The sequence below is a fragment of the Manacus candei genome, unplaced genomic scaffold (genome assembly GCF_025592945.1).
Source record: "Manacus candei isolate 608988 ecotype Guabito, Panama unplaced genomic scaffold, ASM2559294v1 h1tg000077l, whole genome shotgun sequence".
In the NCBI taxonomy this organism is placed as follows: domain Eukaryota; kingdom Metazoa; phylum Chordata; class Aves; order Passeriformes; family Pipridae; genus Manacus; species Manacus candei.
Window position 1 is genome coordinate 2,774,926 of NW_026138125.1, and position 121,896 is coordinate 2,896,821.

At 42.8% G+C, this 121,896-nt stretch overlaps 2 protein-coding genes across 10 annotated transcripts; both read left to right on the plus strand.

Annotated features, from left to right (window-relative positions):
* Nucleotides 1-10,088: 10,088 nt before the first annotated feature.
* On the plus strand, nucleotides 10,089-24,759 carry LOC127481251 (carnosine N-methyltransferase 2). Of its 2 annotated transcripts, XM_051810314.1 has the most exons (9): nucleotides 10,089-10,189; nucleotides 11,533-11,915; nucleotides 14,362-14,423; nucleotides 15,720-15,858; nucleotides 17,498-17,550; nucleotides 20,190-20,297; nucleotides 20,387-20,517; nucleotides 20,831-20,924; nucleotides 21,924-24,759. In XM_051810314.1, the coding sequence occupies exons 2-9, from the start codon at nucleotides 11,890-11,892 to the stop codon at nucleotides 22,277-22,279; spliced, it is 969 nt and encodes a 322-aa protein (XP_051666274.1). In that variant the 5' UTR covers nucleotides 10,089-10,189; nucleotides 11,533-11,889; the 3' UTR covers nucleotides 22,280-24,759. The 2 variants fall into 2 exon arrangements, with proteins under 2 accessions (XP_051666274.1, XP_051666275.1); XM_051810315.1 differs by lacking the exons at nucleotides 10,089-10,189; nucleotides 14,362-14,423 and having other exon boundaries at nucleotides 11,655-11,915.
* A 23,158-nt stretch (nucleotides 24,760-47,917) lies between these two features.
* Nucleotides 47,918-113,415, plus strand: LOC127481250 (histamine N-methyltransferase-like). 8 transcript variants are annotated; one of them, XM_051810308.1, is made up of 7 exons: nucleotides 47,930-48,082; nucleotides 50,923-51,109; nucleotides 52,034-52,086; nucleotides 55,399-55,506; nucleotides 58,956-59,086; nucleotides 59,658-59,751; nucleotides 88,598-88,675. In XM_051810308.1, exons 2-7 carry the CDS (start codon nucleotides 50,973-50,975, stop codon nucleotides 88,654-88,656), a joined length of 582 nt encoding a protein of 193 aa, XP_051666268.1. In that variant the 5' UTR covers nucleotides 47,930-48,082; nucleotides 50,923-50,972; the 3' UTR covers nucleotides 88,657-88,675. The 8 variants fall into 8 exon arrangements, with proteins under 8 accessions (XP_051666267.1, XP_051666266.1, XP_051666268.1 ...); XM_051810310.1 differs by lacking the exon at nucleotides 88,598-88,675 and adding an exon at nucleotides 61,680-62,211 and having other exon boundaries at nucleotides 47,931-48,082; XM_051810311.1 differs by lacking the exon at nucleotides 88,598-88,675 and adding an exon at nucleotides 113,359-113,415 and having other exon boundaries at nucleotides 47,933-48,082.
* Nucleotides 113,416-121,896: the final 8,481 nt, after the last annotated feature.

Sequence of the window (121,896 nt, forward strand, 5' to 3'; positions counted from 1 at the left end):
CATACATCCCCCTGGTCTAGCATGGGTTCCTCCATGGGCTGCAGGGGGATCTCTGCACCCCAATGGTCCCCCATGGGCTGCAGGGGCACAGCTGCCCCACCATGGTCTGCACCATGGGCTGCAGGGGAACTTCAACCTGGAGCACCTCCTGCCCCTCCTTCTGCACTGACCTTGGTCTCTGCAGAGTTGTTCACCTGTTCTCCCTCCACTCTTCTCTGGCTGCAATTTTCATCTGCACAATAACTTATTTTTCCTTCTTAAATGTGTTGTCACAGAGGTGTTACTGTCATTCCTGATGGGCCTTGGTGGATCCATCCTGGAGCCAGCCGGCATGGGCTCTGCCAGACATGGAGGAAGCTTCCAGCAGCTTCTCACAGAAGCCTTGTAGCCCTCACACTACCAAAATCTTACCACACAAACCCAATAGAGTTTTTAACATCTTTTTCAAGCTGCTGTTTCTTTCGGAAGCACCAGTCTTTGCACATGGCAAGACCTCTCCAAACTCTGACTTTGGAGTGCGTATAAAGGCATGGAAAAGTAAAAAATGCAGCATTAATTGCATTAAAATCAGTTTAGTATATCACAAAACAGCAGTAAAGCAGGTCCCTCCTCTATTTTGCTGCCTGTAAGCTCTTGTAAAGGTGTTTTGCCACCTTGCTGTGATGGCAATAAGCCTTTAACTGAACAAATTGATCCTGAGATACTGGAGTTTGTACCTTGTTTGCTGCCGCCTTTCCTGCTGTTTCCATCCTGGCTCTGGGAAGGTACAAATAATGAATTAACTGCTGGATAAGCCCTGTGCTCCCCTGAGCAATTATTCTGGCTTCTGGCATAGCAGACCCAATTTGTCCTGCAGTAAGTACAATTTTCTGAGAAGTTAGTTCTGGTTCGGGCACTAGTCATCCACATCTGTGTGGCACAGGTATTTTTTGGGGGAGGAGCCAGTTGTGAGTCAAGCTGTCAAACTGGCACGTGAAAAAGCCCATCTTCAGAGTGCCATGGTGCTTTTGGGGATTCAAATGCACTCCCAGCTGTGTGTGGCATTAACTCAATTAGTAGAGAGAGAAACAGCAAAAAATGTGCAATGATCTTGAGCACTTGGATGCTGTGTTTGAAACCCTTGCTTCCCCACCTCTGGAAGACCAGCACTAAGGATTTAACATGAATTTAAATCTCAAATATGTAACGTTTATTTGCAGAAGGTGCTGTAGGCTGGGAATGGAGGTGCTGGTTAGAAAGGTGATTTCCTACATCTGCTTCTGGGCAAGAAATGTCATTAGATAGTTACAAGGCAAATCACGCCAAATAGTATTTGAGCAGCAGCTGGCACACAGCTGGTAGGCACCTGTAAGCCTGAGACACACCTATACACCAGCTGAAAGAGGAGATCATGGTAGTGACTGGGAGATCCCAGCCTGGAGGTGCTGACTTGCTGAAGTCTTTTCTCCCTGTGTTTTAGCTTCAGGATGCTCAAAAAAGGTGTAAAACAGGGCAGAGTTGGACACAAGCCCCTAATCTTTCTGTTCATCAGGTTTATGGACCAGAATTGTGTACAACAGTGGATAGGCTTTGCTCATTTTTCTGTTGCAAAGAAATCAGTGAGATGAAGACAGGTTGAGAAAGATAGGGTTGTTCAGCGTGGAGAAGAGAAGGCTCTGGTGAGGCCTTAGAGCCTTCTCTAGGGCTTAAAGGGGCTACAGGAGAGCTGGAGAGGCCAGTTTGGGCAGGTCTTGTGAAAGACCTTTTTTTTCACCCTAGATGAGCCTTTTATTAGCATGAGCAGCATGAAACTCTCAAAGCAGCTTGTCTCCAGAGTGTTTGACTTGCACAACAGTGGTGGGACCTGTGTGCACAGCCTGAGGATGCCAGTGGTCCTCCCAGACCTGTGCATCAGCTCCTCAGCTCAGAGCCCTGGGCCTGGCTGGGGTGTAGGGCAGCTGGGGGTGGGCACTGAGTGGAGTCTGACTATTGGTCGGAGGTGAGCTGCCTGGAGTGTCCTCAGGCATCACCTGCACATCAAAGTGTGCCCTGACTGCTAATGGCCTCTTAGGGGAAAAGAGGAGAAAATAGCTGTTCGGTATCTTCCCTCTGAGATCCAGGTTATTGAGTGCACAGCAACGGGAAGAGCTCCTCCCCCAGACAGGGATCTGCAGCAGGTATAATAATCCCAGTTTTCCTGCCCTGGACTCGGCGAGAAACTTGGCAAATTGCCTCTTTGCTGACTCTGTTAGAGGTTTGTTAGAGTTTCTGCACCAGCTCCATCACTCTAACCAGTTTCCTTCTTTGCATAATGTTTTGATGAGTCAAAATTGCCTGGTGTGTTAAAACAAATGATCTCTGCACACGACAATAACTATCTGCATAATTGGTGTTAATCACTGCTGATTAACCTCTGAGCATCTCCAGAATACAACCAATGCCTTGGGTGTACATACCAATAGTTTGGGTGCACATACCCCATACAGAAATGATGTTCCCAATGTCACACTGTTGTCCAAAAAGCAAAGTCAAATACTGAAAGGTTTTGGCAGTGAGATTTTATGATCTTGTGCCCAATCTTTAAATAGATGCAGAATCACAGTCAGTGTTATATCCTGTTTACTCACTTTGAATATATTATTAAGTGTTTATTGGTACCAAAAGAGCATAATTAAATAGCATGTCAACTGCAAATCAACACTATATTGATGAGGGCTTGTGGCACAGGAGATGTGTGAATTTTATTAACGTTGTCATTTCCAGTCCCCAGCATCATAAAGGACTTGGACATTTCCGATTACAGTTGCAGATCTACCTTAGCATTGCTAAAGCAATCACAGTGTGGGAAATTAGGTGTAAACTGAAAAATAATTAAAGGCCTGGTGACAACTTGATAACACTGAATAATTGAAGTGTTGGTAACAAATCTTGAATTCTAATTTTCTCAGTGTAGTTGATACTAGTAATTGAGATCAAAAGCATCTTAACTGCTTTTGGGAAAGCTCACTCACATATGTACCATGTAAGGAGGGGAAGGAAAAGAGATGAAAACCATAGCTCTGAGTTGTTTGCTAACAGCTCAGAATTCCACTAAATCTTGCAGATGGAATGTGCTAGAGCCCACTGAACTGCTTCCCTCCAGTGCTCTTGGAAGAGCATCAAGATGCTGGAGATACCTCCAGGAGCCCCTGCAATGTTATAGATATATTTAAGATACACTCCTTAGGGAATAAGTGAGTGCAAGTGATCAGGGATATTCACTTTAAAGGAGATGACCACTGCCTGGGGCCAAACATGAGATCTGCAGCACGGGCAGGGGCTGTGCAGGGGTGGTCCCCATGGCACAAGCCACAGGGCACAATTTGGTTCAGAGAGCGGGGATGTCTGGGTTTCACCAGGGGTGCTTCATTTGCTTTTGTTTCCTGGGATTTTTGAAGCAGTTATGGTCTTGATCCATTGATGTTGCTGAGATGTTTGGTCCTTCATGACTCTTCACACCTGCCTGGTGCTGTGGGTCACCTCCCAGCTCAGCAGTTGGACCCTTTCTGGGGTAAGTGGTTAAAATCTCGCTGGGGGAAAAGGAAATGAGATTTTGTGGCCACATAAGACAGCAAGGACAGAGGAGGGAGCTGAGGCCATCAGGACTTGTCATCAGCTCGGTGGCCATGAAGGACTTATGTGTAATAAAAATTACAGTTGCTGTAATGATGACTTAAATAGCATCCTTGTCTGAAAAGATAGTAAATACCTTAATGTTGCCCAGAGTTCATCCTGTGCATTTTCACCTGTGCAGGTAGCTGGGCCTGCTGGGGCCTGTCCTGGACCCCTCTACTGGCCACAGTCACCCCACAAGGGTGACACAGGGCTGGCTCTGATCTGTGCTGTGTTCCAGAGTATCCACCCCAGCTGGATCTGGCCAGGGTGAGGGACTCGGGGAGGAGCCCAGCAGAAATTGGTCATAGCTGCAGGGAATGACAGGGGTGCAAACAGCTCCTAGATCTTTTTTTTTTAAATCAATATTCAGGTAAAAATAAATAAACCGCTGAGGTATGTTACAATTGCGCACAGCTTGAAACTGGACAATGTCCAGCATTTTGCAAGGTGATAGAAAGTTGCCTGTGCTTGATGTTTGCAGTAAGAGAACCCCATTTTTTTCTTGAATATCTTGTATATTTATCCATGTGAACATAGGCAATTTTGAAATTACCTCTTTGCTCACGATGATGAAACTAGTCATTACTGTACATTTTTGTTTGTCTAATAAAACCGTACTATGGTATTTTGACATAATTTAAAATCTGTATTTAAATAAAGCTGCTGGAGGCTGTAAGTCACCATCCCTGGAGGCATTTAAAAGACATGTAGATGTTGCACTTGGGGACATGGTTTAGTGGTGGGCTTGGCAGTGCTGGGTTAATGGTTGGGCTCGATGATCTTAGAGGTCTTTGTCAATCTAGATGATTAAATGATCCTGTGGCTCCAAAGAGCTGAAAAGCTGAGCATCTCCCTCACTGTCTTTTTCCCCTTGGCAATGTGTGACAAAAGAGCTCCTTCCCCTGCGTCTCATGTCATGGCATTCATCTGTGAGTGTTTATTGATCAGCTCCATCGAACTGAATTTGACAGTGAGCACAGCATTGTTATCTCATCTGAGAGTGGGGAACATGTAACTTGCAGGGAAGAGCATTTCGGCTCTGGTTGCATGTTTAGAACTGGAAGCAAGTGCCTTATCTCCTCTGATATCTCATCCACTTCTGATCCCTTGTTTATTATCTTAATATCCTTTGTATCCCACCTGACCCCTCATTTGGAAGCTCTTTGAATCAGGTATCAGCTTTGCTATTCCGTGTTCATTTGGGATTCCAGCAAAAGTCAAACTGTAAATAGCAAACAAAAGGAGGAGGTGTTTCTGTAGGACTGGGACACTAGAGGATGCTTGAGGAGAGACTACACACCCAACAGCTGGCTACCTTCCCAAAGACTAGGAGATGCTGGGATGAAATAAGGCACAGACTTTGCTCCACGGGACTGATATTCTCAGAGAGCAAAAACAAGAGCTGTTGGGAGGCCAGGAGGAAAAAGAAAAGACTTTGCTGAGGTCCTGCAGAAGAGATCAGCAGCTCCTCTGCTGCATGGCATGCCATCTTCTACAGCAGACCTATGCCCACGTTTACTGAGTTTGCTAAATATTCCTGTAGTTTAAGCAGTCTCTCCTAAGAGCTGCTGCTGGAGCAGATAGGACAGGGCATGCAGGAGGCACCTGAGGCCATGCCCACACTGGGGCAAGAACATGCCAGCCTTGAGCACAGTGCAGATGTTGTCAGTGTCCCGTGGCGGGACAGGGCCCTGCAGGCACTTCCTGCTGCATTTTGGGGATACCTGCAATGCCAGGGGGAGCTTGGCCCCAGCAGAACCAGCAGCAACTGGGGGTGGGCACATCCTGCACTTCATCAGCTTCAGGTGTGTGGTTCTTGCCATGGTGCAAAGCCAAGGGCAGGACAAAGGTATATTTTCCAGGCAAAGGTTTTCCCAGGGTTTGGCTTTGCTGGCTCTGTAGGAGCCGAGTGGCACAACAGCAGATTGTAAAGGGATGCAGGCCCTGTAACTCTATCAGTTTTGATCAATTTTTCAGTCGAGTTAGTAATACACCAGAGAGTGTGTCAACGTGCTTTACGGAGGTCTGCAAGTGCCTACCATGGCTAATCCATAAAGCTCAAATGGTTTCCTGGAAAACAGACATTTTGTTGTCACCATGAGGAAACTACTAAGCAGTGAGGAAAAAAACACAGAAGAAAAATAGATGGATTCTGCAGTACCTGCTGAGCTGCTGGGAACACTCTGGTGGGGAAGGTGTGCACCTGATGGGCTCCAGGCTGGTGCCTGTGGTGTCCAACAGTGAGAGTGTGCAGGGACAAAGCCACTGCTGCCATCCCAGTGCTCCTTCAACCCCTCTACCCTCTCACTCAGGAAAAGCAATTGTACTTCTGTTTATGTTTAATGAAATATAGCAATCAGTTTTCAGCAATTAGTGGAGATGCAATTGAACCCACCAAACAGTCCCCACTGCCTCTGCCCTCCCAACCCTTAAAACATGGATTGCCATGAACTGGCAGCATTAGCTCCATGTTTCAAGTATATGGAGTAGGAAAGATATTTAGTCATTTAAATATTTGAATGGTTGTCCCAGTCTTCTGAATTTAATATTATGATAAAAACTTAGTTTTCTTTTAGGGTATTTACCAGAGTTTTTTTTTTCTCAGACTCACCAAGACACCCTGACACCCACTCTCTCTCCCTTGCCAACCACTGAAAGTTTCATTAAATTGCCTTAAAATTAATAATTTCTGTATTTCTTTCAAAGCATCTTCTGTGTTTTGAACCCTGGAGTGCATTTTGGGTGCCTTAACATGCCTCTGAATCTGGAATTTTACTGTTAAAAGTTTGCTAGAAGAGGGGTTTTTTTACATTCACCTGACTGCAGGAGCAGGGAATTAGTATAAGCACCAAATATCCTGACAGTTAAGGTAAAATAGTAAGAGTGGATGGTCACTGCAGAAGCCCAAGGTTACTGGAGGTCAGAGCTGACATTTACTGTATAACTGGAGCCCTCCTCATTCCCTACTCCCACAGCATTGCTTATGCATTGCACGAACTCCTGCAGCCTATATGTGCTCATGGTATACATCTGTGGAGTGCTTCTGCCCTGGAGAGCAGGGCTGATCCTGCCTACACCTCCGCCAAACCAATTTTCCTGACTTTATCTCTCTTATTCATAGGAGAACTAGGGCTTTCAAAGGAGGAGAAACTAAAAAAAAAAAAAAAAAAAAAAATACCCAGAGGTTTGACTATTGAGCCTGAGGAAATCTCCTGGCTTTTTTCCACAGTAACCATTCCAAAGTATGGACATTTTCAGAGATTACCAGCTTGCTGAATACACTTTTTCCCCACACTGTGTTCAATATAAAGTGCTTTTCCTTTCCACAGCCTATAAAAGAAGACTAATCCACAAACTGAAAGCCAAATCCTCCACTCTTCCCTCTGCTCAATCTTGGTGCAGAAAATAATATTCGTCAAGAAATAATCACACTGTATCAGCTGCCTGAGGCCTGATTCCTTATAGGATGAGAACTCAGGGAGTGATAAATTTCCAAATGACCTCTGTCAGCTCCTAAAAACAAAAAGCAAAGACAACGGCAGCCCATGTGAGCGGGAAAGGCCAGCTCGAACTCAGCATAACGGGATCCGTGTGTAACAGAGATCAGAAAAACGTCCTCACATCCCCATCTAGTGGCTTTTGGTAAAATAAATCTGTAGTCCCTTCGTTTTGACATGCTCTCCTCTGTCACCTCAATCTGCTGAATGATAGACATGCATGTTGCTGAACTTGATTAGCCAAAGCTGCTTGGTTTGATCTATTTTTATAAATATTCCTCAGGTTTGAGAGATGGCAGAAAGGAAACTTTAACCCAACTTACAAAGAAGTGCTAGTTTAGTTAAGCATACTCTTTTTAAGATTGGGAGAGACCAGAATCACAGAAGAGCGGCCAAAACTTCTGTGAAAGGTGAGCATCTCCCATTGGATTCACACCCACTCTCCTACCTCTTACTCTCTATGCTTACACAGAGAAAAGGTGACTCATCATCTTCTTTACTTTCCAGGAAAAATTCCAGTTTTGTAACAGACTTTTGCCTGGCAGGGTGGCTTCTCCTGGGGTACTTTGGCTGCTCCAAGTGTTCAGGCCCCTTCCCTTTGGAGGTGGTGTGGTGTCACTTCTGCCGTGATGGCTGGGCCCAGCCTTTCTTCAAGAGGAGGTAAGTAAAAAGAATTTAAATTCTGATCTTTCATTTCAGGTGTAACTGAAATGTAATCAGTCACAATAATTCAGTGCTTCTTTTGTGTTGCCTGCTCTCTGACTTCTTTATGGCCCATAGGGGAGCAGAGCACTGGTGGGTCCCCGGGTCTGCAGCAGTTTACATCACTTTGTGACATGCTGGGATTACTCCAAACTGCCCAGCTGTAACTCCTGCACCTGCAGATTTATTGCTTCTAGTTATAGGCTGGTGGGTGAACCCTACCAAAGCACAGGAGCAACAAATTAGCACACCAGCACTGCTCAGAAACCTTAACATAAAACCAACCTCCTGTGGCACTGAGCTCCCTGCAGATACCTGCTCAGCCATCCCAGCCTTGCGAGGGTCCTTTTTCACAGCCTTCTTACAAAAAAAACCCACAACCTGTTCCCCTTAGTCCATCCTCTTGAACCAGAAAAACTTCTCAAGGACCAGTCTCCAGACCTTACTACTTGCACTGCTGACTTTGAGTCAGGGACAAAATCTTTCGCTGGCAATTTCTTATATTTTGGTACAGCAGGGTTTGCAGATACCCCTGTTTTGGAGCACTGTACCTGTTGGAAGTGTTTAATCCTGCTGAGGCTGCACTTCCAGCACATGCTATTGGCAGCTACAGGGAAATTTGAATTCTGAGTGTGTTTTCCTGGCTGAAATCGTGTGAGCTCTTGAGGGGTAAAAGGCACATTTTACCATACCTGCCTTTGCTCTCAGAGACATTTTTTTTTTTTAATACTGTATAGTCTGTAGAGCAAAGTTGGTCTTCACCTTGAATAAAAGAGCCTTTTCTGCAGGCAGCCACATCAGACTCTCCCTTTGCCCTCTCCTTGGCTCTGTAATTACAACTACATGAGTTATGACCTCTAGTCAAATGGTTTGAGAAGGGTTGTTTTAAAAGGTCTGGAAGAACTGAACCAGCACCCAGGCTTTAATGAAAAGGCAAGAAGGGTTGTGTTAAAAAAAAAATAATTGATGTTCAGACCTAGATACTTTGGGTTCTCTGGGAGGTTGAATACAAACATGGCTGGAGCCCAGCAGCTCTTACTCCCACAGAGGGATGGGTTCTGTTTCTGTGATGTTGTTTTTTTCAGTATTCATAAGAAATCATATTCTTTTTCCTATAGGAAAATATCCTGTACACTTATATAAAAAACAAATATTGTTGCTCAAACTCCAAGACCTACTGCTTCCCAGATGTTAAATATTTAATAGGATTAAAGCAAAAAAGTCTTCTCCTTTAATGAGAAATCTTTTCTTTAACTATAGGAAAATGAGTGCTACAAAATTGCTGGTTATCGTTCTATTTACTGGAACTTGCTTGGTGCAGAATAACATGTTTGCACCAAATATTTCACTTTGGAGAGTACAGAAACTGCTGGATGTATCTTGGGAGATACATCTAGAAAAACTGAAAATATGTAGTGATGAAAACACTTTCATTGAAAAAGGGAAAACTGCTGCAGAAGAGAAGACCTCTCACAAGAAAATCAGTTACACAAAAAAATAACGTGAGCCTTAATCAGTTGCCCTAGGTGGAGCTGAAAGGGTCTCAAAAAATAAACTACTAATCATAGAGTTACAGAATGGTTTGGGATGGAAGGGACCTTAAAGACCATCTAGTTCCAACCTCGTTTCCATGGACATTCTGTAAAAATGCCAAGGACCTTCCTGACATTCATCAGCCTAAAAGCTGATCACTATTTAGAAGATAAAGTCATTGAAATTTGATTTCTGAATATCCAGGCTTTTCTGCCTGGAGACACAGGTTCCAAGCTTGTCGTGATGGGATGATGGAGATGGAACACCGAGGGAGCTCGGGGCCGTGGGTAATACCAGCCTCAGGCATTGCTTGCCCTGGGGAAAGTGAATGACCTATTTCTGCTGGATCAGCCCAAAACTGACCTCTGCAGCCGCAGTGTGTGGGGATAAACACAGTTTCTTTGTTTTTCTCTCCCTGCAGCCCAGCTCTAGCTTTAGCCATCACCTCACTGATCAAACACCAGCTTTTTCGATTTGCACGGAAAACTGAGTTCAGAGCGGATTTAGTCATGAGCTTGCCAGAACACCCGAAAACACGGCTTGCAGAGGGTACATCCTCCAAAGCCACCCTGCTGCCAATTTCTGCCGGCCAGGGCAGCTGCCCACAATGTCCCGTTGTTTCCAGCGCTGGGGAACAAAGGCTGTTGTTGTAGGCTAATGCCGGCTCAGTTGTGGCATGCGCCTACGTGGTATCCTGGAGCTGGGAGGGACACAAGGGGACACGGAGGGGTATCAGTACCCCCTGGATGTACAAGGAGGTTTCCAAGGGCTGCGCAACTCCTGGATGCTGGAGATTTCTCAACAGCTCCTGTTGCTCTGGGGAGGTATGGCTTCCTGCCGGGACCTGCGGGGTGTCCAGCCCTGGCGTTGTCATGGGGGAATGGAGGGGTAGCTTAGCTGGGACAAGGAAGAGGTGGCTGGGGGTCATGAGGCAGCTGAGATATTCCAGGTGCATCCACTGGTGCACAGTTGGTGTCAGGGGCTGGCACCTCTGGTAGGAATGTTTAGGGATTGAATTGACTGATGTAAAAATCACTGCTCAGGTGGTCAAATGGAGCCAAATCTGCGCTTTAGATCTAGCAAAGAGGTTCTTGTCTTTCCTCATCTATACAAAATATTTCAATAAGTATTTGGAATATTTTGGTTAGCAGTAGCAATGCAGTCATTTCTGGCTTAATGTGCTGCTGTGGACCTGCCTTGCAGCGGATAACTTGAATCCATTTGGAAGCCAAATCTAGTCTAAATCAAGGCAGGTCACTTGATGGTGAAGCCTCTCCACTTGAGGTCCCTGGTCTCAGGGATCTGTGTGGGGCAGGCAGTGTTTTGGGTAGCTCAGCAAGGGATGAGGCTTTATCTGTCATTTGCTAAATCCATTCTACTCATTGCCCTCAGGGGAAGGGAGTGAAGAGGGTCCTAATGCTGCTCTTTGCACAAGCAGAATTCACTTGGAAATAGAAAGTCATTAAATCCTTTCTTTTTTTACATTTGTGTTACTAGATTTTAGGCAAAAGGAGCATCAGTCCTGTGGATGTGGGCAGGGGAAAAGCTGATGCAGGGTGCAGGTGACAATTAGGATTTCCTGTATTTGGAACAGCGACCACTGCACCTTCTGCTGTGTTAGCCTCTCCTGGGAACCTCCAGCCACCTCTGGCTTGGACAGTTGTCCCAAAAAATGCTTTCTTGCCTTCTAATCCCTGCGGTTTAGCAAGCAGAGAGGGAGCAGACTGGGCTCGCTGCCCCCCGTCCTGGCTGCCCGCCGACCCCCATTCCCTTCGTGGGGCAGGACCGGGGATGTGCCGGGCTGCCCTACTGCGGGGCTGCAGTGCTCGCAAGAGGTGCTGCCATTATGCCCCGTTTCCCCCTGAATCAGAGATGGAAAAATCACTTGCTCAGGTCTCTGGGCAATCAGAGCTACTCTTGTCCCTGGAGAAGGCAGGGATCTCTCAGTGCATGCCCCATCTATCAGGCAGCAGCGCAGCAAGGATGCAGGAAAGAGTCCCTTTCTGCCCAGGGCGGTGAGCACGGAGGAAGGTTTCACAGCACATTAAAAAGTGAACGCAAATAGCCTCCCGTCCGTCCGGACACTCCTCAGCCACTTCCACTCAGGCTTTAAAGGTTTGGAAGTCTCAATGTGTCCCTTTTTTTGTTTCTCTCCCCCTGACCGCAGCGCAGCCCCCGCGCCATGAGGACATCCCTGCGGACGCCGGGCCCTGCTCGCTGCCCGCCCCGGCCCCCCGCTCCTTCCCTGCGGGGCTCGGGTTTCCCCCCCTCGCCCCAGTGACGCTGCCTGTCCCGACAGGTGCCGGCAGAGCCGCGGCCGCGCTCCCGGGTCGCCCCCAGCGCCGCGGGGTTTGAGCGTCCTGCGCGGCGCGGGCGGCAGGTGGACATGCTGACCTAGGGGCTGACCCCCGGCCCCGTGCCCAGCTGCTGTGCCACAGAAGCACAGAGCATTCTGAGCTGAAGGGGACCCACGAGGATCATCAAAGTCCAACTCCTGTGTCCCTGGACAGCATCCACCCCGACAATGGACGCGGCCCCGGAGGCGAAGAGGTAAGTGGGTTTTGGCAGGGAGCGGGATAGTGTTTCCCCAACATGCAGCTGTTTGTGTGTCACAGATGGGTGTGTGTAAGGTGGGAGTGGCAGAGGATGTGCCCATGTCCTGGGAGGGAAAGGGGCTAAGGGAGACTTTTAGCCCCTCCACAGCCTAAGTTTAGGTATAATTAAATGTATATGAGTTATGAAAATATTCTTGCAATTTGTGTTCCTAGAAAAAACTTCCTTAACTTAAAGGGGCTGCATCATTTAAAGCAACACTGTGAATTCCTTCTGTGCCCTGCACCTGCAGTCCATAGTACATCCTGCTTGGTTCGTGGAGGGAAGAGGTTTAACCTTGCTAATACAAGCTCCATCTTAGCTGGGACCTGTGACAGGACCAGCAGCCTGTGAGCATCCCACTCCCTGGCAGTCACCAGCTCCGTCCTGCTGTGGGCCTTGGGGCCTTGGGGTGGGCAGCACCAGCCCAAAATGTTGTATTCAAATTTTAAGATCTAGATTTTAAGCCAGATTTTAGAGGAAATCTATTTGTTCCCATTTTACCTTGCCACCAACAAGCTTTAATCAATCTTAGAATCTAACCCCTGCCTGGGGAGAAATGGCAAAAGTGTCAGTGGAAGAGTTATCTTGGTGTCATCCGTCCTGGTGAATTCCTGTGCTGCACTCTGCCCAGGTCACCTGGCAGGTCTCCTGGCACGGCTGGAAACATTTGACCGGTCAGAAATGGAGCTCATGCCCAGAGCTGTTCCTCTAGGGAAGCCAGGGGAACAGGGGAAGCCATGCTATCCCTCAGCATTTTAGTGGGACATTTGTTCTGAAAACCATCTTGCTGGGTCGAGTCAGCTGAGGGGACAAAACAGTCCTCTGTATGGGCAGGCAGAGATGGAAGAGGGTAGAGTGGAAATTGGAGGGACTGGCCTGCAGCCAAGCTGGAGCTTATGGAGGTGGGCTGAGTTCAGGCTTGTTCCTGTTCAACTTCCATAAGGCCTTTCCTGAGGAGAGGTGAGGTCAGGGTGGTGAAACCGAGACCTTTGAAGTTTCTCACAGGAGACAATTACATGGCTTTGGTACTGAACTCAGATGAAATCAACTGCTCTTGCAGGACTCTGGCAGTGCCCCAGCATCTCCAAGACTTCTGGGACATCTCAGTCCTTCCTTGCCTTCATTGACCAAAGCAGTGTGCTATTTGCACCTGTGGCCACTTCTTTGCTACCTGCCAGCAAATTTTTACATGTTTGCACCTCAAAGCCCCACCACAAGACTCCCTTCTTTACTTTTCCACCTCCTACCTTGTTTCTTCTTCACATGGAATTTTTTTCCATGGCAGAGGAGAGTTGTGGGTTGCTGTCTGCTATCTCAGACTGCTTCTCATGAAGCATGTTCTAACAGCAAGGTTTTGGGAGCAGTGATGTGTTAGGTTATACAGAGGTTATACAGGAATATCACCCTTAAGTCTTGCTGTGCATCTTGATGCTGAAATGTGGTTACCCAGGAGATGACTATTCCCTTTGCATAGACAGATCAGCCCAACACTTTACTTGCAGAAGTAAGGTCCTTGCTCCAGTTTAATTTCCTCCCTTCCTTTTTTCCAGTGGCACCTCATCCCTGTTTTATAGATGAGGCATGTTTTAAAAGGAAAGAAGATGGGACTCTATTGCTGGAGGTCTTCACAAAAAAAAAGCTCCCAAAAACTAAGAGTGAAAACATGTAACTGAATGAAAACATTTATGGCCAAATGCCCTCTTTGACTTTTGTCCTTCGAACAAATATCTTCTGCAAGTTACCTGATGTAATATTTGCAGCCAGGAAAATCTGAAGTAAAAAAAACAAAACAAAACAAAACAAACAAACCAAAAAAAAGGCAAAAAAAGCAAAGCAAAAAGGGTCCCTGAAACAACAGGCAAGGAGATATTTTAGCACTTTGGATGCTGATGCTCACTATAACCTTCTCCTAATTTCACTGCTCTTTCTTTTATTTCATCCATGATTCAAGTTTTTGCAGGGTGTGTAATATCAGTCTAATGCCTTCAACTGCATTGGCTGGTTAATGATTTTGCTGGGGTACAAAAACTTCCACAACACAGACAAACAGTGGTGCAGGTGGCCAGTTCTGGATGCCCCCTCCCTGGAAGTGTCCAAGGCCAGGTTGGATGGGGCTTGGAGCAACCTGGTCTAGTGAAAGGTGTCCCTGCCCATGGCAGGGGGTTGGTACAAGCTGAGCTGTAAGGTCCCTTTCCATCCAAAATATTCTAGGATTCCATGACTCTATGATCAGCTAACAAAGAAGTTTTGACTTCCTTTAGTAAAAAAAGAACAAATCATTGATTATCAGGAGAAAAAAAATCTGTCCTGGAGCATCTTCCCTTTGTTCTGCATTTTCAATGCAGCTTCAAAAAAACATACAGGTTCTTCAAATAACTGAAGTGCTATACTTTCCTTACAGGAATAGTTTCCCCAGCATGAACTTTGAAGCAGAGATTCTGACAACTCCACACGATAATTCAGGTATTTGGGAGAATAAAAAAGGAGAATAAAGTAAAATGCCCACTCACCTTGCTATCACTATAAACATATTTTAATTCTTTCGGAGATAGAGATTGTTTTAAAAAAAAAAAAAAAAGAAAGAAGCAGAAAGGCAAACTGCAATTCAGGTGATTTCAGGATTATGTTAGGGTTTAGTTCGAAGTGTTGAGGGTAGATGTTGATATTTTTCTGGACCAGAAACACAGCTGTCAATGACATGTGGTTTTGGAAACAGCAGAGTCATTTGAGATTGCACAGTCCCGGATGAGATATACAGTTTTCTTATCAGTGGCAACTAAAAGCAGATGATAAGAAAGCAGCTCCCTGAAAGGCAAAAATCAGGACGATGATGTTCTGCTGTGTGCTGCGCTTCATCCTCATTTTGTCTAGGAGGAAAAGCTGATTTTTCCCCACTGAATGATGCCTTTCCAATGTTGATCTCGCACACGGAGGCTGGCACTACAGACCCAGAGCCAGGACCCATCTGCAGGGTATCTTCCTCTGAACCTCTAGTCTTAGTCCTGCTATAGGTCCTCACACCCAAGCAGTTGGCCAGAGCTTGTGCCCTGGCAACAGTTCTGTCATTAGGATGAGACAGCAGGAAAGGGAGTTTTTACAAAAATTGCTTGCAACCACTGGAGTATCCCTGGTTTCGACTCTGAGAGAGAAATCTTGTTGTCAGCCAACCACATTTGAACACGAGCCCATTCAGATGAACAGTTTTGATATCAGTTGCACTCCTGGCCATGAGCTGCAGTTCCCAGCAGGGAATTCACCCCCCTGGCAGCCCATGTCAGTCCCATGCTGGCGAGAGTCAGAAATGAGGTGCACAGAGTTGACTATTTTTGCTTCAGCTGCAGGTGGCAGTTTTTGTGTTGCATCACCTCTCCTAAGAAGTGTGTCAGTAGCTGCCCATCTCAGTTACACTGCCCAGCATGGGCACGAGTGATGGGCCCCCCACCAGGTGTGGACCTGCTGTGCAATTCCCTTCACATTCCTAGAAAACCCCCCCCTCATATCTGCCTAAGCATTTTGGAGACATTTTCCTCGGGCTTACCTCTAGTGATGAGGCACTTAACAAAAATGCTGATGTCAAAGGATATCCAAGAATAATTTTCAAACCATGAGTGCAAACCGGTTGGAAAGTGCATCCTCTGCATCGTCTTCCCAAATCTCTCTCTCCTGTTGGGTTGGGTTGGGTTTCTTCCATAAGGTAAGTGCTTTGACCCTTCACTTGCCTTGAAACGACTAACATGCAATCCATATTTGTTTCTCAAGAGCTGTATACGATCCCTTCCATGAGAAGCCTCACAGCTGAGGAGTATGTGGAGGCCTTTAAGACATTTTTGGATCATTCAACAGAGCACCAGTGCATGGATGAGTTCAACAAGGAACAACTGCCCAACATCATGGCTGGGTAAGGATTGTTTCCACCAAGCTGGGAAAGCCATCTGTTATCCTGGGAGGGCAACCTGCATACCAGGGTCAGCAAACACATTTAAGGGATTTTTTGGGCAGGAACGAACTTTAATGCTTTTCAGTTTTAAATCCTCTAATAGTGAGTTACAGGATATTCTGCTAAAGGACTCCAGAGTATGTGCTATTTCAATTAATACACTGTGCTGCCTCTTAGCTTATGTTAAGGAAAGAATCAAGACCTCATTTTCACGTCCATCTCTTTTCATTAGCTGGTTTTCCAAGGATTAAATTTGGGGTTTTTTGGTTGTTTGCTTTTTTCAAAAGAAAGCTCTCATGCGGTCTCTTCCTGCTTTTGGGACTTCATCACACACCATCTAAACAGAAACACATTTCTAATTCTCTTCTAGTGACTAATTCTTGGTTTTCTCAATCCCTTAAGACTTCCTTATTTCTATCCTAAGTCGATTTGCATTGCTTAAGTACCAAATGATAATCAGTTTTGTGAAGTATTGATGTAATATATTAAGACTGGATAACTGCAGATAATTTCAGAACAGCCTAGATCCAAACCATAAGAAGCCCTTTCAAGTTTGGGTAATTTTTGGATGTTACAGCAACTGTATTCTCCATTGAGAAAAAAGTTTGGGCAGGAATTTTTTATTCTCTGGATCAGATATATATTAAAAATAAGAAATAAAATTATAATAATTCGAAGACTGTATTGGGAAATTTTTATCGTGAACTTAAATGATGCAAAACCTTGTGGCTTTCTATGATGCTGATTGTGGGTCTGTCAAAGGTCTTGACCCTCATTAGGTCTAAGGCTCCTTGGCTACTCACACCCTTCAGGATTTGCTGCTCATTCCACTCTTGTGGAATCCTTGCTGTGGTGTCTCCTGAGACTGTGTATGGGAAACTCAATTCCCCAACACAGTCTATGCCCAAGAGCAGAATAAAGCTATAAAGTAAGTCAGAACTGGCCCCTCATCCTTGAGCCAAGCAGTTATGAAATACTCTGCTATGAACCACATAACTGGAGTCCTTTAAAAAGTAATTTTTCTAAGATAAAAGTTATTGAAGATTCCTCCCAATTTTTAACCAAGATTAATGTTGATAAGAGATGATTGGTGGGTCCCTTCCAACTCGGCACATTCTGTGATTCTGTTATTTCCAATCACCTGGATAGCCTGATGGTTTTGCTTTCTCTGGGCATTTATATCCAATATTTTCTCCTGAGGGTGCAGAGGTACTCCCCAGCTCACCTTGTCCCTGCATTCTCAGCAGTGCCCACCCCAGCCAGGCGCAGCCCTGCTGCTCCCAAAGGGAGCCCTTTGCCCTGGAGATCCCCAAGGATTTTTTGCACAGTGCCAGCCACAGCCTGAAGGAAACTCTCTGGTAAAGGGGGAGAAACACTAGACCCTGGTACCTACTGCACTTTGAAATATGAGCTTGTGAATACTGGGCTGGCTCCCACCATACTGGTTATAGCTGGGCTCAAGAGGGATGCTCCAATTTCTATCCCAATTTTTATGCATAACATGAAAATTTCTGGGTCAATGTGTCATCCAAGCAACAAGAATGAAAACAAAAAGTCATGTGACATAGTGTGGTTGAGTAACACATACTTATCCTTTCAGTCTTGGCCATGGAAAATCGACTATAAATGTTCTGGGAGTTGGAAGTGGCACAGGTAAGGAGTGTGGCAGCACTGCTGATGCTGGGGAATGGGGGTCCCTGTGGGTAGCAGAAGGTTATTCTGAAATTTTGGGCAATGAGGATAATTACTCAGCATTAATGACAGTGCTTCTCACTGAAACAGAGAAGGGCAGAAGGAAGAGTGGAGCTGGGATGAGAACAAGGCTCCCTCCCTCCCTTCCTTCCCCACTTCCCTTCTGAAATGCTGCTGCTCGAATCTTTCTGAGCAGTGAGATGTGTGGGATTTTAGCTTAGTTTCTGCCTCTTGAAGACTCTCACCTGATTTTATATGCCTCAAAGCAAAGTCTCCTGTTTCTGATCAGGTATAAGAGCATCTTCAAACCTTGACAGAGAGACATCAGAGAGGTTCTTTCCACACAAAGTCCTGCCTTAGACCAACACACCTGAAGGGATCTCTCTTTTTGCTCTGCTTTTAGGGATCCCGGAGGCCAAGGCTGGGCAATGGCCTGCTCCCAGTACTGCAAAACCAGCTGGCCACAATCATTAGCATGGGGTTGCATCAGCTTTTTCAAGACATGTTTCTTTGTTACTGCTGTGTTTTTATCCAGTGAAAAGTAGAGTTTAACTGCAAATGATATTTTTCCCCAGAGAGAAACCCATCCTTTGGAAAAACAGCTTTAAAGCTAAAATTCTAAATGTATTTGTGTTTAAAAAAAACCAAAATCAAAAAAGTGGTGAAACAGCTAACTTTGCTCCTAGGGAAACTGGGATAAAATAAAAAGTAGAGAAAAGAAATGACAGTTAGATTTGTCAGAGTTTACTTTTGCTTTGAAAAGTATTTTCAGCTGAATTTTAAGTGCTAATACTTTCAAATGAAAGTATTTTTCTCACTTTTTTTCCCCTTGTTTTCCTGAGTAAGTGAAAATTAGCATTGGATTGTTTTCGTCAACTGGGAATATGTTGGAGCATATGAGAAAGCAAGCAGGAAGAAATAATTCAGTTCTCAATTACATTCTATTTTCATTAAGTAATATAAAACAGAAATCCTGACTCCAAGAAAACACAAGGGGAAAATGAAGTTTTAGCACCATCCTTAATTTTCCTTATGTCCTTTTCAGAAGAGGTTTTAATGGCAAAATAAAATCTCTAAAATTTCAGCTGTTTCCTGGCTGACTGCCCCTCACAGATGACAAGACAGTGGTACAGACCCACACCCCCTCAGCTTGCCCACAGCTGCATGAGCTGAATGTCTGTGGCTGGGCAGGGAGTGAGCTGGGATGGCACTGAGCAAAAGGTTATGTCTGATCCCTGACCTTTCCAGGCATTGACTCGGGTTTCACAGAGCCCCCAGAATTAGTTTAGTTGATGAAAATATTAATGGGGATTAGTGACCAACTCTACATCCTAAAAGCCTGTGTGCCAATCCAGATCACATTTTCTCACTCACCCTGTGTTTTCCCATGACCAGTTCCAGCAGCATGGGCCGCTGGTTGCCAGAGGGGTTTCATTCTTGTCCCAGCCTTGCTGTGGTCAGTGCTGAAGGGTTGTTGCTGGCAGGGCAAGCTGGAGCAGAGAAATCCCTGCTCTGGAGCATCGTATTTTACTGCTTCTTTTCTGCAGACAGCCTGGTTGAGGATGTTATTACCTGCTCTTGCAAAAAGACTGGATTAAGGAATTTTGCAGAGATGGAGTGAAAAAAACCAAACCCAAGCAGCTTTTAAGATATCCACTTGCTGTTGGTATACTCATTTGCCACTATCAGTGGCTCTAGGGCATGGGGCAGCGATGCTTTGCCTCCCATCTGCTCTGAGCTTGCAGGGAGCCCACAGCAGCACCTCTAAGGGCTGATGCTCCCCACCCCAGGCACTTAAAAACTGAAATTTAGGACTTTCTAAAATGATTCAGCTGCTTGCTATGGGGATCTTCCTTCCTGACAACAATGTTGGTCTGTGCACCTGCCTTCAGCTGATGCAGCCGCAGCCTCTTCCCTCGTGCCAACCCTGCACTGCTGTCACTTCATTCCTCAGGGGCCTTGGGTATTTTTTCTCCAATTTCAAAGGACTCCTCCTGCCCTGGATGCTTCTGTAGTGCTGGCATGGGTAGTATTTTCCTCCTTGAATTCTATTTATTGCAACACCTGCCAAAGATGACGACTTTTCTCATGGCTGATACATCAGCTGAAAGGCTAGGGAGGATGCAGTATCTCATATCAAGACCTCTCAGTGTGACATTTGCACAGGCAGGACTATTTTTAAGTCCCACCATCAGCCAGAGACAGGATTCTTGCTGAAGTCCTGACACGCTGCCCACCTCTGCTGTGTATTTACATAGTTCCAGGTGAACTAGGTGGACTTCATAGGCTTGGTAGATCACAGCATTTCTGGGAAAAAAGCAAAGTGACCTGCATGATGTCAAAAAAAGCTGGAAATTTCCTAGCGCCGGAGGACAGACTGCTGCTTGCTTCTCCAGAGCTTAGACTGCAACAGAGGAGCACCAATAGCTAACTTTGCAGGGCACATACACACAGTTAGATTCCACCATGCAAGACACAAGGTCAAATATGCCTCACTCCTGCTCAGGGGATTTCCTGGCAGTAGTGGTGGCAGATGCTCTGGCACCCGTTCATCACATTTACATCCTTCTTAAAGCAATGAATTTTTGTTTATTGAACAGGTGAGCAGGATTTGAAAATGATCAGGATACTGCAGGCTGTGCACCCAGGGGTCCTTATTGACAACGAAATTGTAGAGCCCAACCCACAGCACGTGGCAGCTTACAAAGGTAAGGCTGTACCTGCTGCCTGGGGTACAGTGAGGACCATCCATCTCCTGTTTTATGAAATTCATGGTTTTTTCTACTTTTAAAAACAGAGTTGGTGAATCAAGCTCCAGACCTGCAGAATGTCTCTTTTATTTGGCACCAGCTCACTTCCTCGGAGTACGAACAGCAGGTGAAAGAGAAAGGCACGCATAAGAAATTTGACTTCATCCATATGATCCAGGTAATGGGCATTGCTTTGACATAGGAGTATTAACTTTCACTCCCCCCTTAGTTTCTGATGTATGCATGAAGTTAGGATGATCAGGGCTTAGCATAGCTCTCCTGTGAGCAATAACTTCTGCAGGGGCTCCACAAACACCAAAGCTGACGATGCCCAGTCCTGTGAGGTGTCCCTAAATGTGTGTGCTGAGTCAGGACAGGTTGGGAAGCAACTGGAACACAATGAAAACAACTCTATAGAAAGAGTTTAAGGCTTTGGAGGGTCACTGCACTGTGGAGGAGGAATAATGGCTATGTGTAACTGTCTCTTCTAGATGCTGTACCGTGTGGAGGATATTCCCAATACTATCAAGTTTTTCCACAGCTGCCTCGACCTTCATGGTAAACTCCTGATCATAATTTTATCGGGTAAGTGGGACCTTTTATTTTTTTTGCTTCATATCTGGAGTTTTGAAGAACTTTGAATTTGAGAGCCACAAATGTTTACCTGGGGATTTCAGTAACACTTATTCTGTATTAGATAACTAAAACTAGTGCTGGATTTCATATGGAGCATGCAATCTTGGGCTTAGTCTCTTGGATCACAATGTCTAAGGCACAGATTTTGTGTTCTTGCTTCCCTGCTTATGAAGATTTAGTAGACGGGAGTGTGGCTGTTTATGAATGGGAGTCAATCCTTCTTCCTGGTGAAATCAGCACTGTCAAAACACAACCAGAGCTCTGGGTGGGCCCAGTTTTGGTGCTCTTATCTCTGCCCAGTGGTGGTCCAGACCCCAGCAGGACAACAGATGCCGCCAAGAGCTGCAGGCTTTATGGTAGGACAGGAAAAAGAGGCACTTATAACATGGTGGCATTTATTAAAAACAATAGAGTGCTTTATCCCTTGTGTCATTCATAAATCCTGGGCTCATGGTGGGGTGGACAAAGCATACTTTCCCATGTTTGCCATTAAAACTCTCTCTCACATTGCCTGTAGGCTGTTTCCCTTGCTCTTTGAGGCTATTTTTCCAGGTATATATTCTTTGATGTGTACTTAAAATCGAAGTTTGATGTATAAAAACATCTGCACTATTCTAGCCAAGAGACAGCTAACAGGTAGTGTGGATGTTCAGGGTCAGCATGTTGGTACTTCTGCATGTATCCCTCCTTCTGGGCAATCCCAGTGCTGGAGACCATCACCTAGGAGTTTCCTTTAAACAGCAGAGTTTTGGAGGGAGGGAGGGAGGGAAAAGAGAGTTCTACCCCTCTTTAGGCACAGACTTTTATAAGTAGACTCAAGTAAGGGGAAAGCACTCCTCCTGGTCCTGGCACAGCCTGGGGAGCATTTCCAGCTCATTTCGCAGGTGCATTAGCTGGTGTTTGACTGCCTTGGCTTTGCAAAAGTAACCTCCCCTCCTGCCCTGGCAGACAGCAGCGGGTGGGCCAGCTTATGGAAGAAATACAGGGACTGCCTGCCTTCCACCGACAGCGGCCACTACATCACCTCCAGCGGCATCACGGATGTCCTGAAGAGACTCGGAGTCGAATACCGCGTGTACGAGTTCCCGTCGGGATGGGATATCACCGAGTGCTTCGTCGAGGGGGACGCAGTTGGCGGCCTCATGATGGATTTCCTGACGGGGACGAAAGACTTCCTGGGCACGGCGCCGCCGGCGCTGCGGCAGCGGCTGCGGGAGGCTCTGTGCCAGCCCGAGTGCAGCAGCACCAAGGACGGCAGGATCATCTTCAGCAACAACCTCAGCATGATCGTGGTGGAGTCCTAAAGCCGGACTGACTGCAGAGGGCACGCTGGGGTGGGGATGGGGGTGATGCAGTCACAGGAAAGTGTAGCATAGAAAGAAGGTGACTCGCAGGCAAGAAGGCAAGAAAGTGGGGCTCAGCTGCAGCCTGCCACTGCCAACCAGTGTCAGCAGAGCTGCCCGCCACGCTGGGACAAGCTCCTTGTCCTGGTAACGTCACCAGGTCCAAGATTACACCCTGGCTACTTAGTCCATCCCTAGGAGAATATTTTCCAGAAAGTAAAGAGCTCCATCTCACTAAAAGCCTACATGGACTTGTTTTTTAACAGCAAACATCCTGTCTGTGCTTTCAACACTGGGACTTCCACTTTTCTATGCAGCCAGCATGTTTGCACACCTAAAGACGGGTCTGCATGACCAGGGGCTGCTTTGCAGCCAGGAGGAGGCTACAGCCCTTGTGCTGGCCATGTACAGACCCAATGCTTCCATTTGTGCTGGACAAAACCAGCAAGATATCCCAGCTGCTTTGCACCCAGACCTGAGCTGTAAGTTGCTCTGCATTAGGGTATTTCACATGGTTTTGTCAATGTAGGTATTTACTACCCCAAGCCTCTCAGCATCTTGCAACATGGACATGTCTTAAAAATTTATCAGCCTTTTTATTTGGAGAATATTTCGGATCCCAGGATGATCCTTGCCACATGCTCTTTCAGGCAGATATTAATTTTGTTACTTTCTTACTACAGTTTGTCTCCATATAAAATAAAAGCAATCCTAAACCAAAAAAGTCACATCTTTTTCTGCACATATGAGCTTACAGAAAATGAAGAGCAAAGAGGTTATTTAGTTAAAAACAAAAAATATGCAAAATACCATTTTATGGGAGCATTAAGGATTTCTTGTAAGTGAGAAAGATGAGCCTGGGGATGTGGAAGAGCTGTGAGTGAGCTGCAGCTTGTCCTTATGCTGCAGCCCTGGGAGGCAGCTTGTCTGTCATTGCTACAGTACTCAAATATGGTGTATGTGGTTAAGATGTTAATATAGGTGAGATAAGACTATTACCACAGGGTCCTGAGCTCTTCGGGGGGCTGAAGGAGGTGCTGCCAGGACAGCCAGCTCCAAAGGGAGGTGCTGCACAGGATGCCTGCCAAGTTTGGCTCTGTATTTAGTGCCTTAGAGCAGTGCAGACCTTGGACTGACCACACAGGGAAAAGCTGCCTGCAGCCACAGCAGCCTCACAGCAAAGAGGTCTCAGGGCAGGAAACACCAGCTTAGATGGAAAATACCTGCAGGCACAGAGCCCATCTCCATGAACTGATTTTTCCATGCTTAAGCTGGATAGCACACACCTGTGTGCACCTGAAGGGGCTCAGGTACCGCTGCCGCCTTGATGTCTGGTATGGATCAAATGGCTTGTTCCAGCATCATGAACACATGGGTCAGCACACTGGCTTGCAAAACATTAGATGTCATTGTCAACCAGAGCCCTGCTGGTGCTGCTAAACCTATCCACCCCCCATTCACTGGCCATCTGCCCAGACACAGTTACTGCCAGGAGTAGCATCGCACCGTCTGAAAAGGTAATGAGCCCATGGAGTCACTGTAGCCCCATTCTGTCCTTCGTTTTTTTGGGGGGGTATGTTTTTTAGGTTTGGTTTGGTTTTTATCACATCTTTTTGAAGGGCCACCATTTCTCCTGAAACTCTTGTAAGGGAAAAAAAGAGAAAAGTAGTGGGAAAACAGTAGAATAATATCTCTCTGGCAGTACTGCAGCACCCTGGTCTGTAGGTACTGTTGCTGTTATTTCAAGAAACATCGATCCAAACTAGACAACCTCCTCCAGAGGAATACCTGTGCACCATACCTGTGCACAAGCTCTTCCCTTTGATCCATTCTGTTGTTTGTTCTATAGGCATCTCCTTTGCTTGTGCTGGCTCCCAGCACTGGGCAGGGAGTGTACAGCTGGGCTGTTGGGCAGGCTCTCAGCGCTGCTCCCATTCATGTTCTCCTTCCACTATGGAGTCCTGGGGTTTATTCCCAAGCGATAGTGATGTCTCCGGTTTCTATCTGGAAAGGAAAAACAAAATGTACCCCAAACCAGGCTTGCTTTTCAAGCTCCAAAGAACAATCTGTCTGTTAATCTTTGCAGGAATTTAGCACAGTCCAAATTCCCCCAGATCTTCCCCAGCCCAAAAGGTTTTTCATCCCTCCTTGGAGTTTCCTGACCAGGCAGACACATTTCCAATAAGCAGATTCTCAGCAAAACCCATCTGCGAGCACAATATTTACCCACACCATTGTAAATCAATGTGCAAATGCTCAGAAGAAAAGGAGCACTTCAAAGCAGACTGTTTAGTGACAGCCTGGAGAGATGAAATAGGACACCCCATTAAAAACACGGCTGCTTAGTGCTTTATCTGTATTTTTTCTTTTGATTCTTCTAAAGCAAGTAATTTATCAACGACTCTGCTTGTACCCCTGGAATAAATAGCATCTAAGTGTCTGTTCCATTTATTTATATATTTATTCTTCGGCGAACATGCTATTTAATAACTATTTGTTGTGCTTTTTACAAGATGCTCTCCTCCCACACGGAATTTCGGTTTGTGCTTTCCCAGCAGCAGGAGCGCGGCTGTGTGGCCACGAGAGGGCTGCAGCAGCCAGCGGAATAAATCCTCCTCCCAAAACGCTGGAGATGCTGAGCTGAAGAAGCAGCAAGTCGTCAGGCTGACAAATGCATCCAGCTTTCCTTGGTGGCTCATCGCATCCTGATCCCAGCTGCTGGGGACCACGCTTTTTTCTCCTGCAGAGTCACGGGCTCTGACTCTGATATTGGGGTCTGGTTTATAAAAAAAGTTGTGATTGCACAACACAGATGACACAGGAGATGCATGAAATCTGCTTTTGGGTTGTTTTTTTTATCCCACTTGATGGCCGAAGTGCTGCAGCTTGGCTGCCCCTCAAGGCCAGGTCTGCAGACAGCGAACCAGGAGTCACAACTAACCGGGGAGGAAAACACAAGGAAGGGGATGTCAGGAGTTGCTTCTGCTTTAGCTTTGAGCCAGATTAACCCTGCTGAGCTCAGGCCAGGATGAGCCCTACTCTGCTGCAGTTAGTGAGGAGCTGGTCCATGTCTCCCAGAGGGAGCTGTGCCACTCAGCACTACAGGTTGTTCCAGCCCAAAGCAAATGCTTTTGTGGATAACCATGTAGTAAGCTGCCCTGTGTACTCTGCAGCAGAATTAAGGCCTGCAAAGCCCAAGCTGCATTGTTTCATGTGGAGCAGTTGCAGATTTTATCCTTATTTCCAGTTAGTAATATGCCCATTTCAATGCAGAGCTCTGATTATGTGTTACAGTCCCCTAAAAAGGAGCTACAGAGAGCAGCTCTTCATAGCATCAAGGATGGATAATTTTAGTTTTACTGGGCCTGTATGAAGTCTTGGGGGCTGACTTTGAAGTGAATGTTAAGGCTTCTCTACCCATGAGCATCGCCAGGGGAACGAAGGTGGCATAGAAACTGCAAGATCTAATAGCTGATTTCTGAATAATCCCATTAAAAGACAAGCTCAGTAAAATAGTAGACCATATATTGAAAAGATTAAACCTAAGGTCAATCAAGAGGCAAAGAATAAAAATACAGAGGTTGAACTCTTTTACCTCTCCTTTTAATATTTGCCCAAACAAATCTGTTGAAGCTTACATCAAAGATGTAGCAAATCTTTGAGTACCCCATGCATTCTTCATAAATAAATACACCAAATAAATGCATGGCTGTAAGGTGAGATCTCCACTAGTCAGGAGCTGTACCATACCTATATTAATAGTTTTCATTGAGATACCAAGGCTTGCCCTGCAGTCTTTAGATTTAGGATGCTAGTTCTGGAGGTCCCTTGGGTGCAGAAACCTGAGGCAAGATCTAGATGAGGAAGAGAGGTTGCCACAACATTGTATCTAGGAAAACTGGGACATGTTTATGTCGAGAAAGTTGTCCTCTAGCTGACTGAAACCATGTGTCCCTGGAAATACTCTCAGATAGTCCTTGCTAGGCACAGAATTTGGGTTTCCTAAGGAACAGACTGTTCTCAAAGAGCTTTATGATGGGAAGGACAGGAGTAACTGCCAGCTCAATGTGCAGGGTCTTTTGTCTTTTGATGGAGTTAGTCCAGATGACCCAAAATATGATCCATCTCCCCAGGCTCTGTATCATCAGAGATGGCAGCATCCTGACGAAGCTCCCTGATGATGCTGTAGTGCCTCCATGTACTGGTGGCAGGATCGTGCTCACCTTTCTGGAGCCTGCAGAGGCCTTCACAGGAATAATAACCTTCTGGTCATAACTCTAAGAAGGTGTTTATTATCCTGCTTTTCAAACTACCATTTTTTTGGAAGGTCATATCCTTCAGACTGAGAATGAATGTCTAATCTAAGTCTAAAATATCTTTGTTATTGACCATTGCTCCTTGCAGTCACGCCACTCCTGTACTTAAATATCAACAGAAATTTAAATCTTGCTAGATGTTGAGAGTTCTGGTTAAGTCTCCAAAGACATCCATGGACCAGGGCATGGTCACTCTGCTACATGCCAAGCTGATGGCACATCAGACAGCAAAAGCCTGGATATCTCCTTATTTTGCCATGGACACAGTGGAGTGATGGTACTGTAAACATTCTGGTAGTGCCATGATTGCATCTGTCCTGTCCCAGCAGAGGAGCTCTGTGGCTCCTTCTCACTCAGGGGCAGCCACCCAAACTCCTGGCTGGGGGATGAGCACCTTGGGGTCTGGACAGTTCCCCCTGCTTCTGCTCCACCAGCCCAATTCTTCTTGGACATGCCAAAATTCAACTGCCCTCCTGTTTAGAAAACACAAAGAAAACACAAATCTTCTGCCACTAGAATTAAACTGCTTCCCATCCCTAAAAATACCCTTATCAATGCAGATGTTTATTGCAATCTGTCCTAAAAGAGAAAAAGAGATAAACTGACATCTTAACCTTCTAATGCAAGTCTGTTGTGTGACCAGCCTGGCATGGGAGCTGGGGCTGTGCCTGGACACCCAGAGGGGGCTGTGGACCAGCCCCCCTGCACTGCATTGTTTAAGACCATTGCTTTTAGCTAAAGCAGCAGCTGTTGCAAAATGCAGGAAATGTATTGTTCATCCCCCATTCTCCTTTAATTTCTTGTTAACAATAAATAAACAAATAAATCCCTCCAAGACAAATGTTTGGAGTAGAAGCTCCAGCTGGAAGGATCTCGTGTCTGAAGGAGGTTTGTGGAACATGTGAGATGGCCAGATCCCAGTGGGGCTTCTCTTCTCATCTCTGAGAAGGAACAGAGAAGAACAGAACAGGAGTTCCATTTCCAGTAGCCAATTCCCATAGTCTGATGACACTTTAGATTAGACCTGCCAGCAAGCTGGTAGAGAAAACATATGTTTTATCATACTCTGTAGTGATGGTACCACTGGTGGATTTATAAATGTGACAGAGAAATTTTCAGATCAGTCTCCAAGTCCCTATTGCTTTGTTAAAATTTTTTTGCATCCTATTATCACTCTGTATGTATCTGCCAACAGCTGATACTATAGATTAAGGAAGATTACAGCTCATTGCTCCAGTGGCTGTTTTCTTTGGTATTTAACTCTACTGGCATTTTGCCATCGACTTCCATCTGACAAGACCAAGCCCCTTGCTTTTGTAAACACTTTGCAGTGCTTTCCTGACTCTTAGTGCTTTTACTTTATAAAGTATCAAAATGATCACACAGAGGATAAACGTTTTGATTTTATTATTTCTGGAAGAAGAGCTAATATACTTCCAGTGCTGACCAAACATTCCACCAGGTCTTGATTTTCCGTGTAGATAAATGTTGACTTTGTTTTTTTGTGCTCATGCAGATCATGTCATTTGTTATTTGGGAAAAGTGGATGATATTTGAGGAAACTTAGAGAAAAGTTCTACAGATTTAATAAATTTGACTCATGAACTTTCTCCATTATTGACTATCAACAACCGGTCATTCTCCAGTTTTATGCACTGGTAATCCACTTTGGGATGTAAAGAAATCCTTGTGATTCTTATGATCCAACACAAAGCAGAAGTAATTAACACTGGAGAATCAATCAACTCAACTGTTAAGTATCTTCAGATTAAAATTATTCACCCAACTTGTGCCAGGACTTGTTTTTATATGTAAAAATAACAGTGACAAAAATACAAATTTTTGACCTAGACATCTTTCTTATTTAATTCTTACAGATTGTCTCCAAGGCCTCATCCTTCCCAGGTACCTTCTCTGGCAGAGCATCCCCCCCACCATCGACTTATCTCAAGGCAGCCAAAGTAAGGAAAACTTTCCTCCTGGGCTCTGAGGACCTGGGGTAATGGCCAATCTTGGTCCTGACTTACTTGTAATTCCTACCAAATATTAATGCAAATTTCTTGCTTGAGAGCCTCAGGCGACATGGAACAAATGACATGCGTTCATCTGGGTGTTTTACTGGGAGCATCTCACCCCACTACAAATGTCTTAAAAAAACAACTGTGTGGCAGAGCTGTATTTTGCTTCCGCTCCCCCCCAGCAAATACAGTTCCCAAATTCATTCTTGTTTTGGTGGGAATTTAAATAAATCTTCCTATTCCATCTCTCAGCCACAAACTGCTTTTGAACACAATTAACATTTATACTGGTCCTGGAGCCTTGTTTATTTATGTGTCATAGCAGTCCCTGGAAAGCGTAAGAATACATAAAATTTCACCCAGGCTTAAGACAAAAACTCCACCTTGACCAGAACCCTGTGCTTTCAAGGCAAGGAAGGAAGGAAAGTTATTCTACATCTTTCTTATACTTCTCCATTTCTCTCCTGCCTTTTGGAAACCTGTTGGTCAGACACTTCCTGTGCTGAAGGCTGCATCCAGGCAGTCCTCCCTCCCCTTGCCTTTCCTCATTAATTTCCCTAATTTCTTTCCATGTGTTTTTCAAAGATTGGCAGCAAATAAATCCATTTTGAGTGCCTTTGCACAGTCACTTTTTATCTTGAAGAAAGATATTTCTTTTTTTTTTTTTTCCTTTATAATTTCCTCTGCTGTGAGGACCATCTGGCCTCCACGAACAAGACAGCTCAGCTCTGCACTTCATTTTAGGCTGCTACAGACTGGATGGCACCTGCTCCCACCACCTTCCTGGTGTCCCGAGGCGGCGAGAACAGGATGGGGAAGGAAACCAGCAAGGAGAAGAAACAACCCAGACCAGCCCGGTGCTTATGGCCCAGAGGGAGAAACGTGGGCACTGGGAGCCAGCCAAGAGATAATCCTTAACTTTACAAGGGGAAAAGGTGGAGGAAAAGGTTTTCCACTAAGTTTCAGTTCCCTGAGGAGAAGTGTATGACCTTATCACTTCTTATCACGTTGACACTGAGTGTGTTTCCAGCTGACAATTAACAGCTGGGAGAGCAGAAGTGCTGGGTTGTCTGTACTCTGTCTGTGGCTGCTTGTACGTTTTTCCAGCGGGTGTCGTAATTCTATTTTCATATTTGAGGTGCTCTGGAGGCAGAGCACCAGCACTGTTGTACAGGATGCTGTTTTTTGGCAGGCTAGGTTTGGACAGGACCTCACCTCTGTGCCAGGTAATCCCCCAAAAGCCCACTTGTTGTGTTTGTCAGGGCTGGCTGTGCCTCCTGTTGTGCTGCTCCGCTCCTGGACCTGACATTAACTTTCATATACACCCTGACTGCAAAACAGTCTGGCATCTTCTGCTTCCAAAATCAGGCTAGAAATAATTTCAGAGATAACCTGCTGTTAAAAATCTCTCATTTGGCTCTTTAAATCTGAGAATGAGAAGGGAAGTTCATTTTTGTAATTAAGAGCCAGCCCTGTTCCTGGGGTATCTGTTTTTGCACGTGGCCCTGCCATGGCTTTCCCATTCTGGCCATGATCACTTCATCTTTCTGGGACCCAATTTTCCATCTTTAAAACCTTTTTTTCCCTTTCTTGCAGGCAGGTCATGAGGCTAGATCCATTACTGTAAGTGAGAGGCTTTATTAAGGAGGTGATAAGTGTCATGCCAACACGATAGTAATAATAAATAACTTCTCTAAAAGTGTAAAAGGGTCTGACATTATTAATTGCATTTCAAGTACTTGCAGTGTATGTGGATTGAGACTGAATGCAGAAAAGACCAAAGGTTTTTTCTTCTTGCACTTTTGCTCTTTGGAAAGAAATGGCTTTTCTTCAGCTGAAATGTCCTTGGTGCATCGACTCTGCAACAAACCTCTCATCTATGCAAGCCCCAATCACTCCCACTCAGGTTCATATGACCCTGCTGAGGTGCAGAGGTGGAGGAACACCCCTCTGAGAAGCACGTAAATTCTTGCTTGATCCTGCAAGCTTTTCTGTTTGAGTGCCTTCAGAATTGCTTCCTCTTTTCCCTCCACATTTGTTTCAACCCAACCCTCAACAAAGCCTGAATTTCATCGGACTGGTTGCACAACGTGCAGAAATACAGCACTGGCACCAAACCCTTCCTTTCCTAAAGAGTTGGACACTCCTTTTCTTTTCTTTTCTTTTCTTCTTTTCTTTTCTTTTCTTTTCTTTTCTTTTCTTTTCTTTTCTTTTCTTTTCTTTTCTTTTCTTTTCTTTTCTTTTCTTTTCTTTTCTTTTCTTTTCTTTTCTTTTCTTTTCTTTTCTTTTCTTTTCTTTTCTTTTCTTTTCTTTTCTTTTCTTTTCTTTTCTTTTCTTTTCTTTTTTCTTTTCTTTTCTTTTCTTTTCTTTTCTTTTCTTTTCTTTTCTTTTCTTTTCTTTTCTTTTCTTTTCTTTTCTTTTCTTTTCTTTTCTTTTCTTTTCTTTTCTTTTCTTTTCTTTTCTTTTCTTTTCTTTTCTTTTCTTTTCTTTTCTTTTCTTTTCTTTTCTTTTCTTTTTTTATTTTTATTTTTATTTTTATTTTTATTTTTATAAAAAAATGCAAATGCTATAAATCTTCCTGGCCCTAAGTAGAGATGGTGTCGCTTGACTTCAACACAAGGCAAGGGTTTAGATACTTATAAAAATTGTGCTTTCCTGCATCTCTCCTGCAGGCTGTTGTTCAGTGATGAATGTGCAGAGGGCCTCACAGTGTCCAAAAAGGAACTAAAGCTCTTGGTTAAAGGCAGAAGTTGGTCTCAATTGCTGCAGAGCTCTGGCACAAAGCATTGCACGAGGCTGCAGCCTACCTTGTACATCTGAGTCGAGATGCTCATGGGTAAGTTCACTGAGCAAAAGCAGGTCACATCAGCAGATTTAATGTGTCCTTTGAACCTCTGGTACCTCATTTTCTGTCCTCTACTGTAGCATTTATCTTCTTTTGATCATTCAGAAAAGGGAGGTTGTTTCATTACAATGGAAATAAAAATAATTGATGTGAAAGAGTGGTGTTTTGCCTACTCAGAATGGCAGTGGAAAGTTGCACTCCCGAGTTGGCTTGAATAGAGTGAACATTATTAAGTACTGACATGAAAAAGACCTCTCAAAGGAGATAATGCCTTCATCCAATTAATCCTTCCTAATGAACTTACCCCTTGGAGGTGGGTAGAGCAGTTTCAGCATGAAGTTTGCTTCCTGTGATCATTTGTGCCAATAAAAGTCTTTCGAGAAAGCTGATGAAAACTGATGTGAATGTGCCTGAAGTGAATTTATTTTGATATTTGACTTGTCAGGAAAAAAAAAAAAAGTGGTTTGTACTTTTCAACCTGATCTGCTATCGTGCTCTCTCCTGATGATTCCTATTCTTTAATAACTCCTCAAATTATAATAAAGCTCCTAGGTATCCAGTTCCCTTTGAATTTGCAGCTGAGAAAATTCCATGTTTGAAATACTTGGAAATGGGGTTTTATTTGATAACCTGTATTTTTGAGGTGGATGACTACTTTGCTGAACACCTTGATGGTTATTTCAGTAATAGTAGTCTGAAAATGCTCATCTGGCTCTGAGAAATTTCAACTGAGGAAAGAACCCTTTTTCCACCCAAGCTATGTTATAATGATACTTTGCACTTAGGCAGGCTTTTTCATCAAAGCATGTTTTATTCATCAGTGCACCAGACCCTCAATTGGTTTTGTTTAATTGTGACTCTCTTTATACCACACTGGCTTGGAAGTCCAACCGTGACAGTCTTTTGCTGCTGTTCTCTGTGCTTTGGAGAACTCAAGAAAGAAAGTGCCAGAAAGGGCAAAAGAAGTAGGAAAGTTCAAACAAAGCAGAAGGTGTCAGACTAAAACAAATCCAGAGGGAGGAAAAAAGTCAGAAGAATTGATAAGAAGACTTTTTGAAATCGTATATTCATGATGTGTTTATTCTTTTATAGAACTGGGAGCTCCTGTTGAACTGCCATTAGAACTGGTTCTATGTAGCCCAAAGTGTGAGACCATCTCCAAATGAGGGCACTCAAATTATCTACCTAGCTCCTACTTCTACTCATATTAATGGTCTGATTTTCACACATGCCAGTGAGTATTTTTGCAGTCTTGAAAAAAGAAAACGCACCCGAAAATTAGGACTTCAGCTGATAAACTGAAATACCCAAATTTTAAATGTTGGCCACTGCAACTTGTCCACTGCTATAAAATGATTCAGTAAAGTCATCATGAATAGCAACTGTAAGTCTTCCCCATCTCCAATAAAACAGCAAGAAAAGTAGATATTTAATGAGGACAATGGAACTCATAAATGGGGAGAAATTGTTTTCCAACTGCTATGTGGTTTTGGGGTCATGATAAAATTAGCCACTTTGAATTTGTGCAGCCCAGTTTCATATCTCAAACAAAGAACTGGGATAATTTTTGAACACCTCAAGCTGCTCATAGTTCTCACATTTCTTGTGACAGGAAGGAACAGCCTTTAAATTGCACTTTGTTAAATATGGTTGTGGAAAAGCCAGTGTATCCAGGCTAGTGTATCCAGGTGATGGGCACTGAATTCTTTCTGTATTCTGGAAGAGTTTCTCAATCAAAGTGAGACTTTACAGCCTGTTATTAATTTCACAGTCATAAAGATGAACACGCAACTTTTCCAAAGAAATAATTAGGTTTCACAGAATAAAGCATTTCCCTATCACATAAAAATAATACATTTAATTAAGTGAAAAACTATACCAGCTACAGACTTTACTGTCTATAATTCATTTCTAGATCAACTGGTGTTTTGTAGTCCACCAGTCCACTAAGTATACTTAGCGTATAATAATGTTTTTCTTCGTTATTTCTGCTTCTATTCCATGTAGACTAGCAACTACTATGTCCATTCTTTTCATTTAATATCCTAATATAGTTTCCTTCTAATGAAACCATATTTCCTTTGTTCATTTTTTTGCCAGACATTTAGCTCTGGGGCTAAATCAGCCAACAGGCATCTTTCTTTCCCTGGTGGTCCTATTGTCAAAGTTGGGTTAGAGAGGGTGCTCATGTAAAAAGAGAACACATATAATTGCATGTATGTGCTTGAAAACTGGCAACAGTTTAATTAGGACAGACTATGGTCCTGAGCTGGCCTTACAGGTAGTGTAAAACCTGAGCCTAAGCCACAGTGAGATTCTAAAAACAAAAGGACACTTCTGCTGGTCCCAGTCTCCAAGCTGCTGTGTTCCTCTTTGATATGATCTCTCCCTCAGGAGCACTTTGGGCTTGTGCCTCAGAGCAGGAGGAGGGAAATGACGCTGTTGTCTTCCAGAGCACAAGCAGGTCGGAGAAGACATGTTCCCTTGAGTTTAGTTTTAAAAGCTTAGATATGCTTTTTGGCTTGTGGCTGAGCTGATGCTTGAGTGACTCCTCTGATCATAAAAGACACTGATGCATCAGCAGCAGCCAACGCCAGAGCCATCTATTTACCCAGGGAAGTGCTGCAATAGATCAATGTTAAATGCTTATTTGCGCTTCACGGCTCCAAGGCACAGAAACTAATTACCAAAGATAAATTAGCCCTTGTGACAACGACTAAGAAATGCACGTCCCAGGATAGACCACCTTGACCACAAACACATATAATTCTCCCCCTGATGAAGAGTGGCAGAGGGTTACACGGCGCATCCTTCAGCCAGAACTCGCTTGAGGTGGAATGCTACTGCTTTGTCCGTGTGCTGAAGAGCTGGCAACCATTTACTGAGTTCCTGACTCTTCCTCTTCCCCACAGGAGTCACTCACTTGACTCCTGCATGTCTCTGTTTGCCCAGCTGTGGATTAGCAGCAGTAATAAATAAAACACCTAATGCAGACAGCATAAGACCTGGTTGATGGCAAACCCTCCCCAAGGCCTTTGTGTTAACACACGAGCTTTACCTTCATACTTTGACTGCTCTGGAGCCACACATGCCTTTCTCTGTGTCACCTGTACAGCAGTAGGTAGAAAGTTGAAAGCTTTCTGTGTTGGATATGATTGCAAAGAATTTTTCCAGCAAAAAACCCTCAGTGGTTCTCATGGCAGCTGCAATCAGCAGATGAGAGCTCATCAGGGTTGCAATCGGTTTGTAATGCAACTGCTCCAGTTTTACCTCCCCTGAACCTTTTGCTTCTCTTTTCCACCTCCAGGAGCTGCCAAATGTGGTGGGTCTGAATCCAGAAACGTCAACCCCATCTTACTCCCTTATTCCCTAACTGGTAAAAGTATCTGGAGATGAGGGACGCAGGATGGATCTTCAGGAATGCCTGGGAGGCTGCAGAGCTCCTCTCAATTTTCCCTGCTAGGAAAGTGGGAGCAAGCTACTTCCATTAACTTTTTGCCCCTGAGCCCTTACAAAAGAGCTTGCCAGGCTGGGCACTGCACATTCTGCAGAGTGTAAAACCAGAGTACAAGTTATAATGGATTCAACCCTGCACACTGTATCCATTGTAACAAGCTCAGAGGAGACCTGCAGGACTGCAATAGGAATAACTTGAGTGGTGAAATCTCCTGGAACTGCTTCAGGAACGATTTCTGGAGGTGATGTGACCCTGCACACTCACAGTGCTTGGGGCAGCAAACCCAACCTGCCTGAGGGTGGGTCGTGCTGGTGTTAACATCTGCAGGAAAGCTCCTCTGTAAGCCAGGTCCACTAAACTGCAGCCCTCAAATAACTCCAAAATGACTTTATTTTTTCCTGTCTCTGTGGAAAGTACATCTACCAACTGATATATCTCAGCACTGCACTTGCCTTTTTCACTGGTTGTATCACTGTGGCACCACAGACCCATCTAATGCTGAAGCAGAGCAGCCTGTTCCCTTGTACCATCCCCAATTGTATTTTCAGCTCTGAAAGTCATCCATTTCTCTCAGTGTTGTGTCCTAATTCTCCTCTGTACTGAAGGCATTCCCTGGTTTGTGGCACCTGTGCGTTTTTTATCACCACACACTATATTAAGCCATGTGACTGACCCATGAGGAAGACCCTAGAAAATGCCTCTGGGTTTGGTGCTCCTTTCAGCACTCCTCATTGCTGGACCCCAGGTATACTTAGGAGGAATAACCTGTATTTTTATAATTATGTTTTAGCAAGCTAATCTTTTATAAATATGAAAATCCCAATTTCTGCCTGAGCAGTTGAAACATCACTTCTGGCTCTGTGACACCCCCTCTCCACCTGTTTCCCAGCCAGCAGAGCAAAGCACTGAAGAAGTTGGTGCAGGCAGTGTTGTGAGACCCACCGTGATGGTTGGGGTGAATACTTCAGCTCCAGCTCCCAGACGTGAGGACACAGCCCTTGTCTCTGCCTGCCACCAGAGGCAGCCAAGCCATCAGGAAAGGGTTGGGCCTCCACTTGTAAATCGGTTGCCTTTTACAGCATCTCCTCAAGATCTGGTTTGCAGGCCTGAACATACAAATCTGGGCTCACTCAGGGCAGGTGACACAGAAATGATGTTACACCTGGGTGGTGCTGTACCCACTCCCTCCAAGCCACCTGGCCAAGTTAGTGCTGTCACAGGTAGCTCTCCATAATTTTTGTTTCTGGCAGCAGAGGTCAGCATTGCCCTGCTGATGGACAGCCACATTCCCACCTGCAAGGAACAGCAAAACATCGCAAAATCAGTTTTTATTAGTCCTTGTCCTTTTATTGTGATGATTTGTGTCTCTTTGAGCTACAGCAGCTCCTTGAAGGGCAAGTGACCAAGCCACCAGTTGTGTCTCAAGAGAGGTGGCAAGGGATGCTGTGAGGTGACCCTGCACATGTCTGAGGTACCTGGGGACAGCAGAAACATCCTCAGGGTGCTGCCACGAGACCTGTGGGACACCTCTGTCCACCCAGAGTAGCAGCAGGAGAGAGGCTGATACCCCCAGCACCACAAACATCCCCAGACATGGGCAGGTGATGGAGTCTGGGGGTTTTGGCCATGGGTGGGATGTTCCCTGAGTCCTGTTTGTATTTTGTCAAACTGATTTATATCTTCTAAATGGCTGAGGGATATTATGAGCATGTGACTGACCCAACTGCCATTGAATATAGATAATTATAGCACTTCTAAACAACCCATTGGATATTCTAGTTAGTCCATTAAATAATAGTTCATTCTCTGTAAATGTACTTTTGGCATAATGTGGGTCCAGGGCAAGAAAAAGAGATGTGAGCAGATCTTCAGGGGAACTATTTAATGCTTTGAAACCCTCTCCAGCACTGCCTGCACGGGGAGTCAGTCACAGAGGGGATTGAGTCTGCTAAGGGAGAAGGGCACAAGTCCTCCTGTTTGGGACTGAACTGTTGGATGAGCAAGCCATGGTCTGAACCATGGAGTAGAGAGGGCAGAAAATCTTCATGGGCCTAAATACGCTGTGTGGTGCACTCCCAAAACATGGGATTTGATCACAATTCCAATCCAAAGAAATAGCTTTGTGCATCAAACTAACATCAGGCAGGCAAGTGATGAAAAATTTTGTTGTTTGAATGTGTGATTTCTAAAAGAGCTTTGGAACCCACAAGTTGTTTGGGGCTTTTAGCATAGTTATTTTGTGTTTATGCTTGGACAGTGCTCCATGTGTGTGAACACCAGATTGTCCAGCCATCACTTTCCTGCTGCCTGTCTTTGTCTGCTGCACGTGGCTCCAGCCCGTGGCTGATTTCTCCCTTGTGAATGTAGCACTACAGAAGTATTATAAAAGGTGCAACACTTATTTTTAGAACCATCAGCACGGCACCAGGCAGCCCATCCACCAGCAGACAATCTAATCCTAGTATTTATTCCTGAGCTAAGAAATTAATCTTTCTGATTATAAGTAGTCTTTATTTTGAAGTCTTTGGATTTTTACCTACATTTTGAGGGATCTGAGGGACTCGGGCAGTTTTCAATCCATGTGTTCTGCACCATGCTAACGTTATACCACTCTTGGCACACAATGAAAATACTGCACATCACCAAGTCAGCAGCTGTGCAAGTCCAGTTGGTTGCCTCAGTGTTGTTGCTTTCTTCAGCCAAAATCCCAACCTCTTAATAAACCCTTGACAGGAGCAGTTCCATCAGACATGCTGTCTGGTACTCACTGTGTGTCTCCTCTTAAAGCAGGGCAATGGCACAGTGCAAAGCCCTTCCCAGAAGCCTGAATGGCCCTTGGGGACAGCACTTGCAGCCCTGCAAGGAAAAGCAGCTTTGATGTCTGTGTGGATGGCCAAGGTGCTGGCCAACTTTCAGTCTGGGTTGAGGGAAATGGCTTCTATCTTCCCCCTTGCTCTCTCTCCAGTAGGTACCAAATTTTAGGAGATAAATTTAGGCTGAGTATCTAACAAAAATAAATAATTTGAAGACTGGATTTGGTGTGTCCTGGTAAGGACAAGGAAATTTGGGTGCAGTGGCAAACCTGGTGAGCTTGGCCTTCAGCACTGGCTGTTGAATTGAAGATCAACTTGAAATTGCCTCAAAAAATGTGTGTGATGTGACAGACTTTGTGGGAGTGATCAAGTGAAGCTGTCTAGGTAGCCCAGCACCGAACTCTGTTAGATGAATAAACTCTTACTGCTATTCCCTCAGTGCCCTTCAGATATTTACTGTATCTCATGCATTTCTGTGCTTTCTTAAATTTTCCATCTCTTGCAGATGATTGCAATTTAGCAGGACAGACCCATGAAAATCATGCAATAGAGCCCAAATGAGGAGTGTACCAGTGGGATAAGGATTAACACAGCAGCTTTGGTCTCAAGACATTTGGATGCAGTACCACAACGAGATGAAGAACCCACTCTGTGGTTGGAGCAGCCTGGACTGGGCGCTCCCTGGTCCATCCACCTCTCCACCCTGCAGTTTGAGAGATGTTTTCTATTGAATTCATAAAAGAAACACCACACAGAACCCCCTGGCCGTGGCAATAGATTCAATCAGTCTCAGTCCATTAATTTAACTAATCAATAGCTGTAAGTGCCATAACTCTGTCTCCTACTTCATCACAAAAGCTGAAAAGTTACAGAAGGTCACGTGTAATTATGGGCACTCTCTCCATTAACTTTAGGAAAATTAAACAGCAGTATGTGGGTGTCTGCAGGCAGGTTACTTCTCTCAGTAAACCTGGCACATTCAACTTAAGCAGAGTTGATAAATGGAAGAAAAAGTCATGTTTTTATCAAGGCTTTTCATGGGGTTATCATGTCACTGTCACCACAGCAGCTCAGTATGTGTTTTGGATGGCACAGCTGCATCTCCCCAGCTGCACTTTATGGTACTTACCTCAGCTGCAGGGACCTGAGACAGAGATGTGTCCCTGGTTTTGAATAACTGCTAAGGAAAAGATCCCACTCCCTTGCTCTGGAGTTAGAAAATCCTTGATGAAAATTGCAAGAAATAACACCAAGGGAAAAAAACCCCAAACAAGTAATAGTAATAGTAATAGCAATTAATGGTAATAGTAAACAACAACAATAATAATAATATTCCATCTTCCCAACTTTTTTGCCTTGTTCTCACACCACAAAACCTATCTGGGAAAAGGTAGCTCCACATTTTTATATTAATCTCCCTTTAAAGCAGGTGTTTGCCTCTGGAAAGCCAAAGGTGGACCACATTTGCATTCTCCTGCCTGGAGGCTGGAGGTTGAAGCTTTAACCTTGCATTTCCAGGAGCATTGCAGAGCCAGGGGATACATGCACAGCCCAAGTGTGTCCTCTGGGCTCTGAGAGGCATGGTTAGTAAAACCCATCAACTATAGCAAGACTATTTTTTCCAACTATCTCTGCCATAAATGCTGCACTTAACAAAGTTCAGTGCACTTTGCATTTTTGTGCACCGTACCCATCCTTGTGTATCCTAACCTGAAAGATGTTCCCTGGCACCCTCCCCTACTCTTCCCAGTCCCCACAGAATCTGATGTGCCTGTAACAGGAGGACAATACCCATAGAATGACAAGGAGGTGTCTCCTAGCACTGAAATCAGGACCAAATTCCGAATTCCTTCTTTTGTCATCATTAAGGTCACCAGTTTGGTCAGAGCAGAGACAAAATCAAACCCAAATAAAACACCAAATATGACCCACAGAACAGGCTCGTACCAGAGTGGAGCTTGCAAAGAGGATTCCTTCTCAATAAAAGCATGAATACACCTACGTGTAAAAAAACTCAGAGGCTTTTGTCTGTGGGAAGATGAGAGGTGAATAGGGATCAAAATAACAAGGTGGCAGTGCAGCTTTCTATTAAAACCCTGATGCCGTTAGAGTAACTGGTCCAGGGTTTATTTAAGCAGGAAAATAGCTGGGAGCTTAAATAACTTTCAATATACAGCCTCACAAAGGAGAGAGTGGGCAGGCTGGGGTGGATGTGTCAGTATCTTAAGGGAGGATATGGTGCTTGAAAGGAGCAGTGACACGTGGAAACTGCCTACAATGGCACCAGCTGGATTGAGGTGAGAGATAGAAACTGTATTAAAAAAATATTATTTCCAACAACAGTTGCAGGCCTGCAGAGCAGAAAGGGAAGGGAGAGAAGGAATCATGGCAAGAGATAAGGAGGGTAAGTGAAGACGTGAGGACACCACGCCAGGAATGGCAATTGCTTGGGCAGCAACAGGAGAAGGAGCTCGAAGTATACAATCAGGGATCGAGCTGCCTCCTTCCAGGACCACACCGTGCAAGCTGACAGTCAGGCTGCCTGCAGGCATCCCTCACCACCCCCTTCCATCCCACACACGACCTTCAGCAAAATTCCTTTCCAGACAAAATTCCTCATGTCTGGCTTCAGTGCAAATAAATACACCTTCAGTTTAAGGCTTGAGCAGACAACTGTCATTTCTTTGGGAAATGAGGAGGGGAAATCCACAGTGCTTTTTCTTCTAGGGAAGTTTTAAGACGGCCTTTTCAGCATCTCTTCCTGAAGCATGAATGCACTCTGCAGGAAGGAGCTTCCAGTCAAGGCTCCTGTTGGCTCCAAATGAAGTTGTAATTAAAAAAAAAAAAAATTAGATGACAGCACTATCCATGAAAAGCTCTTGTACACATTCACTCAAGCAATGTTATAGTACTCTGTCAAGGGCTTTTGCATGATCCATGTACCTAGCACTGATAAGTGCTTGCAAGGAAGCAGTGCTTTTGTACTGCTATTTCACTGTGAAATCCTGCATTTGCAATGCCTTTTGGCAGTAGGTGGTACACTCAGTTCCAAAATTAATATATTAGTTCAAACTGTAGTAAAAAATGTAGTATAAATTAAAGCATGACCATGTTCAAAGCCAAGCTACAGCCTGGCTTTGGAGAGCAACTGTTTACACAGGTAGGTAATGATAGAGCAAGAGGGAATGGTTTTAAACTAAAGCAGAGAAGATTTAGATTAGATGTGAGGAAGAAATTATTTTCTGTGAGGGTGGTGAGGCCCTGGCACAGGGCAGAAGCTGTGGCTGCCCCACCCCTGGAAGTGTTCAAGGCAAGGTTGGACAAGGCTTAGAGCAACCTGGTATCGTGGAAGGTGTCCCAGCCTGTAGCAGGGGGTTTGAAACAAGATGATCTTTAAGGTCCCTTTTAACTCAACCCATTCTATAATTCTATAGCAGTACAAGACCCTGATGGGTCACAGACCATCTTGCTTTCCACCCTGAATAGCAGCATCCAAGGGTTTAATTGCATGTAGCAGTAGTTGGTCATAATACTTGGCATTTTAAAAAAAATACTGAAATAATTGTTAACATCAGTTTGAAAAACTGCCAATCTGTTTCTGTGGTCATAGATTCAGTTTGTTTTGTGGTTATGAGTTATACAGTGCCATTAAAACTCACTCTGCTGGGTGTGCTTGCTGAGAATTGAGGGCTGGAGAGGAAGAGATCATGCAGCGAGCAGCCCTCACTGTCCATCCATGCTGCTTGCAGGAGTATTTGATCTTTATTTTTCTTATTCCTCCACCTCTGACCCATTGTTAGGCCTGGGAGAAATAACAACAGCATGGCTGAGCTTCACCTCCCATCTGTGCCTCGAGGGGAGGTCTGGGGCCACGTTGTTCCTTTGAGAACATCCAGTGTTGCTGAGCCGGCTTCCCTCGCAGGCGCTCTGGCTGCTCACTGGTTCTCCCTTATCACACAGATTTTCATCAGTAACCTGTGAGAACATCCCACCACTGTAATGAACCTGGTAGAAGGGACAAAGACTTGAGGGTTGGAAGGAAAAAAAGAGAAGGAAAAAATGGTAAAGAAAAAAAGGGAAAGGCAAGTGGCTGGTATGGAGACGCTGGGCTTGCTGTGTGCTAAGCCCCGTGTTCAGGACACCCTCCTCTGTCCCAGGAAGCAGAACCTATTCAAAAAGACACATGGACCAGTTTAGCTGCTTAGTATATAAAGGTTGCCATGGCAATTTAATGTCCAAAGGGACACACAGGCTCCAGACTATACAGACACCAGGTGGGATGCCACCCCTGATCTGGCAGTGCCAGATGCCATCTGAACCAGGATCCCACAGGCTCCAAGACAGTAAATTTTGTCAAAAGGATGTGCTTTACCAGGTCAGCGTAATTTAAATGCTGGGTTTTGTCACAAGTGATGGCTTACAAACATCTGAAGTGTTCCTAATACAGTCATATTAATGCAAAGATTGTGACTATGAGAGTTGTAAGTGGCTACTGCCACTGGAGGGGAGTGAGTGTGCCTAAACCCTTTGCAAAGCTTAGCATAAGTTCCCACAGGAAGAGATATGAAGGGCATGAAAATATTACACTTCAAGCAGAGAGATTTAGGAGGCATGTGAACCACACCAAGGAGTTCCAGGTGGTATATCAGTTGTTAAATTATGCTGCGACGGCCTCCCCTGAGCTCCCTGCACTGACACATCAGAGCAGGGTGCAAGCAGACATCAGTGCCATGTGCTCAGGGGGATGATGGCTTTCCACACACAGGATAGAAGAAAGGCCTTATAATTTTGGTTGATTGCTTTTCAAATGAGGCTTGTTCAGATTCTCTTTGTTGCATGAGCTCATTAGGGAACAGCTGGAGGAGGAGGTAAGGGGAAATTAGTAATGTGGGGAAGGTGCCAATGGGAAGTGGATATTGCATGGGTATAGGAAAGACAGGGATCTTCTGAGCCAGGAATATTTGTTTTTGAATAAATAAGAATCTGTAACTTCTGTTACAAACGAAAATTATTTAAAACATGAGCAAGTGTTAAGAGCTGCGCGACTTCTGACCACTTCATGCTTTCATCATCTGTGGGTCTGAAGCTCCACTGAGTTAGTGTGGTACCAGAGGCGGTCCCTACTGACAGTCTCTGAAAAAACATGACCAAGATGTTGTTTTTCATTTACAGGTAGTTGGATATTTCTGTCAGTTCTGTCCTCCTATCACTGCATCCTCAAAAGAAAAAAATAATTATTCCCATATATGGGTAAACTGCCCTAAGAATTGCTTTCTTTCATAGGGAATGATTATAGCTTGCTAAAACATGTAGAAAATCTAAATCAGCAGCAAAAGTGGCACAGAAGAAAAGCTGTCTCTTCTTCCCTGGCATAATTCTGCTTTCCCATAACATCAATAACCTGAGCCAAGTCTTTGCTGAGTCCTTCATGCTTCTCCAGCACAGAAACTAGTTTCTTGGCAGAGATTGAAGCCCCTGTTAAAAACAAGCTGCATTCAGGGCTAACAAGAAGCTGGTGGTCTCTTGTCTAGTCCATCACTGCTCGTGGCTTTGCAGGACAAGAGCTGAACCCTCTGGGTGATTTCTGGCAGCATCACCTTCTACCAGCTCTTTCTGGTATGCAGTGCCAGCACCCTTTACTGCCTCCAAACTCAGGCCCTAAAATGAATAATGAACACTTTTTTCAAGTCAAATTTCTTTCTGATATTAACTCAATTAAGAATTTCAGTTTCAAATTGCTAATTGAAATGCTCTAAAATTTTTCAATCTGGGAATAGAGCACTGATTTTTTTCACCAATTGCAAACCAGAAGTTTGGAGCACCCTATAATGAGATACTTCACAAACAATCTTTGATTCATTTAACTTCAGAGAGGGGAAAAGCAAAATTATTTTAACTAAGGCACAGATTTCTAAAAATTAAATCTGTTCCTCAGATGTACTTGAGAAGATAAAAGGACACATTTGTTGAATAAATTGTTCTTGGTAGTCAACTTCAGGTTTGTCCTGTTGTAGTTGCTCAGTGTATCAGTCAGGTATTAGTGTTTGCTTTCTTTTCTTTTTTTTCCTTATATTTTTTCTAATATTTTCTTTCTATTGGCACTGTTTAAGATGCATTTGGACAATATCCTTAAAAGGATGCTTTAACTTATAGCCTGAAGTGGTCAGGCAATTGGTAGGACCTTTCCAAATGAAATATTCTATTCTATTCTATTCTATTCTATTCTATTCTATTCTATTCTATTCATCCTTTCCTATCCTTAGGTGATGATGCTTGTGTTGGGTTTGAGGAGGGAGAACAAATCCTCACCCAAATCACGTGGGATATTCATGGGGGGCAGATGTGGGGGAGCCCATCCCACCCACCAAAGGCTGCTGTACCTGTCAAACCCACCCCAAAGCCATGGTGAGGATGGGGGCTATGAAGCCTGGACACCTTTCACCTGGGGCAGAGACAGCTGTGCTGCAGTTCCCTCAGGGTACTCCCATCTGGAAGGGTTGCAGCTGATGGGTTGCAGGAGGAAGGGGATGGCTGTGGCCTTGCAGCTGGCCCCTCTCCCCCTCTGAGGGAAATCTGCACCCGTGGCCACGTGTGTGTGCATGCAAAGCTTTGGAAATTTCCATTTTAATAAAAGTAACCTTGGAGGAGCATGAGCAATAACCTGTCTGCTCTTTGGCACTGACAGTTTGGTTGCCCTGAAAAATGAGATTTTGCTACCCCAGCGCAGCGCTCTTGTTATCACCCCCAACTTACATCAGCACGTTTATTAGGAGACAGCAGAAATAATTCTTTAAACATTAAGCAACATCTTGCTTCTGCTGTATCAGGCTGGCTGGATGTGATTACATCAGATCCAAAGGTAAGCCCAGTAAACTCCTGATTCTCCAGGCTCAGATATTTGGTCCATTTATAGCTGCTTAAATCTGGTGGTGAGATAAATAATTAGGTCGCTCCTGCCCAGACTTTTCCACTCCTTCTGCCTCTTGAAAATCCAGTTTCTTAAATCTGACCCACATACTTTGTACTCCTGCGTTTTGTTAAGGTAGGAGGGACATTACACATGGATCCATCCCCTGCCTGTACCCAAGCTTAGGTTTTCTCAGCTGTGACTCCAGGTTCTGGTCCCTGCTCCAAAGGGATGGATCATCCCCCAAGAGAGGGTTGCTGCAGCCCTTCTCATGACAGGATGGTCTATTCCAACAATCCCATCCCTTCCAAGATAAAATCAATATCGCAGAACTTTAATCTCCTTCTTCACATTTAAGCAGCACTCAGTCCCAATACCCTGCTTGTACCCTGGTTTGTACTAACTTAGAAAACCCTTCTCATTTCTGAAGGCAATTGATTCATCAGTTACCACAGCCCTTCTAAGTCTTCTGTGGATACTTTTGTGCTGCTATTCCCACTTCTGCCATGGGACTGATGAGGCTGCTGGAGCTTGTAAATCAGCACAACCTACAGGAAATCCTGTGCTGCAATTTCCCCTTCACCTTTCCTCCTTCACTGAGGGTTGTCTTCCACCACCACTTGGAGCACACCTGGGAGAAAAAATTATAATGATTCATTTGGACCAAGACCATGACATTTAACTCCTTTCTCCTTCTTCCCAGAGTATAAATTTTCAGCCCAAACCTGTGCAGATGTACTACAGAGAGGGAAATAATCTGCAGATATTGGCTGTTCCCAGCTCTTGACTCACTTAAGGGCCCAGTGACAACTGCTTGGGTTCTTGCCAGATTTCAGGGTGGACTTGTCTTACCCACAACTTTGTATTTTAGTATTACACCATGTCAGAGTTGGTCAAGTACCTACAGAGCTATGAATTGTCCCTTGAGGAGTTATGACAGAGGGATGCTTAATATTCAATAGCTCTTATTTCCCAAATATTGGTGCCCTCAATGCTTGTAGGATTTCCTTTCAATAACTCAGCCTCCTGCTATCTAGGACAGTGCTGTATATAGGAGGACACACAGCAAAATAGGACAGGAGTGTGATTTTTCTTAAATAAATATTAAGAAGCTGTGGCTGCCCCATCACTGGAAGTGCTCAAGCAAAGTTGGATGGGGCTTTGAGCAACTTGGTGTAGTGGAAGGTGTCCCTGTCTACGGCAGAGAGTTGGAATTAAGTGATCTTTAAGGTCCCTTTTAAACCAAAACATTCTATGATGATTCTATGATGTTAAATAGTGTAAAATCACATTAATGAACAAAGCCATAGATCTGCCTGAGGGCAGTGTGACCAGCTTCTCTGCAGGGTGTCATTTTAAAGAGTGATGCCAGCCCCCATCCTGGCTCCTGTCCTTCTCTGCTGGTTTGTAGCCTCTGGCTCAGCACAGCCTTGCCCTGGGCACAGATGCCTCTGCAGCACATCATTATAGACACTGTTGGGAATGGAAGGTACTGGGGGCCAGGAAAATATGGTCCAGGAAATGGTGCAGCATCCCCACCTCTCCAATTCCCCTGCACACGTTGGACTGGAAGGGCTGGGATTTGGCTTAAAGCTCACAGAATGTGTCTCCAGGGGAAATTAAAGAAGCAAATTAACAGCAGCATCTTTTATTTTCATAAAGCACTTAAAAGCACCAGATGCATATAATCTTTATTTTTGGCTCTCTAAACTTAGGCTTTCACATTAAATGGCAACTGGCACTTGGAAAACTCATATTTAGTGCTCTGCAGAGGGAGAAAAGTGTGGGCCAGATGCACTGAGTTTATTTTCTTTAGGTCAGCTTGCACAGCTTTGGTGACACCTATTAATACAGATTTTTAGAACTGCACAGAAAACCAGGCAAACACCACTGACCTTGTTGTCCAGCTATGTTTGAACAGCAGTGGACAGAGCAGGATGGAGCCAGGATGGGGCTTTGCACGGCTGCTGCTGCGGCTGGGTTTGCACCCACAGCCTGGTGGGAGCTGTCACTGCAGAAGGAGCATTCGCTGGGACACTGCAAGCCAAGAGAAGCTGCCTTGATTTGTAGCTGACAGGGTACTTAGGGTTTCATTTTCCTTAAAACACCCCTTGAAAATAGTGTCATAGAGTCAGAGAACCACAGAGTGGTTTTGGCTGGAAAGGACCTTGAAGACCACCAAGTTCTAAACCCCCTGCCACGGGCAAGGAAGTCACGATTGTAGGTTTGAAATGACAGACACGTTGCTGGTCTGCTTGCTCCTCCTGCGTGGCTTTGGCATCACTCTTGGAATCATAGAATATGATAGGTACTAAACACCATTCCTTGGGGAAGGGCTTTGTATCTCATTCCCTCAAAGTGTTCTGGGAATGGTATTCTGTGTGGAGAGAGAAAAAAATGCAGCAGGTGCTGCCTTCCCAAACAGTCATCGTTCTGGCTGAACAATTTTAACTGTTGATATGAAATCTTCATTTCAGTAAACTCTCAGCTAAATGTCAAACTGCAGCCATTCTTCCTGTAACTGTGCCTTTGAAAGCATCGTTATTAATACTACTGGTATTATATGACTTTCATAGTGTGAACAGTTGAACAGTTCATTTCTCCATTTAAGTTAAGAAAGAAAATGTCTTCTTTTAACTTAACAAAATTCCTTCTTGCTAAATATTAAGAAACAAAGAATAACTTGAGGCACACATGGGACAAATATTTTATTAGTGCCCCGAACATCAAAACACAATGTGACAGCAGACATGGGTCAATGCTTTTTTTTGTTCCCTGGGATAAAACTGCTCTTAACAGGGCTGCAGAGGGTGCACACAACTCGGAAAATGCTTCCCATTGCTTAAGGAAAGCAAGGGATAAGAAGAACAGCTGCTGGCAAGAAAACCAGCTAAAGAGCAAGGTATTCTATACTGGTAGGGTTCTGTAGGCACACTGCAAATGATGCTGCCCATCGCCACGTGCCGCACACTGAGACAACTATTTCCAATCTGTCAAGAGCTGCGTTTCCCGTATACCCGTGGCAGCGCTTCATTTGTCATCCGTACTCTAATTAACGCAGGGATAGGGCTCGGTGTCCGAACGCTCCCAGGGTTCTGGTGGCCGTGCCGGGTGTGTCCTGGGGGACAGCCGGTGGGGACCATGCAGGGAGTGACAGCGGAGATGTCGGGCAGGGTCTGAGCTGCCCCTCTGCCTCCAGAGGCAGCTGCCACCGCACGGGGTTACAGTTCTGCCTTCTCCTTCGTCAGGCAGCAAACACTCCCCCGTGACGACACATCGCAGCCCCGGGGGTGGGACGGCAGCGGCCGCCGGGAAAGTGGCTGGAGAAGAAGGTGGGAGCACATCCCAGGCTCCCAGTGGCATCACTCCACGGGGGCCCAGAGCCCCGAGGGACAGGGACCACTCCACGTAAGTACGGCCTGCGAGCGAGTGCCAGCGGAGCAGATTCCATCGAGCCCCTCGGAGGGATCCCTCCTTCGCTGGCGTTCAGCGACAGACGTAATCCCGTGCTATTAAGCCCAAGCTCCCACTGCAAACAGTTTACAGCTGAAGGCACGCTCGCCTTGTTTTCTGGCTTCACAGCGAAGGTTTAAAGGGTTTTACGGCGAGTTTAAAGCAGGTTTCACTCTGCTCTCGCCTGCACAAACCCGGGGTGGATCAAGTAACCGCAGAGGTAACACAGTGTCTGCTTTCAAAACTTCTCAGTCTTCTCAGGGAGCTACGTATAAATTTGATAATTACCGAAAAGAACATGCCCAAGTGAATATTATTATCCAAAAGTTTCTATCAGCCTAATTCGGAAACAATCCTTTCCTTCCTTTACTTGACTCATTTTTTAAAGTTAACTGGCTGCAATTCAAAGAGCAAAACACAGAATCAAATAAATGGGGCAAATTCAAACAGCCAAAAGCGTAATGAAAGAAGCGAGACAAATTCCTTGAACTGCAGCTAACATGAAAATGAATCTCAGCTGTTCATTAGAGACTGCTGAGCAGGGGACATCAGCAAATTAAATCATGAGAAGTAGGGGGAGGCATAGAAAAAAAGGTTTATTATCTAAATCTCCTCTTATTAACTGCAAAATATTTTTCCAGATTGAACGTAGTAAAATATATTAGTGGCAAATGGCAAAGCCTCTTTTCAGTTAAAATAAAAAGTGAGTAGTTGGGCAGAGCAGAAGAATGAGTAAACGAGGAATACACCACTGTGCTTTCAGGGTGGGTTAACAGTGAGTAGTTCTCACCTGAGATACATCCAGGAGTTTTCTTCCTTACTCTTTCTGGCAAAATTCATACTTCATTTTCCCGGGTTAATTCAGAGGTTGCTGGGAGTTCAAGCGCTGCTCATCTGGGTCAAGGAGGGGTTGTTGGTCAGAGACTGACAGGTTTTAAAGCTCTCTCAGCTACTTGTTATCAGGCTTTTCTCATCATTGCTCTTTAACATGCTCTGTTTTGCTGGTTTTCGCCTTGAAAGCATCCTTGCTGTCTGAGAAAGTGGGGAACAGGGAGCATGCCAAAGCTGGCCTGCCTTGGAGACAATATGGGTGGAAGATCACACCTTGAGTCCTGTTCCAGAGGTCTTCAGGAGAGCCCCAAGGACACAATTATCAGACACTGTTAATTGATTTCATGGCTCTGGTAGCAGCACGTGCTGGAGGAGCATTGTCACCAACCTTCACCATGATCCTTCCTGCAGGAACCTTTGGGACATGTGGAGATGTGGCTCATGGGCTACAAAACCAAAACACGTCATGACAAAGGATATTACCTTTGTCATGAGCAGCGAAGGAAAATGGGCAAAGCCAAACAACTTATGTTGTCATTGGAAAGGGGGCAGGAGAGGGAGCTGGAGAGCTGCAGCTGCTCAGCATGATGGCTGTCCCTAGAAATTGTCCTTCAAGGGGGAAAGAGAAAGTGATGGCCAAAAAACATGGAAATATCAGGAAGAAATAATCCCAAACCCATCTTTCTGCTGGTGTACAGGGGAGAAGGAGTTGGCAGCATTGTGTATGACATGCTCATAAACAAGTGAGGAAGATGTGGCCTTGATGAGACAGATATTGGGTGGGTGGAGAACTGGTTGCATTGTTAGGAAATGTGTGAGAAGTTCACTGCCAGAAGGGGAGGTAATGGCAAGTATGAACCAGAGCTTGCTACTCACTTGTGTTTCTGTTCACAATTTGGAGGAGGGACAAGACTGTTGTTTGATGTGCATCTGGGAGGGACTTGAGCACAACAGAGGCCAGTACTATAATTCAAAGGGCCAAGAGAAGTAGTCTGGGAAAAGCCCATGGTTTGTATTCCAGTGGTCATGCTGGTGAGAGAAGGCAAGGGATCTCGGTGAGGTCAGGGAAGCCATCCTGGCTGTGCCAGGAGCCAGGGAATGTCAGCAGGTGGGAGGCTTGGCTGGAGACAGTCCAAACAATAAAAATAATGAGAAGTGGCTGGGATGTAACCTCTGCAGGAAAGGCAGAGTAAAATGGTAAGAGACACTGTGGAAATGTGGTGCAGTCCTTAAGCAAGGGACCCACGAGGAGGAAGAGGGTTCCTCTTTCTTCTTACCAGTTAGGACAAGACATGAGGGACTTAAACTGCAGTTTAAGAGAGGATGAAGGCATCTTTGTGCACTTGTCAAGCTACAGCCTGACATTTCCTGGTAGCACACTCTGCCTCCCTTGCTCCTGACTCTCTCTGTAAGCCGGGTTTAGCACAGCATCCATTCCTGTAACTCATGTGGCTTCGGTGAATTAACTACTTAGCCCATGGGAATTGTACCATTATCTTCAGAGGAACTAGAGAAATAAAGTGCATTTATAAGGTTTTTATTGTTTTCACCCCAGTATCAGCATTCCCTTTAAGAGCATCAAAAGACTGAAAATACAGATAGAGACATCTGCCAGCATCTCTGGAGATGGGTGTTGCACTTTCTTCTAATCCAGACCCAGCCTTTGGAGCCTCTCCATGCCTTCACAAAACAGGGGAAAATTTCTTTTATTTAAGAACAGTCTGAAGACCCTTTCACCGGGTTTTAACAGGGTGAGTCCTGTGTCAGCACAGTTAAAAAATGCTGGCGCTTCCTCTGCACAGATTAAAGATGATGTATTACCCTTTGCTGCTTGGACCTGATTTACAGCTTGTGTTGCAAAATTGCGTAACACTTCAAAGGGGCAGTGGCAGGGCCAAGGATGCGGAGCAAAGTCCAGGCACATGCTGACTTTGCCCCTCCAGCATTTTTTATTCCTTCTCTAGGTCTGAAAGGAGACCTGTCCCCTCCGTCCTGCACCCTTCTGACCCCCAGCATGGCGTCGCCCATGAGGAGTTTGCTCACCAACCCTGACAGATACCTCCGGTCATTCCGCCTGTTCCTGGAGAAGTCGACAGAGCATCAGAGCATGCGGGAGTTCATGGAGAGGCAGCTGCCGGATGTGATAGCGAGGTAACACCGAGGTGGCCACACTGAGCTGAGGGCCAGCCTGGGGTACAGTCCCATGACGGTGATGGACTTGACTGGGCTCAGGGGGGCTGCCTGCAAGAGGCAGATTGCTTCTCCCTGACAGCTGCCCCATCTGTAGGTCTCTGATAGGGCTTGGCTGGAGATTCCATTTGTACACACGGCTGGATGGCGGCTCTCTGGGACGGAGCCTGCCTAGCAGGGAGGAGATAAGGCTGCATTGTTTCCTCGCACACAAATACAGCTTACCCAGAATCAGCTCTGAAACACAGTAACAGATACTACATCCTAACATTAAATTTGATTGAAAGTAGCTTTTTAAAAGTAATCTTTTCAGGTAATATTCAGAGTCTCTCTGGTATGGCTGAACAGTTCTCCTGCTTTGCCTGCCAGTGTCCTTTGCTGGACCCCTGGCTTTGCAGGCTGGCTCAGGAGGTGGCAGCCAGCTTCGAATCCTGGCTCTGGGGAGGCTCTCTGCAGGGCCCAGGGTTTCATGGCTCTGCCAAAGCCTCCCTCAGGGATTTTAAGAACATTGTACTCTCCTCTCTTCCTCCCCATTTTGCAAAATGTAAAACTTCTACAAGTGGTTTTTAAGCTGCTGGTCGAGACCCAGGGAAGGCTCTGTTCCTCAGAGCACAGACACAGAGAAGGCGTGTACCTGCTTATGTGTGCACTCATAATAAAAGCCTCTACAAATCGCCAAAATAACGGGAAATGGTAAATCTCCAAAGAGCAGAGTTCTGAACCTGATCCCTCCTGCCCGCTCACAGGCATGCCTGTACATGCTCAGATTGCATTGTGGTTTTGTCCTGCAAATTTTAGTCTTCATGGGATCTCCAGTGCTTCACATCTTGCATTTAACCCTCTCTACTGGGGGCTCTACTAAAATGCATAAATAATGTTTTTCAGTATTGGAAATGGGAAGTCTACAATCAATGTTCTCAGCATTGGTGGTGGAGCAGGTATGCTACAGACTTCAATATTGATGTGTTTTTATTATTTTTTTTCCCAAAGATTAGAGGATTAAAAATTGCAAGAAGGAGTAGAGTGGGAAAGAAGTCTTTTGTTGAAAAGTCAGCTCCAAGGGACAAATGGTGTTAGTTGGTGTGCAGTCATATCATCTGAAAACAGCTTGTGCCTCCCCACCCTGATTCTTTTATGTCCTCCACAAATCATCTCCTTTTGGACCATCACTCCTGAAGGGCAGAGAGAAGCTTGAATTGCCCCCTTAGTGTTTCTCCACACACGCACCAAAAAAAAGTGCTAGAATGTCTTAGGTTTCTCAGAATATTAAATTTTTACTTGCATTGTAACTATTTATTGAGGTGATAACTCCCCATCATTGCTATGTGACAGTCATGGCTGAGCTCTGCTTTGCCTGTACGTATCTGCCGACCACAGTCAATGCAGAAACACCTCCTGGATCTGCTGTCCCCCAAAACACTGGAGCTGAACATAAGCTCCAGAAGAAATCCAATAGAAATCAGAAGAAATAAGTAGTTTATCTCAAGTTCACTGGGTGGAAAAACAATACCAGTAAGATCAAGTGGTTTCTTCTTGTTAAATTCTTGCTTGAGTTCCCCCATACTTAAAACCTAAGTTTTCTGCTCTGCCTATTAAGTCACCACACTTAAATGTTATATGAAGAGTTAATTTAGCTTAAGTGCTCTAGTCATACCATTGTCAAAGACTAATCTCAGTTTTGTCAATCTCTCCTCCATACAATAATTGTACATAAATGGTGGGCATTAGTTATAAAACAGACAGTGTGATAGGGCAGGAACATTGCTCTCCAAACAAAGGAAACCACTCTTCTGCCAAAAAAAATAATATTTTTAATGGGAACACTTTGCTCAGTGAGGTACTTCACTCCCTGACCAGGGACAGTCCAGCTTGGCATGATGGACATTCGATAATCAATAATATGCAGGCAAAACTCACTTTGTGATGTAAAAATCCCCAAATCACCAAACCCCATCTGCTCACTGGCTTGTTCCCATCACAAGTTCCTGTGAGGTCAGGAGGGAGCTGACTCCCAGATCCCTGCAGCCAACCCTGCCCGATGCCGGAGGGTGGTGATGGAGCTGCTGCCCCGGCCCCATCTGCCCTGCACTTCACGGGGACAGAACATGGAAGGAAACCATTTCCTTTCCACTTTTCCCCCTCTAGAGACAAGGAAACCATTTAATGCAGGATCATATCCCATTACACCCGCCCGTACACGGCGCCTGCCTTCGCCCACAGCCGCTACTTTATTAAGTTCACACTCCAGCGCGTCGCACTCTGTACCTTTAAAAACCATAAAAGCCATCAGCACTGCTATAAAGCAGCAACTTGCCATAAACTATCCCGTTACGTAAAATGTTTAATTAGAAACTTAATGGTGAACATAGTGGTAGCCTTTAAAAGGTAATTGTGTTGGAGAGTTTAAATAATTCCGATAGCCTAATTGCCAAATTGTTGATAATGCAAGCTGCCACAGATCTGACTGTAAAATGCCTCAGGACACTTGTTTGCATATAAAACAGCTGACTGAAGTCAGTTAAGGCTGTGGATTAAATTATGAATCAAAGGGGTGGTTTTTTTGGTTAAAGACAGTACAAGGGTGGTTTGGAACAGAAGAGTGGAAAGGAATATACTAACCTATCTGCATATGGAAATACAAAATTCAAATTTTGGGGGGTTTTATCAGGTCCTGCACAGCCTTTTCAAATGGCTAAATCATTTTACAGAAAGTTGGTAAAGCAACCAAAAATCAAGCTACTGCAGTAGTTTGTTGCTAATTGTCTGTTCTCAAACTTCATCATGGCAGCCTGCAGACAACTGGCTCTGCTCTGATTTTTCGACAGAATGCAGGGTTTGCAGTGATAGCAAAGCTGCAGTTATTTCTGCTGCTTCAGAAATTCAATTTCCCTCCCTCAAAGAACGTGCTTCCACTGATGCCATGTAAATGTTGGTATTACTGGTTGCTTTGAGAAAGACATGTGAGTCCGAAAAAATGAAACTCTTCCTCACTTTATTTATTATGTCCTCTGGGCACTAATGAGCAATTTAATGCGGAATATTTTCCTTCTGTACCTCAAATATTTTGTATAATGGAGCTAATGCTGACATGGTGAGAGTTCAGGGGCACTGAAAATCATGAGGGTGGGCAGAGGCTGTGCAGGCTCTCCCTCCACAGCCCCTCAGCAAGGGCCTGTCTGGCCATCAGGGCTCGCTGGGTGATCTTCCATTCAGAACATAACTTTGTATATTTGCAGGGAATTTTGTAATGTGGAGTTGTGTGCAAGCACAAACACATCTTTCAGGACAATACATTTGCCTGTAACGTGACCCTTGGCTCTATTATTCACTGTAGTTACCCTCTGTTTCACTCTTTTGACCTTAATTTATTCCTCTATTATTTTTTTCCACCTAAAATCTATCCAAGCACAATAAGCAGAAGAGAGCTTGAAGAAAGCTAAGCAAGCCAGCGGGATATTGTCCCTGGACCCGTGCCTCAGTCAGGAATATCATCTCCCTGAGTTTGCTATACACAGAAGGGGTGAGATGCCAAGACATATGGTAGCTATTTTTAAATTTTGAAATGTTGGATCTGCTGGTGCATCCATCAATCAAATAATTATAGCTGGCACGAACAGTGTTTAGAGAGAACTATCCCTCACACACAAAAAAAGAAAGTACAGTAATCTCCGAGGTATTCTGTAAACAGGGTTTGGATAAACATGTGCTCTATTCATCATTCTTTTGGGAAAAGTCACGGGACACTAAAGACAAACAGACATGAATATTGTCTCTGATACCAGTGTAAACACATATTTTCTTTGCCCTCCCCCACATGACCTTGTAACCAGTGAGGCACTTGGCTAAAAATGCTCTTACTGACTCCTAAGGAATCCTGCCAGGTTTACTGGTGACTGGGGACCATCAGAACTGGCACTGTCAGAGTCATTTGGGATATCTCTCAAGAGGTTGGACCATGCCCAGAAAATATGAGGTCAAGCCGCAGGCATGACTGTGGCTGATTTTCCCTTGGCAGTCAGAGAGGAGAGATGAAGATAGTTGGAATGGATATTTAGATTTTTCTGAAATCCTAGAGCTCAATCTCCAGTGGCAACCTACTGAAAATACAAAACAGCTGCACGTACCTGTGTGGTACATCTTCTGTACAAAAACAGCAGGCACCAGTCTTCAAAACTGGGGATGTGATGGTGGAGATCACATTTGCCTGAGCTCTGCTTTCATTTTGTATTTCATGTCTCCTGCTTCCCTAGGTGAGATGGACCTGCTGATCCTCTCAAAAGTACAAGCCAGATATCCTGGAGTCGCCATCAATAATGAGGTGATAGAGCCAAGTGCCGACCAAATCTCCAAGTACAAAGGTATTTTTACATTAAATAAATTAAATTTACATTAAGTATGCTAAATGCATTAAAAAGTGTTGAAAGCTGGATGGCCTTACATTCAAATGTTTTCTTGTCAGAAATGTCTCATAAAAGTTAAAAAATTCACTATTTTATGCTTTTTTTCCATCATTGCTTCTCAACAATGTTCACTCTTTTTAAAATCTTAGTCTCTCACACTGCAAGAACTCTGCATGGCAAATGCTTGGCTAGACAGACTTTAAAAGCCAAACTAGGTGGGAAGTGATTGGTGATTGTTTGGGAATAGAGTAAAATACCCACCTTTCAGAAAGTTTTTCTCCTTCAACTTGCACTGAATCAGGATCTTTCCTCAGCATCAAAGGGAAAATTTTAATGTCTCATGGTAATTCTCTGACATCTTAAAAATCGTTTCCAACAAATAGCTAAACCTCACAGTGGTGCACTAAATTAGTTACTATGCTTTGAATTAGAAAACATGGACAGGAAAGCAAGACTGACAGGAAAGACTTTTGCCGTGTGCTCTGGGGATTAGAGTTTGTTTCCTTCCACCAGCCCAAAGGTCTGAGCAACACTCAAGAAGAAAAGCAAATCGTTTTCCAAAGAGGATTGAGTGTTAACAAGGGTACTTTGGTCAAATTGCCCTACAAAGTGAGCATTAAATAGCAACCCACAGTTTGATTATCACTGGATTAACACCTACTAGGCTTCACCTTAGCAAGTAATTATGGTGTTATGCGGAGGTGACACCAGCTACAAGTAGGAGCTGTGAGCAGCCCAGAGCACGGCACACCTTCCCAGAGAGGGGCTGCTGAATGGATGTGACAGTAATGAATGAATCTCATCAGCAGACTGTGTTGTTGGAAATGCTCCAAACCATAGTAAACACCAGACTGTAAAACCACACTGTAAATCTCCAACTCTTGCTCTTGCTTAAGTCCTTAAAAACGAAGCATTCTCAGTATGAAGCAGCTTGTGGAAGTCAAAGGAAAAAAAATTCCCTTCTTCCTGCAGTGTGGGAATTCAGAGTGACTGGAAAACCAAAGGCTCCCAAGAAACACGTAATTTCTTTATATCTGTCTGTATTACGTGGACCTGATCTTTTAAAAGATGGTTCATACAAAATCCCATGAGCTTTTACATTGCTCCAGGCTGAAATGGTGAAGGATGGGCAACAGAGCATCTGCTCTGCTCAAGAGACATTTGTGCACCTGCACAAAGGATTTCTGTCCTATCTGGGCTATGTAGGACTGGGTTTGCTCTGAATCTTCCTAAGTGGTCCCACCAGCTACCACCAACAGTCCTACCCTACTTCAATGAACTTCTTTCCAGAAGGAAGTTAAAGAAAAATATAACATGTTGCCCTTATTTTAAGTTTTATGCTAAATTGGAAATGAAATATTCATCTGAATTTCTTTCTTTAAACTTTCTTATTTGGTAATTAATCACGTCCCCAGTAGGTACCATTAATTAGGTTTCTGAGGCCTCAGATTTTCTATGGAGAATTAGAAACATTATCTGCACCTCTGAGGATTCAGGAGTTATGTTTTCTGCCTCACCAAATACTTTCTCCTAGGGAGGTAGAAGCCAAGCTCACAAGAGAAACTTCACGCTGGGACAGGCAGTGATGACAAACTTAGGTTTCTCTTAGGCTGAGACATACAGTGGAAGCTCTACTCAAAGCTCCATGGCTGGGCTGTGGCTTTCCTTCATTCCTGGTCCACGACCAGGTGAAGTCCTCTGGTGACTATAATTGGAGTGTTGGTGGCCCCAGGACTGAGCTGCCTTGCCATTGCACAACTGCAGGCAGCCCAGTTTTGAAGGCACCTGTCAGGGGCACATGACCAGCTTTGAACTAGACAACAGTCTGGGGTGAACTCAGGAAAAAATTAAGGAAAACTTTTCAGAATGGTTTCAGATGAATCTTTGGGCAGAAAATCCATATAATGAGTTTGCCTTTCCTGAAATTTTGACTTTAAAGGCCCACCTTGGCAAACAATTCAGTTGTCATCCTAGCTCCTCCTTGTAGACAGACCAGCAGCTGAAAGGAACCAGATTGCACCAGATTATTGGTGGTGGGGATATGAACTGCTGCCGGATGATGCCTGAGTTTAAAACAGCAAACGAAATCTGAACTGCAAGTGCTGGGGCCATTGACTGATAAAGGGAAGTCAACAGAGTAACAGCAGCAGCATCTGAAAGAGGTGGCCCTTTTCCAGCCACAGAAGAATGGAGATAAGCACTGATGGAGCATTTCTCATCTGTCTGAGGGGGATGTGTCCCAGTCAGAGCCCAAAAGGAGAAACATTGTCGTTAGTTGTGTAAAGGCACTGGTTTTAGCAAATCGTGTTGTTTTGAACATGTGTTCTGTAGCTAAGGCTCAGTCTGCCTTTGGGCCATTTAAGTTTTAAATTTATGCTAACTCCAGTGAAGCACAGGAATTGCATCCAGGCTAGCTTTGTCCTGGAGCAATCCTGGGTGCCAGGCAGGAAGGCAGTGAGATGAGCTCCATATGCCAGCAGATGGACATTAGTATTCCAGCATCCCCTAAATTATGAAATTATCTCTCAGTTTTGCTCCCATAAAAAGGAAAGAAATGCAGTGATGAGCCAGGCCTTCAGTGTAACTTTGAATCCACTACTCCAGCTTTCTGCTTTCCTCAGTTGCTGATGTGCATTGTATTGAGGTCTGAAAACACTCCATATATCACTCCTTATACTAGTCTTTGCTTTAAAACACTGTCTTCCCTTTTACCTGAAGCAGTTGGCCAAAACTGTGCACTTTTCAAAAATTATTTCAACACAGCAGAAGCCAAAATGTCAAGAGTTAGGTCCTTGTTTACAGAGCAAATCTCCTTCCCTCTCCCACCATCCCAGTTACACAGTCTCAGAAGGAGACATTTGCTTTCTCTGCCATTCTCAGCCTTTTAATTGTGCTTCTCTCCACAATAACCCACTCTTTGATTCATCCTTGAACTCCTATATTTATTTGGGGAAAACCCTTCACCACAGCCTGGCTTCTGCTCAGCCATGTGGGTTTTGTGTGGCACTTATGTGATGGGACCATCAGTCCTTCTCCTATTCAATGTGAAGTGTGCTGCTTGTGGCCTCATAAATATTCATCCCAACCAATATATTTTAAATCAGCTTGAACCAGTCATGGAGAAAAATGTATTTGTTTTGTTTTTTAAGTCAGGTAAAAACCAGAGGAGCCCAAATGAGGCAGCAAAGGGAAAAGCATCAGACCCTCTTAAGACTTCATCCTACAAAGCCCTTCACAGCCTCCTCCTCACATATGGGCTCAAGGTTTTAAATATTCCAGTGTTGTGTTAAACTGGTACCAGAACTCTCTGTCTAAATATGACTTTTGGATGTATTAAAGCTCTGAGTGGAAATCAGCCACATATTTGCAATTGAGATAACTTTGTCCTGCCTTCTCCTGTATTTCAGAGCGTGTGGCTCAGACATCAAACCTTGGGAAGGTAAAGTTTACCTGGCACGAGGAGACAGCTGATGAATATGAAAGTAGAATGAATGCAGAAAAGAAGTCTAAAAAGTGGGACTTCATTCACATGATCCAGGTAAGAGTCTCTGCAAAGTAAATGCTATCAAAGTCTTGGCTGTTAAAAGTATGCATGAAGTATGTGACCTCATTATTCACTCTAAGGGGAAGAAAGGTGTGAGTTTACTTCCCAGTAATTTGAAGTACTTCAGCATGAGTGAACTGCAAAAATGAAAAGCAGCTTTGAGCACAGTAGTCCTATTAACCAGGCTGTGGGTGGCAGTCAACTAAAAATACATTTTAACTAGTGTCTTCAAAAGCTCCTTGTCCTCTCCATGAAATTGCCTTTGTATTTCCAAGTTCACTGAAGCCGTTACAAGCCATCTTCACTGCAAAGAAAGGCGAATCTCTTTATCTCAGGTTAATGAATGAACATGAGCTTGGTCCTGGGAGAGCCAGAGAGCAGGCACAGCAGTGACAGCCTGAGCCTGCAGTGCAAGCCCACTGCCTGGCATCTTGCCAACGTGCCTTGTTGTCCCGCTGCTCGCCTGTCAGGATTGCCTCTATTTGGATTATTTTACCAGTGGTACTAGTTTTAATAGTCACTCAGGATGGCACTGCATGTCTGTAAGCATCTCTGCTTTTTCCAGGTGCTCTACTATGTGAAAGATATCCCAGCAACTGTCCGGTATTTCCACAGCCTCCTGGAATCACAGGCGAAGCTCCTCATTATCCTGGTGTCAGGTGAGAGTTGCTCCACCAGTGCTGCCCAGTCAGCCAAGAGCTGTGAGGACCTTTGGGGTTCCTGTGAGTTTAGCACAGGCCATAGAGGTGAACTGACATCCACTGAAACCTGTGTGAGTCATAAACACCACGGTGTTATGAGCCACCAAACCCACCTCGTGGGCACAAAACATCTTCCTCTTGCCCTGTGCTTTTCCCCATCCTACAGCCTGTCCCGCTGTGGACAACAGCAGAGGCCCCACATCAGGAGAGAGGCTCCATCCTGCAGCTTTCACTCAGAAAAGCTGCTCCAGCCTCTGCTGTTTGCTGGAAAAGGCTTTCCAGGCTGGGCGCTGCATTATCTCACTCCTGGAGACTTGTGGCATTAAGCAAACGGCCACGGCGGGGCTCGGCTGTGCCATGCAGCAGGTGTTACAGCACATATGGTTCATTTTCTTCTCAAACTGACCATTTCCTTAATATCATCATTTTTGTGTAGAAAACAGCATTCTTAGGCTGTTTCAGGTCTCGTAGAGGTGCTCTGTGGTCAATCCAGCAGGAAAATGCAGGAGCAGAGTAAACAACGACCTTTTAATACTGTGAGCAAGTTATGCCAGAGGTACTGAAATGGTGGAGTCCAATTTGACTCTGGAAAGCCTTTAATTTGCCTTAAAAACTGTGGAAATTTTAGTTGTGTAAACAGTCTCATCTGATAATTTTGAAAGGGATGCTAAGCATTATTTGTTCAGAGGTTTAAGCTTAATTTCTTATTGAATTTGGCCACATCTGCAAACTGTATTTGATGAAGTTGCTTTTTATTTTGTTTATGAAGGGTCCACAATGAAGTGACAATTCTCTCAACCACATTTATTCAAACTATTTTTTATCCAACATGTTTTTGGTTCAAAGTGTTTTCAAGCAGTTCACTACAAGAAATTACTATTTTAAATGATACTATTTTAAATGATTTAAAAAAACCCCTGTACTTGTTCTTTGGCTGAATGAGAATAGATCATAATATCAGACTATTGCTAATTACTTACACATATTTAATTGAAATTCTTTTTCAGTTACTTAACCTGTCCATTTGGATATTCTCAAAACGTGAATAAAGGAAGGAACACATTCTTATTCAAAATTAAAATTATTAAAGTTCTGAGTTCACAAAGAGGATTTGAAGTCCTCTTTGGACAATTGTAACTCCATGTTTTCTGATGGAGCAGAAGTTGCTAGAACCAACAAAAAAGTGTGAGAGAGAAGCAGGGCTCAGAATAGAAGAGAGGAAGGCAAGGGAAAACCTTGGGGGAAACAAGAGAATAGAGAGGAAGGAAGAAGTGCCATGAAAACGAGCACTGAAGCAAAAAGAGGTACTGAAAGATCAGCAGAACAAAATTCATTTCATAAAAGGAAATGTCATCTCCAACACAAACACATCAGGCTGTGTTAATTGAAAACCAGTCGTTGGTAGGAGAGGGCTTGGGTCAGTTGGTGGAGTTGCAATCCCTCCTGCTCCGACCCTGCCGGGAGGGCAGGCGAGTTGCAGGAGCTATGGATCTGTTTACAGCGCCCTGAAAACAAAAGCAGTGCCATATGCTGAGCCTGTCGAGGGCCATTATAATAATGCTGCGTTCAGGTACTGTATAATTGCTCGGCTCAGAGACGGCACTGAGTCACACAACACTGACACCAGGAAATTTCCTGCAATTAGCGCTCCGCATTCAATTTCCACCAGGTGAAAGAAAATATTGTAGCCTCTCTTCTAAACACCAAACTGTTTATTTGACTATAAATAACTGTTTGCAGATAAAGCAACCGCAAAACCGCGGAGCAACTGGTTTTAGGACTTAGGGAGAATTATAGTTGTAACTTTGAAGAGCTGCTCATTAGGCTTGAAGTTATTTTCATCCTGTCCAGTCATTGTGGGTGATCCTTTTAAAAATGATTTACAGCAGAACTACTGAATCAGACATCCAGACTGAGGGAAAATAAAGATGTGAAGACATAACTTGGGACTTTTCAACTCACCCAGCTGGCTTTGTTTTGTAAAATGTCTCTTGAGAAGAGGTACATGCATCGGTTTGAACTGCTCCGGCCTCATCTGGGGGCTTTGGGGAGAGGTGCTGGAGCTCCAGGGTAGATAATGTGCACCACTCCAGCAGTCCCCAAACCTGAGGCACAGGAGCAGGGAGTCAGCCCTCTCCACCATCCCCCAGAACACACTCTAACTCTGGAAAGATCCTGCTCGCAGTGATGACAACTGCTAAAAAACCAGAGATGATCAAAAATGTGTTCAAATAATGCTTTTCCTTACTCTTGAGCATTTTTCTGGTGGTTCATCTCTTAGGAAAGAGTGGCTGGGAAACACTGTGGAAGAAGTACAGGTCTTCCTTCCCTTTGAATGATCTCTGCTCTTACGTTTCCTCTGGTGACTTCCCAAAGATACTGGATTCAGCAGGGCTGAAGTACCAGCTTTATGAGCTCCCATCCCACTTGGACATAACAAGCTGCTTTATTGAAGGGGACAAAGATGGGGAGCTGTTGCTGGATTTCCTGACAGAAACATTGGAGTTTTCTAAAACTGCTCCTCCTGAACTAAAGCGTCAGTTAATGGAAGAGTTAAAAAAGCCTGGATGCAGTGAAAACAGAGATGGGAAGGTGCTTTTCAATAACAACCTGTGTGCAATAGTGATTGAGCCATGAATTAACCTCTTCTTGCTTCTTGATCTAAAGGAAAAAGTCGGATACAAACTGTTAAGGACAGAAGTATGTTTTTATAATATTTTTAAATGGCTTAATTCAGCAATGATATATAATTTTTGGAGCTTGTTAAGAAATCACTATTAACATCTGTTGTTATAAGTGAGCTTTAATAGCTGATTAATTCCACACTAATCCATGAATGTTTAACTCACTAGGCAGTAAATTGTGTTTTATCATACGGATGTTGTATAATCAGCCATAACTCAGACTATCCACTCAGGCACTACAGAAACCTAGCCATTTCCTAAGAAATAATCCACAGCTACATGTGGTTTCATCATCACTTACAGACCAAGTAAGCCAATTACAGCTTCTCAGTGCAGCTAGCAGGAGTGGAGGCTCAGAATGACCGACTATTGGGTGGCTCCTTGATGGGATTTCTTGAGCTTCTGACTTCGATATCTCATACCTTCAGTTACTGTGAAAGTGGCCTCACACCTCCATGTTCAATGGTTGCCTTCTCCTGCCTCCAAAGCCAGCTCCATTTAATGGCACTGCTTCCTTTTTCCTGGATTTTTACTTTATTGATGGAACCCAAGAGGAAAGCAAGGGAAGATGGTTGAGGGACAGGGTTGGTAACAACTGTCCTGGAGAGGTAGATTTCAGCAGTGAGCCCTGATGCAAAGTCTTTGTCAGGAATCAGCAGCTACAGTCACACAGGACTTTTTTTTATTTTTTGTATTTTTGATTAACCACACAAACCTTCTGGTCGCAGCATTTCCCTCGACAGACAGCGGAGGCCTGTGAGCTTTGTAACAAGGAAAATGTAAAAATAAAATGTGATACAAAACTGACCAGTTCCAGTAGCATTTTTTTCATTTTCAATGGTGTCGTGTCAGGTAAATCTGTTCAGTATATAGGGAGTTCAGCAAGAAGGTGTTTCATCTTCTTAGTCTCTGCTCCATCTGAGGCTGTTGGGGTTGATGCATTTGTTTTGCTAAATGGTTTTATAGTTTTAGGAACTGTTTTGCTCTCTATGAGGCAGAATACATAGTGGAATACAATAAAGTCGCTTGAATGGATTTAATAGTCTGAATACTCAATTTGTCCCGTGAGACACGTGTGATTTTTGCCATTGAAATAATTTGATTCAGTGTTGAAATGGTTTACTTTAGGTAATACTTTAGCTGCAAGAAATTATGTTTTATTTTTGCACACACATATCTGATAAAATATAGATTATTAATGATATGAAGTGATTTCAAGAGATCATATTAGGCATTAATAGCTGTTTATATTCATTTTGGGGCAAATTATTTGAAACACAAGCTTCTCCTAGCGCTCAGATATTAATTCCAGTGTATTTTAGAATGTTTCCTTGATATTTCTCAGCTGTTGAACAGAACAAGATCTATTACCACTTTACACAGTTCTGTGCACAAGACTCCTGCATTACAAGACCTCAGTATATCTGTAAGCTGCTACAGTCGCATGCCAAAGCAGGAAAGAAAGAAAATCTCTCATTAGAACAGATTGCTGCATGCATTTCTAATGGAAAACAAATTAAAGATACAATTATTTTCATAGCTCTTTTATGCTGTCAGTGACCTTTTCTAAATGGTGCTTGCAAATGAGGTGACCGCTGAATATTGCCACATCAACCCTGTCAGGAGTGAGAGATCTTTGAGAGCCACAGAAATGCCCAAACAAAAACAAACCCCCTCAAATCCAACAACAAAACCCGACAATAATATGCACATGCAGATCCTCTTGTTTGTTTGGTTTTTTTTAGCAGACTTAAAAAATAACCCACATGAAAAAAGGGGCTTTAGGGGTTTTGGGGGAAGTTTGTTCTGAAAATGCAGGAGAGAGCAGGAAAGATGAGGAGCAGCAGAGCTGATATGGAGAGAAGAGAGGAGGATATGACCACACACACACAAAAGATGTTCAATGTGAATTCATGAGAGAGCTCCTTTCCCTCTTTTGCTTCTGAGGAGAATTACATTAAAAAAACTGGGGGAAAAAATACAGTAAACTCCGTTCTGTATATGCTGCTGCTTCTGCTAAGGGACTAAGGGAAAACTGAATCAGCAGAGCACCCTTAAGGGATAAATTATTTTTAATTTTAAATTTGGAACACACACATTTCCAAGAAGTAAATATTACTTAGTAGGAAATGAGTGTGGGGAAGCACAATTTTATGCTCATTTTACCATAAAAACAGTAGGACATTTTGTAAATCTCTCAAAGAACTTCGTAATAGAGTGAAGAACCACATTTCCATGTGAGGATCACCCTTAATTGTACAGTGAGACACTGCTATTCCACGGCATGATTAGGGAGTGCAGTTTGTTTATGGACTGGGATTTACCTGGCAATTTTGAGTTTACCTGTGTGCTTTCTGCACCAAATTAATTGCTTTCCTCTCAGAAAGTCTGCCTTATCTCAGCCAGCAGAAATTGCTTCGAAAAGCACGTCTCCAGACCAGCCTTGGTTTTTGCAAACCCCCAGGTAGATGTGTGGGCCGATGGGATGGGTCTTCATAGAACCAGAAAATCATAGAATGTTTTGGGTTGGAAGGAACCTTCAAGATCATCCAGTTTCAACCCCCCTGCCATGGGCAGGGACACCTTCCCATAGACCAGGTTGCTCCAAGCCCTCTCCTACCTGGCCTTGAACTCTTACAGGGATGGGGCACCAACAGCTTCTCTGGGCAACCTGTGCCAGGGCCTCACCACCCTCAAAATGAAGAATTTCTTCCCAATATCTAATCTAAACCTGCCCTCCGTCAGTTTGAATCCATTTCTCTTGTCCTATCACTACATGCCTTGCAAAAAGGGCAAATCCCAACCCCACATTTTCCTCACTTGCACCCCTAGAAAACTAACTTATAGGCTTTATACAGAGGTTCACTGAGAGCAGTGGTATTAAACCAGCATAACACTGATTGAAACATGTTAGGTTTCAGGATACCTGTATTAAAAAATATCCCAGAAATGATCCTGAAAGTTCTTCATGCATGAGTACCCCTTTCTGGCTAAATACATGTTTTAGCAATGAAATGTGACTCTGGGTAAATGCAATCCTTTATGTTGCGTCTATATATTTCTCAGAATGGCTCTGAACAGTGTTTGTTTTCAAATTGGGAGACATTCACTTTTCTTTTCATTTCATAGGCACATAAACCTGGAATATACAGATTCTAATACAGGTACAGGAGAAAAAAGCTGGAGGGAGGGAGGAGAAGGAAGAGGAGGAAGTCTCCTTTGAAACAGCAGGCAAACACCCAGGCCTGTGTTCCTCTGATAAGTAAGAATGAGCTTGTGGCTCTGATGGTGCATCAGGTGATTATTTCCCAATGTAATTCCCGTGGGAGGTTTGCTGTGCAGGGAAGGGAATAGCCCGATGTCCATGAGCGAGGTATGGCTTTGGAGTGATGCCACACGGGAAGGCTGGGGCAGAGCAACAGCGGGGGAGGAAAAGGCTGACCCCCTCCAGACTTCATGTGTATATCCCCCTGCATCAAACACATCTGCCTGAGCAGCTTCAGGGTTATTACTTTAAATCATACATAGAAAAATATTCTCCCTGCTCCGTTAATTACAACAGCAAATTGAACAAATGCACTCACCCCTCGGCTGCTGTCGCCATTCCTACGTCGGTGTAATTCATGCTTGCAGCCTATGATAGGATTTTTAATGTCATTACACAGTAGTGCAAAGTCTTCATTTTTAATAAAAATACAAATGCTAAAATGAAACGGATTAATATCTAATTTTACATCTTCATTTACATGATGTGCAAAATTATCTTAAATATTTGTTATGGATGGAGTGGCTTTCCACCAATTTAGGCTCTTTTTTTTTTCATACAGGAGAATGTTAACAGAAATTGTAGCATAAATCATTGCCTTGTACAGTACCAGAAGGCGCATATAAAAACCCATATCTTTACTGCACATATTTCCCATTAACCATAATCTATTAGTAATTGAAGTTCATTACAAATTCTTGTAGACTTTATTGCTATCATGCTGCATGACATAGTGAACCTGGCTTGCATAACAAGAAGTCCTTGCTGGGAAATATCCTATTAACAATGACAGTGCATTTGTCATTGTGATAATAAATCCAAAGCTGCCTGTAGATTATAAATTATTGTGGCACCATTTCCACTGTTATAGTTTAAAAGTTTTGTCAGCACTTCCATTTTACCCCTGCTTTACGGGCAGTTATAACCTGACCATAAAAATCTGCAGGGAGCTGAATCCCAGTTTACAAGGTCTCAGCCCGAGAGCGCGTTTCTTCCCTCAGTAAGATACATATTTCATCCACATAAAAACCTCTGAGGCAGAAGCTGTGTTTATAACAGATCTTTAGGTTCTACATTTGCATAGATTTTAATTGGAAAAAACCAGGCTATTTGTCAAGTTATTTGTCCATATTTCTAAAGATTGTGGTAAAATTTAAAAATTCATCAGGACAAAAAGATGGGAGCTGGGCTGAGCTAAGTGTTCACTGTTTTAGCACCTGAAAAAACCTCAGTCCTTATCTCCAGGTGCCACAGACTTTGGGGAGGCATTAAGCACACCCTGCTTCTCTTCAGAGGAGAAACTGAAGGGAAATGATGCTTCCAAATGCCCCACAAAGATGTTTTGAGGATTAATTACTAACACTGAAATTCTGGCATCCACTCAAGTCATCCTTCATCACGTCTATGCAATTCTTTCAGCTCTATATAGGTTTTAAGTGTTATTAAAAGAAAATTGCCATAGAGTTGAACTTTAAGCATTAATTATGACTTGAGATATAAATGACATCAGGTCAAATCTTTCACAATTTAACTCTGTAATTGACTTCAGCTCTCTGCACCAAGGGATCTCTATCTAGCTGAATGCATCTGTCTAACACATTTCTCAAGCGCCTATAGCAGTGCATCCAATTAGCTGGACTTAACCATTATGCCTCACCAGCTCCTAAATAGTGCAGGATGAAGCCTTCATTTCCCTGAAATCATTGGGAAAACTCCCTCCCACCAGCAAGGCCAGGTTTTCACATCATCCTGCAATACACGCTCTGTTTTTAACTACTGTTTTCATGGGGTGGAGAATGGATTTTGAAGTAAATATAATAATTCTCTTTTCACATCAACAATGTCTTTCATCTCACAATGCCCCAAATTACTTTAAAATCTTGATATGCAAAATCACTTCTCCTGCCACTGAGGTGCAGCAATCTCCTGGGTGAAATTCAGCAGCTGTTGGATGTTTCGTGGCACCATTTCGCTGTGATTTATGGTGAGGTGAGGAGGAGGTGACTGTTGGCAGTCACTGACAATGCCAAGGAGCAGAAAGCAATTTCCCAGGCTGGCACTGAGTAGGGGCACAGACACTAACAAGTCTCCAGCCAAAATTCCAACCAGCTTCACCTCTTCCTTGGCAGTATAGAGTGGTGGGACATTGGGCTGGGACAATGGGATTGGCTCAGGATAAAGCCCAATGCCCACCCACCCTCCAGCACATCCAACAGCTCATGCTGGTGGTGGAACCAAAGCGAATGCAGAGATGGATCTGATGGGTGTAAGGAAAAAGAAGTTGTATTTTCACATTAATGGAATATATCTCTTTCCATTCCCAGTTGGATATGAATGGTTCTCAGCAGAGATCCATGAGTGTGTGGGTCCAAGGTGGTACTTGTGTGAATCAGAATGGGACTTTGTTCAAGAGTGGTGAACTGAGGACCAGAAAATATTATTACAACATATCACATATTTCTTACTCAGTTTTCTGTATTTTATCTGTAATATCAAATCTCGAGGCAAAGAAAACCAAAACCCAATGAACACAGAAGTAAATTAATTAAAACCATGTCGTCCTTTCCCACTTTGAAATCTCTCAGTACATAGTTTTCCACTCACACAGACTATAGGGACCTTTGGGACTCTTAATGCTATAAATACATTTTGATACTTTTATAACCATGATTTTACAGAGGTCACAATGAGGTATCATTTATTTTGGTGAGGGTAAGCAGGATATTTGCCAGCAGTTATAATCTCTTTGTTTTCTTAAATAAAATGAGATGACAGTATTTTAGAGGCAGTTTCAAGGATCTGGTGTGTTACAATGGATCCCGGAGAAGATGAATTACTGGCCAGTGTATAGGTGATCTTGCCAAAAATTAATAGCAATGCAATTTATCATACGCTTCTGTAATTTATCTCATGACCATGTATTAGATTAGATAAAGACAGAAAGACATGTGAATTGGATGGACTGCACTAATACTGAAAACTTACACCTGCTTTTATTGAGGCTGACAAGAAGATTTCTGTTGCCTGCATTGCAATCAGGATTTGGCTTCACATTTTTAATTTGCTTTGTAGTATGATCTTCTCCAGCAATGAGAAAAAAGCTAACTCGACATTAAAGTTTGTTGACCGCGTCTATTTCTTATTCAATACAAATTTGTTCCATCATATATTTCACATTCAATCAATTAAAAAATGTAAATCTAAAAAAAACCAAAAAAAACCCACTTAGAAGCTTAAAAAGAAGAGCAATAAGCATCTGTGAAACTGCTGCAAACACCCATTACATGCTACACCGTTTTCAAGGTAACAAACCAATAGTTTATTTTGTCCCCTTCCAACATAATCCATACTTCAAAATCCACTTTTCACACCAAATCGGTCTGTCTGGAAGACAAACAATCTGCAGCTCAGAGTGTTTACCTACAACAGCAAAAAGATGTGCTACACTGCCTTCAAATTCAGGAATACCATCAGCTACCTTCTTCAGGCTCGTCGCGAGCCAGTGATTGATATCTGTTCTTTTGCATTGCTTTCCTCTCATATCTCTTTGTCCTGCTGCTATAATCGATCACAGATTTTTCCATCAGGCTCCATGTCAGATTAGGGTAGTGAACATGACTGGTTTAGGACAAACTGCTTCAAAGTGCACCGAGGCAAGCTCGGGAGTCGAACCACTCTAACAATGACGGTTTTGGGCACGTCCATGAAGATAGTACAACAGCAGAAAGTCAGTAATATGCTTTTATGGTAAGGGTTAGGAATTGCTCCTCTCTATGAAGCCTGCTGTGATCACATCTGCCACTGTGGGGCTGGTATTTTAAGTGAGGAGCAATGCCCGGGTCATCGTTTTCCTGATTCAGGAATAAATTCCAGCTTAGGAGTCAATGGATGTATCTGCAGGATCTGCACATATATTCTGTCTGAGGCTGGAGTTGCAAAGTCACATGTAGCTTTCTTGCTTTGTGCTTTATGTGTGCTATCAAGAGCTGTAAGGAGTGAAAGCCCAACAACTTTCTCTGCTCTGCATAGAAATAGATTTTAAAGATTCACTGTGACTGGTCTTCCCAGGAAAGCTAAACTATCAATCCCTTACTTTAAAAGCTCTCTGGGGGATTACTGCTTGTTTTTATAGTACCTAGTACAATTGAGTCTTCATCTTGGTCGGTGGTTTTAAGTACATCTGTTGTATAAATAACAAATTTATTTTTTTTATGTGAAGAACAGGGCATTATTTAGGGAAGAGGACTCTAAGGATTTGATACAAATTTGGATCAGTGATCTTGGATGAGTTGGCTGGCAGCAATTGCCTCCCCCATGGCTGCTGTTGCTCAGGTCTATAAATCCTGAGAACGAAGTTGCTCTTCCTATGGCAGCTGGGTGACCTCTGGGACTCCTCCTGGAAGAAGAACAGATGTTAAACCTTTACATGGGCTCAAGAGAAGACAAGAACATGGTGGATGAGAAGCATTTTGAGGAGGAACATCCAGTGTCCAGCACATGAGGTCCCTGAGCTTAAATAGGTGCAAAAATACTAAGGAAAACTATCACAAGTGCTGGCCCTGTATATATAAGATGTGTAGGATACTGTCCCCTCGCTCCCTATCTGTGACCACAGCTGGAGAAACAATAAATAAATAATCATGATAGTCCAACCATTTAGAATTTATTGTAGTCCAAGCTGAAATACCCATCACTGGAGGTACTATACGTGACATCACGGCACAGAAGTGCTGCTACTCATTTGACACACTAAACCTCTTCTTCTGGAATTTCATTCTTTTTTCCTAATAATGACTGACATCTTAGATAAGGGCAAGTACTAGGCCACTGAAAGCAGTGCTTGCACAGCCCATAGGAGCATGAACTCTGACAACCTGCATTTAATCCCAGGGAAGACACAGGCAGTGGTGCGTTAGTGTAATGCTCTTAAATTCTGAGTAAAAGGCTTTTTGCTGTGCATATATAAAAAACAAGTACTCTTGGATATTGCCATGTAAGAGCAGATACTAAGAGTGCCTGAATTACAGTTTTCTGGAAAACAAAACCTGAGAAAGCTCGAGACCGAGCAGACACAGAATATTTCCATTAGAAGCTATTACTGAGACTGGGATCTTTCCTGGGATAGGTCAGGTGAACTGTTGCTCAGGTGGATGTACTACCAGGGCAGAGGGCAAACTATGAGGTAAGTACTCAGGTACCTATGGGCTGCTGTAACACCGTGTGCCTGGCAGTAGGTAATGGTATGGTGAGAAAAAAAATATGGTTGCAAAAACCCCAAACAAGTAAAATCTTGTAGTATGCTAAAGACAGAGGCTTTTCAGCACAGACTTTACAGTGTTTCTGGGTCCTACAGCTCCTGGCTACTCTTTTTTTTCCCTTGTAGAAGTTTAGAGGCTGTGCCTGAGGACAGCTGCCCTAAGGCAGAAACTGGGGTCTGCTGGAAGGCAAAGGATGATGGCTAAAGAAATTTGGAGTTTCTTAACTTGCAGATGAACCTCAGTCCACCCGACTGAACAGCTTATTTAAACCCTTGGGTAGGTAACCCACACAGCAGGAAAGGTTAACCCAGATGACTAAGAGAAACCTCATTCTGGCATGATTTATAGAGGGGGTATGACTGCCCTGTATCAAGAAAGGGACACAGATGCCATGGTTTGCTGTTCAAATGGCTTGTCGGTGTGTAAGGTCATTCATCACACATGGCTTTGGACTCCCAGGCCAATATATATAAAAGTCTGTCTCACAACAGGCACAGCCTTTTCAGCTCCCATCTGCCCACAGCAGCCTTCCCAACGTTGCTAATTACAGACCTGCACGTTACTGTATTGGCCACAACTCTCCTCAAAGCCACAGCCACACTGATGTGACCCAAGGGTGGATTGTGTTAATGAACAAAAACAGTGCAGGCTCTCCACTTAAGAGCCTGTTTCAAAGCCCAGAAGTTATAAACTGAACCTCTGGACAACCACACTCCCACTTGGAAGGCAGAGTTGCTCTAAGACTGCTTTATTTGTTTCAATTTTTTTGTTATAATTCTGTTTTTCATGGATATGTGTCAGCATGTCTTCACTAACATGCATGGAGGAGCTCAGTTTCTTTTGCAGGCAAAAAAAGAAGATAAAAAATAGACACACAGAGAAGACAAGAGACATGAGATTGAGAGGGACCCCAAGAGCAGCAAAGCTGGTACTGTGACTGGGCTGCAGTGCAGGAGAGGCTGAGAATTCCAGGTCTTCCCAGAAGAGGTGTGAGAGGGGAAGTGGCACTCTCAGGGAAGAGTTTCCTCTCAGCTGTTATGAAAAGCATGAAAAGCAATTAAAACAACCTAAAAATAGGAAGGTCTCTTCCTCTTTTTTTTTTTTTTTTTTATTTTTTCAGAGTACACTTCCGTGCTCCCAAGGCTCTTGCTGACCTAGATAGAGGTAGGGGGACATGTCTGGCCTAATGCACAGGCAAAAGTTACTCTGTTTGTTAACCAGGGACATGCACTGAGGCAGCAGTCAGCAGCCCAAACCCTCAGAGCAGCCCAGGGGCTCAGGCTGTAGCTCTGGGCAGTGAGGTGCCCTGGGGCCGTGCCAGGAGCGCCGAGGGCAGCAAGCAGAGCTGCCCACACCCGCTCAGAATGGAGAACATTCTGAGAATGGTTAAACCTCACCAGTTTCAGGACAGAAGTGTTTATTCTGGTCACTAGGCACCTTCATGCCCAGGCGATTGATAAAGCTTCTGCTGGAACTGGGGGGGGGTCAGGTAGCAAGAGGTGACTGGTGCTTTGAATCAGCTTTGGTGCTGATTGCTCCAACAGAGAGGGCAGGGGAGCTGAACTGGAGGGAGACAGTGCAGCCTCACCCCTGAGTGCATGTGCTTCACATATGAGAAACCTTTTCCTTCTGCTCTCCATGTGATTTGAGGAGGTTTGTGAGCCAAATCCCCCCACTGCGAGGTCCTCACTGCAGCACAGTGGCACTCAGGGCACACACACGGGAACACACAGCACTGGTCCCACCAGTAGCTACCACACCAAACAGCCTGATTTTAACTTACTTTATTGGAAGAAACAGATAGCTCCAGTCTTAGATACAAGATCTCAGTCACCTAATGCTTTTCAGTCATGAACCTCATGCTGAGAGCTGCCTCTCTGGAGCTCTAGCTGTGCACGCTCACTTGCGAGCAGAGAAAATAGAGGTGGTGTCCTTTTGAGGATTTGGAGAGGGCTTGAGCTGGAGCTTGTCACTGTTGTGGTTTTAACCTTAGTAACAGGTAAATCAGCAGGCAAGAAGGAAAGGGAGAGAGGGCTATGGCACCCAGTCAGGGTCATGTAGTGATGCACACTCAAACACTTATCCCTCCTCCAAATGGTGGGCGAAACCACCACAGTAGTTGGAGCTGTAAGAGTACAATGAGGTGTCTGCAATTCATGTAAAAATAGCAACTTTTGCCCACCGAATGCTACACCACTGCCAAAGGCTTCGTAGGCTCACAGCCATGGTGAGTTTTAGGGGTGGGATTAGAGAACAGCAGGCATTCAAAAATGAGCTTAGGATGCCTGGAAAGGAAATTTGGAGAGTGCTCGTCTTAAAAAAATTCCGATTGTACCAACAGCGTTAACATAAAAGGAGTAGGGAATAGGAATTTGTGTAATGGAGTTCTAATTATAATTCCTTTTGTTTTCCTAAAGAACATTAAAAAGCCATGACGTGACCAATGACTCAAGCCTAAAAAATACTTCCAATTTGATTTTTATACTCACTGTGGCCCCTTGTTAATTTATAGCTAGTGAAATAATAAACAAAACCGATATTCTCATTTGCATCTAACACAATAAAAGTAGTAATTTTTAAAAGGTTACCTAGAATCAGTGCAAAGCTTTGATTTCTGTCATTAACATATTTAAGTCCAGCTTAGGTAAGGTTTCTTTCTGAAACACACATTTTGTTAAAAGCCATTTAGTGCCCATAACCATTCTGCTGCTCTCAAAATATGATGCCCTCCCAAGCCAGAGTTAACCTGTGCATATGAAATGAGTTCAGTTCAATGTTGTGTTAAAAGAGTTTGGTCTCTGGAGCAGTCACTCTGCTTAATAACATGTAATCATATGCCTTCTATTTAGTTTTCATTTAACTTGCCCCATACAAGCAATGAATCCTGTTTAATTAAATGTTCTTTTAAACAGTGAAATGACACTGGTTCGTATTTTAAAAAATCTATACACCACAGGGCACCCTCAAGACACAAAATCCTAATAAAGAGGATGTAAGATGTACAGCTAATATTACAGAGCAAGTTTGACATTTGCAGGGTAATTTAGTGAACCAAGTGCTTCCTTACAGGCTTCACACAGGAGCACAGTGGCTGCACTGCCATTTATAGAAGATGAAGAGCCATGTTTGTAATAATGCTAATAAACAGTTAATCTGAAAATTAGACTAGCATGTGGCAAAGGGATGTTGTGCATGTATAATAAAATGCTGCTCAGCAGCAGGATGAAGGCTGTCAGCAGATGCTGAAATCCAGCCACAGTGTTCAGCAGCAGTCTGGGGTGGCTGGGCAAGGCTTGGACTCCTGCACCCCACGAGTGCCCAGGCTGCACACTGCTATTGCTAGGGGATGGTAATGAGGTGTAGGAAAGGGGCACTGCAGGTGCCCCTAACAGAGCTTAAAATAGCTGTGAAGTCCTGACACTCAAGAGAATGGCTTTAAATTCAACAAGGGCTTAGTTCTCATCCCCATAAGGGGTGAGAATGGGTCTTAAGTGTTTGAGGTCAGGTTAGACAGGGCTTGGAGCAGCTTGGTCTAGTGGAAGGTGTCCCTGCCCATAGCAGAGGAGTTGGAATGATGTGGCCTTGAAGGTCCCTTCCAACCAAAACCATTTTATGATTGACCAAGCATCCCTTTTTTGTTTTTCTTTCCTCTGATAATTTAAACCTGGCCAAGAAGTAATTTAGCTCTTCTGTTTTTTTTCTGTGGAAGAGGTAAATGAGGTAGAAAGGAGTGGTAAATGTTTATTTTTCTCCTTTAGAAGAATCAGGACCTTTAATAAAGTAAGTATTAGGGCAATGAAGAAATAAACACTGAAAATGTCTCACCCATTACTAAAATGAAAGTGCTTGCTAATATATGCAGTGCACCTGGAAATGCCCATTCCAGTAATTACAAAAGGGAAAAACACCAGGGAAACAGGCAAGCATGAAGACAATAGCCATTAGAAACAATATTAAATTAAGCATGCCTTTTGAGATTTACAAATTCACTGATTAAATTGTGCATTACAAACCCTGCCTTGACTTCACTTAGCTGGAGTCCTGGAGTGAACCTGCAAAATTCGAAAACAGCCTCTTGTTTTGCACTGAGCTGAAGTCAAGGCTGATCCTAACTTTGCTTAGGCCTGGTTCATTTTTTTTTAAAGATGCAAAAAATAACCTTTTCCCCCTCCCAGATTCCAGCTGGCAGAAGGCATCACACTCCTCCAGTCTGAGCAAAACAAGGGCAGAAAAAGGGCACTTCATGCCATGCAGCATTAAGCTTGGCAAATGGCATAAAGCCCATCAAAATCAGCAGGAACCTTCTCATTGACCGAACAGCCCTTGAGTGTGGCCACCAGTGAGCATCTGGGTGAATTTGGCCACGCAAGTCCCCGTGTGCACCCTGGACAGGGAGCTCCGTATTTCCCCAGGGAGCCCCTTCCCACCCAACTATGGGACAGGACAACTTCCTGCACTGCATTTTGGCAAGAATGCCTTTCACTATGGGGCAGAGCCAACAGGCAGGAGGATTAAGTGATTCCTGTCCCTCAGATATTCCTAGACCAGGGACAGCTCCCAGGGTAACAACTGTGAGGTGTGGCTCTCTCAAGCACTCACAACCCTGTGGATGTTTGAGTGTGCAAAGAAAGGGTGGAATTGAGACCAAGATATGATCTTACCAGTGACAAAACTGTATCCTCCTACAGAGACATGAGAAATGAGTGAGGACAAGGTTATTAATATGTTTCTTGGAGTGCAGGGTTGTTTATAACCATTTTCCTATCATTGATGAGATTTTCAGGGCTAATGGAAACTCTCCCGCTTTCTGCTGTTCTCTGGGAGATATCCTGAAATTGATTGTGGAAGCCAGCAGCCACTTCCATTTGATTTTGTGTCATTAAACATTAAAAACCATGTACAGCTTTCATAGAGTTCTTTCTGCTGGAAAGTGGGTTATCAATCCACCGGTGATCCCAGTTTGTTGCTAAAACCATGGGTTGCCTGGGAGGGGGGTAAAATTGTTAGAAAACTCTTTTGAACTTAAGACTTTCTTGTAAAAACACATAGCACTTAGCCTGTACTCCTTCTAAAACCTGGGAGATAGGCAGCTATTTAATATTTCCAGCTTTCAGCTTTATTTAGTGGAAAAGGAAAAGCTAAAGGGAGATCACTAATTTCTCCTTCTATCCACCCTGCTTTTCCCTAGGCAATGAGGTGCCTCTTTGTTCTTAGGGAACCTCCTATAATACTTCCTCCTCCTGCTCCCTCAAAGATTTCCAGTGAGCCAGAAAGAAATAGAACCTCTGAGAAGTCTTTGCTCCCAGGATAGCAGAAGTTGAAGGCTCCTTCCCCGTTTCTCAGTTCATTCCCTCCATACAACCAATCTGGAGGCAATCGGCACGGTGCAGATGGAAATTCCCACTGTAGCTGTTGACGGGCAGTGGGAGGCACTGAGCTCCAATGCAGTTGCAGGCTGAAGGACTTGTACCTGCTGCTGATCACAGTGAGGGATCTCCAGAGACATATTTTGGGAATACAGATATGCAAATGAGTCCTTTCCAAAAACCCAGGGAGGTCTGTGAGAAGTGAATTCGGGATGACTCCATCCCTGTCATACCTTAACAACAGACCCCTGTAGTCTGAAGCTGACAGAAGACCAAGAGAAAGCATTTCCATTAGCTGTGCCAAAACCCCAGAGCACTGATGGACTGCTGAGGGGACTATGGTTAGATGACAAATGGCAGGACCAGCCACCTTGAATACTGCTTTGCTCAGATCACAGAATCACAGAATATTCAGAGTTGGAAGGAACCCACAAAGATCATCAAGTCCAACTCTTAAGTGAATGGCCCATACAGGGACCAAACCCACAAAGTTGGCATTTTTAGCACTGTGCTCTAACCAACCGAGCTATTCTCAGAGTATGTGTCCTGGATACAGATGGAAAAGCACTCTGACTGAGGGACTGTTCCTGCAGGGAGCAGGTTCCAGAGGACAGCTTTTGTGCACCATTTCCGCTTTGTAATTAAGTCTGGAATAACCCGTAAAGTGACACATAACATATTAAACACCTTCTGTGTCCTAGGAAGTGCAAACTGGGTGTTGCAAATGGAGGTTCATATGGCCCAGCTGCCTCAGGCCATATGGTCACTCTGCTCCTTGCTGTGCCCTGGTGTGTTTGGAAAAGCAGCAGGGCAGCAGTCGGGATGCCCGTGTGGACAAGGAGCAGTGACACATGTGAGGGTGACAGTGATGGTGGTTGGACAGGGCCCTGCTCAACGTGCTTTCTCTGTCAGTGTTTGTGGACGTGGTTCAACCACTCAATTTGTGATATGTAGAGCAGCCAAAATAATTCTCTGCAAAATAAAGAGCTGAGAGTAGATGAAAATAGAGCTAATAATACAGTCATTAGGAAGAGAGCCAAAGCCCAAATTGCAGTGCCGAGTGTGAAAGAAGAAGTCAGAGAAGGGAGATGACTGTGCTGCACAGGGGACAAAAACACACCCCCAAATAGCAGCTGTCTACAGCAAAGGGACAGCAAGAGGCTGTGTGGCCAGATCTGTTGCCTTGGCACAGGACATCATCCCAGCAGCATGGTGCTTGAGTACTGGGCAGGTTGTTCATGGCCTTGTCTTTTGGGCAACAGCTCGTTGAGATACAGCATCAGGCAGGGAAGGAACATCTCACACCATAGCTTGTGTCACCTGGGACCACCACCCCACTCTTACAGATGTGCAAGACACATCCATGAATGAGACATTTGTTGTCACCAATATGGGTCACAACATGAGACAACTATAGCTGGATGTTTCAAAACAGCAAAATGACAGTCCAGAAGGGTTGGAGGTGGTGATGAAAAATCATTCCCAGTCCTTGGATGGGTATCAATAACTGCAGTGTAGAGTGTGTGGCTGGTTTGTCCTGTCCTGTGGAGGCTACAGTCCTGCAAGCAGAGCTTAGCCTTGGTGTGTTTCCTAAGGCAGGCACAACCTCAGAAGTGGTTAACAGCAGCAGAGCAGTTAGGGATATTTTACTGCCATCTGCTTGATAGCCAGTGTTTCTGACCCATCTAAGGTCAGACAGTGTATTTCTTTTTACCCTCAGGTAAAATCTAATGATAATGCAGCCTCTCAACTGGCCATTCACAGCACCTATTTAAGGCTGCTTAAAGAGGCTGTGAAACTGCGTGTCCTTAAAGAGAAAAATTCAAGTGCCTTTTTGTGCCAAGTGCTCTTCAGTTTAGACCAACCTTCAACTTGAAATGGGAGGAAAGTCCTTCCAGAGAACAACAAGAGGGCAATTAAATACACACTTCATAGAATTGTAGAATAGTTTGGGTTCAAAGGGACCATAAAGATTATATCGTTCCAACCCCCCCTGCCATGGGCAGGGACACCTTCCACTCCACTATCCCAGGTTGCTCAAAGCTCTACTCAACCTGGCCTTGAACACTTCCAGGGATGGAGCAGCTACAGCTTCTCTGGGCAACATGTGCCAGAGCCTCACCACCCTCACAGGGAAGAATTTCTTCCTGATATCCTGATATCATCTAACCCTACTTTCTGTCAGTTTGAAGACATTCCCCTTGTCATGTCACTCCATGCCATTGTCCAAAGACTCTCTACAGCTCTCCTGTAGCTCCTTTAGGTACTGGAAGGGGCTCTAAGGTTTCCTGGAGCTTTCCCTTCTTCAGGCCAAACACTCCCAACTCTCTCAGTCTGTCTCTGTAGCAGAGGGGCTCCAGACTTATGAGCATCTTCATGGCTCTTCTATGGATTTGCTCCAAGAGGTCCACGTCCTTCTTTTGTTGAGGGCCCCAGAGCTGAATGCAGAAATCCAGGTGGGGTGTCACGAGAGTGGAGCAGAGGGGCAGATTCACCTCCTTTGATCTGCTGTTCTCACTCCTTTTGTTGCAGCCCAGGACACCACTGGCTTTCTGGGCTGGAAGTGCACATTGCTGAATCCCACTGAGCTTCTCATCAGCCAATACTTGTTTATATAACATCCTTCTGCCCAAGATGATCAAGGCAATTCTCCTTTATATGACCATTTCTGCTATAATAAAAATGCTGTGGAGCAAACGATGCAAGCCCACACTTCAGAAGTATTGACTGGAATGATTTTTCTCCACTCTTCTTGCCATCAGCTTTCTCAGGTGGTTCCAGTCTAGTCTGTTGCATTCTTAAAATGAGGAAAAAAAATATCCTGATTTCTTAATCAGATGTTATGGAACAATTGTGATTTCCCTCAGTATCTCCCTATACCTCTAGGGAAATAAAGTCTAGGCCAATTTCTCGCATCTCTCTTTCCTAATCCCCCATGTACACCAAGGTGGAGAGTTTATTTAGTGGTGTGGAAATGTCCACAACTTCAATAATTTTTGCCTGCTTTGTTCTCTTATTGCTGGAGGAAAAATGTTAAAGGATTTTTGGTTTTCTCTCTCTCTTTGTTTTTTTTAAGTAACATCGTGAACCTAAGAAAATTTCTCTAAAAAATTTCTGTTACAATTAACACCTAAAATTGCAGTAACAGAAAGAAATATTAGATATATTCACACTCCCTTGATTTTCTCTGCTCCCTTGAAGTTGTCAAAATTTCAACCTGTGTTAGGAATTTTTCTGTTTAGCTGGGGTACTCATGTGGCCTCTGCCAGAAGTTTTTTATCTTCTCACAAAAGTTTAGGCTTGAGAAATAATTTTCTCTCCATAATATTAGTGAAGGATCAAGATGGAGACTCTTGAACCAGATTTTTAAAATCATTGGGGTGCCTAAACCTGAGGGCAAAAACTAAATAGCAGTTTCAAGAGCTCACATTTTGTGAAACCAAGAGGAGTTAGTTACCATTTTTTAATCTTTAAGTATCTGAATATCTCCAGAGTCTGCATCTTTCCCCCTGAAGCCTGTGCAGGTTGAACATGCACTCCCAGCTCTGGTCCAAAGTGAGGACTGAGTGCATATCCAATGGTGAACATAGCTAATATAGAGAAACACCTCCAGAAAAGCACAGAAGAGTGATGAGGGTAATGAAGCCGATGGTACGAGGATGCTGACACATGTCACACTGTGTGCCCGTGCAGAAAAGGTCCATCTTTGCCAGGGTGGCTCTTCTAAATAGATGCTCTGGATGAGCTGAATCAGACAGAAGGATTCCCCTCTTCCCTCTTCATTCCTTGTACAATGCAAAGCAGGAGATACCTATGCCAAACCATTTCATTTCTTCCAGTTTTACTGCCAGCCTTCGGGCTGCCTCATTCTGGACCTGCTGCAATCCAATCTGCTCTTGCTAATACTTCAAATATAATATTTATAACAGCCCAGGTTGAACCAAGGGCTACTTTCACTGACAGATGTCACAAGCTATATCTCTCCTTTCCTTTTTATTGTTTGGTAGCTTCTGGCAAAGAGGGAGAGGATCTGGTAATGAAATGCTCCTTCTCTGCTTCAAAAGCACAGGAACATTTTGCTGTGCTGCCTATTATCCGTGGGGGAGTCATCAAGAGGTAGCTGTCTGGTTATCAATGTGTTATGGAAGGGCAGGATATATGATGGCAGTGGATAAGATATATTTCTGATTAAATTATTGAGCAGCGAATGCATATGAAATTTTGTACTTGTGGTTTTGAGGGTGGGCAAATGTGCAACACTGTGGACAGAGGGACCTTATTCTATAACAGGGGGTAAAATCATTCCTTTGTAACTAAAGCTAATGAGTTCTGCAGGACTATAAATAGGTGTGGAGCTGTTTTGCAGATAAAGCATCTCTTTGATACCTTGCTACGGCAGAGCAACAGGGAAAATTCTGCAGGGGACAATCTTGGCAGATGGTTGGACCAGGAGACCTGCTCAACATTTTCCATGTCTAGTTTTCATGATTTATACAACAATACCCCTTGAAAAAGTAGTTCTGAGAGGACTTTACCGTTCTATGATAATTCACTGTACTTAATAGAAAAAACTCAACCAATATAAATATGTGTATTCCCTATGTTTGGAGCTTCAAGTCTAGTTTCAGTTTTTCGACTTTCTTGTCTAGAACCACATGGAGACTTTGTAAGATGGCTGATTAAACACTTTTCCATGGGAATAATAGTGATTTTGGGGGGAGAAGTGAGAATGGTCAGAGGGAAAGAGGAGGGGTGATGAAGACAGTCAGGCACCCTCCGCCCTGCACTGCACAGGAACTGAGCTCAGTCTCTGGTACAGACCAGACTGAGGAGGTGTTCAGTATCTGCTGCCCTGGACATTTGCCACAGGCACTAGGTCACTTATTGTCTCTCTCTGAGGAAGAAGGGCCTATTTTCACCAATCACAGAATTAGAAAGTTGATGAAATACCAAAACCAGATGTTGGAAAGAAAATAGCTTTCCTCCAAGCTGTATTCAAATGCCTTGGGGGAGACAATCCTCTTTCTAAGGGAAGTCTGAATCAAGGGGGAAAATAACATCCAAAGGGAGCAAAAGGCTTCAGGGCAAATTTTTTTGCTCAGTACAACTCAAAGTTTAATGTTGCTGGCAGTGGGAGAGTTTTACATTGCTCTGTTATGAGCCATTGCTCCAAATGGCAGAGCTATGGGACACAGCTGCTGTCCAAGGGTAACATTTTCCAGAAGTGAAGATGGAAACTACCACGTTCATAAGGACATCAAAGACCAGAAATAAAAATATTTCAGATAAAGGGCATGTTATTGGGCCAAATTGGGAAGATATAAAAATGCACAGACCAAAGAGCCCATGATGGCAAAGACTGGAGACAGATAACTTTAAAATTAACAATTAGTTTTAAAACAAACTTGCAATTCACTTAAAACCACCATCTAAACAGAAGAAGACAATTAAGTCAGTAAATAGAGAAAAGCTGTGGAAGGGATACACTCTGTCCCCCTCCCTTAATCTTTCTCTATAAACACACACCGGAAACAAAGGCTCAGAGCTTTCCAAGTGCCACACACAAGCAGAGTGCAGAAACCTGATTATTTGTTGGTTTTAGTCTTTCTTGAGGCTGTAGTCCATGGCCTCAATAGCAGCCACTGGTAACTCCTACTTCGTACTTTTGATCTTTCCTACAAAGGAGCTGTGTGCCTCCAAACACACAGTTTTCTTTAAGGTAAACCACCCTGAGAGCTGGATGCCCTCAGCTTGTGCAGATTTAATCCTAAAACCACAGAAAAACAAAAGGTATTCTGAATGCAAATCAAACAGCAATTACCCTGATACTTCCCTATTTCAGCAACAAGCTGCAGCTGTATTTGCTGTTGGGCAGGGGAACTGTTTTCACTTAAGCTATGGAGAGAGGAGGATACAAATCCCAGAATTTCGTTACCTAGAGGAATCCCCACAGCACACACATTTGGGTGTGAATTGCTCGAGTCCTCTGCTGGAAAAAAACCCTCAACTTATTCTTGCTGCTCTTGGACACAGCTGGCCAGGACAATTTGCATTGCCTAGAAACAAGGATACAGAGCTCATGTTCAACTGATTTTGCTCAGCTATTTTTTTTAAAAAGCCCCAGCCTCAGCAGTCCTCAAGAGGTCTCTCCTATCCTTTAATTTCTCAATATATGTGAAATCAAACAGAAGAAAAATAGAGCAGAAGGTTCATTCAGTTAAGCTCTAGATTGACTTCATCCAACTTAATGCTTTTTAATCACTCTTTGAACAAAAGATTTAGTCTTCATAATCCTGCTTTTGCTCAATTTGCTGTTTCTTATTTTCTGAAATCTACGATTTGTTTGATTTCCCTTATTCCCACCCCCTGAACGAGTTTGCAGGAGAAAAAAAAAGTGGTTAATATAACAGGGAAAAATACTATCAGGAATAAAATAAACTACAAATGACAGTGTAAGCTTTTCTTTTATGGCTCTTCACTAGAAAGGTGCACTCAAAAAGACGTGGAGCCCTTTTCACTGGGTAACCACCACTGCTAACACACTGACCAGAGATGCTAACCAAAACTCCTCAGCAATTTCCAGGAGCACAAATGTAATTAGACCTGCTGATTTCAAGGCTAATGCAGCCCTTGTTTTGGAAGTCTGAGATTTGGTTTTAGTGGTAGAGACTTTTGCAAATAAGTTAAAGGCTCTGCTTCTTGGCAGTGTCTAACAACATTGCCACTAATCTCCTTTTCTAAACATTTGAACATATGTTTTGTCTACATATACTTCAACTTGACTGTGGTGGAAATTGCCAAATCCAGTCAGCATGGTGGGCTGGGTGAAGCTGTACCTCTCAAGGGCTCCAAGACCTGCTGCAGGACTCCCTGGGTGCTGTGGATGTCTGGCTTTCACCAGCTTCTGCCTCATGGCTCTGTCAGATAGTGGAGAATAGCTATGCCCTGACAAACAAGTCTGTCTTTCCTTTCCAAACATTTATCTCTGATTCATTGGGCCTTCAGGTCTGCTTAGGAGAAAGTAATTTAGCCTCAGGATTTCTGTTGCAAAGAAATACGGTGGGAAATAATGTGGGCGGCAGGAGAGCCAGACCCACAAATCACCGTTTCTCATCACCCCAATCCTGTTCTGTCCTGGATTCCAGCTTCTGTGTTTTGAACAACCATTTTGCAAAGCCCAGAGCTATCTGTGCTCACACCTTCTTCATTTTCACAACATCTATGCCTGTTGTGCTGTAGACCTTCTTAGGTGAGAACATTTGCAAAATAAAAAAATTAAATGCACTTTATCCTTCTTAGCATCTGTAAAGCTAAAAATATATCTCACCTTCCATTAGCTCCTCATTTAAAATAAATCAGATCAATTAAATATCACTTTTAAGATATTATAAACTATTATATACTTGAAAACATATTCATTCTCCAAGTTGTTCATAAATAAATATGTGTAAATTAATCTAAAGTACTCTTTCAAATTTTATCTTTCAATTAAACAATTTCAGTGAAGGTCCTTAAGAAAACTCATTGCTGTGTTTCCTACCATCCCATAAGGTCAGAGAGATGTGATCAAACATAAGTTACATGTAAGATACCTGCAAAATTCTCTTGCCTTCACTTTTCCTTTATGAGAAACAAAGGATATGCCCTTAAACCATGTGGAGGAGAATAGACCATACACCTAGATTTGAACTGTGTCTGGATTGTTTTGGAAAACTGGAACACGATTTCCTCTGAATAACAGACAGAGAGCCCCAGGCACTTTATATGTTCAAAAATTAAACTTACAACTGGTATACATCTGGCAGTGATCCTGTACACTAAATCCATTTGGTTGGCCAGATGGCCTGAGACTTGCAGCTTTTTAATCTCACGCACAAAGCACTTTAGGCTGGAAAAAACCAATAAATACAACATAATACAGCATTGTGACAAAAAGCCCCCTTTATTGGTTTTCCGGCTATAGGTATGGAAAAATATGGGTAAAGTAAGTAGTATTTTCAAAATTTACTTCCTCAGATGTGTGATATCCTGTGACTGCATCTTATTTTCCTCCATTTCTTATGCCTAGCTGATCCTCAGAGAAGGGTGAGTGATCCCTTAGGTGCAAGGGATGCTGGCGACAGAGGGTGGCATGATCTGCCACAACTCATCTTTGATGAGGAAGAATAGGACTGCGAGATTATAATACCTCTTTGCTCTCTTTGGGACAAAAATACCACATTGCTATTTTGCATTTAGAACAGAGACAGCTTTAAATAGTGAGTTTTCCTACTGTCAGTATCTTTCAGCAGCCAAGGGCTAGAAAACACAACACTCCATTTCCTTTGCTCCGAATGCACATTTCTTATTCTCAAAAACATTCCTGTATGTTATTGGGGAAAACCTTTCCTCCCATTGACTTCTGCAGGAGGTGCAGTCTGTTCCCTTTATGTTACTGATCAGTTCCTGTGCCTTTATCTGCCTTTTTTTTTTCCCTTCTAGAGCTACATTCCATTAAAATCAGGGTAAAAACTCCCACTGAATTCACGGCTCTGTGAATAGCCACCTACTAAGTCACCATGATATCACCATAAGCTTTCACCTGAACCATTAAATGAGTGACATCAAGATGGGAACACATTGCTATGAGTTTGTGTTCAGTCCTTTGGTGTTCTCTGCAGCAACAGCGCAAGTATTTACACAGCTGTGTGAGCGAAGCAGAAACTCAGCCTTCCAGCATCACACCCCTGCTCTGTCACTAAGGCTGCCCATTACCGTCACTCATCCCTTCCTAGAGCTATCCCTTCCTCACCCTCTCTTTGGAAAGGGTAATGGAGCATCTTTGGCTTAGGCTTCAGTTATTCACCATGCAGCTAATTCACTAAGAATAGCAGAGTTTAGGACACACAGATGACTTCACTCACTGGCTCGTTTCATCTTTCCAGCGATGCCTTTTTCACTGCCAGCTTCAAAGGCATCTTAGTGGATAAACTGCCTGACCTACTAAAAGAAGTACAAAGAGAATCCCCTTCTCAATTAATTCTTGTGCTCCAAATTCATACTCAGATTTGTTTCTGAGCAGCTTTCATTTCTCTTAATCAGCTACGACAGTTTTAGTTCCCTTGAGTTGTTGCTTGGCTGCAGATCTCCTCCTCTACTGTACTTTTCCCAATTGTTTTAGGAAATGCTGCTGCTGAAATGGCAGAGGCCTGGACCTCAGCTGAACTGAATCAGTATCTTCACCACAGGAAATCTCAAATTCACTAAAGTTAAAGAAAGCAGATTTATGTCACCTGAGGCTCCTGTCCCTCCATGTTACAGAGATAGCACATATGTATCTTCCTGCCTAAAGACCTGGTCCAAATGCTGTTTCACACTCTTAAATTCCATAAATACAACTAGCTGAGGGAAGAAGATTGTTCTACACTTTGATATAAAAGATCCTACAGTAAATTTGTGCTTCAGGGAAAGTAGAATATAACAAGAGACATTCACAGCAACATGGAAAATAAACACTGTCATTGCTGTCTTACAAACAAGAAAGCAGAGCTGGAGAAAATTTCTTCCAAGGCCATGAGGGGTGTTGAAAGTGGAGCTGGGAGAAGAGGCCAGTGATCTCCACCTGTCAGAGCACAGGGCTGTGCTGGTGTTTTTAATGGATGCAAAGATGTGTGTTCAGAGTCAAGATCTGTGGATTTGTTACAGAAAAAAAGGACAAAACTGTAGCTACTGTCTGGGGTTGTTACCTAGAGTATCTGAGGCTTGTAGATGAAGATTTTATCTGAGAAGCAAAGCCATTAAATAAACTCTTGTCCCCAATACTCCCAGTACCCCCTTGCTTTGTCACTTGCTGCAACCTCTTCAGCTGGACCAACAGACACAGAGCACATCTGGAAGCAGAAGACTTTAATTCAGACACCTAACTACTAATTCATGGACCTAACTTTAGTCAAGCAAGTTTGTCAGCCCTGGCATCTGCCTTTAATGCTATTAGTATTCTGGAGGGTCTACTGACGATTTCATGCCAAATCAATTTTGGCACATTAAAGTGATTTGTCAGAAATCCAACAAAAGAGCTTTCCTAATAATTCAGCTCTCAGACTCTGCAATGCTGGTGGGAAGGTAATATGTGCCTGCATAGGTGCCCTCAATTTGCTCTAAAAATTTCAGAAAGATTTTACTGGAACTTAAAGCATTTTAACACATTTACTTTACTTTAAACCTTTGCTTTTAATTTTAACACTGAGTGATTCGTAGTTTACTTCAAGGTAATTTTTAAATAAAAGAAATCAAAATTGTCTTTAAGGAAAAGGTGTTTCATTTTGAACTTAAAATCTTCCAGGTATGTATGTCTTTTAGCTATAGTTGTATTTGCACCTGTAAAAATGCACATTAGACTGTGAAAATGTACACTGGCAAAGTGTACTAGAAACGTAGCCCTGAACCACTTGATGTTAGTCTGTCTGTGCCAGAGCAATGACAGTGCACAAATAAGCAGACTTAATGTCCTTTGTGGAGCATGTATCATCTTCAACTTTTCACCCCGTATGTGGATTCATATAAATGTGACAAGCCATGGTTTTTACATTTGTAGATTATATATATATATCTAGGATGAAGGATCATATTAGCTGACTTTATGGGAAAGGTTACTTACACCATACTCAAAGCTGTGAAAAGGAGAAACGTGAAATCCAAGGTCCCTCCTGCCTTTGTACTTCGGGTGAGGCAGGCTCAGAGGTTTAGTAAGTGCTATCAATCAGGAATGCTAAAGATGGTAAAAGTTGAGGTGCTGTCTGGGTTTGATATGTATGTTGTTTGCAGGCACTGTTTTTTTGTGAAGGATATCAGTTACCAAAGAAACAGCCAGGGACGTTAAATAGCTTGAAAGGGGAAGCAACCATCACCTGAACTGCCAGCTCATTAAATGAGTGTTTGAGTGAATATTCTGCAGCACAGAGACAGCCTTGTCCAGGGTCCATCCAAAACAGTGCCACCCAAATTCATAACAGCTAACCATAGAGGAAAGGAAAATAAACATTTCTGCCGCTTTGCATTGTTCCTCTTCATTATGGAGTTTACCATCTATCCTTCTTTATGGGTCCTGGAGAGGGCCCCAGCACCAGATGATGGCTTTGGGTCCAGATGCCCGAAATGGCTCTGGCAGCCCAGCGAGGCAGAGGTGATACCATCTGGCACTACCACCTCGCTTGGTACTGGTCCTGAAAGACTGTGCAGAAAGCCCCTGGTGTGCTCCATGCTGTGTTCTGGGGCTGCCTCCTCCCCAGGGAATTGCTTACTGCAAACTGCTTTTGGGGTGATGAAAATCCACGTTAGGGAACATAAAAATTAACCCTCACAGCCTCTAGTATGGTGAAGAGTCTTCTGATAATAGATCTGAATGCAAATATGTGTTATAGATATAGATGTCACACATAGGAAAAAAGGTATCTTTTCCCTGAGTTTCCACTATGCAGGATGGTCAAGAGGACTAAAGATAATGTCCCAAAAACAAAGAGCACATTTTGCTCTAGGTAAATGTACTGATATGCATGGGCAGCTTTTCCAGTTCTGGCACATTGCTTCAATCTTTTCCTTCCCACCATGTGAACAAATGTTTGTTTGCTTCAAGTTCAAGACAGGCTTTCCAAGGCAAAATCCATCCAGATGGTCACCAGACTAAGGGAGGAGTCTCAGATTTCTCTAAACAAGCTTTTAAACCAAAGAAATTGTTTTCTACAGTGTTCTTCACTGATGATGTCTTTTCTGCTGTTGCTCACGACACTGATGGAATAAGCTGCTTTCGTTGATTAAAGCTTCGGAATCCCAAAGGCAGCCTAAATCCTATCAAAAGGTTCATCTTTTCAAATGTTCTTTTTAAGTTCTTTAACTCTGGTTTCTGAATTGTCCCTACTATTTCAGTCCTCATAGCTAAGCTCTTCTTATTGTCTTTATGTAGTTCCTGAAAATGACATGATCACTGTATGTAGTACACACTTAGTTCAAATTAATATCTATTATTGTACATGTATCACACATGATACCACAAAATTGCACTGTTCATGTACTGCACATGTAGCAGATGTGCAGGATAGATGTTTGATGAATTCTTGTTTATTATTCCTGACTTTATTTCTTTGAAAGCAAAACATTCACACAAATCTGTAAACCAAAAATCTCACTTTACATCCTCTGTGTTGTTTAAAATATTACATTTCTTTTCAGACCAAATGTTCTTGCATCTTGTTTCAGGAGCAATCACTCTTGTGGACACTGGTGACAGTGTTTGCTGCAGGCTTACTTGTCGCTAGAACTACACACTGCTTTCATTCAGAAGCACAATATAACAGGTGAGATCAACCACTTAGTGCCTGAATGACTCCTGTGCTAAAATCATCAGCTGTTATTAGCCCAAACACATTGTTTCAAGAAGGAAGGTCTTCATCACAACCCAGGCCTCCATATCCTAAACTGTTGTGCACAATTCCCTTTACTAGACTGGGAGATTTATAACCATTACCAGGGTGTTGCAGAGCACTTGTGAGCAGGGGAACAGTGGAGGAGTTTTGTGACTGCTCAGTGCTCCAGGGATGCTGTGGTTCTGGCCACGTGGGATCTGATTACCATAAGGCAACTAAAGAACTTGAAACACGCAGCTTCAATTCCTGCTCCACTGGTGTGTATGACCTTGGGATGTATGAAAATTCTTTCTCTCAATGAAATGGGGAAAAATGTGCTTCCTCACCTCACACAGTCCTGAGGATAAATTCCTGAAAGCTGCTGAGGTGCTCAGAGCCCACAGTAATGGATGCACTGTAAGTACAATGGATTGATAGTCCTTCCATTAACTTTGGATGAGACCTTATAGGCGCTGTGCATTTCTTGCAGTGTTCAAAGTAAGCAATTATCATTATTTCCATCTGTTCTTTCTCTGCCTGTGTCCTTTAAAAGCTATGGCAAAGGCTGACAAGGTAGAGAGAGTGTATGCCTCAGAAATGAGCAAAGTGAAACAAAACCCCTCACCAAAGTATGTATGAAAAAATATAACATATTCTCAGAACCGTGTTATATCCACCGAGTAAAAAATATATGTACATAGTACCAAGCCTGAAATTTCTGCAAATTATTTAGTGAACCATCATGAAGATTGTCTTTGGGGCTTGGGTGAGCAGCACCTCCACATCAGCATGTTCAGGCCAATGGAACAATTGGCTTTTAAATAAGTAATTTCTGAGTATTGGCATTTTTTAGTTTTAAACCATTTTCATTTCACAATCTTTGTAAAGCTGGCTCAGAAATGGACAGTGACATTGACTTCATTGAGAAGAAAAACACAAAAAACTTGCTACAGGTAGAGAAAGCTGATTCAACGGAGGAATCACTTCTACCTTTCAAAGTCATGCTCATCTGCAGCAATTACACCTTTTACAAATGTTAAGAGACCCATAAAATCACATAAAACTGGACAGCTGAGTTTTGGCTTTGTATAAACCCCACTGCAGCAAAAATTGGAGCAGGCTCTCTCTGAGAAGGGAAAAGGCAGATTGGTGATATGGTACCAGCATAACCTCTGAAGGGAGAAAAAAGAATCGTGATGTCTTTAAAACTGCTGTCTTCATAAACCTTACATATACATTGGCCCCCTCCTAAACTCTGTTTAGCTGGTAAAACTTCTCCATAAATCTAAATTCCCAGCTCCTGGGGAAAATACAGGTTGTTGTCTAGATTACAGATTCTCAGTTCCTCTGCCTGCAGGTTTATGAAATGCTGCTCTGTTGGTAACATCATAGTCAGAGACTTGGAAATATGATCAATGGTTAGGAATAAATTCACATTTATCGCATTTGAGCCTAGATAACATGTTAGATTTTTTTATATTGCGTCCTTAGCAAGCTTTAGCATCTTTCAGGTGTCAGAGAAAAACTACCTGCAGCAAACATCTTGAGAAAGCTTTTCAGAGCAGCACTTGCCTCTGCTCACCTGCAGCAGGTTCAAAGGATGTGGTGAAAGGATGGACAGGGAGTTACTTGTTCTTTCTCACAAGTGTCACAGCTCTCTTGGGGAAGTGGAGAATTCCTTTTCCAGCTCTGTGTAGTAAAAAATCAGTGTTGGTATAAAGCCAGGCAAGAGCGAGGGGAATCAGGAAAGCTTTGAAAAACTTCTGGCTGGGCACTTGACTGATTTTAAACCTGAACAAAGTAGATGAGAGCAGGGGGAATTATTCATTTTGCTTCCAGGATGATTTTCATGTGAGTTCAGTGGGATTAAGAGATGGTCCTTCCTGTTCCTAAGTGGGCTGATGTGAGGAGTAAAGGTCAGACACTAACATTTCTGAAGGACCCTGTTCTGCCATGCCTTGGCTTTCAAAATGTTTTTACAGTTCTTCAGACTCTGCTTAGAAAGGGACAGCATCACTGACTTCCTTGCTAAGCATTAAAAGAGGACTAAACAGAAATTGGCACCTGACACACATATTGCTCCTAAATTCATACTGCTGTTGTTCAATCAGAGTATACAAATCTGTGTCTATGGAAATGTTGATTTCTTCTAGAGGCTTTTGTGGGCAACTTCAGCTTTAGCTTCCCAAACAAATCAGTTGGCAGCTAAGGTGTTAAAATTCTGTAGTCACTACTAGAAAACATGGATAGAGGTGAAATGTCCATTTGAGAATGTATTTCCATCTGTGTGTGGATAGGCCTGTGTGTCTGGAAATGTTATCAAGGTTAATTAGAAAAATTATCTCATCGGAACAACAAAAAAATCAGGTGAGTGGAATCTCTCTGTCTGAGACACAGTAATCTTTCCCGGCTCGGTTTCAAGTGCAACTGTGATCCATCAAAGTCATTTCCCTGTGCAGTCCCTGGAGGACATCAAAAGTTTAAATCAGAGTGGCAATACTCACATTGCACCCTCAGTATTAATGAAAATGGGTGTTGCCACTGCTTCCTTCAGCAGTGTGCAATTAAAAAAAAAAGAAAAACTTTAAAAAAAAAGCAAGGCTGACGTATCCATGGCATTAAATAGTACTGCCCTTATTTGAAAAGATGTTGTTTCTCTCTGTGGTTTGGAAACACCTCCCCCGAGTTAAAAAGAAATCATGACCATTCTCTGTCTCCATTGTTATTTGATTGTTCTTGTTTAATACTTACTTACATACTTTTTAAATTACTTCGCTTTCTTCTAATAAAACACAATGCATGTCCAGGCAGGGCAGTGAATAGGAGGTGCATCTTTGTAAAAGTGGCTTTAAAAATAAAAGCTAATGATATCTCTTATTCTGGGTTCCACATCACTAGGTTTTTTTCCTTTTTTCAAGTGGGCTGTCATCACCACTGATACCTTGCTGGTTGTTCAGGCCATTGATTTTAAAGTGTTCATTGTCTCCTTCAGTAAGGTTTTTATGGATCAAAAGGTTTCACACAGTCTGATTCGCTGCTCGCCTGTCATGCAAATTGGGGACTAGTTGGAAAAGATTGTAACAGAAGCCAGGTATTTCTGTTTTCATGTATAATGATATTTCTCATACTTTCCTTTGCAAGGATTTGCTATGTCTCTAGTGCCCAGGCTTCTCTCTCGTCACTCACAGGACTCATTCTTTTGACTTCAGTTTCAGGAGAGTAAGATTTAGCCTGGATGCCTCCTCCAAGAAAAATAAACTGTTCACTGTTTTCACACTCGCTTCCTTGAGAGTTGCCCACTCATCGGATGCAGGCTCTTGCCTGATCCCTCTGCTCAGGCACTGCTCCTCACAGAGAGTGGAGGACAGAGCTCCAAAGTGCCAGCCTGAGATCAAGAAGCAACAAAACTGTCATCCCCAAGATCTATTTTTACATTTTTCTACACAGTGTCACCATAAATAAAATGGAAAATCACTGCCGCAGCTCTCCTGCTTTCTCCCTTTATCAGTCGTTGTCCTTCCTGCTGCAGCAATACAAAACAAGTGAGAGAGAAAACAAATTAAGTTACTCTCTGGTGCATGGAGGAAAAAAAAAAAGTCATTTAGTCCAGAATTCCCACTGGAACTGCCAGGCTGCAACAGGGAGAGAAATCTCATAATACTAGTGCTGTGATGTGCAAGAGCATTAAGTGGTTGTTACCTCTCCTGGTCAAACACTGTGCATGGGAAGACACGATTGGCATCCACTCCTCCTAATACTGATCCCCTTGCAAGGGATGCAGGGAACCACAGAACCGTGATGGAAACTCCTCGGGGAGTTAAGAAGTTCTCAGGGCTGGGAAGAACCACAGCCATCAATTCATTAATCACACTCGTCCTCACAACACACCCCCTACAGTTTCAAAGCATTTCGTAGGGCTTATGCTAATGCTTGCCATGTTCTTACTCTGACCACAGAGGGGATATAATTTTAGCCCTATTGAATGAACAGGAGTTGGTAGCTATAGCTCTTCCTTACTTATTAATATAATTATTATTTACTACTACTCTTTTTTATTACCATAGCACCCAGGAACTGCAATAGTACAACAAAAAAAAGCAACCTCAGTCCATTGTCAGTTCCTTCCACCTGAGTGTCTCAAGCTGGTTTGCATTTACTAATTGGTTTCCAAACCTATAATATCAGTGTAAAGGCTTGTGAGATAACCACAGTCCAGCTAAAGCACTTGTTCAGGCACTGTGCCCAGCCTGTGCGTGGTCCTAGAGAAGTGAAGGACGTCTAAATCAGGGCAGTGTTTCAAGTATAGCACAGGTTGCCCCATACACACTCCAGCAGCAGTTCAGAAAGTTTCCAATCTCCAATTTACCTTGCACAGGTTGCCTCCTTAAATGTATTTTTAAACCTCAATTTTGTTTCCAGTATAACTCACAATTAGAGACTCTCTTCTCTCTTGCGAAGTGTTTGTTTTGTTCTGCGCTGATTTGCAGTGTCCCTAATGAGCAGTTAACAAGATGTCAATTAATCATGCAAATGGCAAGAAACAGATATTCAGATGATTGCACTACCTGGAGCTAAGATTTGGGGCTTCATATAGTTAATTTTCTCTTATTTGGTTCTTTTATTTTTTTTGTTAATAATTTCCATGACTTTCTGCTTATCCTGTTAAGGAGATGTTTAATCTTTCCACTGTTTCCTTGTCTTACTGGTCCTGAAAAGACACATTCCTGGCACGACTTATTTCACATTGGATACAAAGGAATATACCCGTGTGGAATGGGTTCTGTTCCTTCAGAAAGCATACACCTTCTGCACATGTGCTGCCCAGATTGCTGGCATGTGCCTGCAAACCCAGCTTTCCTCTGAAACATGGTGATTTCTGGGAATACACAAAGTAACTTTGCAGTTCAAAATGGATGAACATAATTTTGTTGCCATGCTGGATATTGCATCAATGGTACTTGCAGTGCCTAGTACCTGGTTACATCCTTCTTTAGTCATGGAGTTAGTTTGGAAACACACTTAAGGTTGCAGGACAAAACTCCAAAATTCTGGAAATACCCAAGAACAGTGTTACTTGGTGGAAAATGTGGCTGGGTTCAGGAAAGCTTACACACACACAGTATTAGGGCTTCAACTCAGGTCATCCTCAGAAAAACCATGAACCATATCAAGCCTGTTAAACCCCAGTATTTTTTTTTCATTGTCGGGCGAAGAGACTCAGGGGCTTCCACGCTAAACTATCCTGGAGGATTCAACAAGGGCAACCAAACGGTTTCGCTTGCATGACTACTTAGAAGGATAAATCTGAGTAACTGCATAGATTTAGAGGGCTGGGAAAGCAGAGAGTGTTGCTTATGATGACGAAGACATGAACTCACCAGCAGAGAGTCAGACAAGGAGCATCAGTGCTGTTAAATTTTGGCTCAGGACATTTTGTTGACTGCTGCCTGGATCAGCTGGCTTGGACTGTGTAGGTGTGGGTGTTTCAGGATGCTCTGGCTGCCCGACTGTGTTTTGACATGAGGAGATCAGACCAGTGAGGGTGTGAACCTGGGGAGAGCCTGCGGGGACCAGGAGGACAGCAGGATCCTGGTGGAGTTTCCCAGAGGAGAATCTCCTCCATTAGTTACAGAAATCCGATGTTGAAAGTGAGGAGATGCCTGTGAGGGCACAGCATGCTGGGATAGCAGCAGGGCTTGGGGATGGGACTGGTGGCCACACAGCTCCCACATGGCTCCTCCCTGCAAAGTCCTGTCCTGCGCCACTGTCCCTGGGGACTGTGCAGTCCTCACGTGTCTTTTCCTCTTCCACCCTCGGGGAGTTTCCCCTCATTAATTTGGTATTGCAGTTCTGTGTTTTTCTAAGCAGATGCACTGATTTTTCTTTCTTTTTTTCTTTTCCTTTTTTCTACACCCTTTTCTTTTTTTTTTCCTTTACCCTGGAAAAACTTATCCAGTGATTATTTGAAAGGCTGCAAAGGCATCTGGGGAGTTTCACTTGCGCTGTTATGATTTAAGCTTGAAATTGCTTAATTGCTGTTTCCTATACTTCTCATTTTCAGTTCCCTAATGACTGTATCAATTTGTTGCCTATTATTCCCAATGACAGGGCAGTGTTTTGTGTGAGTGTTTCACCAAGCCATTTTAAATTCTCTTTCCTCTGAGCTGCAGAAGGATCTAGCTTTCCATCCTGGCTTGTTCCTTCTTCCTGTGGCTGTGAGGAATTCCCACATATGGCTCCAAGGGTTGCAGGCAAGATTACACTTGGCCAATTTCTGAATACCACTAAGCATGCTCAAAGATTTCCTAAGTTTTCTATTACATATTGCTTTTAATTTAAATTATTAATTACTGATGGGATTCTATTGACTTTTTCTATTGAGGAATTATAGTAGTTATAATGCTATAAAAAACTTGAGTTAAAAAATACATAGCAAAAAAAACAAGGACAACAGAGATAGAAAGGCAGGAAAGCAAAATAGTGATGTGAACAAGTGAGAACAGTGGAAAATAAGGTAAGCTGAAATTAACTCACATTTATACCAGGCTAAATTAAAAATAAAAAACACTGCTACAGTGTTTGTGAAATGAATGTTCAAACCCAGGATGTGTTTTTACTGTTGCAGAAGTTCTCAAACTGCATTTGATGCAGTTCCCCATGGTAAAGCAAAGACTCCTTTCAGGTCACATTTGTGCAACAGACTTGAGACTTTTTATTAGTGTAACAAAAAGATAACTCATAGATCACTTTATATAGCATTAAGTAAATAATTCTTTTTATTGGAGATAAACTCGCTTGTTTTCTCTGCTCATTTTCAGTTGCCTTTTCTTTCAAATGCCCAGTTCTATATTTTAGCATCAAAAGGTGTGGAATAAAGACCTGCTTCAGATTCCTCTTTGCCATCTTGTGTTTCTAAATATTGATCTTCCATGTATAAGCTAGTTTGGTGTTAGGAGGGACTCAGAGTTCTCTGCAGTCTGCACAGCCTCAGGAGTTGGTTAAAAAAATCCTCATTTTTATTTACTCTTTTATGCTGATGGGCACTTTAATGCAACATCAACCACACAAAACTTTACCAATTAAGTCTGTTAGGTGAATGTATTTGCAAGTAGGAACAGTGTTAACAATCTATTTTTAAATGGTTTTGTCATACTGATGACTGGGAGTAGTAGCATTTAAAAATGGGTTATGATTCGAAGAAATCATGCTCATGAATGGAATGGTGACCAGTGTAGTGTCAGCTATCTAAAACCATATGGCACATGTTTTAGAAGATGACAGGTGGTAGCCAGTGTTGAGAAGGAGACTCCACTCAGTTCCAAGTGCTAACAGAAGACACTCAGCATATGTCCCTCCAAGAAATCTGCATGATCTTTGGAAAGGAAATGCTGATGATGCCTCCATAAATTCTCTTCTTTCCCAGCTCTAAAGGAGTAATTTCAAACCTCTGGTGCCATAGATTATCACCTGACCACAGCACCTCACAGAAGCTGCTGATACCAATGGTCACTGACATTTCTAAACCTTACAAGCCAGGATTTGATGGCTGCAGTGTATGACAAGCACAGCTTCAGCCAGGATGTAAAGCTTCCTCCAGAGCAGCTGGGAGAAGAGAAGGCTTCAGGGAGACCCTAGAGCCCCTTCCAGTACGTAAAAGGGCTACAAGAGAACTGGAGAGAGACTTTGGACAAGGGCTTGGAGTGATAGGACAAGGGGGAGTGGCTTCAAACTGACAGAGGACAGGGTTAGATGGAATATTGGGAAGAAATTCCTTACTCTGAGAGTGTGAGGCCCTGGCACATGTTGCCCAAAGAAGCTGAGGTCTCCCCATCCCTGAAGTGTTCAAAGCCAGGCTGGATGGAACTCTGAGCAACCTGGTTTAGCTGAAGGTGTCCCCACCCATGGCAGGAGGTTGGAATGAGATGACCTTTACTGTCCCTTCCAACTTAAACCATTCTGTGATTCCAGGGTTCTCATATTCTGCTTTTATTAAGTACATAATCTACTATGTTTATCAATTTTGCCTAATTTCATTTAACCTCACTTTCAACAATCATCTGCATGATTCCAGTTTTCAGGAGTTAATGTCTGGATCCACAGGGCAAAGTCCCAGTTAGCTGGACCCATAGGGCTCTGAGTTCCTCTGCATCAGGTGCATATCTCAAAGCTGTCATCCCACACAGGCAATTTTGATAGCCTGCAAGTTATCTGAAAAGGTCAGATCTCAGTTCCACGGCTCATCTTAGACCTCATACTCATCATGGTGTATTTTATCCTTCAGCTCAGCCCTCACTGGAGCACCTGAATAACTTACAGGTTGCACTGTCATTTCATATATATTCACATAAAGGGAAAGTTTAAAACTCAAGCAAACTGCCATTCTGAAACATGGCTGGACAAAAGCCAATTTTTGTCCAATTTTATTCAAAGCATTTACAGCTTACTCGGTTACTTTGATGTAGTGCATTGGGTCAAAATACCCACCAAGCACTTTTTTTTTGTGTTGAGGCATGTATTTAGAATTAGCTTAGACAAGGTGCATTACCCTTGAATTATCTGTGTGAGCTAAAGCAAAGCAGATGCAGGAAGAATGTGATTATCTTGGTAATGTTTGTGAAACAGATGCGAGCTCTAGCAGTAGAATAAAGCACCCTTCTATGTTACTAATGTCGTTGCCACCAGGTTAATAATCCACTGCACATCCACCACCTCCTTACTCCGTCTACTGGATAGACATGAAAAAAAAAACATCACTAGGAAAAGGTCATATCAGAAATATCTGTCTAAAATAAGGTCTACCCGTTGAAACATTGAACAGTCTTCTGCCTCCTACAGCATCACATCCCACAGGTCAGAAAAAACCAATAATCATTTGTCTGTTCCCTTCACTTTCTCTTTCAATTAATTTTCCCTCAATACAACATATTCTAAAAGCACAACCTACATGATGAGACCAGACATTATCCAGGCTCCCCTCTGCAATAATTTAACCATTTCTCTGAAGTTTATCACAGATTTGGTGATTTGTGGTGAAAGAAGGAAAGATGTGTAACTACACTCTCCAAGGCAACATCCTTGTGCCCAGCTTGGCCCAGTTTTGTGGATGGCAGGGAAGGGTGGGAGCAGCCAAATCATCCCTGGGGTTGGCAGCCAAGGCTGTCCTTAAAGGTCCTTGTGGGGCAATTTATTCTGCCTGAGGGTGATGAGGTGACAGGCAGGTGCTTTTCAGAGCTGAGTGCACTCCATACTTTTCTTGTAAAGGGCCTGGAAGTGGGTAGTAGATGCTCTAGTATGGTATTAGCACATTCACCTTACCTTCCTCATCAAGAATCACTTTGTCCAGCTCAGGAGCTGTTGTCCTGAGCTGTGTAGTCCGTAACAGAAAATCCCAAAACAAATCCCAAAACACTCAGTCTCGCCTACATCAGGGTCTGGTTTCACTCCTGTGCAAATGGGTTGGGGCCATGGCCTCCCTTGCCAGCCACTCTTCCCACCCTGCCTGAAGGTGCATCTTGCTTGATTCATACAGAGGTAACGCAAGGGATAAAAGTCCTTCATCCCTCTCTGTCTCTGGAGATAAACAAAGCAGATGGGGAATCCAGTGCTCTGCAAGGCACTAAGTCATACCTGACACAAAGTTATGATGTGAGATGAACCAGAAATGCAAGGACTTGGATACTTTAAACCTTAGTCCAAAGTAGCTTGGAATCTGTGGACATTTTTCTAGGCATGACTCCTTCACAGATTTCAATCCCTGCTTAAAAAAAAAAGAATCCATAAAGACACCACACATTTGCCTACTAAAGAAAACTGACAAAGGAAAGATAAAAAACATATATATTTCTATCACCAGGCTCCCAGGGAATAAGAACAGAGCTCTATCTCACTCTTCAGCACTGCATAAGAAACAGAATGCAAAATTTCCTCCTTGAAATACTTTGGCACAAACAACTCTTCTGCACTATTTGTTTAGAAATCCAGTGGGGCTTCACTGAATAAAAGCGAGTATTTTCATACTGGTAGTTGAAATAAGAACCAATTTCATGCACAATTGGCAGCGCAGAAGGAACTTCCTTGATAACCAAAGAGCAAAAGATTTTATGAGGCTGCATACGTATTTATGATTATTTAAGGTTCTTGTTATAATGAGGATCCTTTAAGGAGAGGAATTTTGTATTTTAATTTGCATAAAGACAATAAAAACTCTTTGAGAAGCAATTTCTTTCTATATAAAAAGTGAGAACATAGCACCTTAGTGGCACAGACATCTGTTACTTAAGCAGATGCCACCATGTAAACTCCATCAAGCAGCAAAATCCACCAATCAGAAACCACCCAGACTACATCCGCAGCCAAAATTCAGTAGGTGGCTGGGAGCCTCCAAAACAGGTTGAGAAATGATGGGCTTTTCTTCAATGTCCTCATTAAGCATCCAGTGGCACTTATTTGTTCATCATTAACGAATGCTACTGTATCATATGGCTCCGTAGCTGCTCTTTGGTATAAAGTTAATCCCTGTGATCTGCAGTCTGCAAGTCCTGCCCGTGAGATTCACGCCCAAGGAGCGTTAGCCCTTCGACACGCGAGATAAATAACCACTTCTTTGTTTCTCATTATGACTGTGGTCCAACGTCCTCATTCGGGAGCTGATGTATCAATACCTCTGAAAGAGATTAAATATTGCCTGCTTAAGTGCTACATGCAGCGATACAAACTCAGGGGATTGTATTCAGCAGCTGAGCAGCACTGGCGAAGTCTGGGGATGATAAGCCCTTTCTGAAGTTAGCTTACACTTTAAATCAGGAGTTCATGAAAGGCATTAAGAAAAACTATTATATTACTAGAATGGATGGCAGTACAGTTTATATGTTACACCTTGAAGTAAGCAGCAGGATTTTCAATCACTTGATAACCTTGAAACTGCTAAGGTATCAAATTGCTATCATGAATATTGTGCAGGAGCAGAAATAACTCAGAAAGCTGCCTTTGTGAATAATAATGTGGGAAAGAGCAATGTTCTTCTGGGCTGGGCTCACAATAGCACCGACAAGCAAATATACATGAAGGCAAGGCATGTACTTAAACAAGCATATTTGCATTTGACTATATATCAATCAGTTATCAGCGCAGCTACATCTTACCTGACCCATAGAGAAAATAAAAAGGCTGCTAGATAACTTTGCCATGCGAGAACAAGAAACTACAAGGGACTCATTTTTATATATGCACCTGAAAATATTAGGATAAAATATCCTCTACTTTGACAGGCATTACATCTTGAACAAGTATTTAAAAAAACCCCACACAGTACAGATCCATCCATGCAGGAATTTATTGTAAACTCCCAAACAACATATCTTCGTGGTTTGCATGCAAGACGTGTAAACACATCCTGAGCTCTGATTCTGATTTCATTCACACTGGATGAAAATGCAGAGATTTCCTGTGTAAGAGAAAGCTGAGCCAGCCCTCCAGACTCCCATGTTTATGCCCTGAATCAGTGGAGTTTATACCCAACTCCGTTTTTGTTCTGAAGTACAGCACAGGTTTAGTCTTGTGGCATTTTCAGGTGACACAGCCTACTGAGATCATCTGACAGCCATGTGAAAACTCAATGTCTGGAGTGATTCATCATTGTGTCAGATTGTCCTGCACTTTGTCACAATGACTGACAATAGGGGAAACTTGGAAATAATACAAAGATTCAGCGCTGGCTGATAATGCCTGCATTGTGATTAGAGCAGGCGGTGGGCGCGTGAGGAGAATGCTAATTTTGTCCCCCACCCCCAATTTCATACTGCTTGTGCTTTCAACAGCTGGGCCTCTGCACTTGCTTTCTTAATCTTCACTCCTGTGATATTTTTAAATGCAGAGCCTTTTTTCCAGCAAGTCAAACAGCCATATTATTACAAATGCAAAAAGGGGTAATATTGTGCAGAAGGGTAAATTCTGCCAAGCACAGCAGGGCACTGCTTGGGCAGAAGTATCTCTGGGTGGACCTGCCCTTCCCTCCTCAATCCTAACCTCACCAGAATACCTCACCAACACCCTAAATAACACTGAAAACATGTTGAGCAGTACTTCCAGGAATGCTATAAAACCCAGCAAGCATGAGTGACTTTGCACGTGGAGTGGGAACTTGTGGAAGGGTCTTATAAAAGATAAATATGGCAAAGTTTTTCCTTTATTTTTCCTTGACTTGAAGTAAAAGTTTGAGATAATTGCTGGCTCTATTGGGTATTGACACTTGAACAACCAGAAAAAGTGGTCGCAGCAACTCACGTGTTCTAAAGCCCTTCAAGTTTTATCAGTGTTCACAGCAACAACATCAAAGACCACGGACTCAGGTGTGTGATTAATTGAGAGGAAAAGAGAGGCCCTTTCTGTGCACTCCAGCTGCCCAAGTTATTTTGCTGAGTAGAGAATAGGGGAAAAAATAACAACAAATAGCAGCAAGAACCAGCAAGACAAACATTGCTATGTCTACCAAAGTAATGAAGGCAGCAGAACTTTTCCCATTTCTGACAATATAAAGGAAGCAAGTGGCGCTGACTTGTGTCCTCTACCCAGGGAGAGGCCAGTGGGGTGTGTGGGATGAGATAAACTATCCCAGAGGATTCTTCCAGTGGAAACTGGTGTGGCATGTGCTGCATCACCAGATGGGCAATAGGGACAGACACTGTCTGTGGCTGCTGCTGCTGTGGGTGCTGTGGGATGCAGAGCACATCCTTAACTGCTCAAAAAATCATGTGTCACTGGTTTCTTGTGGGGAAAATGGCAGCACTAGTCAGAAGACAAGACACAAGCAGGTGGTAAACAAACACTTTTGCTCTGTCTCTCCTCCAATTCTGCCTTTTTTTGCTGCTTTTCTGTAGAAGAGGCTCCTGAAGGAGGCTGGTCTAGCAACTGGACAGAAAACAGGTTTAGAAGAGAAAAGATAGCAATAACTCTGAGCTCAGCAGAGGATGGAAATTCTATTTTGTCCCCGTTTTAAAACTGGAGGAGCACAAATTTCTCTCAAGAATCTTACTTGCTACAAACTCAGAGGATGTTTATTATTTCATAGCTCATTCTCACCAGCAGCCCACTTAATTAGATGTATGCTATTATGCTTTAGAAGCTGAGCCCTTGGAAGTAAAAGTAAAAGAAAAAGAAATTTCTGACAGAAGAAGTAGAAGAATGATCCAGTTATCTAACTGGCACGAGCAATGCATTTTTCCTCAAGCAAATATCAAGCTTAAATATAGTAAAAAGAAAAAAATGGGCAAACCTGCTACAGCTTGTTACTCTGCTGTGGGCCACTGGCTCTTTGTGTGAAGAGCTGGGTGATGTCAAAAGTGGTTCAACACACTGGAGAGAGGCCAGGGTCTGATTCTGGTCTTGCTTTTGCTGATATAAAGCCCTCCCAGGCTGAGGTGGAGTCGCTCTGAACTGGCACTGGTGCACCTGAAGGAAAACGAGACCAGGTTAAAACAATCAGTAGAAAGTTATCTGATTTCCAGCCACCATAGCTCAGCGTGGGTTAGGTTTGCACGAGCTGGAAGCTGAGGTGACTTAGGTTGCCTCTACTGGAGACCAAAAGGCTTTTTAATCTAGGATTTTGTATCTAGCAAATATGGGCACACAGCTTGAAAATGTTTAATGAATTGGTACATTAATTTAAGCTCAACAACACACTTCCCTCTCTAACTGTAACACTGCTCAGTGAGCACAAGCATTATCTAATTTCAGGGTGGTAAGTGAGGATGCAAGAACAGGGGAGATGTTAAAACACACCTACACAATAAATGATCCATAGATTAGAAAGATGTCAGAAGTTATCTGTTAAATAAAGCTCCACAAACATTGCAAGCTGATGGAAAGAATGATTTTATTGACATTGAAAAAGCTCATCATTCACTTTATTTTCTTTAAAATGAGCAGTAAAAAGCCAGACATATTTTTTCACTCTGTTGCTTTGGCAAGATGAGTTTGAACCATCAGCTTAAGGTCTCTGGACCTTTAACTTGTGACAATGGTGATGGAAGATGCAAGTTTCCTAAAATGTTTTAACAACCACAACAGTATCTGTCCATGTAGATATTAAAGATATAGGCAGTGAAAGCAATACAAGTCCACCATGAGATTACAATCTAAACATCTGGGAAACAATTGCAATGTTCAATCATTCAGATGAAATCATGGCTGGCCTTTGGACTATCCATTACAATTTTTTCCCCCAGTTGTTTCTTTCTCATAATTAACATCTAGTATTGAGTACAAGACTTCTTAATTTTGTTTCACAAAAAGGACTCTTCTATGTGGACTGCAATTATCTTTGAAATGCCTTAAAATTAAGAAAAGAGAAAAAAAAAGAGAGCAGTTTCATTTTTAATGTTCAAGTTTAATTAAGAAATTGTTCAAATAATTTAAAAATGTAGGCATTAAAATACCAATTAAGCTTAAGGCAATTTTTCCTATTAATTTTGATGACATCAATACAGGGGTGTCACATAAAGGTGACCCCTTAGAAACAGGTTATTTCGAATTTAACAATTGGCTATATAGTGCTGAGACAAAATTAATTAATTTATGAAGAACCTACACCTGTTTGGCTGATCCCAACAGGCTGAGCTTTGAGAACCACACTGCAGTTCTCACAACAAGTAACTTAGCAAATGTAACCTCCTTTCAAGATTTTAATTACAATTTTTATTTCTGAGATGTCCACTTTGGGTGGCCAGACTGTTGAAAAGGTAAAATATTTAAGCGTAGTTTTAACTGAGTATGGACAGAACTGAAGTCTATAGCTGGAAATGAAGGCTATTCTAAAGCACAGTAATTATTGTTAAAACCATTTATTGTTCTAATTCTGTGTTGGTGGATAAATGATAAGTGTATTATTTTAACACAGTAAAATTCCTTTATTGCCTGAAACTTCAATATGGAAATAAGGCAAGTTTTCATGGGTGGCAGTAACACTGAGAAAGCAAAGTCCATATATCTGATTTGAGCATTTACAATTAAAATTTTGTTTACAGCTGGATGCCCTAAAAACTCAGAATAGATGACCTTGCAGAAACAGTTACCAGGAGTATCCTTATGGACCCAAAGAAACTAATTCTTAAAGGCAGCCTGGTTATGATGGATTTAACTTAAATTGATCTAATTTCATTTGAGATCCTAAATTGGTTAATGAGGCTGAAATATGCTTTATTTCAGGGAAGTCGTACTGATCTGGACGAGGAACAGAATTTATGCTGATGTTCGAGTTGAGTGCAAATACCACCATCACTTCTTCATTACCACGTTAACTGGTGTGATCTGTTCTGCTCAGCAGAACTTGAACGAAATGTCAGGTTCCTAAATGAAGAAGCTCCTGGCTCTCTGTGAGAAACTGGCTGATTGGTTAAAAGTACTTCAACCTTTATTTAATTCATGCCTTATAAGTGCTCTTTGGCAGGAGCTCTTGGGATCTGATCTTATGTCACACTTACTGAAACTCATTTAATTACTGCAGCTGAGGAGGGCAGGGGGATGGTTATCGCACAGGGAAAATCTAATCCTCTTCTTTATCAGCTTAAACCCTGGACCAGGGAAGTTGGTTAGGATTCCTCTGCTTCCCTTAGAAACATCCCCTGGTAACTTGTTTGTCAGTGCATGACCCCTTCCTTTTGGTGGCTTTTTTACGGGGGTGTTTTCTTGCAGAGATTTAGAGGGATTTTGGAAGCAGATGTCTGCGGTCTCTCTGAACACAGACCCTGTCCTGCAAATCTCTAAGCTGCTGCTCCTTGCTATGCTTAAGTCGGCAACAAAGTCATTAAGGGTGGGATTGCAAATATCCCCAGTGGTTGTTTCACTTGCCAGAGGAGAGAAATGGAGCAATTTGGATGCTCTGCAACCCCAGGCAGCCACTGCCAAAGTAGGGACCGACCGCGCCTTCACACTGCCACGAGGGTGCAAAGGGCCTGTGGCCCCAGTGCCTCTGGAGCACAGGTTAATATCAAATTTTAATAAAGACCAAACTCCTGCTGTAGTTTTCTAAGAGTTTTTCATGGGTCCTTGGTGAAAACAATTTTATGCTTTGTTCTAAAGAGTGGGAAGAGGCAAACCCACACATATTCCCCTCTTATAAGCAAAACGTAAAGTGGTTTTGATGGAAAGTATGTGCAAAATATAGGATTCAGCCTAAGGCTAAAGACAGAGAATCAGTGACTTTTATAGCTTTAAAAATTGGCTTTATGACCGTCATTAAACTAAAGTATCTCTCCTTGTGAGGGACTTTTATTTCATCAGGGGTTGCACATCTCTTGGCACAATTAGTCACCTCCAAAGTGCTGTCATCATAAAACTTACCAACTTAAATTTTAACTTAAGAAAATTGGAACAAACCCCCCACATTTTGAAAGAGAATGTTCAGTAGCAGTGAGTCTTAGACCAGGCTGGCTAGATTTATGCAAAATTCTTCTCTGTGTGATTCTCTTTTTACAGATTCCAACCTGACTAACATACAAAACATATGGTATAAATGTTCCCTTTGAAAACTTTTGTGCACCTCACTATTACACAGCTTATGAAGTTTAGAAGCCTTGGGCAAGCCAGCTAACGTATCAGAGGAACGCTTAAGAATTGTTTGTATGCTTGATTTGTTTTACAGTGCATTTGGTCTTTAGTTTTGATTGGATTGTCTTGCTGAAACATGAAGGGCATTTAGAAAGTAAGAAAGTGAATAGGATACATTTGCAACTATATGCCCAAAAGCAAGATCTTAATGTCAGAAGTAAATTATAACAACTTACGTTGCTGATGACATACATTATAATTCAAGGCTTGGCAAACTACATCAAGGTTGTTCTCACCATGATCTGACGAAAATGTCTTTTAAGTCCTGTGAGTCTTGTGTTTTTAAGGTTTATGGTAACCAGAATTTATTTATGCTAGGAATTTCATAAATAAAAAGCAAGCATTACAGAAGGAAAACCTAAACCTATTTTTTTTCTAAATGCTGCTGGACCTTTCTAAAAATTAAAACATTTATGTCAATAATTGTTAAAGTGGGATGGTCCCGGTGGTGAGACAGGTTTCAGCCATCATCTTCTACTCTTGCATTTTTGGATGACCTTGCAGTGTTTTCTAGGGATGGATCTATAAAGGACTTGGATAGTCACGTCTAAACTTGTTGCCTGTAGGAGGGAGTATCCCAGGCCTGTAAACTCTTCTGTGGGTGACATGGGGTGTGAAAATGTGGGAAGTTTTGCTTGTGAAGAGCAGAAAAGCACAGGAGACTTTATGCTCCCCCGGCACAGGGCAGCTCTCTGTGTGTATCCCAGAGGATTTTCCATCTCAGCATTGCCCTGCAGGGATCCAGTCTTGCAGGAAGACGTAGCCCAAGCTCAGGATACAGAGGCGGGAGAAAGTAGGGGATAACACCCTCTCCAGTCTCTTATCCATGCAAAACCACCTGTAGTGCTCAGGCTGAGGGTATTCCAGCTCCCTGCTCTGTCTCTGACAGCAGCCCTGGCAGTGGTAGGAGCAGAGCAGTTCTCTCTGTGCAGCTCATTACACTGTCAGGAGCATCCATACCCTCTTCTTGAACATCACTGCAGCCTCCAACAATTCCTATGCAAAGGACATGTTCTCTATATTCCCTACTACTTAACAGATTTCTCTTCCATGGAGTTGTCAGGTCTTCCCCGAACTCTCTTAAACCTTCAACATCCACAGACTCTTCTGACAAGTATCTCTAAAGTTAAATCACAGGTTTGGTGAAGGGAAAGAAAATAAAAATCTCCTTTTGTTTGTTTTAGATCTGCTCTTGTTTTGGAAGACGGGCTGGAAAGTGCCTGCTCGTCCACCCTCCCAACACCACTGATGATTTTATAGATTTTTGTGATATCCCCATCACACTTTTTCCCCAAGCTTAATAATCCCAGCTTGCCTCCTTCGTAAAGGAAAGCCTTTCCAGCAGCTTAACTCATTCATCTCACAGGTATCTGGTTCAATGCCTGATCTCTCCAGTAGGATTAAACCACAAATCTCCCATTTTATGGTGACTTGACACCAAGTTTCTCTCCTAGGTAAAGTGAAACTCTCCCCCTGGTTCAGGTTTTATATAAACAGGAGAAGAGAAAGCAAGCAAGGAGTGACAGCAGCCACTTTCTGCAGGCTGCTGTTGGGGCACTTAGGGGAATGATGGACTTGTGTTTCAGTCCCTGTTCTGCTAAATACTTCACCATGTTGTACTGATTACTCCAAGCTCAGGCACCTTTTGCTCCGATGAATGAGAGCCTGGTTTAACTGCAGGGTGAATGACAACGAGGAGCAAGGTGATTGCTCCCAATTTACTCCAGTGGAAATGGCTGCCACTTTAGAATCAGACCCACCAAAACCCCAAAAATAAAAATGTTCACAAGCCTTAAATATAATAAGCCTGATTTGTCTTCATTTCAGCTGCAATCAGCAAGAAACATCCGTACTGAAGTAAGCCTGAATGAAACATGAGATGGCATATTTAGGTTAACAATGGCTGAATTACTCCAGGCTCAGATTCTAGTGCAGGATTTTAGTATAAAAGGGTCCATGTCATCACTGTGTCCAGACGTTGGAACTTCCAGTTCCTGGCACGAATGTCCTGATATCACCACACCAAGCCCCAGCAGAAAGGGATTGTGCTGGGGCTGGACATAGCAGGGGCTTCCCAAACCCTCGGATGGGCTGGGGACACTTTGCTTGGATCACCAGCTGCTGGGGCTGCAGCTGGTTTGAATCAGCCTGATTCTGAGCATTCCATAACTCCTGAAGTTTTCATCAAGCCCAAATTTATACCTAGTCTATTACCTAAGCTCCACAGGGGTTTTGTTTATTCTGGAAGTGTACACACACTGAACCAGGTCCATTCTCTCAGCAGAGCAAAGAGATTTTTGTTTTAAAATGCAGCAATATTATAATTTGTTTTCTGAAATTCTAAATATCCCCAAGGAAAGCCCACCAAAAGTAAATAAAGCTTAGTAAACTAAAAATCCCTTAAAAGCACACCATTTAGCTTTAAAAATAATATAATTTTTGTATGGCATTGTTTGCCAATTATGTTGTCTGTGAAGTAAAATTCTGCTTCAACTCTGGCTTATACAGGCAGAATCATGTCTGTGTGTGGAGCTGGTTCACAGCATATACACAATAACTGCATTGTGCTCTGCTGGTCTGAATGAGAAATTAAAAGGAAGTTGTCACAGGAAAATTAAAAAGTGGAAGCAGTTACAAAATCTATCTAATTCAAGCTACTTATAACTCCCTGAAAAGAAACTAATGCCAATGCCTGAGAAATCATGTTGTCACCCATCACTGACAACAGGATTTGCTGTTGCTATTTACATGCACTTCAACTTCTAGAAGCAAAGCCTGGGCACAGTATTTCAAGGCACTAAGCTCTTAGTGATTAACACAAAACGTCATTATCAGTCTCTAATTGCTTCTTTTTCTGCTTGTTATTTATTTTTATTTTTGTATTGCTTCCCTTGTTATGATAGGCAGCCCATCAGTCCTGTGTTCCATGGACCAGGAGTTACTAATCTTACTTAAATCTGAAGCTTCAGGGTGCAGTCTTGACTCTGAGGTTACCAGAATGAAACACATCCAATATTGGCATTTTTCTCAGAGTCCCAGACATCTCTGACACCACTACATGAGGAAAAAAACTTGCAAAACATTCAGTTCCTAGACTGCTTTACAAGAACATTTAATTCTTAGGATGGGAATGTCTAAGAAATGCCAATTTAAGATAGAGAAACCACAGAAGCCAGTGGGCTTGAAAGTGAATGAAATTGGTGTGAGATCAGAGTTTGGCCAGCTGGGATATGTCAACATTTATGCAATAACACCTGACTGTTCAAGAGAGAATTCCAGTTCAACCTGGATATGAGTCTGAGAAGCCCTTGGAGCCCTGTCACTTTAATTTCTACAGAAGTTTTTCCTCAGTATATGAGTAGTAGAGATGTTATAAAATCACAGAGCAGTTTGGGTTGGAAGGGACCTTAAAGATCATCTTGTTCCAACTCCCCTATCATGGGCAGGGAACCTTCCACTAGACCAGGTTGCTCAGGGTCCCATCCAACCTGGTCTTGAACCCTTCCAGGGGTATATTTAACAAATGCATTAAAAGACAAGTCAAAACAAAGCTACACACTCTGCCTCTTCTCCCAGATGCCGGATCTCAGGAAAACAGGAAGTTGTTAAGATTTGCTGGATTTAAACAAAGCAAACCAAAACCAGACTCACAGTTCTGCTGCAGAGGATCAAAACCCACAGGTTAAACTTTCCAAGAGTCAAAACCCCTGAACTCACTAAAACAGAATTGCCAGTCATTCACCATGTTGTACATTGATCAGATTATAAGCCACAGGTTTTATTGGTCCAGTGTTCAACAGACACTCAGAGTAGATTTCACTTCTGTGTTCATGCGAGCAAGTGGAACTCTGGAGATGCCAAATGGAAATACACCATCCAGCTCTGCCTTCATCGGCAGAACTTCAGCCACCCCAAACTTTGCCTCAGAGAGCATCTAGGTTGGATGCCTGCCTTACCTGTCACAGGTGTGATGGCTTCCATATCTCAGCTTAGGATTCCAAGCATCCTCTTTAGCAAACATTGAAAATATATCACCTGTCACCTCAACAGCAAAGGTTGTTCTAGAGAAAGCAGCAGTTTTCCCATTCAACATCTGTTGATATTTGAGAAAACTATGAGTTATTTGCCTCTTCCAAATACTCAAAAATACTGCAGTGTTTTAGAAAGCCCAGTGGTGGGATCAAGGGTAACTCCAGATATGGAAGCACTACTGCTGTGTCCATTACACAGCTGACAGCACTTATGATCATCAGCTAATTGGGAAAAAGTAAAACACACTTTTGTGGCTGCTTTAAAGCGCCGATGTTTTGATTTCTTTCTGTTTTTTTTTTTTTTTTTTTTTTAAGAAATGAAACATATTTCCACATTATGTTAATTCTAAAGTAAATTTCTACTTGCTCTGTGAAAATTGAAAGTCAAATGAAAGGGAACTAATCTCAGTATCTTACTGCGGGAGAACCTGCAGCGCGAACTCAACCAAGCCATTAGACACTGGATAAACCACATGGGAGGGAGCTGCAGGAAACGAAGCTTCATAAGTTCCACTGGTCACAGAATGACTCATTTCTTTCTTAGTTAGGATTAGCCCTTATAGGAGCAAATGGAAAAGCTGTGAGAAACTCCAGCAGGTAACTAATTACACAATGCAAAATCAAACACAGACCCTCAGATATGTTCTTTACCCCTCTTTGAGTATGAAAGTGTACTCCAGTGCCAGAAAAACAAGACAAAAAAATTTCAGAGAAAATCCATGTTTGCATATATTTTCTGATATCATTCCTTTGAAAATAATGTGGTAAGAACTGACATTTTTGTGAATATATTAATTCCTTTACTGAACTGCAAATGTCACTTGCATAGGGAGGAGAGGAAGCATGAGCCAGATGCAGAAAATTACTCCATTTGCTGGCAGTGGAGCTATTTATATGTTGACAAACAGTTGTGCCAAGAGCAGATGGATATTTTCTAGGACTGAAGAACTGCTAATTGTTTGCTGCTGTTCCTTTCAAGTTCATGGGGGAAAGCCATTGGTGTTCTGCAGAGCAAGGCATGAAGAAACCAGTTCAAGCCATGCATTTGGCAAAGTGGCCCAGCACCTCCTCTGACAGTGTGGAGAATGCCCTGAAGCAAGAAGATGCTCTGCCAGATGTCAGCTTAACAACTCAGCAAAGCACAACCACGAGGAGCAGCACTTCCCAAATCTTCTGCAGGTCCTTCCCCAAGCTGTACAACTACTGCAGAAGTGTTCAGCATAGCCTGCTAAACACCAAGTGCTTATAAAAATTTCTAAAGCTATTTTGGCTACCCGCGTCTCACACATATCTGAACTATGTGGAAATATGAATGTATTTATACTAGAATGCTGGAATGATATCTATTTAATCTGACAAGGAAAAGGCATCTTTCTATAAATCTGTATATACCTCCCCTCTGCTTGTTCATTTCTGAGGCTGAGCCATGCACTGCCCACTTACTGACACATCGAATCACATTGGAGTGAAGTGTGAAACAAGCGAAGGCAGATAAAGAGAAGGAAAGTTTTTTTTCTTCAAACTGAAGTGCTCTTATCCTACTTCATTTAAAAAAAACAAAGAAAAAACCCCTCGGTATCGTGTGTCTTGATATTCTTATATATATCAGTACCAAAGTACAATTTAGTTAGCTTAAAAAGTCTCAAATCTGATTTATCTATAAGACACACTTCACAACACAAACCAATTTTGCTGTAGTAATACCATGTCAATATTTCTTGACAGAAGACAAATGTTGTTATTATTTTGCCATTTCTTACCTTTGTGAAAGTTTAGAATTTTATAAAATGGCTCTTCTTTACATGTCATTGTTGGAAAGAAAAAAAAATGGAAGCTATTCTTATATCTATCGACAGTGACAGATTCTACATTAGGTTAAAAATGATTCTAGCACAATACTGATGTTTAAAAAATAAAAAGTAGATGATATTTTTTAATGGATATGTTCACTTTTCCTATATAAACTAAGTAAGATAAAGAAGGAGAAAAATACAAGAACTATTTTTTGTTGTGTTTTGTGGTGTATATTTATCTGCATGCTGTCTGCTGGAACTGTTTGTGCAAATCTGTGCAGACACAATTTCCTCTCCATAGTTGCAATCTTCAGGAAAAATAGCCTCTCTTGCCTTTGTATTCATCCTCCTCTTGGATGGACTTGTCCCTTTTCACTGTGTGGGACATATATAAAATATCATCTCTGATTTACATTTACTTTAAGGGATTACTTTTAAAAATTACTAAAATCCTTGAAAGTAAAATATTTCAAGATTTTTCTCTGTCATTTTTTAAAAATCCCTACAATGCTTAATAAGTACAATTCGAGGAACCATGTCTTGCACTTCCACATGGATGTCCTTCTTGTGCTGATGTATTCCTGTTTCTGTTTACGATTATATCTCATGCCAACACAGAAGCATAAAAGGACCTGCAACAACCACTTCTCTTTGCTTTAAACTGAGGCAGAGAAAGAGGTCACCTCCAGGATTTAGCTTTGGGATTATCTGGGTATAATTGGCAGGGAGGGTAGCAGACTTGCCCAGCTGATGTCCAGATGTAGGAGAGGTGCAGCACTGAGTACAGCGAAGAACAGGTGAGCTCATGCAACAGTGGAAATGCTTGTTTTGATATAAACTGGTCCTAAAGCTGGCCCAGGTAACCAGAGCATAAAGATGAGGGTCTCAATGTTGTCCTGCAGAACCTCTGCATGCTACTGCTCACTGTAAAATGCAAGAAACACCATTTCTAATTTCATCCCAAGGCCAGCCATAATTTAAGGAAAGGGTAAAGAAACTGCATGAGAGCCACAGAGCACTTGCAGAGAGAAATCCAAATGACTTTATTCACCAAGTTATGCACTGGTGAATCAGCATGTTACTCTGCAATAAAAGTTGGTCAATTTTGACCTTTGCAGAACACGTATGAATCAATTCCATCGCTTGCTAACCCAGCCAGGTTTCAAAAATATCCCTCCCCGAATCAGGGATGAGCAAGTGGCAGTTCACAGATTACTCATGAGGAGCCAGACATTGAGGTTTGGTATTTAAACTGCAGGAGTGCTAAGCCAAGTTACCAGTGAGCTGAATGCAAAGATATGGCTTCAAATATGGATGTTGAATAACAAACACAAATATGCAGCTATATGATATCTGTATTTAAATGAATTATGCAGACCAGTTTCAAGAAGCTTTGAGTTTGTGGAATAGAAAGAACTCAAAGGCTATTATGATCAAATTTAACCAAAGTCACAGTGTTTATATAAATATTCACACACTTTTTTCCTTTCTGATTAATTTTTAATTGTGAAAAATCAAAGTCAAGAGAAACACTGGGCATTTTATTTCAAGCTAAAGACCACAGAATGAAAGCCTAAACATTTTCACTTATCTAAGGACCAGCTGCACTGAAATCACTGAAATTACCGCTGTGTTTTTATTTATATTGCAACAGCTATATTGGCCTAAAACTGACACAAAGGGAGAATTAGGCCATATATTTACATTCAGCACATTGTATGGTTCACTCTCATGCTGATTATTTTGATATGTTTCCCAGCTCCATGCTGTGTAAGTAGTTGTGGATGATTATTTTGCATTACAGCAGCTATATGAATGGTCTATCAATTCTTGTATAAAAGTGAATATAACCTGTGTTCTGAACTCTAAAAACAGCCTCCATTTTGCCTTAATCCTGTGCATTATACGAGCAGAACACAAAAAATTTTACCCTAAAAATAAATTACCTGAACTTTAATCTGAAAATTGTACAACTCCATCACCGTGTTTCAGAGAATTTAGGATTATTTTGTTTGTTTGTTTTCCATCTCTGTTTTGTTCCTAGCAGTGGCACAATGTCCCACAGAGCACATTGCATACATTCTGAGGTATAAACTGGGGATACAGCAGGGTCAGTGAAAAGCAGGGCATATTTCAGTGCCTATTCCTGTAAAATTACCATGCTTCTCTCTTTCTTTATCTTCCACCAGAGACACTAAGCAGATGATTTTGCAAAGACTTATGGATTCATTAAGTTTGAACCATGCCACATGTTCCTCCAACTTCAACGGAATTGCTCACATACTGAATTTAAGCACATACTTAACTGTTTTCTTTATTAACTCTCTGAATTCTGTATTGAATTCACGAGCAGTTTTCCCTGTTTTCTTGTATATTTTAAATGCAACCAGAGATCCAAACTACTGATCTTTATATTATATAAAATAAAATCAAATCTATAAAGGTGGCTCATATGTTGCTTTAATACATAAAACATTTAACTTGATTAGATTTTTGGGGAGAGGCAGTGACAGCAGATATTGAACCCCTCAGTCTTTTCTTTATCTTTACAACTATTTTCTCAGTCTATTCTGAAGCACATAAAGCCATGCTAGAGGGAATTTTTCTCAGTCTCTTGGGACTTTTAAAGGATGTCTAATGCTTAGTTTCTAAAAACTTTTTATATATCTCCATATGAAAATGCTGCTTTTTCTGTGCACCTAACATGTTATTTGGAATCAATGCTCTGTCTTTGATTCCCTTCTTGGACCTGTAAAAATCATATAGAGAAATTAGTTTGTAATGTAGCCCCTTTGATTGAAAGTAGATTAGTGCACAGCAAACTAGATAGAAATTCAGCAGCCACATTTACCTAATACCTAATGATTTTGTCATTTTTGAGATAAGCATATGCCACATATGATCATTTTCCTATAATTATTCCTACCAATTTCTCCTCATAAAATAAAACTGATTTTATATTTCCTAGTTCTATCTATTTGCAAAATGCTTTTTGAAAAGCTAAGAAAAAAAGGTAATTAAATTTGCATCCTCAGAACAGAAATGTGGTTGTGCACCCCATTTGTTTCATCAGCAATCACAAAATGCATATACAAAATATCATTTCATTCCTCACCATAAAAATTACATACAATACAGACCTGCTCATATACTTCTACTTTTAGTAAACTAATGTATTTTTAACCCCCCCCAAGTTCATGTTCTTCACTCCCCACTAGTCTCAGCCTATTGATACACAGGAACTAGTTCTGCCTGGCACAAGGAGCAATTAATCCACACTGCCAAACACAAGAGGAATGTAATGCTTTTTCAAATATCAAATCAGTCCAATTTCATTTAGACTTAAATGATTTTTCTGGTCCCTCTTCATGTAGATACCTCTGCAGTCAATTAGCATTGTCACTTTTAATCTGTAATACTCAGACACTGGTCATTTCCCATTAGGGTCTTATTAAATAGATTCTTATGGTCAGATAGAACCTTCTGCAATGTAATACCTGAGGAGAGAAAACTGACAGTCATTATGCAGCTGGCATTTTCTAAAAGGTTAGATACTGCAGATAACCTTAATCACAAATTACACTGCATGCCAGTGAATTACCTCTCCACTTTACAACTCCAGCTAAACAGCCATGTTTCCAACCCAAACACTCTTAGATGCAACTCAGTTAAACTTAACCATCTAGATGTTCCCTAATTAAAATGTTTTTATGCTTTAGAGCGTCAGACTTTACATCAGACTTTCACATTAGACAGAGAAGCCTGTTTCAAAAGCTTTGGAGCTCCAGAGCTTTTTGCTGCCTGTAAAACCACATTCCCTTAACCTGCAGTTGGATCCCACTGTGCTGCCCCACCTGTTTGGTGAGAACCTGTCATTACTGAAGCTGCCCAGGCTAAGTGATTCATTTGGAGGAATCCCACAAGCAGCTCAGCCAGGAGGCTGAGGGGGGACAACTTCTGGCACCAAGAATTGCAATGCAAGGAGCTGGACAGTGGCTTCAGATGTGCTATTCTGTCATGGCATGAAGCTCAAACAGGATCAGAATTTCTCAGAGTGATCTCTTCTAAAGCAAAGATGACAGAGCATGAGAGTCCAGTTTCACAGGGTTTAGCCAGAAAGGAATCCTCTCTGCCTTGTTAAAAGACACACAATACACTCTCACCCAAATAGAGGACAAGGATTTTTTTTAATGAAATTTTGATATGTGTTGAGATTTTTTGTGACAGATGATTCCATAAAAAAAGATTCAGTAAAGCAGCTGAGAATTCCTTTGAGTATAAAGAAATCCAAAGGAAATGATGGGTTGGCTGGGATGTAGGTAAATGCAGAAATCAATATATCCATCACATGGTCTTAAATAGCAACAGTTAAACCAGGATGCAGCAAAAAAGGTGATAAAATGTCTGATTTGTTTAATTGCTGCTCTTCAAACTCAATAGAAACCCACTGACTTAATGAACAGCAGAGCAGGTCTGAGTGACCAAAGCACTTGAATCACTGCTGAGATCATGACAAAAATTTTTACTGATATCATCAGCAATGCTCGAACCATTTCCTAGGGGCACGAATAAACATCTACTCACTGTTTTGTTGTGGTGCTCATGGGTATGGTGGCAAGTATAGACAGGACAGCTTAGCAGCATGAGTAGGGAAGATATAGTTGGGTTGTGGTTTGTGGTGGGACTTTGAGGACTGCTCACTGCATTGACACCATTTTCCCCTGAATTGCCTCCCATGAATACACTTCATAACCAGTTAATGACTGTCACATTATTGCAATGACCTTTCTGCTGTTTCTTGCTTCCACCTGCACCTTGCTGCACTCACAGATGTCCAGCCTTGAAGAGGATGGCCAGAACCATAACTGCTGGCCCCGTGTTTCTCACAGAGGTACATCACTTACAACCTGCCTTTTCCCCTTGAAAAGAAGGGCCACCCTTGCCCTAAGCTGGTGTACCTTTTTGCTACTGTAATGAAGAAGTGGAGCTGCTACACAGAGGGGAAACTAAATGGCTCCAGTCTAAAACTGTGGCAAAATGGGGGAACTGACCATGGATCTTCTTGTTCTGGTTCCTAGACCTTCTTCCCATTGCAACTCTAGAAAATTTATCATTTATGCAAAAGCAAACTCACTGTTAATTAGTTACTGCCACTCACTGGATTCACACCCCACATATTTTCATTATGCAACTTTATCAAAATATCTATTTCATCCTGAGCAGTGCACATGCATTTTTTTTCCCTACTCAGATTTGTTTAAGTGATTGCCTGCCTGATCAATCCTACTGATTGTTTATCTCTGGTGGCATAACAGCACGCGCAGAACTATGCTGCAAACTGACAGGCATCTCACTGTATGGAATAATTCAATGCCTCATTAAAATAGAGAATTAGACGTGGCTTTGGAGATTAGTGCCAAGAGAGTTTTGCCATTTTACATCCTTGTTGATGCAAACTGTAGGGACATGTAGTGTTGATCAGCAGGATATGAAACAAAAGACACCACAGAGGTCAATGTGAGCCAGCCTGCGTGGGCTTTCTCCCAAGTCACAGGAATATGCGCTGGTTTGTTTATTGCTGAAATTCCTTCCAAAGCACCCCTGTTTACATAGTATTAAGGTGACCCAGGAGACAAAAAATGGAATAAAAGCTGAAAGCTTAACATTAATGCTGCTCCTCGTGCTTACACATCAGAATAATTTCTGTCAAACTTTGAGGCATTATAACACCCATAGCAATGCTGTTTGCTATAGTCTTACTTCTGTATACTTTACAGATAAGTGTAATATACTTGAAATCTGGCTTGATTTCATGTTCCAATGGGATCTACAAAATAAATCAGGATTAAAAAAATTAGGCAACTTCCAATTATCTTCCCCTGTGTCATGTGGTTTTCCTATAACTTCCTATCAGCGGTGAACAATAGTGGTTCATTGGAACATTGAAAAGGATTTGGAGGCTATCAGGGAAAATGTTGTAATAAAATATTTTCCCTGTATCCTCTTAAAGTCTTATGCTTGAACCTTGAATTGAAAGCTAGCAAACTGTCTAATATCCCACCAGTTTTCCTTTCTGGACACACGTGGGGTTTGGGAAGGGTGGCAGCCTGACTCATGGAGCTGTGGAGACAGACTAAGGTCTCTGGGAGGAACCTCCTTCTATCAGCCTGCCTGCAAACACAGGACTTGAGGACAGAGGAGCTCTGAGAAGCCCAGCTATGTGAACAGCAGACCTTGTGAACAGCAGTCAGTCATATACTGTTCAGCACTACTCATTAGTAAAGCTCACTGGGGCAGAGAAAGGCCTCTCACGTTGCCCTGTACAGCAAACCAGGACTTCTGCTCTGCTGTTGTACAGAAGAAGGACAATCTCTGCCTGAGTCCTTCCAGCCCACATGTTCATGATAACCAGAAAGTGCCTCTTTGTGCACAAGTAATACAAATATTACACAGCTCACTACAGGGAATGAGAATGAGAGACTAAGCTCTAATATTCATTAACAAATAACCACTCTTTCATTAGGTTGAGCGTCAAGGACTGTGCAGAATGGAAAACCGCAGTGATTTAATATAGATTTCTAGTTGGAACATTATGATACCTGTAGAATACTTTGCTAAATTACTGATGTCAGTTGTATTTCTCTTTGAGACTAGGGAAATAGGTTATTGGCGCAATAAAACATCTAGAGGCATTTAAAATGTCAGTCTAATAGCAAGAACCAGTAAGGCTTTTAATTACCTTCTGTGCCATTTTTTTAATTGCTTCAGTGGCTGCAGTGCTTAGTGAATTCCTGACAGAGCAGCTGCAACTGACTTAATTTAAAACATTTTTCGAGCTTTTGGTGGAAGTATTAAGAAATACAACAGAAATCCAGGGAACTACGTGGGATATTTTATGTGGTGCATTTGAGGAAACCCTTGGCTCAGTTTGCAGCACGGGCAAGAATGCTTTGAAGTGCTTGAATGGATATTCACACCAGCATTCCCCTGGTCTGGGTAGAAGATGGTGTTGGCTGGCTTTTGTAGGAGCCATGTTTCAGCAATTCAATTTATAGAAAGCAAAACCTATCCCTCGTGGCCCTGGCAGCTGCAGGACATAGAGCAGAGGTTCAAGAGAAAGGCTGAGTGCCAGAAATTGTCCCAGGACCCTGCTAGTTCAAACAGAACTTATCTTTATCTTGCAGATGCATTTGCAGCTCTTGAGATCAAATTCTTTATTTTTTTTTTTTCTGAGACAGAAAGCTATTCTACTAAAAGGGAAGAAAGCACAGGAAAATTTTCCCCTAATATAGTTTAATTTACAGATAACTGGTGCACCCCACCTAAAGACTATCCACAGTGATCACACAGGTGGACCCAAAGAATACCAAAGAACCCAGTGAGCTCGTGTTTTTTCCAGCAGACAGGAAAAGCCACTCAAGATGGAAATGATGCCTGAAACAAAAGCACTTCAGCTGCAGCTATATGTTACCCACAGTGTGGAAGTGTCACATGGGAAATGTAATTTCTCTTTGTCCACAAGCATATAAGGCCATGCTCAGTCAACCCTTTGGTAGCATATGCAGGGTCAGATTGTCCTTGCTGGCAATCAAGGTGACTCTACAACACAACATGGTGCCCATGCACAGCCTGGAGTGGGCTCTTGCCATGCAGACCATAAATACCTCCTTTCATCCTGTCCCCTCACAGCACAGCCAGGGGACATTTCCCTGCCAGCCTCCAAAGACTCAGGCTCCCCCAAACCTACGTGCCACCTCCAGTGGCACCTCCCAAACACTCCCTGCCCAGCCTTGGATAACCAGGTTGGCTCAGGCAGTTGGACTCCACTGTCCCATCCAGCTCACTGCCACCAGCCTCAGGACAATGGGAGCAGAGAGGTCGGGATGTTGGTCCAACACTGTTGAGGTTTCCTGGCAGAGGGAGGTTGGGACGGGGAAAATCACAGCAGAGCTTCAACTCACGGCTCTCTGGCAGGGCAAAACCATATGCTTTCAGGTTTATTTCATACTACACTGCACTCAGTTAATAAAATGGACTTTTAATCCATTTGAAAAACCACACGGGGCACAGATTCATCTTGCAAACCTCTCTTTCCCTCCTGGGGTTTATCTCGATTAGGCTGTAAAAAGGCATCATTGAAAAGGATTAGCTAACACCTCCTAGCATTGTTTCAAAGGGTGTTTCTACCCTACAAAAGCACAGCAGTATCATTTTCTGGCTAGAACATGGTTAAAGGAAGCCTTTTCTCCCAATAACTTTGCAGGGAAGATATTCTACCCCAGTACATGCAAGAAGGTGAGGACCTCAGACACACAGCTGGTACACAAACCAACAGTACCTTATGTACTTTAATAATTGTAGTCAGGACAAGTTCTCAGACATGACGAATAAGAGGACATATCATGGACACAGGAAAGAATAAAATATTATCTAATCCGGCACAATGATTCTGGTGGACATTTAGAGTCACAAAATAAGACTATTCATCAAAAATTATTGGACTTCTTGTCAATTCCAAGGGGAAAGGACGTGTCTTTTCTAGCTATTAATTTTTGTCTTCCATTGAAACTGAGAGGAAAACATAGACACTAGGTAGAAATGTACTGGCAACCCTTCTAAACTGAGGTTTTAGTTAAATATACAGAGTAGTCCTTAGAGTGAATATTTAATAGCAATATTGAAGGTCAACTATAGTCAGTAAACAGGTTATAAATTACGCTGAAAAATTCTTTTGTTGAGTCCCTGCAATAAATCCTCTTTGTGTAAACTACAACATATTCTACTGGGCCCTTTCTGATTTCATTCATACTTACATAAATCAACAGAAAATCCATGGGAGTCAATGGACTTACACTGAAAACAGTAAAAATTTTCCATTTGATTTTTCTAGGAAGCGTAAATTTATTGCATCAGCTTTTCAAGATTATTATAATTTTAGGGGAACACACGTTTGTGACAAAATCCACCAGATCTTATGCTTTAGTAGTCTAAAAATTCATGTTTACCAAACACTTATCATAACTTAAAATAATCTACTTAAATGGGAGAAAGTGTCATATTTTACAGAAGCTGGAGGAACTGGATCAGAATTATTTAAAGTGAGGTGGTTTCATTTAAAGTGAGGCAGTTTAAAGAGGATTTTGTTATTTTTACTCAAAATGTTGAAAACAGGTTTCAGTTTATGACTCTGCCTTATAGGGCAGATTTTATTCTGCCTGGCACACAGTGATGTCTTTGTCAATTGTTTGAATATAAAAAGATTGCATATTGCCAGATATGCATATAGATAAATGCAAAGAAAAAGCCAATATAATACTCCATGTACATAAAATGAATCATTGTCATCAGAACTAAGAAAACCTGGCCGTGTGCATTTTTATTTCAGATTTACTCCAAAAGCCTTCTTGTAATTAGGACAGCTGTTTGATCTGTGCAAGCATTTCAATGTCCTATAGGAAAATGCCTTTTCAGAATGAGTGGGTCTCCCTTCTTTTCTTACCCATCTATTTTCACAAAAAGTCTACAGGCAACCACCAACTTCTTTGTCAGCTTTGGTTGGACAACATGTCCACAAGTTTGTTAGCAGGTGTGCACTGAAACAGTAGGACTGAAACAGGCTGTTTTTGTTGTTTTGTTTTGGTTTTTTTTTTTAATTTTTCCCAGAGGATTAAACTAAAATATCATTGTCTGACAGCAGACAGGTGGACACATGAAAAACAACTTAGACGCAAGTCTAAGGAAACCTACACTTCCAGCACAGTAACTTCCAAGCCTGTTACACAGCTTGACAACCTGCAGTTAAGATCAAGGGCTTTCTGATGCAATAAAGCAAAGCAGGTACTAGTTTCATTTGTTTTAAATCAGAAACATTCTGTTTTCTTGGTTGCAGTTCCATTTTCATTAAAGCTCAATGCAGTTTAGGAAAAAAAAGTTTGGTAAATCACCCCACAAAATTAAAAACTCCTGTTAACACCTTTTGATTTAATGTGGAATTAAAATAAATACGGAAAATAGGCAGTAAAATGAAGCCAGCCCAACGTGGGAGGAAGCAGAAGAGGACAGTAACACCTTTACAATGAGAAATAACATTTAATATGATAACTTGGGTTATGTTGTGTTGCAAAAGGATCCCTGGAATCTTTAACACAGTGGGGAAAAATTCACATACTTCTCCCAGGTGTACGGTGTATTGTTTTACTCAGGGATTTCCCCTCATGTCAGGGAAAAAAAAATGTATAAAGTCATTCCATATTTAAATACTGTGCTATAAGTTTATATGGTAAGAGATCCAGAGGACCCTTAGAAATTGGATAGAATAATTTTTCATGCTTAAATTCTGAAACTCATTCAAACACAATAAGCAGTGTACTGGAAGGCTACATTTTCTATGTTATCACTGTTTTTATTAATCTGTCAATTTTTTTTTCATTACTAACATCATATTATAGGATTTTATTGGATCATTGACTAATGTTTTCCATTTTTCAGGTTCTGATTAATGTGTTTATTGATGCAAAAACCAACAGATATTAGGTTGGGGAACAAAAAGCAATACACTAAATTGAGCTTTAATGTTGGTTTCTTTACCAAATTGTCTAAAAATAAAGAATTAAAATATCTGCTTCCATTTATCATTTCACCTACACAAGTTCCAGTATCCTATCACATGCAAGAGATTTCACACTTGAGACAAAGGTTTAATTATCAGGCTGCTGCTAGAATTGTGA

What these genes read in the sequence shown, in the direction of transcription:
- LOC127481251 (XM_051810314.1), top strand. Translation starts at nt 11,890, where the DNA reads ATGGACGCGGCCCCGGAGGCGAAGAG. An exon ending in GCGGCCCCGGAGGCGAAGAG is followed by an intron (nt 11,916 to 14,361) that starts GTAAGTGGGTTT and finishes CTTTCCTTACAG; the next exon opens with GAATAGTTTCCCCAGCATGA. An exon ending in CCTGATCATAATTTTATCGG is followed by an intron (nt 20,925 to 21,923) that starts GTAAGTGGGACC and finishes CTGCCCTGGCAG; the next exon opens with ACAGCAGCGGGTGGGCCAGC.
- LOC127481250 (XM_051810307.1), top strand. Translation starts at nt 50,973, where the DNA reads ATGGCGTCGCCCATGAGGAGTTTGCTCACCAACCCTGACAGATACCTC. An exon ending in CAGCATTGGTGGTGGAGCAG is followed by an intron (nt 52,087 to 55,398) that starts GTATGCTACAGA and finishes CTGCTTCCCTAG; the next exon opens with GTGAGATGGACCTGCTGATC. An exon ending in ACTTCATTCACATGATCCAG is followed by an intron (nt 59,087 to 59,657) that starts GTAAGAGTCTCT and finishes TGCTTTTTCCAG; the next exon opens with GTGCTCTACTATGTGAAAGA.